At 31.8% G+C, this 144,179-nt stretch overlaps 5 protein-coding genes across 10 annotated transcripts; 3 read left to right on the forward strand and 2 right to left on the reverse strand.

Moving 5' to 3' along the window:
* Positions 1–10,915: 10,915 nt before the first annotated feature.
* l(3)L1231 (lethal (3) L1231) lies at positions 10,916–21,211 on the reverse strand. 2 transcript variants are annotated; one of them, XM_068762773.1, is made up of 12 exons: positions 21,075–21,211; positions 20,693–20,808; positions 19,820–20,598; positions 18,900–19,121; positions 17,599–17,765; positions 16,705–16,823; positions 15,938–16,187; positions 14,745–14,889; positions 14,112–14,219; positions 13,950–14,039; positions 12,877–13,118; positions 10,916–11,604 (listed from the first exon to the last, which is right to left on the reverse strand). In XM_068762773.1, the coding sequence occupies exons 2-12, from the start codon at positions 20,722–20,724 to the stop codon at positions 11,551–11,553; spliced, it is 2,208 nt and encodes a 735-aa protein (XP_068618874.1). In that variant the 5' UTR covers positions 20,725–20,808; positions 21,075–21,211; the 3' UTR covers positions 10,916–11,550. The 2 variants fall into 2 exon arrangements, with proteins under 2 accessions (XP_068618874.1, XP_068618873.1); XM_068762772.1 differs by having other exon boundaries at positions 19,820–20,607.
* Positions 21,212–22,102: 891 nt separating this feature from the next.
* Positions 22,103–33,772, forward strand: flfl (serine/threonine-protein phosphatase 4 regulatory subunit 3 flfl). Of its 5 annotated transcripts, none has more exons than XM_068762904.1 (10): positions 22,103–22,177; positions 22,518–22,928; positions 23,198–24,133; positions 24,253–24,445; positions 24,883–25,025; positions 26,030–26,205; positions 26,638–26,828; positions 27,236–27,424; positions 28,813–28,949; positions 30,374–33,772. In XM_068762904.1, the coding sequence occupies exons 2-10, from the start codon at positions 22,632–22,634 to the stop codon at positions 30,497–30,499; spliced, it is 2,388 nt and encodes a 795-aa protein (XP_068619005.1). In that variant the 5' UTR covers positions 22,103–22,177; positions 22,518–22,631; the 3' UTR covers positions 30,500–33,772. The 5 variants fall into 5 exon arrangements, with proteins under 5 accessions (XP_068619005.1, XP_068619004.1, XP_068619003.1 ...); XM_068762903.1 differs by having other exon boundaries at positions 22,103–22,141; XM_068762902.1 differs by having other exon boundaries at positions 22,130–22,218.
* A 687-nt stretch (positions 33,773–34,459) lies between these two features.
* On the reverse strand, positions 34,460–40,004 carry LOC137919955 (cilia- and flagella-associated protein 36). The gene is made up of 7 exons (XM_068763180.1): positions 39,896–40,004; positions 39,636–39,712; positions 38,785–38,988; positions 37,859–37,995; positions 37,000–37,210; positions 36,159–36,285; positions 34,460–34,721 (listed from the first exon to the last, which is right to left on the reverse strand). Exons 1-7 carry the CDS (start codon positions 40,002–40,004, stop codon positions 34,564–34,566), a joined length of 1,023 nt encoding a protein of 340 aa, XP_068619281.1. The 3' UTR covers positions 34,460–34,563.
* Positions 40,005–40,702: 698 nt separating this feature from the next.
* LOC137919931 (phosphatidylinositol N-acetylglucosaminyltransferase subunit H-like) lies at positions 40,703–46,213 on the forward strand. The gene is made up of 4 exons (XM_068763154.1): positions 40,703–41,070; positions 42,816–42,940; positions 43,328–43,423; positions 45,140–46,213. Exons 1-4 carry the CDS (start codon positions 40,788–40,790, stop codon positions 45,248–45,250), a joined length of 615 nt encoding a protein of 204 aa, XP_068619255.1. The 5' UTR covers positions 40,703–40,787; the 3' UTR covers positions 45,251–46,213.
* A 19,595-nt stretch (positions 46,214–65,808) lies between these two features.
* LOC137919809 (protein G12-like) lies at positions 65,809–67,679 on the forward strand. The gene is made up of 3 exons (XM_068763006.1): positions 65,809–66,082; positions 67,085–67,154; positions 67,324–67,679. The coding sequence occupies exons 1-3, from the start codon at positions 65,834–65,836 to the stop codon at positions 67,626–67,628; spliced, it is 624 nt and encodes a 207-aa protein (XP_068619107.1). The 5' UTR covers positions 65,809–65,833; the 3' UTR covers positions 67,629–67,679.
* Positions 67,680–144,179: the final 76,500 nt, after the last annotated feature.

Here is a 144,179-nt window from a genome sequence, read left to right on the forward strand (position 1 = left end):
AAGTGGAGGCACGGAGCTAAATAAGCAACAATTAGGGTAGACCGCGTTGGCAGTGTGGTTAGCTGGTTGTTTACTGTATGACAACAGCCACTAACGGCACTGCTCCTGCGTGCACCCTTATTCATCTCCAAGAAGAATAGCTCCTCCTGCTTTAATATACGAAGTCAACACACCTGTTCAAGTGAAGATTTTTATTTCGATAGTTTTAAAATAAACTTTACAAAATGATATATGTATGTAATTGTGTTTGTTATCTACACATCGTACATCTTAAGTTTATTTTAGGACATATTAACGAAATAGTTTATTGTTTAAATTGTGTAAATTAAATAATTTTATGTGCATATCTACTAATAATTCTTAACATTCACCAAGTAACTGTAATAACTGCAATAACTGAAAGAAAATGTGTCTAGATTGCTGGTTACAAAAGGTACGTAATTGTTAAACTTCTATAAATAAAACTGTTTATAATTTTGTACACTGTTAGGTTAAAATGAGACTTAACATGAAATATATAATTTTTATTGTGTATTGCTTCTAGTGATAGAGAGGTAAAAAACAACAAATTTGAGGACCTAGTAAGTAAATCTTTGATCCATAGGTTTTATAATTTACATAATTATAGATCTCGAAAAAAATAAACATTTTCCAAAAACGAACACCTCTGCAAAGAGCCAATGTTTTTATTCCTTGTTACTTTTATCCCCAGAATTTTGTAAGTTGTAAGAGATGTTTTCCAAAACATCAAAAAATTTTGATGAAATTATTGAGAAATAGTGTTTACATAAATGTGAAACGCGTTCATAGTGAACCCGCTCACTAGCTCCTTCAAGTTTAATTAATGCGAAGCTTAGTATGTGATAGGTTAACGTCAGTCACCTTCACGACCTGACGTTAACCCACAAGTTGGACAGGCGCTCTTAGTAAAGTCGTCGAGGAATGCTGGTTGCTGTCAGGTTACAGCCGGTCCTATTGAAAATGAAAGAAGCCTTAGTCTAGCTGCAGTACAGCAGTGGACGTCCCAAAGCTGAATGACGGTAACCTTTTTTCACAGCTTGCTGTTGTCTGGACATGCTAGTTCTCTGCTAGTCCGCGGCGACGGTGACTAATTCGAATTTTGCATGAGAAATTACAATTTCCGTTACAAGTGTGCCAATTCTGTTACTTTTTCAATGAAGGCCAACTCTGTAATATACAACAAACTTTTTTCCTGTCTAAAGTCCTTGGCATAAATAGTGATTTACTCAATACAGGAATTGCAAGCGTGACATGCAAAGCGCTCTCCTAGTCTTCGGAGCATTTGTCAAAGATAGTCTTCATCTTTGTATAGATCTCTGTACAGTGAAGACCGAGGTAGACAAGTGCTCCGTGTAGTCATCGTAGATCAATACCCCATCTCGGTCTTTTTGAGTCATGACACACAATTTTAAGCGAAGCTTTATCTGGCAACTCGGTGGTCAAGAAATTAGTTGGGGTCACGAGCCGGGCGTCACATTGTCAACATTTCTTCTTATAGATAATTTTTGAAGTTTACGAAGATTTGCAATTTGTTAACGCTTGGCTCACCGGACAACTCCCACGAACTAGATATTGTCTTGACGGAACCGGTCGCTTGATAGCACTACTAGTTTCTTTAAACTGTCAAACGATTTCCAATCAGATTATAAAAGAAATCTACCCTGGCAGTTACTTATTTATTATATTAATTCAGAAGAGCAGATACTGTTTCTTTAATGGAGCTGCTGAAAATACTTAAAATGTTCTAATAAACGTGTGTAATTGGCACTCTACTTACGATAATAAATATTTTCATCGACAGACATTGTATTAATAGCATATTACTGTGTTAAATAACATTATTTAATTTATAATTACGCAGAGATGTTTGTCATTGAGACTGAAATAAACGTAAAAAACATTTTCAGGTGCATTTATGGGAACCGCGCCAACGCATGGTCAGCGGTGCACGTGCAACAGGCATTAATAATAAACTTCCTTTTTAAATTGCACCGCTTATTGTATCTAGCAATCGAGTCATTTAAATTGTGTTAATAGAACCAATTAACTGATGGTATCCTTTGGCGGTTTAAGCTTAGCATATATTTATTATCAACTGTTGACAATCTTTTAGAAGGCCGAAGTTCACCTAGAGAGCAATAGAGAGTGCCGTTCTTGGAGCTACAACATCGAACCAGCAATAAATGAATAGATCCTCATAAGAACCAAAGTCATCGACGTAGCCGACGAATTGCTCGTCTGAAGCGGTAGTGATGGCAGCGTATCGCTCGTGCATCCAAAGGTCGTTGGGGCTGCCCAAAGATTCTTGTATGATGATCACGAACCGGCAGACGAGGCGTCAATAGCTCACGGGAAGTCACTAGAAAAGGGCAGCGCTAGACCGATATCAAGGCAATCTTCGGTTGACATGATTATAATGGTAAATATTTTTTTATTGGTGAATATAAAGTATATTAAATGTGAGATAACGCATCTTGTATTATTAGCGAATAACATATTAACATATCTAACGTTAGAAAAAGAAAATAAAGGAATATAAAAAAATAAAATGCACAAACTGGTTTACTTCTTTACTAATTATAAATACTTAATACACACTTTAAGAATGATGTCCCTATATCCTTAATATACATACTGTACAATGGCTATCAACTAAAAATACTTTCTTAATTATAAAAAATATATATTTGCAATCTAATTTTAAAGTAGAATAATGAAAAATATGAAGACGGCAAATGAAATAGTAAATAAATCTTGAAATTGTTACGTTACACACTACGCATTGTAATCCACCACTGAAAAAAAAAATTAAACCAAAAATTGTAAAAAAATAACTTTCTTCTTTTTTGTTATAAGAATATAAAATATTCTTGTTTTTAATTATTGGAATTTAAACCATATCTGCAAGTTTGCAAGTTCGTGGATATTCTGAACGTGTATGATTTCAATTTCACGTCAAACATAAATTATAAAAAAATAAATTTTCAATTATTTAAATTAATAAGTCAAAAAATTTTATTTACTAGCGATGTCAAAGCTTATTATTGATTAAGAAATATTATTTAAGGTTTACCAATTTGAAAGGTGCAATAATTTAAATTTTTTTGTTTGCAGGTTACTAAAGAATTCTAGTCTTACAATTTTCTACACTTCGGAGCCTGATTAAGAACTAACGTAATTTAATGAAAACAATAAGTTAAAGTTAAATGTTTATAGAATATTTACATTGTGTCGTTCAAAAACCCGCTGAAAACTTTAAATCAAAAACTATTGCTCTGTGTATTTTTTACGGCGCCGTTGAAGTGAGCGTTACACTCATTTTGAACGAAACCAATCCTGATCTACATCAACGACTGGAGATTCTTAGTAGAAGTAAAATCTCTCCTCAAATTATTTTATGTTTTTAATTTTTCAACTTCTACGGAAAAATAAATCATTATCTAAATAAGTCTTTTATTTCGTATTTGATTTCGAGGGTATATGGAAAAATATTTCCTGATTGATAAATGGAGCTGTGTGTTGCGAGATCGTTCAATCGATCTATGTTCTGTTACAAATCTAATCATTTGTAAATCTGGGTGTATTTTACGATGCTTGTCATATCTGCTTTATAAATCATTCTATTGTAATATTTTATTCGTGAAATAAAAATTACATCGACATTTATTTGCTGACAAAATGTTTACATAACCCGCCAAAAATAAATGAAAGAAAATGTTCAAAATTTTCTGCTACTCGGTGAGCTATTAGTGTTGAGATTGGACTTGCGTCCGTTAAAAGAATTAGTCAATGCAAGGAATTATTTAAATACTAACCCAATGCAAAGTTATTATCCAAATAAATATAGCATTATTTTTTTAATACAAAAGAAAGTAATATAAAGATGTAAGAACGAGGCAAGAATTTGCGGCAGTATTAATATAAAAAAAAATCCATGTTTCTGATACAGGGTAAATTCTCTTCGTTCTTCCTTATGTAATTTTGTAATAGTTCACGAATATAAGCCTGATTGTTTTATAACAATTGTCAATACATAAACGAACATTAAAAATTTTGTTTGCGACTGCTTACGTAAACAAAACTGACTTAAATATATGTGCCCAGAAAAAATCTTCCAAATTAATAAAATTCGTTTCACCATTGAAATTTTTATCCACTATTAAATGATTATTTAAAATACCCCCATGTTTAGATAAACATTAAATAGATTTAAATTTGCTGAGACAGTCGGAAATATAATAGCGAAGAGTCAAGTAAAAGCAAATGAATCAAAGGAATAAATTGAATCTACTTATATTTAAACATCAAAAAGCAACCCTGAGATAGTCCACATAACAAAGAGCGTAAGAAAACCCAGCGAGAGAAAATTATTTTGACCTGATCTTTGAAAGTTTCCAAATGTCTTCATCGTTTGAAGATGGATGGGCGATTTACAAAGAATTTTTTTTATAATAAAATAGCAACAAAATATAAAGTTGCTGACGACATATTGATCCCTGTGGCATTTGAACGTTAGAAGATTCGTTAGTAGCACTTATTTCTTTGTACAAAAAAAAATATGTTTTATCAATGAAGTCAAAGTAAAATTTTAATTATTTGTATAGCTGTATTGTATGTTTTAAATTTAGTACAAATTATTATTTGGACATATTACAGGGACAGATAGAAAATTTAGTGTGTTTAGAAATAAAATAAACATTTTGTGGCAGAAAGAGAAGATTATACTTTATTGAGGGCTTTAAAATGATTTTTGTTTGACTTCATTGTCACGAACAAAAAAATCTGCAGAGAATTGATAGAGGAGGAAACACGGAGTGCTCTTGCAACATTTGGGCCTACCGCGGTCAAAAAATAATTAAAAAGAATATTTCAAAAATAAAAATTTTGACGTGTAATACTATTTGTTTGAACACCTGTGTTGGAAATTTTAGGTAATTTAACGAATATGTAAAACTGTTAACGAATGAGTGTTATGTATTTGCAAAATAATGTACAATAAAGCATTTTTGCAAAGTAAACAAATATTTTTCAAATAAAGACTCAGTTCATACCTGCGTAAATAAATGGGTGACAATAAAATGGGAAGCAGAATACGAATCAAAATCTCTTCATTTTATTTTAACATCACCGTTTTACATTTTGGACATATTTAGGCATCTCAAGAGGTAGCAGTTTTCTAATTTAGTCACATTTCATCGCAAAGCGCATTACATTCATTTTTTATTCATACTAACCCATCGAATAAAGCTTTTCTTATTCTTTACAGTTCCAAAAAATACATTCCGACTAATTCCGACCAATTTTCAAATGAAAGCACAATTTTGCAATGAAAATATTCAACTATCTTGCGAAGGCAATATCCCAGACAAGAGGGCCGATTGATCAATTTGTCAAATTATATTAAATGGTTTAACACTTAGCAATAGGTCTTATACCGACAACAACAATTGCAACAACGTTCGACACTTCTAGCAAAATCCTAAAACATCGAATGTAACCTTCCTCAACGCCAACACTACAAGACCTAACATTGACCATTCTATTAATCAAGTCAAAAGCTTTTCCTTCTACCATAGACAATTGTTTTATGTGTTAAGACAAATTGGCGGGTAGTTGTAAACACGCAATTGATATAAATAACAGCATTATAACGTAACTTTTGCGCGTTAATTATAATAAACCAGACAGCTTCAATAATTTGACACTTATTACATTTTCACTTTTAATGCGACAAATTGTTTTTAGTAGCTTTATTTCGTTAATTTACGTCAGCGCCCTTTCATTGTTATAAAACTATTTTTTTTTTACAGAAAATATGCTTTCACTATTAATGGCTACATTTATTACTGTGGGTGTATACATACAAAAATATGACTATATAAAAAAGTTAAACCATTTCCTGACAAGTCAGCCACGAAGATTCTTGGTTCAATATTAATACGTGGTGTTAGAAACCTGTTATCATGGGTTATCTACGTTATAAACTTAAACATAAGGTGCAAACTGTTCGCTTAAACTAATTTATTCTTTAATCTCCCTAAACGCAGTCAGTTCGAATTGATCTACAAAAGTACAAACAATAAATAAGTAGCAATTAAAAATACATACTTACAATAACTACGTGTATCTAATGCTATTGTTATTTTGTATAATGTTACAAAACGAAAGCGCAGGTACTGCAATGGAGAATTAAGCGTATCCGATAATAATTTAACATACATCTTGTGTAAATGAGGCGGATGGATTGTCACGCGTAAGTGCACGCGTCATCACAACTGTCACACCTACCCTATTGGCATTGGTAATGTACGAATCGTCATAACTCGAATATCACTGTTAATGCTGTGTCGATTGGACGTACGTATGAAATATTAAAAGAACGTTTATTTAGTAGAACCGACACGGGGCCAGCGGGCATTAAATATCGTGTAGGTAAATCCATTACTTTACGACAGCGGATGTAACACTCATGGTACTTTGATATGCTTTATTAATCGCAATATCATTAACCCTATAACGAGAGTGCCGAAAAAGATATTTTAAATAACCCACCGTCTCATTTCTATTATTCGAAAACGGTGGAATAGTTTCAACAGCACGAACGCACAACTTGCTACTTATAATAACGAATTATTTAACGTTTTTTTTTTGTTTACGATGTCATTAATGATTGTATAAATGTCTGTAATTATCTCCTTACAAACATAAATCGAATATACACTAATAACCCACTAAGAACATGTAATCGAAAAAACAGCGGAAGAAAATGTAAGTCGAAGCCATCACTAATATAACACTTATTTAGGAACATAAACATTTTACAAAAATATTTTTTTGGTTCTATTTGTATTCTAACTATTAATAATATTATTTCGATAAGGTAAAGTTTAAAAAAGTGATAATATTATAAATGGAAGAATTTTAATTTCTAAACCGAAAACTCTCACAGAGAATTATTTATAAACGCTACATTTTACGATCAAAACATACCTAGCCAACTATATGGTTCATTCACAGAATACATAAGTATAATGCTTTACCTGCATCAGTGTAGTAAATGACGATTCCTGTAATATTTAGTATATTTTTACCTAAACAATCATTTATCTGATTGATCAATACGTACGTATGGAGAGAGATTATTTGCTGCCTAGAGTAAGCTCGTCTTTACTCCTATGTCAAAATTGTAATTTGTAGCACAACTTAGGTTATGAAAAAAACTATTGCTTTTTTTTAAGTCAAGAAATTAAATACTATCGTAAGATACGGCATTCCATATCTATTTAAAATAAATTTATTAACAATGTCAGACTTGACATATAATTACTGTATAAAAATACACAGATCAGCAAGGCTTTTAAAAATCGCAGTAAAATCATCAAGGCAAAAAAAACAACGATTTGTTTTAATTTTGACGACAAAGTTTCGAGGTGTTGATTATAAACAAAACAGAATCAATTATGACAACCGCGCTGTACAAGAATTTACCCCGAAAAGACACAAATACGAAAAATTGTGAGGTCTAGAAAGGTTTTATGAGTCTGCAATTCTATATAGATTTTAGTTTAACAAACGTAAAGGTTAAAGAGAATATAAGAGAACTTTGTACTGCAAAAAGTTATTTGCCTGTTACCATTCAAATAGAGTGGCAGAGATACAACTTACACAGAGTGATTCGAAATAGATGTAAAAACTTTATGATAAGCTATATATTTATCTTTTTGAAGCTTTTACATTTATAACTAACCACTATGTATAAAATACAAAATGTATACGTAAGCTACGTAACAATTCTTTAAAATCTACTGGTAACTGGCAAGATGTTGCTACAATGTTAAGGCAATGAATGATGTAATTTATGTTAAATTGAGGAAAACATATTCCAGAAAAGTAAATGAAAATACACTTTTGTACTTGTCACCTGCCTGATCCACTGAGTGAAATTTCAGAGTCCCACATAGTCCGCTTCTACATTGGGACCGTGCGGTGAGAAACTTTTAGCTTTTATAATTATCTACCAAGTTTGGCCCACTCACGGACATGACAGTCAAAAGAGAGAAAGTAAATGATACCCCGAAGACAGTAAAATAGCAAATATCATTAACACTTACCTGCTTTATCTATAAATATATCGACAAACACACAGACAAATGTAAACATGTCTACTAACAATACACAACTCTTGACACAGTACGAAAATATCCTAAGCTTTATAAATGCCTAACGATTATTGCTTACGAATGTCATAGACGCACTAAAACTACGTCCAGCAAAAGATATATGATCTTTTTGATCTTGACGAACTGTGAACGAAATTAGACGTTTTTCATAATTTTTTCAAATATTTTCAATTACTTGATACAATTTATTTATTGGTCCAATATATACAATTGTCGAATTTATTATTACATTACAGAATGTTAAATTTTTAATATTAAAAGTCAACTTTACGCTTCTTTAAATTAATCAAACCGATTACGTCAAAATGTTAAAACAGAATTCAGAAGATCGATATTTTCTTAGAATCATCTAAAAATATAAAGTTCTTGAGCGTTGAAGCCTGACCCTCCGTATAACGAATCTTTGAATAGTTTAACCAATTGCAACAAATTTGTAAATGTATGGAGAAGAAAGTTTTAATAAGCGAGTTGTTAACATTGTAGTTACAGAGGCAAAATCACTAAGCGTCACGCTAATAATATCTATAGACAGTAACGTTGCCGTAAAGACGTTTGATTTCGCCTATGGTCCTTTTAGCCGCTTTCGAAAGCCTCAGTACTGTACAGTAGTAACAAATTGGCTGGTTATTTTTACTCTCGACGGCACATCAAGTCAAAGCCTGTTTGATAGTATAGATCTGTTGCAGCCACACTAAAAACTACATCTATCGCGTAACCCCAATCGACGTTTCGAGCGAAAAAATCTCCCTTCGAACCACCGTTTTGTTTGTCATGCGACTCGCTTTGAAGACCGCCGTCGCAACAAGACACCGCATTGAGATACATCGCCGCAACAAAATACTTGCGATTCGATAAAGAATAACCCTCCACGATACATACACAAGTGTCTAAATAGCCATGTAATTTTATTAATATGTATATTCCGTATGAAACAGACATACCGTTTACTACAAACAACACTGTTTCATTTCATTTGAATCATTATATCAACTTCACATGTCTATGTTAGACCAACTTACGCCTCTGTCTATAAATTGTTTAATAACTGTAGTTGTGTGAGATATTGGATATTTGGACAGAAATTTACCTAAGCTATTTTCGAGTTTTGTATCTATAATATATCTGGCTTTGAATATGCGAGTCAAATACACCTTTTTATGACAATTTTTTAAAAATATAGAATGTAATGGCCCGTGTCGAAGCTCTCGCGAGAGCCCCTGGCTATTGCTACAAAGAATAAAGGTTTAATCCAACTGATAACTGCATAAGTCTCAAGAACAATAGATATTTCTTACATAAAAATCCACTTAGTGCGCAGGAAGATGCCCCAAAAATATCTCCTGTTAATTTATCTACTAGACAATTTTTAAGACATTAAAGGTATGGGATAGCCAATTACGATAAGACCACCAATTGTATTTTATCTTTATTATATTGTTTATATTTTATGTTATTGGTGTTATGTGGGTACTCACCCCACTAGATCGACCGACACGGCCAACGCTATTGCCTTGGCCTGGGCCTAGATATACAATACACAGTATTTTTATTAAGACGTCATAATCATGCCGTTGATGCTGTAATTCTTGCTATATCAGCAGCTTAAAAGCATCTTCCGTGGTGACAGTAAACAGTTTCAGAGAGATAACGACTCCCTGTCTCATGCCCCTTCGGAATATCCATCGTACCTTCATGTCCCTGGATTGACATCGCCAATAAATAACTTTGGGTAAAAATGCATCCAAATATCTCATATCTAGTTATATATTTTCATATAAGACAATAATGTTTTGAACTGTATTTAAAATGATATTTTCTTTACAGTATTTTGCAATATAACTTAAACCCGTTCCCAAACGTACGATATTGAATAAGGTAGTTCGAAAAGTAATTTAATATTTTTCCGATTAAATATAAATATAAATTATGTTTTGAGACCCAATATAGCAAGACTTATAAGTGAAAAAGTTCAATTGGGTTTGCGCAGTACTTTTTTGTTGGTTTTCTTAAATGTGAAGCCAAATTTAAAATTTTATGGAAGTAGAATCATACGTGAAGGTGGCAAAAGGTGTCAGCTCAGAATGGCCAATATATAACATGTTATATATCTACAAGAAGGCTTTTCACGAGGGACTTTAACAAATAAATTGTATACAAACAATTATCACGGATTTGCGTTGTATATTGTGAGACCCTAACGATATACACAAAACTGTGATGCAGTTAAACCTTCGTGTTATTCGGTTCGGATCCGAAATCCGCGAGCCCTGATTCCGATGAAGCTGTAAAAGCCAAAACGGCTAACAGCGCGCATCAACATTCGAATATAGCCATACTGCTAGGGCTGGCTTTACAAAAGAATCCCACGTCTGGTGCATTTAAAATACCACGCATCCAAATACTGCCCCTTTTGTCCAAAATTGGTGCCCTCATATTTGGACAAAGCTCATGCAGCAGCCTACTGCGTCTTCATATGGGAACGACAGGCGAAGGGACCTCAGAACCCACACTCCATAATATGGTATCGCGCAACGTTGGGCGTCCTACATTATCAATAAAATATTTATTACTTATAAGGAACTTGTCTTTCATTTCCACAAAAAAATCAAATTACTTTCCGAAAAACCCCGTAATTGTTTTCAATTTGTATATGAGACATCACAAATTAATCTATTTTAACAACTATTTCCTGAAAATTACGAATTTTCATAACTCTAATGCAATAAATTTCATGATCAATATGTAAAGCATTCAGAACATTTTTTTTTTAGATTAGGAACATTTTAATGCCATGACACTAATTTATTTCTTCACGTCTTAGTATATTTCAACACCAATTCGTTAAAAACGGTTATCTAAATTGGCGATGTCGCCGTCAAAACACACAATCACGTTATTTCTACTAATATTAACACAAGTTTTTATTTTTATTCACTAAATTATATCTACGCGTGTATTCTTGGCCAATTCGTTTCTGTTATTGAACAAATTTAAAAATATAAATTAATTTGGTATTCCGAATAACATAACAAATGTTAAAAACTGAATTATTCAATATTGTTTAAATCTATTATTTCTGTACGTTAAATAAATCCGTATAAAGATATACTCAGACAATTTTAAGTGTATTATCTATACTTCGTCTAACCAATATCTACCGCCATCTACTGTTTTAAACGCCTAACGAACTCACGGGTAAATATTTCACAACATTCACATTTACCTAAACACGTACGCTAAAATTAAAGCATGAAATAATCATCCTTTGAGACTACGGATAATAAATTTGTTCCTATTTAATTAGAACATACAGTTTATTATAGCCTAACATAAATGTTTTATTACAGTGTTATGAGGGCGTACTCGATGCCATGTCCGCACAAACCGGAGCCGACACTTGTATCTGAAAATAAAACAGTATAATTAAGGTAAACTTTATCGAAAAAATGATAAAATCATTTATCTTTTCTTTACAATGCTTATACTTTTTATGTTTGATCTAACTCTTTTAACAATATTCTTTAAAAGGGTGAATTTATAGTTCATTTGCTGTCAATTAATATATGGTACAGCATATGGTGTACCATATATTAATTGATTTGGGTATCCAAAAACCTATGTTTTCAGAATTAATAGGTCATACATGTAATGAATAAATTAGCTTTTTAGAAATTCAGACATGAATATTATAATTATTTATTGTTTACTATCTGTCTCTGCAGCCTTTCTACTGACAGAAGTCAATAGACTATAACATTCCAATAGAACAAAATATTGATGTAACATATATTAGTATAATCACACTGAAAATAGATATAAAACTTTTAAGTTTTTCATCTATTTTTAGTCAAGGCTTCTAAGCCTTTTTAGATAAGTTTTATGTTCATCCCTTTAGAATTTTCTTCTTTAGTAGTGGGATATAAAGCAACCAATTGGCCAGGCTAGTAGCCGGTTTAAAAACAATAACTTTCAAAAAAATCTTCAAAATATTCCAGCTTAACAAAAATTATGAAAATAATCAAACAGACAAACTTAAAAGCATGAGTTACATGAATGTACATTCAACAAATAACAATTGGCAAAATATAAAAACTGACGCCAAAATTCTCCGTTATATTATCTTGTTACTTTTTTGTTATATAACATACGCCGTAGATTTTCTAAAGGTTTATTATACTTAGCAATTTAGCTTGCTTATAATAGATCGAGTTTGATATTAGAACCTTATTTACATCAAGTACATAAACAACTTAATTAGTATTTTAACTAATTCCAATAAATAATCGATTTCAGTTATAAATAGATAAAGGAAACAAGATCTTTCCTATAATTTTTAACAAAAATTTTAAATGTTTAATTAAATTTTACATATTTATATTGTTCAATCAAAACTTTTTTAAAGTGTCCATGGTAATTTCATTTTTATGTTAATAAAACGCTACCAAATATAATAATGAAGATAATAAAATACAGTCAAGGTTCATCATCGTCATCATCATGTTAGCGTTGCTCATTGCAACACATAGGTCTCTTTCAAAGGTCGCCACGATGACCGGTCTTGCGCTGCCGACTTCCAGTGACTACTTGCAACCTTGGCTACTTCGTCTACCCATCTCTCTACCCATGTATACATGGCCGGTTATTGCTAAATTAAATATATAACATTATTTCATACCTTATTTTTAGTTTGAAGCGCATTGGTGGGACGGGTAAACACGCAGTCCGCTATCGTTTCCAAAGAACGTTCGCCGAGTTCGCGCTCGTTTAATGCGCGCTCGTCTAGTGCGCGCTCGTCCAGTGCGCGCTCGTCTAATGCGCGCTCGTCTAGTGCGCGCTCCTCGAGCGTGCGCTCGTCAAGAACCGCCTCCAACGCGGCAGCCAACTCCGAGCCCTCTACGAACGATGTACCACCTTCCGCTGAAATAAAATTCTTTTTCCAAAAAAGTCGAAAATAATACACCAATACCTAACCACGTCGTTTTGTTTTGAATTATTTCGAAGTTGCGTCGCTGCTTAATCACTATTAATTTTCACTGGGGGTCGGTAGGTTTTCGAGGTTGCATTGTTTTGGATTCGAGTTTTTATTTTTTTTTTCCCTAACAAATAGCAACATATTTGTTTCTAATTGCGCCATGCCAAGGATTTTCCTTTCTAACTATAAATCAACGCAATTTTTATACTTTTATTTTAACTTTGTTTTGCTAATTTGAGTGTAGTTTCAATTACGTAGTGTTGTGATATGGTGTATTCTTTTTTATAAAGAGAATAAAAAATTTATATAAATTTTGACGTGTTGTTTCTGGATACAAAAAAGGTAAATATTTTTCTCTTTTGTATTTTTAATGTTAACTTTGTTCATTTTTCTTTTTAAAGATTTTCGTCACCTGGAACCTATCTTCGCTCTTTACATGGTTTTATAGAGAAAATGTTAAATCACTTTGCGTCGTTTCAATTTGCGCCGCAGTTTTTTGGAACGTAACCACGCCGCAAAGTGAGGAAATGGTTTACTTCCATCGGAGAATATAATAAAGTTCTCTAATTCTTATGGTCGAATTTAAATCCCCAATATTACGCTAAAGTTGATTTTACTTATTTTGTTTAGTTACTTTTTTATTTATATTATATTAACCAACATTTACATCATACAAAATAATAAAAAAGGGTACATGTGATCATGTGGGTATCTGTGTATGAGAGTGTGTTTACATAGGATTTTTGTTTGTTAAACACGTCCAAAAATAAACATACCTTGATTGAAAAACTCAGTAAAAGCCTCATCAGGAATTTGACTCAACACTGATGGATCTAAAATATCGTCCGGCGGTACTTGCTCCACTTCTGTAAAGCAATAGTTATTTTTTATGTATAACACAAATACAAATATATTTTTTTTATTATACTAATACGTACGTAGTTCATGAGTGCTAGAATTTCCGATGTATTCGCTCTCACTGAGACCGCCCATGGGCGTGTCCTCTGAGCTGTCGTAAGTTGAAGAATTCGAGCAAATGTTGAGTTCTGTGAAAAATGTTCTGCATTTCAATCGTATACTAATGGCCTAATAGTTTAAACTTGTTTCCTTAAAATATACCTGAATACAATAAAAATATTAACACATTATTAAAGCCCTTCAGTGTACGGAAAATAATTATTTTTATATATTTTTTACTACTTTTGACGATTATCACTGCAACGTTTATTCTTTATGTTAGATAAATTATTTAATATACTTTTTACACTATCTCCATATTACTGCGGGTCTCATTTTGATTCGATCTCGCAACTCTGAATTCCAATAGAAAATATAAATTAATGTGGCCCCATTTGAAAGAAAAAAGATCACTTTATGTATAGTGATTGAAAAAAAAACTATGGCTAAGAATAGTTTTTTGCATGTATTCTATTGTTTCTGAAGATGTTAATGCTGTTAGCCCTAAGGCTTTTACAGCTTCATCGGTACTGAGTTCACGGAGCGGAAGGGGCTGTGAACTAGAAAGTTTTTAGTGCAACAATAAAGAAATAGATATGAGAATGGAGTAATACCGGAGAGAGATTGAGCGTGCTGCGGTCGTCGTGCGACTAATCGTCGGCGTCGCTTGGCGCGACGCGGAGGCCGAGCCGCTGTCGGCCACGGCCGCCTGCGAACTTTCTGCGGCCGCCATTCACGACTCAACTGCTCGTAGTTGTCCTATATTTACAACACAAACATAAACGCGTGAATATTTATTAATATTACATTGATGTGACGTACGGAATGCGGGCAGCGCAAGACTGGTCGTCTTTGCGATCTTTGGGGAGGCCTGTGCCTTGCAATGGACGTCTATAAGCTTACATGATGATAACACCACACGGCATTCAAGAACAAATGGTCGCCCCGGCCTAAAGATTATGGAAACCGTGGACCTTTAAGCACAGATCTTGGTTAGCAGCCGGTCCGCTCTTATTAGAAATTTATGGGAGAGGCCTTTGACCGGCAGTAAATGTCCTTCGGCTGAAATAATAATGATAAAGGTAAAAACAATGCCCCAAAAATTTCTAACAAACAAAAATTTTCACGATCATGTGCTCTATTTTCTGAATTAATTCAAAACAAAGAACTTTTTTCTATATTTAAGTCCTAACTTTGGTAATAAAAATTTCGAATTTCATTACCAAAGTTATCAATTAATTTCATCAGAATCATTAGGTTAAGTTCAGTCAACGCAAGGGTTGACGACACGGCATGTATCTGTGAAGTGACCTAACAATTATTGAGTAATTTGTACATTATAATACTGTAGACATAATACTAACATCCAGCAATGTCTTCATGTGGTAATTCTCACTGTCCTTAATGTTTCAAAATTTCTGGAATACAGGCTAAAGCTAGTGCATTTTTTGCAACGTTTACAACTATGGTAACATACTTATAATTATAATTTTTGCATATGTACAAATTTAAAACAAATATTAGCACATAATCATCACCACCTTCTCAGATGTAAGATGTCCACCGCTGGACATAGACCTCCCCCTTGGATTACCAATAGGACCGGTTGGAAGCAGCCTGCGTCCAGCATTTTCCACAGACCTTGAAGAAGTCTTCAACTAGCTAATCCGCTAGTCAATAACTTTCGTACGTTTGCGATCTTCTCATTTTTGATTCGATCTCATAAAGAAATCCATCCATAGCCCTCTACTACCAGTCAGGCCCAAAGGGATAGATCATTAATTGACCAAGCAGAATTAATACATACGCGCTTCCAAGCGTGTTCAGTGCAGAGTGGAGTTTGGTCCTGCAGTGGCAAAAGCGGCTGCTTGCAGCGCTCTCCCCCAGCAAACACAGCAGCACATGCTGCATACAGTCGCTGTTCAGGAGCCAGGGTCACATGGCTGAGGCAATGCTTTCCACATGGTAGTGGCTGTTGAGTGCATTTATCGTCTGCACACACACTGCTCATTGATTCAGATGATCTTCCACTCTCACCTCCTGACCACCCAAATTCACTGAAAATAAAAAAAATGTAAATATCGCCGAAATGCAATGAAATGAAAGAAAAATAATTATTTATACTTATAATTTATGTAAGATCATCTAAATAAATGTAGATGGATGAATATAAAATTCAACCATATAATCAAAAGTCCACATGTACAGGCCACAAAACTTTTTGATTCAAAATTATTTTTATTCACAGAAAAACCAATATCTAAATATTTATTCTTGTAATGAGAACTTTAAATCTAATGCACTCACAAGCCAAAACCTAAACTTGTGTAAGTATGCATTGCTCAAATGCATACTTGCAAATACTCTATCTCTGTTTATAAGTAACAATCTTTACATAATACTCAAAAGATAAAAAATCATAACCATTCTTATATTTCGTGTCAACAACTTAAACCAAATATATGCCATGCAAAAAATAATGCACACACTCATCTATTAGCTAAATAACAATAAACTTAGTTTTATAGCATTGTAATTACACACATATAATAGTACCATCTTTATTGTACATACCGAAGTCTTCTACGATCCTGAGCAGACAATAGATTAGGCATTCCACGCATTGCTAATAGGTGGTTCACAGTATGAGTTGGTAGTTGGGGAGGCGATTTGGCGTTGTTGTTCAATTGTTTCTAAAAATACATTATTGTCATGTTATTGGTATAGAATTTATATTTTATATACTTGATACTTGTATATATCACAATTACTGAAAATAGTTACTAAAATTACTAGTCAAAATAGTAGTAAAAAAATGTTTATTAGTAGAAAATTATTTATACAGTGACAGTTTAAATTAAAGACCAAATATTTAGTTCTGTTTGATCTTTAATTTAAACTGTTACTGTATAAATATTTTTACAGCTCAACTGTTGTTCATTATCATAAAAATTTCAGCTATAGGATGTTTACTGCTGGACATTGGCCTCTATCTCCGACAACATTAACAAGGTTATCTGTCTACCTTGCAAGTAGATATCTTGCACTGCATTTGCCCATACTGATGGAATTGTTGTCCTTTGGTTATTATTTCATTTTTTAATTAGTTATAACACTTTTTCACATACCTCAAGTCTGCAAAAACTTAAGACTAAAATGTAACACACTTGAACAAAAATGTTAAGATTGTTTTGCATTTTTCACAATTTTCTAATTACTATTTCAAGAAATAAAGTAATTGACATTTTCAAGGTAAGTGATATAACTTATTTCTATCATTTATTTTAGGTAAAGTATAATGGACTACATATTACAAGCCTAAAATTAAAAATAGTATTTATATAAACATCTTAATTATGTTTGATATTGACTTGTTATTAAAGATGCAAGTCGGAGTGATGATAATGCATACACATTAATGCTCTGGATGAAGACTTACATATACGGGGTAGTCATAACAAAATTAACCTTGATAAGTGAGGCAAGAAACCTTGCTTGACTGTGATCGCCGGTCAGTTGAATTGCCGTGCTAACACTAGCAACGTGTCGTCGTAAAGCCGCTCGACGCAATGCCAGTCTTGCACTGCGGGACTCTGCTGCGCTCTCTTCTACACAAACTGGTCCTGATCCTGATTCTGAATGGATTTTGAAAAACTTATTTATTTATTTTAATATTTTCCTTATTTATCCTTTTGTTATTAATGGCGACTTCCTGTGGTGGTCACTAGATGATGCCTACTGTGTAGGATGAAATATTCTGTTTTTGTCAAAAACATAAAAATATTTCATTTTAAAACTAAACTGTCATACAAACAAAATAAAAATATAAAACAATTTGAGAGACCATATTTCAATTAACTCAAACTGTGGCCTCGATTTTAGTCACTGTTCATTTTAAGTGTTATCTCTTATTAATATTGTTACCAAAACATTTGAAAAACCAAAAAAAAAAGGATAATTATAATACATAATTGAGAATAACTTGAAACTAGTAAGTCAGTTATCCATGTAATTGAGATGACTCAATTCAGGCACAGTATTACATGTAGTAGATAGTTATTTTTAGTTACCATAACTAATAATTACAACATTGAAATAGTTGTGTTGATTAGCCTGATATTGTGAGAAAAGGCTGACTTAAATATCACCCTATTCAGTGTTCAACTTTTTGCAATTGAATTGCAAAATATTGGATACTTTTACAAACATTAAGATAATTGTGGACTGTGGACATGAATTTACTTACTACTTCATACCTAAATATTCTTAAACTATATAATTTTTTACAATAGAAAAAAATAGTTTAAGAATATATAAAGAATCAATTAAAGCACATAGATTCAAAATATATATAACTAAACATTTAAACATAGGTGATATCTGAAATTTACTGTTAATTATTTGACTAAACACACTTGTGTTTTCTACTAAAGCTACTACTACACAATTATTTAAAATTTTTCGTGATTTAAGTGTCTGTAAGCACATTAAATAACAAAAACTTAAAATTGAAACACAAATATTGAAGAAAAATTAATTTCACTTCCCAGTATTTTACTACCATTTGATACCTCCATTAGTTAGAATATTTAATCAAGCTGTATATTTAATTTAAATAAAAAATATAAATGAACTCATAATTAAATCGATATATAAATACATAAAATATACATTACATATGAAACCTCTAGAGGAGATTAAATAGGCTTTAAAAACATTTGATTTCTATAATATGCTGGTATTTTTCTAATAAATGATCACTTAATTACCAAAGTCAGGCATATTATCGTCATCACTGCTGCTGCTTTCCACTTGTCTAAATGCATTTGCTTTTTTCTCATCTAGAGGACCACACTGGAACAAATCTTCACCCGGTGCATGCCATAATGTATTTGACAATGCAATAACCGTATTTTGTGGAGGTATCCGTTGTAAAGCTTCGTGAACGGTAGGGCCACGTCCACGTTTTACCTTTGATTGTGAATTTTTAACTGAAAATTGAAGAGGAACAGAGTATTTACCAAAACCATTTTTCATATGTATATAGACTAGGTAAATGCTAGAACTGCAACTATTTCTATCTCTGTTTAATGTTTTACTATGAAGGAAAGTACAGCAAGTAATATTTATAGGTTACTTAAAATGACAATATATACCTAAACTGGATATTTTGATGTGTACATAATAACACATTCTTTTTAGGAAAGAAGTAAACTTGTCATCCGCTACACATTCTGTTGCAAGGCATAGAAAACTTGTAAACATGGGGCTCTTATCAAGTATAGGGTTGTGCACTATGTTATGTCGGTGATACTCCCTCTAACTACCTGCCTGATAGTTTCTGACGCCGCAAATTGGCGGGAAAATGTCCAAATACACAGATGTGTCTTTTTATCATATAAAACTATAGAAAAATATAAATATTTATTTGTTAAGGCAGCCTCCAAAGTTTTTAGTCAAAAAACAAGTTTAGGTATGTAAATATCTGAATATCCAATCTGTATGTATGGTTCAAAATTATATATTTAAAAGTATGATATATGAAAAAGCTATTTAGGAGAGCAGAGTTGTCATTACTTTAAGATTGACCACAAGGTGGACATGGTGCTCAACTTGCACATGTATCCATTTTATACAAACATTTTTTCTTAAATAATTTTTAGGTTCTTATTTACATATTCTACCTTACCTGGAGCTTGTTTTTTGTTATAAGGTGCAGGGATTTTAATTGATGGTACAGCTGATGGTTCAGTTTTAATAACAGGTGTAGGTCCTTCTAAAACACCTTGTTCCCTTTTAAAAACATCAAGGAAAGTCTCCGGACCAGTAGATTTTGCATTTGATACAGCCTTAGCATTGCTTGAATTAAAACTGTTAATACTGACTTTGGTGCAATGAGAAGGGGCAGTGGTGTTATTGGTTACTTTTGAACTATTGATACTCGGCCGATGGATATCTACAACTTTTGCTCTAATGGGCTCTTTATTGATCTGATTTTGGTTCTTAGAATTCTGTACTTTGGCATTGGTGTTCTTATCTTTGTCTACAACAACATGATTTTGACTCTTTGGGTGATAATGACCATTTATAGTTTCTTTCTTGAAATCTGTTTCTTCCTTCACAATACCATTAGAAAGTACACCAATAAGATCTAAATCTTTATTTGGACTGTGAAGGAATTTACTCTTAGAGTCAATATTGTCTGAGAAAATAAAGTTATCTTCTGTGTTACTGACAGTGATTTCACTTGCAATGACATCGGAATCATGAAATGTATACAGATCATTTGGATCTATTTTAAATTTGCTGTGAAAAAAATTATCATTGAGATGTGGTATATAAGTCTGTTCATCTCCTGAACTATCGTGTATGAACATGTTCACTTCACTGCCACAGTTTCCTGATACACCCTCAACTGCCATCTTATATTGAGTTGCACAGCTCGCATCTGATATGTTTTGGGGAATGCTGCTGAAACTATAAATATTTGAATAAAAGCCAGTAAAAAAATTTTGTAATGCATATATCTGTCATTCCAAGAAAATTGAAGATTAAAACTCACCCCACATTTTCTGAAGTACTCAAATAAGACATGCTGTGTTCATTTTACAACCTTAACAAGTAATTAGTGGTTATAGGGAAAATGCAACTGGATTTAATTGGTCCCTCTGCTTCATACTGAAAATCATGAAATAATTAAAAATTCAGTTTATTTGTTTTTGTGTGACAAAAAACATTGAATGTATTTTTTTAATACAATGACAATTAATCTGACATCTGTCAAAAATACAATGTTTAATCATTTCGCTATTAAACTATAAAAATCGTAAAAGATTTAAGCTTCATCTCTATGTATTAGTAATGCGTGTTTAGTGCTTTCAAAACAAACCAAATGATACAAATAATAAAGTGTAACCAATTAACATGAAAGAATATTTTCTCACATTATAATTAGTATAATTCACTAAACATTTTGGGCTAAATCTTCAATAATCTTATCAAATATCACACGTTTTTGCTTATTTATACTTAATTATCTGAACTCGTTTAAAAACAAAGACTTTATTTTTAACAAACTTATTCAATAACATCAACGAATGACAGAATACACCAAATGGCAGCCCAAACGTGATGCGTTCATAAATATATAGCGTTTCAAGACATATTTTTTATTTTAAACAATTACAAATGAGTTATATTTCATAAACAGTAATAGGTTCTTTTATGTCCTATTTATTTTCTAATAAAATATTTTTATGTCTTTTATTCCCTGCAGATAACTTAACACAGTTAAAAAATTTTCACGCCATAATATAGCTTTGTAATTTAAAAAGTGTGACTTACAATTTTATTGCACACAAATTTATTGTATATGTTATGTTTTAATTTTATTTAAAAATAATCGAAATTGTTTAACATTTTCATAAAAACAATTTATTAGTTTTGAAACACGGGAGCAAATCCTTTTTTGCTCTATATACGTGAAAAAATATTTTGAAAGTACTTTATATCCTATGTAACAAGGTTGTAGAACATGAAAATTTATAAATAAATGAACTTATTTGTTTATTTATCAATGATTATTGATAAGTATATTACTTTACTGTACCTTTTTAGTTTTGGCAATATTTTGAAATTGTCACTTGTTAAGGTTTTTCTTATTGGCTCATGATGATTAACGATGTTTGCTATTGGCTCAGTCTTTTTTTAAGAGTTGTCATATTTTTTTAAATTACAATTTGTATGTAATTTCTCTTCTACAATTGTGATTACTTTTTTAATTATAATTATTTGTCATTAGCTAATTTTCAGTTTAGTGGAATATTTAGCTCCAGAATTTGTATGTTTAATTACATACTTGATGAAAAAAGTGATAATTAACAGAGTTCTCTCAACTTACAATAAGTGGAATTTAAATTTACCGCGCTTCCATTTTCAATTTGAGAACCCCGGCTTCGAAGCGTTGTTGTGAATCCAATATGGCGATATCTGATGTTGTACTATTTTGAAGGTACGTCAATAAGACGATTCTGTAATGTGTAATCCGGTAAATATACTGTTTTTGAAAACATAACGACGTACTTAAAAGTATGTTATAAGAATTTGTGTCATTTTTTATGTGTCATTAGTGTAGTGAAAGGTGTACGATTGTATTGTTTTGTTTGTGATTTCCGATAATTTTGCTATCCATTGTCATATGAGTTTTTAAAAAACCTTTCTAAATATTTTGTGTGTGTCCTTACGATCGTCATGATAATGAGCTTGACCATTAACCAAATTTAACTCCTAGTATTTCATTTTTAATACAGCAGGTTTTAATTATAGCAATTAAGTGCTATACGTAAATTAATTTGAAGATTGTTTTATAATATTGTTTTTTGTTACAGAAGTGCACATGATTTTGTACAAATGGGAGTTAAATAGATCTATACTGGGGTGCATTTGTTTAGCGCCATAAAATTGATTTATTATTCGAATACATAGGCCACAGTTGCGTTAACATGACGGACACCCGACGAAGAGTGAAGCTTTACGCTCTGAACGCTGACCGGCAGTGGGACGATAGAGGAACAGGTCACGTCTCATCATGTTACGTAGAAAGGTTGAAAGGTACATCACTGTTGGTAAGAGCAGAATCTGACGGCTCCCTTCTTTTGGAGAGTAAAATACAACCAGACACAGCATATCAAAAACAGCAAGACACACTGATAGTATGGTCAGAAGGAGACAATTTTGACTTGGCTTTAAGTTTTCAAGAAAAAGCTGGTTGTGATGAGATATGGGAAAAAATTTGTCAGGTATATTGTGTATTTGTATTTTATCTTTTTAGTAATATCAATAAAAACATAGATGTTAGATAACTGATGTATCATAATGTTTAGTTATAACCTTTGTAAATTTTGAGGTTGTATCATAACCTATAATAGAATTAGTTATGTTGTTTACAAATAGCTTGTTACAATTTTTAAAGATAACCTTATGATGTATTTAAGTTACTAAGAGTACATTAGTACTAGTTATCATTAGATACAAATATCTATGTTTTACAATCAAATAAATATTATAGGTGCAAGGTAAGGATCCATCAGTTGAGATCACACAGGACATAGTAGAAGAATCAGAAGATGAACGTTTCGATGAAATGTCAGATAGTGTGCAACCAGTGGAACTTCCAGCTTGTGAAATGGGCCGGCTAGAGGATATAAGCGAGCTAGTAAACAGTTGTTTAGTATCACCTGCAAGAAAAGACAAACTAGCAGCAGCATTAGAAAGCCAGCACTATATCAAAAAACTACTAAATCTTTTTCGTATGTGTGAAGATATTGAAAACATTGAAGGATTGCATCATCTGTATGAAATTTTCAAGAGCATATTCCTTCTCAATAAAAACACTCTTTTTGATACAATGTTTGCAGATGATACTATATTTGATGTTGTGGGCTGTCTGGAATACGATCCAAGTTTGCCTCAACCAAAAAAACACAGGGAATATCTAAGGGAGCTTGCTAAATTTCGTGAAGCTATACCTATTAAGAATCAGGATTTATTAGCAAAAATTCATCAAACATACAGAGTTCAGTACATTCAAGACATTGTCTTACCTACGCCAACAGTTTTTGAAGATAATTTGCTAAGCACATTATCTAGTTTTATATTTTTTAATAAAGTTGAAATAGTGAAACTTATAGAGGAAGATGAGAAGTTTTTAACAGATTTGTTTAAGTTACTAATGGATGATAAAACTCCCAATTCAAAGAGACGGGACTTAGTACTATTTTTAAAAGAATTTTGTAATTTTTCACAAAACCTGCAGCCACAAGATAAAGATGCGTTTTATAAGACTTTAGTCACTTTGGGGATCCAGCCAGCATTAGAAATAACACTAAGTATAGATGATCAGAAAACGAAGACTGCCTCTATAGATATCTTAACCTATATTGTTGAGTTTTCTCCATCTGTTGTCAGGGATTATACATTGCAACAAGCAAATAATACAGAAGAGGTAAGTTATGATTTAAAATCCACAAATTATATACTATTATTATTTGTAAAACATATATTTTTTAATAATATTTTTGTAAAGCTGTGTTTTGCATGTTTTTATGAATAGTCTTTTTTCAGGAACAAATGTTATTAAATATTGTGATAGAGCAAATGCTGAGAGATAGAGACCCTGAACTTGGAGGTGCTGTGCAGTTAATGGGAGTTCTCCGTATTCTTCTTGACCCTGAAAGTATGTTGGCTTCAGTGAACAAGAGTGAAAAGGCAGATTTTCTTAATTTCTTCTATAAACACAGTATACAGACTCTTATAGGTAAGTGACATTTTTAATGATCACCATCTTAGGTAAAGATTTCTATATTGAAATTGGGAAGGAAAAAATGGTCTTTGTTTATATAGACTGAACAAATGTTGATATACATTTGTAACTGTAAATATGTTCAATATGTTTATATGAAAACATGTTTTATTTGTTAAACACCTTTGAAATAGAGTAATTTTCTGATGAAGTTGAAGACTTTTTTTCACACAAAGATCAAAGATAATAATTAACCCTATTTATGTTTGATATCTACAAATCATAGAATCTTAATACTGTATTTAAAATTTATATTCATTTTCAATGTCAAATGATTTCAATGTCAATGTCAGGTTGATTTTTTTAGTTATTAAAGTTATCTTTTAAAACTCTAAAAAATTATAATTTGTTAGTATTGTACTTATGGCGATGTTACAATTTAAAATTTCCAGCCCCATTACTGGCGAACACAACTGGTGAGAAACCCCTCAGAGAAGATTATCATACAGTACAACTATTGGGACTGGTACTGGAACTCCTTGCATTCTGTGTTGAACATCACACATACCATATCAAAACATGCATATTAAATAAGGTAATCATACACTTTTATAATATAAATAGTATAATAATTATATATAAAAACCCTTCTATAAAACCAAAATTTTATACCTTAAGTATATATTTTCTTAAAATAATAAATTGATGCAAATTAAAAAAAAAATTAAAAATATTTAAATAAGTTAAAAAGGCTAAAATGTTTAAAGTATTGTATAAAATATGTTATTTATACTAGCTGTCCCAATAGACTATAGAATAGAGAAATTATTGGCTTATCTCATTCCAATAGGAAAGAAGGATTTTTGAGAGTGACCACTTTATTTATTGTGTAATAAATAAATTTATTTTGTGTTATATACAATAAGCTGAAGAATTGATTTACACCATGTGAATTGTCAGATATGCCAAGTTCAAAGGGAAATATCAAATATAAGAAGTTCATAAAATTGTATTGATTCAACCTCTATTGTATTGATTCAATAGTTTCTTTCAATATCTTCTGATATTTTATAATAAATTGATATTGTTTTGCAAAACCTTTTGAAAATCAAAAATTGGTAGAGGATTTGATTTCAAGTTATAGCAAATATGTCAAATAAGTACTTATATATACAGATTTTATTTATACATAGAAGTTTTATACTATATTTATGTTGTTGAAAAGAACCACTTTTTCCTCCTTATACATTTACCATTAATTCAAAAAAATGCCTTTTGTGTTAATACTTATTGTGTTAATACTTATCTAAAGCAACCAATAGTGATTTGTCAATAATTTAGATATTGTGTTATTATATTCTTGACAATGTTTTGTTAAAACATTAATTGTCTTAATTAATATTGGTAATTTAAAAGCGGTTAACCATGTCACTATTTGAACTATAATAGATTATCAACATGTATATCATTATTCCTAGGTATGGTTTATATGGCCATGTAAACATAGAAAATTTTTTTTAATTTATTTACCAACCTTTTGTATTTTGATAATAGTATTTCAAAATCAGCATATTTTCACATAAAACATTTTATTTTTAGGATTTACTTCGTCGCATTTTGGTGCTCATGAGATCAACACATACATTTTTGGTGCTGGGTGCATTAAGGTTTATGAGAAGAATAATAGCTTTGAAAGATGAGTACTATAACAGATACATCATCAAAGGAAATCTTTTTGCTCCAGTTATTGATGCTTTTCTTAGAAATAATGGCAGGTGAGGCAACCTTATGTCTATTGTAATATATGTAAATGTGGCACCAAAACATTTTAATGTTAGTATTTGAGATTGCAGTTTTTTTACTTTTGGATTTTTTTTTATTAATATTTTAAAGATGTTGTTTAATAGTAACCATTTGTGAATTGAAAGTTCTCGGTTAAGACTGTCATAAGCTCAGATAAATATGGACTGGTTTCTTGGTATTTATTACATGCATTTGAGATATTAATCCAATATTTACAAATTAGATAAAACCACAGCTCCATCAATTATTTCTATCCTATTGTCATGAAAATTTTTAACTACTGTCTCACTTTTTTACAATTCCTCCAAAAACCACAGTTTCAGTAAGCTTTCTAGAAAGTTGTATGATTTTTTTTTATTACATGAGTATTTTTTCTGTAATCTATACATATCTCAATATTCCAGGTATAACTTACTAGATTCAGCTATTTTAGAATTGTTTGAGTTCATTAAGCTGGAAGACATCAAGTCACTTTGTTCACATGTTGTTGAAAACTATGGGAAAATCTTAGAAGATGTTGAGTATGTTCAAACGTTCAAGGCGCTAAAGACACGTTATGATCAACATCAGGATAAATTAAAGGAGAGAGACCGAGGTAGGTTTGTTTTTATTACTGTATAATATATAATGTAAAGTAAAGATATACATACATGTACAAATTGGATGTTAATAAGAAGGCATAAAATTCTCTATTACTGTGGTACTGATCAGGTAATTGAAATAGAAAATGTATATTTTTTATATATCATCTTGTAAACTCGACTAAAAACCTAGAAAGAGCCAATCTTTAATTGATACAAATAAGAGCAAAAATAAATATAATTAGTTTAAGCCAATATCCAGAGTTAAAGGCTCATGTTGGTATAATCACAATTATTTTGAAGTTGTAAGTTGTGGATAAAAATTTTCTTTTCTTTTCAGATATTTTTCTCATTTCATGTAATTTTCAGAGCTATATGATTTTTGCATTCATAATGGTGGTATAAAATGTAATTATTCCAGTGAGTGGCAGTGTAGCTGTAGCAGAAGCGGTGGTACCGTCATTGCTACGAACTCGATACCGACGCGAAGCGCGGACGCCTGACGACGAGGAGGAGATGTGGTTTACCGACGACGATGAACTGGATGACGATGCACCGCTCGACTCCGCACAGCCGCACACGCATGCCCACCACGCTCTCGACGCCATTGGTACGTTCGCAAATATAATTTATTTGTATGTATGTTCATGAAATAACTTTTAACCTATAATTTATTCACTGAACAGTTGATTATAAAAATTTCTTTCAATTACACTTTTGTTAGTGAAAGGGACCTCCATTATTCATCTATACTATTTATCTCCCCTATGGGGTCTTCTACAGTGGTAAAGAAATTTAAAGATGTGTGTGTATATGGAGATTGCAAGCTACAATTTACTGCTTTATTCATCATTTTTATCAGTGAAGAACACGCACAATTAAATAAGAATTTGGATGCACCATGTAAATGACAGATATGTGCAAATGCATCCATAGCTAATAATCAAAAACTTAAGAGTTAAACTACATTTTCTCTTAAATCTATTTTTAAATGGCCTCCCTTTTTGAAAGCTTCTTGTTCCCCTGTTTTTTTTTTTATCTTTGTTCCCCTATGATGAGCTATTACAGGGACTTTAATCATTCTTGTTTTTAATTGCATTCTCTTCTGTCATCAATCATAATATCTATCACTATAATGCTCTTTTAAACTTTACATTTTCTTTCATTTACAGTCCTTACACACATTGCCACTTATTCTTCCCCAAATTCATTTATATCATGTTGTTGGTTTCACTTTGTTTCTATACATATTTCTACTTTTATTCTTAATTTATTATTTATGACATTACTTAGCATTTCATTTCATCCGACCTTATTATTAACTTTTATTACAATTAATCACCTTCTGTACAATTCTGTAAAATGAAAATTAAAGAAAATATCTTAATTCTGTTAAATGAATACAGTAGTTTAAAACTTTTTTCGTGATTGAATGTACTGTTTTACTGTGTCAGCTGTGTTCATCAGAAATGGGTAAAATTTCATGTGGTGACCAAGCATAACTTGAGTATAATTATTGGAAATAAATTAACATTACAGAAGATACATATTTTTATGAAGTATCTAATGTATTGACATATAACTACAATTTATTTACAAGATATTCTTGCCTAATAATTTGTTGAGTAATATTTTTATGCACATGTTTAAATTTGAAAATCAAAGTACTTACATCATTTAATTAATTAATTTAGCTTATTGGAATCTTAACAAATATTGCTTACGTTTATAGGTATGTTAAAAGGTCAATATGATTTAAAACAAAAAGTAAGCACTCTTTAATTTGAGCAGTTAAAACATCAGTTTTGGTTATTGTCGTAGGATATTGGTCTCTTTGTCAACAGCGTTTGGAAATTTAAAACTAATTGACTTCGACATGTTTCAGGTGAGCTGAATTTAAAAACTGCTGTTACATTTTATTAAGCAGTTGTTGTTAATAATAATGTATTCAATACTTTTGATACAGACAAGCATCTAAAATAATTATTTTTGTTACAGGTAAAATAGTAGAGAAGAAAGTGTGCTCAAATACGGACACAGTGAATGGACCGAGCAGAGTACTGCTAAGTACAACAGTGAGCAACAAGCCGACGCACACTGACGTTCAGGTATCCTCGCCCAGATTACTCAATAAGGTAAACTTTTAGTTCCCTCTCCTCTACTCTATTAGCTTCATTGGGGATCATCATACTATAGAAATGAGTGACTTAGTCGAGCCAAATCTCATTGAGATTTTGTTAACCTGCATTTACTTTACCCTACCTCTTATTACCATTGAGTTTTGGTTACATTTTTTTTTACTGTGAATATTTGAGGTAAAGATATGATTACATGTTTAAGAAGAACACTATATAAAGTTATATTTATTTATACAGTGAATCATATTTTTTACTCATAATTTTCTAATTAAATTCATCTCTATGAGATTTTGTGTAGAAATTAGTTGGTTTTAGAACTTTTTGTATTACTAATTTGTAGCTTTTCATAGCAACCTTGCTTTTTGTTGAATAATATGAAGATCTTTGACGATGATGTGATTGATTGAACGTGGGCAGTCTAGCATGTGGTAGATGGAAGCATGTTATATATTGACATTGAAAATAATTAGTATATGTTTAAAAATGTTTAGCTTAATGAAAACAATTCTGAATTTAATGTTCTATTAATAACTAATTAGAAATATGCATGCTATTTCATTGACAGCAAATATTGATTTAATAGTAAGAATGTAATAATCCCAGTTAAGAAAAGAATAATGCTATCATAAATTGATAGCATTTTTCTTAATTTAAAATAATTTTAGAATTGTTGAAACCGTATTTTTTTCATATAACAATCAATATGTTAGGACCATTGTATATCTGATTAGGAGGGTGTGTATTTAGGACTCTTGTATAATGATAGTAAATAAGAAATATTGAGGTTAAATCCATTTTTTCAAAGCTACGAACTTAGGAAAGATGTTACAGTTATAATTGTTATGGCAAAAAATGACATGCAGAGCAATTCATATAAAAAGTTACCACAGACATAAAATAAACAATATGTTTCAAAATCAATTTCTTTATAATGGGATATTACTTTCAGAGTTGAAAATAAAAGCTGTTTTCGCTAATATTAAGCTAACTAATTATTAAGCCTGTTTTTTTTTTTTACGAATATTATCAATTGAGTATAAACGCAAGTGAAGTATGTGCCATAGTATTTCTAAATTATAAATATATTTTAGATTATTTATAACCATATCTAAATATATATACATAAGAGAAACTGAAAATTCTTATAAATTAATTAGTTTCTGGGTGCGGTGTGGCAAAATGTGCCGTCATTTTACCTATACGCACGAAACAGTCGCAAAATACAAAATAATAAACTTTTTCGATAATAGTATTCTTATTTATCAAGTACTAGTCCGACGTAAAAGTTTTGTCGATTGCTGCATATGTGTGTCTTGATTGAATGTTGTGTGTATTAATCTAAATAGTATTGATGTTCCGTATTTCATTTTGTTGATAAGGTAAAAATTTGAAGTTGTATATGTGATGGTTTGTGTCGGCAGGGCCTGGTGGACTACGATGGTGACTCTGATGAGGAGGAAGACGGCGGCGGGGGCGGGGGCAGCAGTAGCGGCAGCGGGTCGAGTACAAGCGAAGAGCGAGACGCGAAACGACCTCGCCTAGCGTAGTGTTCGTGATGGCCCCGGTTCAAGTTTCAAGGAATATAAAGTCTCCGCCCGTCTCGCTGCACTGTGCACGCCGCCCAGTGAACGAACGAAATACAGAATACATTAGTACTTGTAGAGGTAATAAAATTTGCTACACTTCGTGAACTGTTCACGCTCATAATAACGAATGAATTGTTTTCTCATGAGAAGTACGATGGTCTTGGAGAACGGTTCCTCGCATCAATCACAAATAGGTGCAGTGTTTCCCTCTCTAGGACTTGTGGTTTAACAGAGCTACTGTACAGTAGTTTCATTTCAAGTTATCTTTTTGTGTGAATAGAAAATTACTCAACTTGGTCATCGTCTGGCCTTGTCGCTGATTAGAATTTGGATTTTTACATGGACGAATAGCATTATCACTATTACTGAAGGTGATTTTTTACGTAGAAAATTGAATGCTAAGAAAATATTTTGAAAGAATGTAACCACGAAAAGTACAAAGAATTTACGACTGCATTCTCTTCATGTTTTATGCCGTGAATGCGAAAAAACTGTAAAAAATGTGAACGTATTTATATCAATAACATGAAAAAGAAACTATTTACTTTTAGGTTGTTAGTAGGCATCTGACCAATTTTTTTAAAGTTTTGTCCTATGATTTGCTGTGGAATTGCTAACTCGGTAGTGTATTCATTTAAAATAGCTATTGAATTGCAAAGGATTTTATTAGTCCACATCTGTTTATAATTTTAAGCTTCATCTACATCATTTTCAAATTCGTTATTATTTTTATTAGTCTCTTTCAAATGTCATGATCCTTATAGCAATTTTAGTTCAGAATAATCATTTGTTATGTATTTGTGTAATATTTTGCATTCCTTGCATTTTGAGCTTCTAAGATGACAATGTTATTAAATTTTATACATAATAGATTTGTTACCGATTTTACAGATAACTCAGAAATTACCTAACATACTATTTAAAAATTTTGATTTATTTTTAGATTATCACTTTGAATTTGGATTGATAAATTTTTGCTAAACTAAATGTCTGCTGTGAAGTCTTAGACTCCATCCCATAAATTTCGTTACATCTTAAGAAAATATATTTTCGACTATTGCTGGAAATGTTTTTTTTTTATAACTGATGTACAGTCAATTTATTACTATACCTCAAATAGAAAGTAGTTTAAAAAGAATTGAAAGAGAAAAATAACTCTATTATTTACTGAAATTTTCTATGTTGATGAAGCTCAAAATTGCATTTCATTTGATGCTTTTTTAGTGTCATATTCTAATATTTTTTATTAAACGCATTTAGGTGCAGATCTTTTACTTTGTCTATTTCCACGTATTTAATATGAATTTGCTTCTCCTTACTGTAATTCTTCCTATTTATTTTATTAATTTTCATTAATTTCATAATCTTATTTTTCTGAGATCTGTACCTTGATGCTATTGTACCTAAATATCCGGCATGAAAGGGCATTTGATTTTATCAGTCTATACAAGTTAGAGGGCAAACAGAGTAATTATAAAATTATCAAACATCTTTATTTATAACCTGAGAAGGCAATTTCTTCTGCTTCCCTTGCTTGTTTACTACTTTGCTAAAGTAATGTGTATGTGATAATAGTATTTGATTAAGATCCGTTTATTTTATTACTTTAACGCATAGTTTTATGTTTTCGTACTTTGTAAATAAAGCAGGTTAAATGTGGGCCTGTTCAAAATGGTCACATTATACGGCTAATGTTCTTTTGTATAATTGCGCACACCATACTATTTCACTTGTTCGCAGTGTAACTGTCGTTCGCCATATCAAGGCGTATCTCGTGCACGTACCTTTCCATTGGTGTACCAATACTAAATTATCCTGTGTTAATAATATGAATAATTTCAAAACGTACAATAACTATTTTAACTTCAACAACTCTTCATAAGTAGGAAAGTATGCAAAAACATCTCACACGTACCTACCATACCATATTATTATTTCTTTGAAATTGATGAATTGTTTATGAATTAATGGCCATGGTTACAAGCAACACTTGAAGAATAACAACCTGATTGGTTTTTATTCATTTTAGCACGTCTCTCTTTTCATCTAGCGTGAAATTATTATTTTCTAAATGATATTTTATTTACATTTTTATATAAACCTTAAAATAGTAATAAAATTGTCATTAAGGATTTTTTAAATTTCTATGTGGTACCGACAACAACACTTACTCGTAAAAATTTTTTTGTTTCTTGGTGTGGCAAAATGTGCCTTCATCTTACCTATAAGCTCGGAACAGTCGCAAAATATAAAATGAATAAACTTTATAGTTAATAATTACCATAATGTTTACCAAAATGTCAGGTTTATATTGAATGTAATATATTTTTTTATTTTGCAATATTTTTCCTATTTACTGAAATTGATCCTTAAACTTCACGGAAGAAGTAATTTAACTTGCATGTGATTTGTACGACAGATTGTTAAAATAATTGTAATTGCTTATTGCTTAAAACAATTATAGACCATTGCATATATGAGTGCTAGGCCATGGTAAAGTTATGGTCATGTCCACCTGCCTAGCAATACATATCAATTTTAAATATTTTACAAAAGGAACTTTGATCTCTTATATAAATGTTATATACTGAAACTTTCTTCTACATGAATGGTCACAATAATTTTAAATATTTGCCCAGGAATCGTCTACATCAGAGTATTGATACTAAAGTAAAAACATAATGTACTACATGCATAAGTTTATTTTCTTTATGTTCTTACATTATGAAATTATCAGGCCTTTTAGCGATTCCTGTATAATTTGTTCGTATTTTAAAGCTAAGTTTTAATTTATTTTCCTGTGTTATTTGTTGTTAAAAATTGTGGAGTAGGCGTTCATGATCGTACGTATACTGCACAGTAAACGCGAGGCGAAATTATATATTACATACGTGGAAGGGATTTGTCAGAGAAATGTAAATATATAATGTTTTATGTAATAACTTTATTTTAAAATCTGCAAATATCCACGTGTATAATAGCCATTAGCTGTCAATTAGAATACGAATCTTATATTCCTTGAAATAACTTCCTCCGTAATTCGAAAGTTCTAGACGAAAGTAGACTGTAACGATGACTATTTTTTATCTGTCTAGGTGGATGACCATCATAAACTAATTTATACACAGAATAAATTTAAAAATAGATTTACCTATTGGCAAGTTGTGTAAAATAAATAAGCTTACTTATAATGCTATTATAATGTCACTAGTTAAGTAAGCAATATAAATATAAGGTAATATGAAATGCTCGTTTTTTATTTCCCCACTTGATAGTAACTATAATCTAAAATAGCAGAGTCAATAGACGCGGCGTGGGTAACACCACTCACCCTCTCAATAAATGAACCGACGACAACCAAACTCGTGAGGGTGCGAAAGTAGTGCAGTGTATCAAATAAGACTTGTGGGTCGGGTAAGGCCCTCACGTCACGCAAACCCAAAATATAAAGATAGTCACATAACCAATACTAATAACAGCTAACAGATGTAAAAAAATAAAGTTTACTGACTAATAAACGAAAGAGACTACTAGAAATTTAAGATGAAGGAAGTAAAACATTGCCTGAAAAATGTTAAGGAAGTCGGATATTGTGAAAGACGTGAAGATACACATGAGATTGAGAAGGAGAATGTAAAATATATATAATGAAATATTACTTATCTGATGTTTTATTGTGTCATGGAGAATGAGGCCTTAAAAAACAAGGATACGGGTCATCGTGGTGACATGTGGAAGGCCTATGCAGTGGTCTTCGGCTGACATGATGGAAAACCAGGTTGTGTAATGTAGAACATAGGTACAGTGAGAAATAATTAAGGAGAGTAAGTATAAACTAGTCTTATTACAATTATATTATAATTAATACATTTTACATTACAATAATTACACAATTAATAAACGTGTTTACACATTGCACAAAATTTGGATGGTACATAATTTCTCCAATTAATTGGTTTGTGTTGATTAGTAGTTAGCAAACAAAAAAACGTATTAGAGACCCTAATTATTATTAGAAGGTTGTTTTAGTTTTGAGTATCAACTACTTCTGCCTTCAACTTGGACGCGAGGGCCCTGCGTAGCTGCATGGCGTCCGGAGGCGGCTGGGGAGTTGCTCCTCTAAGAGCAGCTTGCGCCATTCGAGCTGAACGTGGTCTTTGCGGTGTTCTACTTATACCCTCACCTGCTGTATAATTTCAAAAGTCATTTAAACAATTGAGTATATTTTGTATGTGGTATTTATCCTTAATTGATTGCCAATAAAATTAAAATATATGTTATTATAAAAATACAGAAATATTTGCAATTTTTAATGACAGGCAGCCACAAATTTGCTAGGATAACGAAAAAAAAATTAAGGAAATAAAAATCAAGTCAACAATAAATCTGTTTACCTGCCATACCTTATAATTTATGAGCATACCTTGAAAAGTTAGTAGGTAAATAATATTCTTTAATAAACTATTTATTATTATTAACATGAGAACGATTTTGTTTGAAGGAACATAAGGAATCATGGTACATGTCTTAATAATTTATTTTCATAGATAATAGAAGATGTTATTGCTTTACAGATTTAGTTTTTTAACATTAAGTATATACTAATTTAATTTTTTGAAAATGGATCGTTGCGTCCATCAAATTCTTATCCTAAAGGTATTTTGTAATATATTATCCAGCTGAAATTAAAAAATATTCATTTAAACTGTACGGCGTCTACTCTTGGACAAAGGCCTCCTCCATATATTTCCAATAGGTTCGGTTGGAAGCGGTCTGCATCAGACGACCTTAAAAAGGTTGTTCGTCTACCATTTGGGTGGGCGCCTTACGCTGTGCGTGCCGGCTTCCTGGCCTCTCCAAAAAGCCCAGCGGTCATTTGTTCTGCGCGCTATATAGTTGGCTCATGTCCAGTAATATCACTTATTATTTGTGTTCTCAAATTGGACAAGGTATATGCCCAACTTTTGCATGTTCAATAAATCAACTGAAGCCAAAATCGATTTCACTTATATAGAAATAATAATAATCAAATATCGAATGCTCACATGCATATTCACTTCAAACTATTTCAGCTCAGAAATCATGGAGGCGACTTTAATGAGTTACTAGTAGATTAATAATTGACAAAAACAACTATTTTCATACTCTAGCTACCAATAATGAATTAGTGTACTTATTTATCTAAATCGCAGTTTTGTATCCCGGATATGATTTGATATAAATATTTTTTTATTGAATTACCTCAGATTACAGTTATTAAAATATACTAGAATATAACGGTAATTTATTTCATTGGGATACTAGAAATTAAAACGGAATTCAGTCGAGTAGACAATTTAGACCATTGAAATGAAAATGATGTACAAAATCATCATGTATACTACTGAACTAGATCTCTACTTTCGTGCGAATTCGTGGAGTTAGAGTGAGTCAAACGCTGATCTTCTACGAGGAGGACACGTGATTGGTGCACAAGGACACCTACCTACGGTGTACCACTCTAACCTTAATCTAAATGCTTTCTTTAGTAAGTTAACAGTAACTTTAGGTAAATATGCATCAGATCTTTACTTATTATATATCATACCGCATATTATACGAAAATTTCAATTAGTAATACCTCCCATCTCTGAAGTAGTCTCAGCTGCTCCTAGACGTTTCTCTCGAACTTGTTTCTTTAACGCCAAGAGCTTATCTCTTTGTTGTTTAAGGTATTCCTGGCGAGCTCGAATTTCTTCCTCGCTTACCTGTTAATTTAAATACTGCGTTATAAAGTCAAACAAATTAGTGTTTATTCTCAATCAATTATTAAATGCTGGTAAAATCTTTTTCATAGGGTTATTTAGGTAGTGATATGACCGGATCATATAACAGAAAAAAACTGCGACATATTACCGTTACAATACTTTAAGAACTCTGAAGACGCCGAAGACAATCAAGCTATGTCAATATTTGCTATGTGACTAAATATTTGATCTAGCTTCTTCATTATTTAAAGCTACAAGCTTTCTATTAATTCTGTCCTTTTATTCTCTATAGAAAAGTTAAAAATTTATCGAAATACTTCCTAAGAATCAGTTATTTTAGCGAACGAATAAATAATGGAAAGATGGTGGGACCTTATTTCAATTTTTATTCATTTAAATGATTATGCTATTAACCTGATACAAATTACAGCCATAAGAACTTTAACTAATGTATTTCTTAATACCTTTAAATGTATATATTACGATATGAGCAGTGCTCACAATTACGGAAGTAAAACATCGTAAGCAAACTGCTGTATATAGCAACACAAACACAAAAATCTGAAAAAATTGATGATCTTCATCACTTTATATCAGTCCTGGAGGATTTTGGCCCCATATGGAGATATTACAAGACTTAAATTAAAAATTTTAACTTTTGTATTATCTCCGATGATCAAAATATATGTAACATAGATTAAAATTGCCCCATACTTCTATCTTTTGAATAGGAATAATTGGTAGTTTCCCAATTGTCTTCGAAACAGTATCCGATTTATTATTTTTTTCTTCCATCTTGTTTTCGACTTTGTCTTTTTTCTCAAACGTCTGTAATTTAGATAGAAGAGTTTGTTTCTTAGCTATCACATCTTCCGGTGGCACGGCAACTGTGTCATCCGGAGTCTCGTAGTCTTTTAATTGAAGTCTGAAATATATGTTTAAATTAATACAAATATCATTTATATATAATTTTACAGTATTATGAAATAGTAAACAAAAGGATGTTATTTTAGGATCAGAGTAATAACCGTGGTAAATTTAATGAAAGATAACAGTGATATGTTATTTGCATATTTTGCATAAATTGTCGAAAGAACAAGGGCTGTGATAAGAGTATGCTCAAAGAAGACATTGCATATTAATAACATAAGGGTATTTATTTCGGGTAGATTACTGTAATAAAATGTTTAGATTTATCTATTATTCCATTCAATTGTTAAAGTAATTAAGACACATAGGTTATTAATAGTGCTTTTTATTTATAGTTATAGATAGTGAGTGGTAGCTCAGCAGTAGAAGTCTGTCTTGCGCTCTTAGGTCGCGTGTTCGAAGCCTGGGATACAATCATATATGATTCATACTTTGTGTATTAACTATATAGGATTGCCACTCCTCACTAGAAAGTTTTCAGAGGATGGGCAGCAGCGTCCTCTGCGTACCATAATACAATTGCTATTGCTAACTTGCCTGCCATGCTAGGCTTATGCCTTGCAGTGAGCAGAAACTACAACAACGATTAGTTATAAAATATATACAAACATAAATCCCAACTTTAAATATGGAATGTACTAACTTCTTTATTTCGGTCATTACGTCATCGTTATCTTGCCAACCATCGTCTTCATCACTATGTGACGTATCCAATTCTTCAGAGTCAGATGAAAATAAGCTAGGCATTGCGCCATATCTCCGCTCTATTAACTCTAATGCCTAAATACAAAAAAAACGTTACATACAATTGAAAAGTATGTAATTTATTTACGAAATAAGTGTTTAAAGTATTAAAGGTGAAGTAGTGTTTTTATAGAAACTTTATACTTCTGTAGCTGCCGCAGTATCAGCTACGCACATATAGCACAACTATCAACCCACGGACTCCGACGAAGTGGATTCCATTCGAACAACCGTCTTGATTGATATGCGACTCACCTTCTTTTGGGAACGGACTTACTTCTGCCGAAGTGGCAGTGGCGATTCCGCGAGTGCAGGGCGCATAGTCTAAGACCTCTTAAGGTAGCAATCTCTGGGTTTCCCGAGGGAACTACAGCTTGGGCCATCAAATATTTCACCGTTAATTACCGTTATTAAAAGTCTGTCGAGCTCTTAAAAGGCTTCGGCGGATGCTCCAGACAGTGACTAAGATCAAGGATTCCTGAAGAGAACCGCGGCATGGCTTGTCCGCAGCCGTAACGGCCGACGCATTTCGTGAAACGTTGCCGCAACTGATACTTTTAAAAACCTCTGTATTATTTTAGAGAGTGTATAAAATGCTATGTAGTTTTGTCAATACAAACATTCCATTTATGGAATTTTTAAAACACTTCATCACACAAGAGTGTTTTATTTCAGTTTGGATATAGAACATCTCTAATCCTCAAATTCTGTTGTTTTTTATTTTTGTCTAAGAGCATATGGCATACCGGAAGACTTGCAGTACAATAACTTACGCGACGCATTTGATTTCGATTGACAACTATTGGAAAATAATTTTTCTGTGACCTGTAATTGCAGTTCAACATTTTTATGAGTCATCATTTTGACGAACATGTCGTAGTCGTTGGCTGCCCAGATTTGTTCAAATAATCGCTTGTGGAAATACGCAGGAAGTTCGGCTAAATCATGAGCGGACAAGTGACAGGCTGCTTCAAACTGGTCCACGGAGATGCCAATGTCATCCATAAATGATCCCAGCATAACGTCCACCTGTGAATAACAGACATTAAATGTATAATCATATTTAATCAGACTAGTACAATGTATAATTGTAAACATTATTCGTAACTTCGTAATCATACATGATACAAACTGTAGCTGCACTAGAAGCTACGTAAAATCGCATAATTTAGTTAACTTAAATTTAATAAACCCATCGAGCCCTAACGAACAGCACGGCTTGAGCGAAGAGCGAACAACCGTCTCGTTTGACATGCAACTGGCCTTTAAGAATGCCGCCAAAGTAAACGACAAACTTAAAATAAGGACACCACAACGTGTCATTCATAGGCCGCGCGACTAAAGTAACCCTTCATGATATTGTTCTCACAGGTACATGAATAGCCGTGAAATTTTGTAAATAAAATATTCCGTATGGAACAGTCATACGGTATACTTCACAAAAAAGTGTTTCATTCCAGTTAGTTAGTTAGTTTCATAAGACTATAATTTTATTGTTGGTTTAATATTACGCTTTTTAAGAAATATTTCGATGTTTTCACTTAACCCTTTTTCCATATATTTAGCAAAGAACATAATTATCTTTCCCTTTACTGTTTAAGTAATAATTTAATTCATTTATAATAATGGTTTACGTGAAGGCAATAAATGAAAATATTATTAATGGGCTTCATTACCAAGTTACGATATTCATCATGGATTTTTTTATATTCGGGCTTATCAAGTACCTCGCCAGAATCTGCTGGTTCAAAAGCTAAAAAAAATAAAAATTATGTTAATTAAAATAGGTAAATAAATGATTGGAGTATTATGTGTTTTCGATCTTTATTTTAGAATTTTCGAGTGCAAACCTGATTTTCTATTTCAGTTAAAAAAAATATTTTATTGAAATCTAAAACTATTAACTAAAGATGTTGATAATTAAGATAATACTTACGTAAAGACTTTTCTTCTATAAAAGTTTGTAATGGAACATTCCACACAGGTCCATGTAGAAAACCTACCAGAGAATCAAAAACCCATGCATTATTATCTGGTTCATTCATTTTTATTAAAAAAGGAGTAACAGTACTATTAAATTGGAATATAGTACACAATAATACAATATAATGAAAATAAGAATCTTATTGCTCCTGCTTAGATTTTTTATGATATTTGTATTATTTGTTGCTATGGAAACGTTTTACCTTGACCATGACCTTACCAAATGCACACACATTGACTATTTGCAGTCTAATAAATGTTTTGATTCATGATATATCCTTCCCTCGAGGTATTCTTAATGACGCATAAAATCTATTGTCTGTTATTAATTTATGACATTACTCCCAATTCTCTTTAATTATTTACAACTTAATTACCGTGCCTTATTAAAAATAAATTCTGGCTGCTTGATGTGAAAATGATTATTTATTTATTATTCTTTGGGCACCCATTCTTTTAGTGTGGATATTTCTAGAGTCTAAGGTGAGAATTTTGGATTGTTGTTTTTTATTAATGTAATAAAGGAGTGAAAGCTGCACGAAAGATTAATAACAGGTAGAAGCAGTTAAGCATTATTAAAAAAGTTGTTATCACAGAGTAAGAATCATATATTGTTCTCTTAAAAAACAAAGAATTTTTAACTCAACACTGTTTTAAATTAGAAATAACGGCCTAATGAAAATTATTTATAATGAAGTGCTTGTATCACATTTTCATATTTTTGTTTTTGTTCTTAACTTATCTGTGTGCGTACTGTCAAGTGTCAAGTCAATAACTGGCCCTGAACTTTTAAGTATACAAAAATTATGGTTATATTGTTTACATATACTCGTAATTAATTAACAATGGGAAAATCAGAAAAAGTACTAGACTATGACAATGTTAATGGAGTCCATTTATCGCTTAAAATGGAACGGCTAAAGAATTCTACTAATTCAATGAGTTTTACTATTTCATTTAAAAATAAAGAGCAAAAATCGCAATGGCCCAAAATATCTCTAGCATTTGCTATTATTTTTAATATTTTAGCTTTAGTATATATTAGAATAAGTGTAACTGCTATATTAATTATTTTTATAGTTTTATCTTTTCTAGTTTTCTTTTGGATTACACATAGTGTTCAATCAGGTTTGTTTTTTAAATATTTAAAGAGCACAAATTATTATTTTTCAAGCTTCAATGCTTGCTTAAAACATATTTGCATTTATTATTGCTATTAAATATATTCAGCAGTTACTGTGTGTTGAAATTCTTAATGTAACTACTTGAAGAATGTTTATAGTTTTTCTGCCAATACATCTCTTTTTAGATGACTATATAATAATAGAACTAGTCCGTGTGAATGATTTTTTTTCTTTTTATTAAGTATTAAACTAACTTTATTATTAAACAGAGCTTAATTTTTTACATTATATTGTAGATTATAAATAAATATATTACTTTTTGGTAATCTTAATAAATTTGGTAATCTTAATGGATCTGATCCAGATACAACTCATTGTTGACTGATACTTATTGACCTTAACATGCTCAAATTTTGAAATCTTTTCAATTCATTAAACTGGCTTATACCATTGTAATCAGTCATTTCCACTGTATGACATAAGAGTATTTTTATTATTATTTAACTTTATACCACAGTGATTCAAAAAATGAAAGGATGGGATGTACTAATAGAAAAGCTAAAATTATATATGGATGCTGTTTTTAACTATGACTAATTATGAAATAAATCAAGGTGTATAAAATAAATAAAGTGTAGAATCGGTTACTCATCATGTCAATTGATAGATTCCCAATGCAAGGCATAAGCCTCCTCCGAAGATAACCACAGTGAAAATTAACACCATATAGTCTAATCTAATATATAAAATTCTCGTGTCACGGTGTTTGAACTTGAACTCCTCTGAAACGGCTTGACCGATGTTTACCAAATTTTATATGCATATTTAGTAGGTCTGAGAATCTGAGAAATAATTTTTCATACCCCTAAGTGATAAGGGTTGTTCACCCTTAAAAATTTTTTTTGTTTTGTTGACGAAATTTTTTGTTTTTATTTTTTTATGATACAACATACAAAAATACATACAACCCAAAATTTTCACCCCTCTACGATCAACCCTTATTTTTAAATTGAAAATTAAAAATATTTTTTTTGCAAAACAATGTTTGCGGGATCAGCTAGTAATTTATACAGAGCAATTGGTTATAGGTGTAAAAGCTTAAAAGGTTTTACACCTTTCCTGTTCTGATTCTGGATCTGATCTGTTTGTATAAGGTGACCACTCTGAAATAAGTTAGATTATTATTATTTATTAGAAAGTGAAAGGCATGAAACTTCTGGAAGTAGTCTTTAGGGGCAGATAGTGCACAATAATTGATTTTAATATGTAGTCATTACATTATTTATTATTAATAAAACTATTTTTGGTTAGTGTGTACCAAATATTAATTGATGACAAATGTGTTATGCCTCCACCTCTTTTGGAGCTTTACCATCAATAACTAATCACTGTAAAGATTGGCTACAAAACATAAATTAATGTTTTTCAACCATTTTCAGTTTAGTTTAAATATAAATAACATATTTATACATCACTTCAGTAGTTATTTCAGATTTTATTTAATAATTTATAGAATGTAGCTGTGTAGATTGTAGCATCTCCTCAAATCGCATGCATAATTTTAATACATTTAATATTTGCCTTTTTTAAATTTATTTTTATCAATAGTTCTAAAAACCTTAATTAAATATTACATTTGATTCTAAATATTTTACTATAAAATTATATATTTACAGTTTTACTTAAGTAAAATAATTTAGACTTTAAACTTATTATAGTTTTAATACTTATTGAAACATGTTCTTTTAGAATCAGTTGTGGTGATACCTACAGTTGGCATACAAAATTCAATTAAATATGTTTTTGGCCGAGAAGATATTTTTGTAGCATGGGCTAACATTGATGATGTTATAATTCATGAAGTTATTAAATTGGTGAGATATGTTCTTTTAACAAATTGAAATGCACGTTTTCTAGGTTGGCACAAGTAACAACAGGTTTCACCTAAATTTTTTATATATTTTCTTGTAAATGTAATGATGTATTCTTTAACAATTATATAAATTTTAAAATGGAAAGTAGAAGTGTCCAGTAAATGACATCTCTATGGCCTAATTTAAATTCGGTGTTGTATTACAAGATCCTTAATGAAGAAAATAATCAGCATATTGTTACCATATTACCAATTATATTAGATAAAGAATAGAATAAATAATTGCAGAAAAAAGCATTTGATCGAAGCATACCTGGAAATCGACTCCTGGATTAGATGGTTATATTTAATAGATCTTTTATGCAATTGAATAATATTTCTCTTTCAGAACCGCGTTTTGTACTTTCTAACACTTCTAGTCAAGAATAGTGCAAGCCAGTCTAGTCAAGAATCCGATGGTATTAAGTTAATACCATTGTTCAAGGTAATTTTTACTTTATTTAAAAAAAATTGTTTTATTTTTAATCTACAAGACTTGTTATTTATGGTAAGTAGTGAACATATTAAGCAAATATATACAAGAAAAACTTACTTTTCAATGTTTAATTTTAGACCGCGTTATAAAATCAATTAATTTATAGGAAAAGTATTGTAGGGATGACATATTTTGTATACACCCATCTCCAGCAGACGCCCAACTAAACACCCTAAACCGCGGTGCACGCTATTATGAGCTGTCCTGTGTTCGCAAGGGAAAGATGGAGTGCAAAGTGGAGCTGGAGGTAAGGATAGAAAGTGGCACCATCGCCTCCATAATAGAAAATAAAGAAGGCCGCCATAAAATTTTAAAATATTGTATTAAAATAACAAAGAAATTAATAGATTAAAATAAAACTGTATAAAAAATAAACAAAAGTTAAACATAAGCTTGAGAACAAAATAATTGTAAAATTAGAAATAATAATAATACACATAAAGACAAAAATGAAAAATTGTAAATAAAATTGTTATACTAAAAGAATGCGGCAAAAGAAAAGAGGCGATGTGTGGAAGGATTGTGATTAGAAGAAAAGAGTATACAAGAAAATGTAAAGAATGAAAGTAAATAAAGTAAAAGAAGTTGTGACGGTAGACAGAAGAGAACGCCGATAAAAATGTACAGAAAATAAAAAATAAATAAAAGTCCCCGTCATAGATTTAAGATAAAAAAAAAAAACGATAAAAAAGAACTAACCATCTGGTCTACAGCTGATTTTGGTAACACAACGCACTTTGAGGAAAGCTATGAAAGTTGGTTAAGTTAGAAAGGCAACATGATTACATTGAGTTATCTGAAATCTGTAGAGAGCGAGAATTTAGTAACCCTGAAGTGTGAGAACCAACTCTGCTACCGAGGTGGCCACCAATTGACCCACGGTGGGTGGATTTCTCGATCACAGTTAAAAACATTATTGCTATCGACAGGTTTTGAGCTGGATTGTATAGGTAGTACTTGAATATACCAACGATATTTACGACCTCGTTTAATTCACATGATGAAGAGGAGATTTATGGGAACGTAAGTCGGGCCATATATACTTCAAGACTAGCTTCGCTGTTGTTAAAGCTTTGATGTAAAAGTAAGAGTTGTGAAAGCGATAGTCAGTTGAAAGTTTGGATATAGACTACGGAACCTCAGAAGACAGAGGTTGATCGACTTCACGAAGACAGAGCTCTATATGATGAATACTTTTTTTCAATAGCAGATGCATGGTCGAAAAAAGATTACTACTGAGATTTGCCTAGGTTCTTATGCTGTGTTGTGCTGTTGACAGACGACTTACTTATAGTCGTCAGAAAATGCCTGTATCCAACAGGCAGCGTTTACCCGGTCTTATGGAGAATCTGTAGGATGAATCTCACAGATTCTATATAGAACAACTTTGTCTAGCAGCGGACGTTTTACGGTTGAAATGATGATAATGACTATGTTTATATATATATGGACAGCTAGTGTCAATTCCCTTGGAAAGTAAAATATTCGATAGCTTCTGATACTTTGTTTAGGTAAAACAATTTACTGATTTTATCAAATTACAGCAGCTGCCATAAGACATAATATAATTTATAGAACATTATCGCTTATAAACGCGATAGTGTTCTAATAATTAATAAATAAATGAAGTAGAAGTAATGTCTCAGCGCGATTTATATTTTCCAGTATACCAAGCCGCGGTTAGTGATGCTAGAAGCAATCTACACGGAGCTGCAAAGTCTGTTGATGACTGCTCGCAGAAGAGACGATGAACTTGCATCTGGAGACATAGAATGATAAAATCTTATAACACATCGGAAATTAATATAAAACATTGTGCCCGTAGAGCTTACGCCATTGATGTTGGTACAAGTGGTATAATGAAATAGTTTAATTATTATTTCTTAATAAAGATTATTTAATAACATTGCAATTAGAACAACATGAATTAGAAATTAAGTTAATTTTTAATGTGAATTAATTTTTTTTTAGATCATTAATGTAATACTTAGTGATTTACCTCAAAGTAATGTATTTTAGACATTTTACTTAAGTTAATATTTTATTATCAACAACTGAAAAAATAATGATTTTAAACTACGAACGTCAATAAGGAAATATATTAGTATGTAGTAGTATATTCATACATTGTTTCGGCATATATGTAGTTTACATATATGTAGTTGTAAGAATAATAATTTTCGACGAGTGACCAAAGATGTGGGGTGGCCATTTTGACGGCGGTGAGTCTAAGGTACTTTATACCTTAACAAAGCTAGATCCGGAAAAAGAGTCCTAACTTTAATTAAACCTACATTCATCTATTGTGGCAACGTAACATTTATACTGTGAGATTCTACCTTGGGCCGGTATGTCTCGGAGGTAGTAACAACACGAAGTCCGAAGTAGATATATGTATATTTATTTGAACTTCACCTGTATTTATTCCAACGTATTTGAACAATTTTTTTCTATGGATTTCCCATTTTCGATGCGCCGCTGATGATGTTGTAATATTGCTCTCACAATACCAGTAACTGTATAATAAAAATCTATATTCAATTGTCTACAAAACTACAATTCGCTATGCCTAGACTTACGATGTTCTCGAGTTACCTTTGTCTGAAGAAATTACTTCGTGAACGTGGTATCCTGGAATCATGTTCGATCAATATTAGAATAAATTCACTGACCTTTTAAACGAAACTGATTTAATTTGGCGCTGAAAATGGTTTGTTAGCATGTTAAAAGAAATTTAAAGATCTCAATAAAATGTCTGATGCATTTCTGAACGTAATTTTATTTCTGCACGAATTTTTAAAAATCATACATTGGAGAAGTATACATTACCGTAGTAATTATTTCATGACACATTGAATGAGAACTCTAAAAATTTGTTATATTAAAACAAATGACTTTAGAACTAATTAGTCGTTACTCATCGCTGTAGGAGTCACTTTAAATGTGCCTGAGTTTTTAATTAGGGTCAGCGTAGGAATCTGCCTGTGTCTAGCATCTTTCCCCGACTTTAACAAGGTCGTCTGGCAATTTTATGGGTTGATATGGTTGATATTTTATTCCATGCTGCGTTTGCCGGTCTGCGGTATTCACTCCAGAACCTTAAGGTCCCAGCTGCCATCGGTTACTTGCCATTTGGAATTCCCATTGCCAATTCGCTAGGCCACGTTGGTTACTTTCGTTTCAATACGGATCTCCTCAGATTGGATCTGGTAAGAAAATCCCGAGCATAGTCCTCTCCGTGGCTCCTAGCGACTATTAGTTTGCCAATGAGGCACAGAGAGACGTGTTCTGTGCCGAAATATAATAATATATAAAAATAATAATGATATTTTTTATAATCAAGAACGTAACCTTGAGGAATAAAAAATAAAATCGAAAATTAAAATAGAGAGTAAGAATAAAAACATAGATCAATAAAAGTAACAGAATAAGCTAATAAAATGAATATGTAAATAAAAATATTGAAACAAAAAACTATAAATATACATCTGTAATACAAATAAATAACTTAAGCTCCAACAAAATAAGAATAGACTGTGATACATTGTTATGGATAGATCTAGACAGTAATAATTGAGGGGAGGATGAAAGGCAAAGAAGGAAATTTAGAATGAATGAGAATGTTAGATTATATGATATATGTTACAAGAGTGAATGATCGATTATGTGAAGACTGGAAGAAAGAACGAAAGTAAAAGAAACGTGAAAAATTTATGAAAAATGTAAGAAGTCTCTTTTCCAAAATAAACTAGGGGTATACGAGAGACTCGCAAAACGGGGGCCATATACATTATAAATATTAAAAATGTCGACTTATTATTTCTCCATCATTCTAGGTTTATTCGTAGATAATGCTTATAAGGCATAAGTCGGTTATTTTACAATCCATAAAAAGAGTAAATAAATACGTAGATACTAAATATACTACAGATTCTTTCGTAAAATATAAGCTCTCTGATTGAGTCCTGTAACAAATTTTGTGAAAGTCCAATTCGGCACGCAATTATCATCGTGTCAAAATACGATAGTCACAACGCAAACCGGGCCAAAGGATTTCCGACACGTAGCAAAATATTCAGCATTTCCAATACCCAATTTGTTCGTCCGTAGCTTTAGCGGCGCGCCAGAAAGGGGAGCAACATGTTGAATCGCTCCATTGCTGCTGCAATATATTTCGAAAACTAAAATTAACACGTCGCTTATTCACACCGTCACGCCGACGTGTAATTACACACATCCATACACAGATTAAAGCGTTGTCCGGGATCCATCAATTACTATGTCGGGGTACTCGTTCAGCGTTACGAAACATCCAATTTTTGGGTATGCAGGGTTGTATCATTGTATTTTTTTTGTTTCTGCGGAATTTTATAGCTAATTTAAGTAGTTTTTAGACAAAATGACATCATTTCAGACCCTTTTTTGATGGTATGTTACAAAAATAGAATTAAAAAATCTAGATGATGTTGGTACCGCGCAAATTACTTTATCAAAATAAAAATCAGAAGGGACTAGTTTGTTAATAATATCTCTACAAGGATTGTTGAATAGTTTATGGGTTGGACATGTATGACAACTGGGTTGATATATAATGTTGATATATATGAAGAATAAAACGCCAAAATAAAAATAAAGATACGTAAAAAGATTAATTTCATCTGTAGATATCGTAATTTTATACTTCTTTATATATAAGCTTATTTCTTTACGTTAAAAGTTAAAAATTCATGTCTTAACGCACTTGTTAAACTGCTTCTTATTTGCCAGCAGTGGTAGCCCAGAGATAGAGGACTAAGACTTGCGATCGTAAGTCGCTGGTTTGATTCCCGGGATACAATCTTATACAATTCACTCTTTGTGCATTAATAATATAGAATTGGCACAGCCCACTCACAAGTTTTCAGAGGATGGACAGCAGTGTCCTCTGCGTATCATAATATCAAACTGCCATCGCCAACCCGCTAAGGGTGGCGATTATGGTACATCTCTTATGGTATGGTATATATCTGAAATGACCACTACATTTTGCATAAGACATAGACCTATATTTCCAATAGTTGAAAGAGGTCTGCATGCTGCGTTTCCCTACAACCTTTACTAGGTTTTCTGTCTAACTTGCGGGTTTTACGCTTTGTCATATCTTATTTGACTATTAATAATTCTACAATAATGCTTCGTGATCATTTATTAAGTATGATTTTAAGAGGGTAAGCCGCGGTTACTAAATTATAAGGTTAGGAAACAAATCTCTATAATGCTTTTTATTTTTTTTCTAAGGAATCGAATTGTTAATTTTGTAGAATATAATAATTTTTGTAGGTATGATGAAAACGTAAATGTATTTTTCAAGTGAACAGAGAGCAATGGTTAGAACATCGGCTTAAAGTCCGCTAGAAGTTCTGAGAGTTTCAAGTTAAATCTCATTACGGCGGTCACTCATACGAAGGCTCGCTGCCGCACGTTGGTTCTATATTGCTGTATAAGTACATTAGACTTGTTAAATCGCTTATGTCGGAGATATTTCACGAGATATTCTAGAGTACAATATTAAATGTGCACAAATTGTAAAACTTTGTATTATTTTTCTAAAATTAAAAATGTTTAATTTAATAAAATATATATACTAATAAACATTCATTAAGCTATACATATCGTTACACACAAAAGATCCTCGTAAAGAATGCCAGTAGAGCCTAATTTGATAGTTATTATAATCAGATTCAGTTACACAATATGTGGGGTTCCCGCAAGTCTACTTCTGGACATACTCTTCCATAGATTTCTAATAGAACAGGTAGAAACCGTCTGCATTCAGCGTCATCCGAAGACCATAGTAGGGTCGTCTGTCCACCTGAAATCTTACGCTGTGCTTGCAGGACCGTAGTCTCTAGTCTAGAACCTTAAGGCCCCAGCGTAGGTTCTGTACGCTATATGGGCTGCCCGCCGCCACTTCAACTTGTCCATCCGCTGGACTATGCCAGTTACTTTTCCCACGCTTGCGATGTTGTATTTTAGACAAAGTTTGGCCTAGTGTCATTATTGACGGATCGACTGGATGGAACATTCCATAAGTGGCCATATTTGAAGAGGACTACCAACTTGAAATAAAGCTGTCTTATAAAATAAATTTGCCCATGCATTTCAACTTTTACTACTTCTTCTTCAGGATTCACGACAGAAAAATGTACTGCCACGATTCAGAGATTAACAAATAAACTACAGCGTCTTTGAGTTGACTATAACCTAATAACAAAGCAATGCAAATAGTACATCTAATATAAATGTGAAATTGTTGTTAATAGGGTCTTTCAAGGTATTGCTTTATTTGAAGATTTTTATTACTACTTTAGATTATTTTTGTAACCCTGTTCACAATTATGATGTTTTTAAACAACTTAATAATTATCATAAAAAAGTACCGACAAGTACAAATGCAGTCTGCACTCGCAATCGATTCTAATTAAGTTAGAGTAGTTTTTCAGGTTCGAGGGGGCAGATGGCAATTGGTGCTTAGCCTAACCCTTTCTCTTGGGAACCTCGACTCGAGTCGCTGCATTCCACTGTATTACTGGTTTGGGAGGTAACTCGGACCTTTGATCGCTCAGGCGGGCGTTTATGGAGTAACCTGGTGCAAAAGCTCCCGTGACTTTGGCTTCGGCTGACATATCTGATAGCCGTTTAGCATTTCGGCCCAAAGGCACCTAAGAAGGTCGAACTTAGATTCGATCAGTTTGCTATTACTTGTCTGACACAAACATTCGCTTTTGTAAGCTATGTACCCCCGTGCTATTTTTACAGTTACCCAGTAAATAATAGCATCACTATTTACAACAGCATTTTATATTTTACAACAGCAAACGATATGGTACTTATTAAATTAACATAGGTTTGACTTAGCGACTAGGTCTCTATAAGAGATTAATACGTAGACGTTGTAGGGTAGATTGCTATTACTATAAACTTAAATCATTGCTTTAATTTTATTTTACAGTTTAAAATGTAAATTTTAGTTTTTGGGGTAAATTTTTCATACAATAAGTCGATCTAAATATGACACTAGTTATTTTAGGACAAATCATTATTGAATTATCCAAAAAACTTTAAATCTTGTAGCACAATGCAAACAATTTCGTACATAATGTCAAATGAATTTTCATCGACAGACACTTGACAGATTAATACATCACATACATACACGGAAATGACGTTTTTGCGATGGACAATAGGTCGAATAATTTTATTTAATCTAATTATTTATAATGCGCTATACCCAGCACCGGATAAAGCGAGGAGCGTGTAAGCCAGGCTACCTGGAGTACCAATATAGTTTTTTTTTTCATTTATATATTGCATCATTCTTTGTGGGATTCTTGCTAGGGCCGTTAGGTTTTGAGGTAAATAACAACAGGAAGCCTGAAATAGAATTGTGTGCATTCGTTCGAACTTCGCCTGTATCTATACCGACATAAAGAATTATAATGCTGTGGAATTTCTTTTTACGATGCGCCGCTGACGATAACGTAATGTTGCCTTTTAATTTTATCTTTTTTAATACTTATTTTTTATTTGAGAAAAAAAAATGTTTTATCCGTACCTTCAAACCTGGCCCTGGTTTTACCTGTAGTGATCTCACTACCACTAGTCACTTTATTTAAATTGTTATTTGTCAAAATTTTTATTTACATTTATTTTAATAAAAAAGATTTTATTTACATAAACCTAAACACCTAAATTAATTTCAATTGTATCTACTTATAATTGTATATATGTATTCAATAAATAAATATTCTAGGGTCAAACTGACATTGTACGCAACATTTATTTTAGCAGTCTAGCTGCGACATATGCTTGCCGGCCGGCTATGTAGGTCACGGCCCGCCGCGCCCGCGCAACCCCCGCTCACGCAGTGCAGCGGCTGCGCCGGCGCGGAATCCAGTCTCGGTATGATTTTGACGCGGAGCGCATGTCAGTTTGCCCCTCAACTTTCTCGCATAAATACGTTGGTTTTAGTACAAGTTTTCCCATTCTGCCCTCGCACCTTCTATTATTCAAAAAGCTTGCTAAGTACCCACGCACGCACGCTTTATACCTGTCTGTAATTAAAATTAAAGAGATTTAGAGTATTATTAATGTAATAAATAATATTCAATAAGATATTGTTATTATTATATTACAGTAATGTTAGAAAAAGTAGATCATAATTTGTAAGTTGTTGGCAAAATGTCATTTAGGTCTTATGTATGTGTGTCAAATCATGTACACTCATCTGTTCTCAGGATAATTGATTTATATACAAAGTTTTCGTCTTGACTTTAGTTCGAGTTTGTGTCTTAAAAATATAAATGAATTTAATTGCGTTTGTCACGAAGATCATTAAATTATTATTCAAATTGGCATTAATTGTATGTTTATAGTCGATCTTCTTGAATAGCGCCCTAAGATCGCGGGAACAAATATCCTGTGACTAGGTTTTCTCCCGATGTTATTAGGTAGATGTATTTATAGATAGATATTTGTTAAATACTGGGAATATTTAGATCGGTACCGCACCAGCTTGATGAGGAGCTATATTCCCGTCTATTCATACGCTTCAAAAGACATTTCTAGTTGCTCCCGCTCGGAAATGACGCATTCAACGCAAAATGGTGTCGCAGGAGAGCTAGCGAGCTAATTGCCGCGATGCGGTGTTGCCACGCTGCGCCGGCGAACACGAACGAATGATTTCAATTGCCTAATTAGATTTAGTCGGGACCGGTTCGGCGTTCGATGGTACCTGCGAGTTGATTGCTCTACGCAAATGGGTTATGTTTTCACGCTTTCCTGTTAAAATAATTACTGCGTCGTATGTATGAGCTATTTGTTTTCATAATATATTGCGGATTGGTATTTTGGGTACAAATATTAGGTTTTTTTACATATTTAAATTTTTTATGTTTATATACATATATATTGGGTATGGCACGAAAAGCACAGTGTAATTGATTTCTTAAATAAGTTAACTAGGCTAATGCGATACAGACAAGCGTGGACGTGTTACGCAGAATTTTGTAGCATGCCCGGCGGTTCTCGTTATTTTTGATATAATAATATATGAAGCATTTGGTGCATTTGTACAATATGTCAACTAGTCTGTGCAGCATTCGAGAAATTACGAAATATGACGTCCAAAAAATAAAAGTAAAAGGCGTTGAAACATGACCTCTCACTTTAAGCCTCATTGGCATGAAGATGGTTATGATCCAGGGTTTCTGTACGAGATTGTATAAGGAATGAGAAGATTCGTAGACGCATGAAAGTAACCGAATGTCGGGCTCAGTAAATTGGCAATTTGAAGTGGCAATGGACAAGACACGGCGCGCAGACAAAATGGTGCTTGGGTCTTAAAGTCCTGGAGTGGAAACCAGACTATCAAGGAGCTAGATGCAGGTCACTCCTAACAGTCTCATTTGAAATCTACGGAGGAGTCCAGCAGTTAACGTCTTACGGCTGAAATGATGACAATATGAGAATTAAAAAATGTTCTTTCACATATATCTTTTTATGCATTAAGCACGCAGCTATCTGCAACAAATTTACTGAGATTCAAATTATTGTATCAAATATTGCAATGCATAATAAACTAGGAACAGACGCTCAAAGACTAGATGGTCAATTATCTCACCCATTCACGATACTAATTTATTTTTACAGCACATGTGATCCTTCAATTTGGTGTAATTAAGGACAGATACTATAATTCAAAGAGGTTAAGCTGGGAGAACAATGTTGAATTTCTTTAAAGGTGATCCAAAACAAGTAAGTGAATACTCAACACATAAAAGTCCTGACAGACGTTTGAGTAAGAACGCGTACTTGTGGTTCGATGAACAAATCCGCCCGTCCGTTACCTAAAGTACGCGTATTTTAAAAAAGTTACGAGCCGCGAATGTAATTTATTTTGCACATTTTATTGGATTTTATCAGTTGTTTTAGACGATTCCTTTTAAAGAAAATCAATCTTTTGTTGTCATTTAACTTGTACTGGTTATTGAGTGATCTGTCCACATGATATAAATGAAATAAGACCAGAAATCCTTATGGTTTATAATCAATAATTCCCCAAAATCTTTAAGTCATACGGTTTATTTTTTTATGCGATTAAAGTACTTATTAGATAATTTAAAAATTTTGTGATAGTAATCGTTTCCATATCAGCACATAGACGCTTCTTGCCAGGCATAGTCCTCCGTACAAAGATCGCCATGATAATCTACTGCCTGCATTCAACGACTTCAGCAGTATTTAATTGTATTTCATCAATAACAAGACGTCCTAGGTATTTGATATCACGGAAGAGTCTGCCTCTTGCTGCTGTCGAGCTGAGTAAGTTTATGATTTTTATAACCTCGATCGTGTGTCACCGCAGTAAAATATTAAAAACCGTTAGAATTTAAAGAGGTTGACAATCATTTAAATGGTGTTAAAATGAGTAGCGAGTATTGTGTTACGTATACAAACCCTTGTTTTTTGTTCATCAAATCAAAGGATTATAATGAGCAAGGGTCTATGGGTGCTTGAAATTTAATATTTTGTGTGTTGGGGTTTAAGTTTTATGTTCACTTTGATGTTTAAGTATTGTTGTAGCAAGTATTGTTACTTCTTAATTTTAAAGGACAATAAAAAGAGTTAGTTTAAATTTAAATTATGAAATCGTTTTTTCATTATTGATCATTTGCAGAGTTAAAAATACATTTTATTTTAAGTTATAGTAACACTGTTTATGTGTTGATTTAAATATAGGCTATGATAAATATAGTTTTATTACATTTTGAATGTTTATCGTTTGACAAATGACGCTTCTTTCTATTTTTTGCTCTGAATTTTGCACCGTACCTGGTCACAACACATTACCCCGGCTGACGATATTGAAACTCAATGCATGCGAGTGGGCCCCGCTGAAGAGATCCTTTATTAAATTTCAAATAGCTGCCGCTGCACGCCCGCCTGCTATTACTAATGAAAATTCTCATATATCTGAGCATTATTCCCGTGACGTATGTATATTTGAAATCATTCGACAGGCCTGTGATGGTTGAATAATATAAGACTAGATTGAATCTTTTTTTGACTTAGTATAGTAAATTTGTTACAAATAATAAGTTTATTACTTTAATTTTTGAAATTTTACGTAGTAAAACTGTAAAATTAAAATAAAATTACGCTTGGATAGTTTGTATCTTCTTGAAAATTCGCTGTCCATAGCAATATGACTGTGTTCCGCGCTAGCGTCTGTCAAATGTCTTTGAGACGTTAAGACGATAACGACAATACTAAAATTTTATTTCGATCGACTATTCGAAAGTACAGTACCCGGCGATAAATATTGCACATCGACCTTTGGAAAGAGACAATTGGCTTATTTCGGCTTCGTAGAGCACTATCTCTGTCCCACATTACCTATGTGACGTTTTGTCAGTCGTTGTATTTCGTGTAGTGTCATACATGGCAGCTCATCCTGGAATGTTTATTTTAAAAATTATTTACCATATTTAGATTATCTTCAATACGAATTTAGCTACGGTTAAAAATTAAAACCAATTCTTTTTGAAGTGATTCAAGGTAACAACTTTGAAATGAAAATTGTTATGTCCATATTTATTGGATGATTTTTATTGCGTACTACTTTGCTGTGAAGTGATTAAATTGGCAATAACAGCAGTTTATAAATGCAAACGTTGTCTATCTTTACATCATCAAATTAAGTGAGACAAATTATTGATTCAGACTTAACTCGAAAATTAGGTGGAAAATATTTTCAAAAGTATTACTTTTTCTTAACGAAGTTACTTCGCTAAACTAGATATCTTGTTGTCTGCCGAGCAAAAGTTTATATTAGGTTTTCTTTTATTACTTCTCACTTATTTGCCGGTAAGGCTGGCAAGGAACTACTGCTTGAAGATATATATTGGAAAAATTATTGTGAACAATAACATGTAGACTTATTGACTTCAATTTATAAGCGTATATTATTTTTATTACGCGTTTTACATGGTAAGGAAAGCTTCATACAATCTCAAATGGTTGCTACTCTAAATCATATTAGTTCAAACCAATAGGCCGAGAAGGTTATTACATGAGGTAGTGTGTGTTTATGGAGCATATAGAGATATTTTAAAAACAGCCGTAGCTTCTCACGATGGCAATTTAGGATATAATGGATAGTAGTTTTACAAAAGACATAAACTAGACTGTGATATGTTCTTAACAGCATACAGGAGGTCGAAAGGCTCTGACGAGTGTATAACTAACATTTAATTAATCACATTATAACAAAAATTATACGTTATTTCTTCGCACAATTTTAACGAAAGTAGATAAAAAATTATATATATTAATATATTCATAATATAATATTTCCACATATATATATACACACACAAACACGCGCGTACACACACACTCTTATATATATACATATATATAAAATGTTATTGACTGAATTTATCATTAAGTAATTTAGCACCTAAAGTTTTATAACTACGTTATATTTTCTTTTAATTCGGTTCAATTATTTCGAAATATGTCTTAAGTAACTTTATATAGGTGTGATCACATCACAAAAGTTCCGTATTTGTGTGATATTTTTTTACTTCATTTATACCTTTATGTTACCAAAATTGTCTACCGTGTAACTTCACATTTCTTTGTTGCTTGCCAAGACAAAGTTTATATTAGGTTTATTTTTATTACGCGCAAACTTTTGCAGAAGAATTTGGGAAGTCTGTTACACCTTCTTGCTGCGGAAATTGTGTAATCTAGAGAAACTGCATACATTTCTGCTTTATTGTAAATAAGTTGTTTCATTTCGAATATCTTTGCTATGTCGATGTGGAGGTAGCAATAAACTTTATTGTATTAAGAATAACTTTCTTAGGTTGATTCAAATAATAAAAATAAAACATTGATAGTACAACAGTATATCTTTTTTTTCTAGTCTAAGACCTAACTCTTCAATTATTTTATAAGAAGTCGTAATAGAGGGCCTGAAAAATAATGGATACAACAAATTTCTTTAATAGACTAAACTAATATTGGTAAATGTTGATAAAATAATGTTAACTAATGACAAAACTAATTTTAAAAGTTTTTATTTTAATAAAGGAAATCATTTAATTTCTTCCGTGACCTTTAATGTGGTTAAATGTAAAGTTTCTTTAATAATATTGGGACTGAAAACTTGTTTCATAAGAAGCTTATATTACCTAATAGATTTAGGCGTGACCTCGCGGAAGTCCATTCAAACTAAGAACGAGATTAATATATAGCTACTTCCGCTATGCAGCAGTAGCCGTGCAACGAATGATTTAAACAATGTGAAACACAACTATCACCGTAAATCCACTCTACACGTGTTTCACTCCTCCTCGGAGCATCCTCAGGAGATGTTAGTTATAAAGCTGTAGTAGTAATATATACTCACCCAAGTTGAAGTGGCGTGCGCAGATCCCATAGTTCGCAGAACAGAAGGCCTTAAGGCCTTAATATTATATAGTAGAAATTGTGGGCCGACAAGCGCAGCTTAGGACGTTCACCCACAAGAGGGATTAATGATCTCGCTAACATTTTCAGAAGGCGAATGTAGACCGCTTCCTGAAATCTATGCGGGAGGCCTATGTCAAGCAGTAGACATTCTATAGTATAAATAATGATATAAGTGTTTAGTGGAAAAGTTGTTCTAATTGTTATGTGAATGCTCTGGTCTTGGTCGTCTTCATCGGTTAGGAAATGCAAAAACGAGAAGAGTCCTAAAGATCTCGTCACACGTTGGATTGCAAACATTAAAGTTGTTCAATTTACCGTCTAAATTCGCTTGATTGATTGTGTTGCCTTATAGCAAACAATCTATATGCTAATGGGAGCCGGAAGCCCGATCTTTTTTAAAGGCCGTATCCTTATTATGTAAATCTGGGAGTACGGGTGAGTTGCCTAATCCGTAATCGGACGATGTCGATATTGTTGAGATTGTTCCACCTTTATTGGGGATAGGAATATCGATTTTCCGACTTACCGCTTGTAAGGCGATTTATTTAAGCGGTAGGAAGAGAATAATTCGGCATCGCAAGGAGTGTTCTATTTTGGTGAGGCTGTAAAAATGTTTGTGCAGCTGAGCCAGGACGAGGGTAACGCTGTTCATATTTCTATTAGCTACTTTGATTTCGTACTACGTTTAAATAAATTTCTTTAGCAAAAGGGATACGGAATAGATAAATTATTATTTTGCTGACAAATTATACTATAAAATACGATAACGTTTCCAAAGAAATGATTCTGCTTATAAAACTTGAAATATTTTAATTAATTATTAAATTTACTGTACGTATTGTGATATTACAGATAAGTTTAGTAAAATTTATATTATTTATATAGTAATAAAAATGGATAGCTTGAAGAATTTGACTGATCTTTTTTTTATCAAATTATCGTAAGGCAGGGGAAAGGTTCTTATGGAAAGAAATATAGAAAAAAACATATTACAGAAGTCTTGCATCGTGCGAAATAAAAAAGAATATTATTGCAAATATCGTAATTAATTATACAATGGTTATTTACAGAAATAGATTCAGATTAAGAAAATGAAGTATAAATAAAATGATCATTCTAGGAAACGATTTTTTTTTGTTGGTCAACTCCATGCCAATTATTTTTAACAGTACAAATTCTAAAAAGGAGAATTCGAAGAAGAAGCATCTTTATAGATATGTAACTAGTAATTTTTGACAAACGAAGTAATTTCTGCTTACTAAATGAGTATTGGTTATTAAATTATGATATCAGACGTGTACTTTTTATTTGTTGTGATTTTTTAAATACAAATACTGAATGATTAATAAATACTGTTCAGTTTATAAGCAGCATCACTTGTTATAGTAATTCGATACACGGTGACGCCCTCGAGTGTTGAGAGACGTCGTAACTCGTTGCGTGTTTATGTTATACTTAAGTTGTTATGAAAACTTGCCGTACGTTTATTTATCATTTCCGTAAAACTATTTATGAGCAAACAGTTTTATGATAGAGTTTTTTTATTTATTTGTTCAGTCCTGATAGTAGTACTTAATTTATTTATATCACTATCTACATAAGATTATTTACAGTGATCGCTTGTACGAGTCACGAGAAGATTCAAATCAGACAGAACTCCATGTTATCCTGCATGTTAAAGCTGTAAATGTTTTTTTTATATGGCCCCCGCTACTGGGGACCGCTCGTACCTGTATCTTGATCGGGACAGGGTTTTAATTCTTTTTAAATCAATTTTTTATTTTTATGCTCTTTTGTCATTCCTCTAAAGCTTTATCTTTCCTCTTCTTTCATTCTGCAATTTTCTTTAATTTTTTCGAAACTAATTTCCGTTCATTTATCGCCTAACTTGACCTCGTTCCTCAAATACCACAATTATCACATTTGTATATTTGTTTATGCTATTTTACATTTTCATCTTGCTTATAATATGCTATTTATTACCATTTATCACAGATCACCATTTATTTTCTTAACGCTTAATTATAATTCTACCTCCTGTTTACTTGGTTCTTTACCCGACTTGTATTTGTTTTATTTATTTTTGTGACATCCTTTACTATCCTTCTGCTTCCCATTAGTGAGGCGATGTATTCCTCGCTTATCTTTTTGCTTAACTGGCATTCGGAGTCGTATCGAAGTCCACCAAGAGCGGACAGTCGGCCACCAGATGCGCCACGGTTTGGTCCACAGCCGCGACATCTATGTCAGCTAGTAAATATTAAAAAATAGTGAAACGATCGGTATCAAAATAAAATATTAGATGCAATTAAGATTTCTGATTTCATCAAAATTTTATATCGATTTATTATGTAACACTGTCTGGAAATTTTAAAGTATAATAAATTTAAAAAAAAATCTTAAAACTTACTTCTTAAGAAAAACGACCTTGGATTTATGAATATAAGAGAAAAACAACCATTATACTATTCAAGAGGCTACGTTAATTAGAGTAACCGTAATTAGTTTGCTTCACAAAAGGTTCAATATTACTAGACCCGAGACGGGGCGGAATAAGACGGCAGATCGATGACCATCTAACCGCAATATCAGGATTGCTTTACTAATTTGAATAGACTTATCAAGACGTACCGCAGACCTTTTATTTATTTATGTAAAAATACATCAACAACATAATAAATATACAGGGTGATTGGTTATATGTGTTAAAGCTATAAGAGGTAAAAATATGAGGAGCTATGTCATTTGTTTTTACCTTTTAAGCAAATCACTCTGAAATATGTGATATTAATTTTTTTTATTGGAGTGGGATAGGCTAATAACTTCTGATTACAAAGTACAAAGTTAACAGGAACGGATAACAAACAACAATTAATATATTGGTAATTCAAATTTTTAAAAAGTTTTTTGTAAAAATATTTTTCTTTCGTTATTTTATGCAGGTGCTTGAAGAATCCCCCGCGCCCCGTGAACTTTTTAGCTAGAACCGGGTCCAGCTCGTTTTCTAGTGCGCGCTGTAGGCCGACTGGTCCGACTAAAATATCCTCGATACCGAAGCTGTATGTCCACGGCATTAAACTTTAATGATGATGATGATGGTGATGATGTAATTATTTTATATATATCCAATAATTATTGGAGTTTACACGTGGAGCTGGGGTAAACAAGCTGTAGTATATATATTATCTACTATGTTTTTAAGTTCAGAAAAACACACTTTATAAAGGTTTTTAAAATTTACAACAAACATTTTTTAATAATTAAAAATTAAACTCGTTCTGGATTTAAAGCCAAAACATTCGGATAGCGAGCGACAACGTACACGTTGCAGACGCAGGTGCAAACACCGGCACGTGATCTTATCGATTGATTGAATCTTTCAGAGTTCGTATGAATAATTTTAATAGGCGTCCGTGGATTCTGAATAGTAAATTTTATAACCGTCTTGCTATTCTTGTATCCTGTACATGATAGACGTTATAATCGTACGTTCGATTCGAAAATTTTTGTTATAATAGAGTATTATTTTTTCATAGAATTCTTTTGACGTTTATCATCAAGCAATCTATTTTACTTATCGCTTTATACAGAAAAAATATTCCATTAAGAAATTATTCTTTCCGTAACGTAGAAGATTTCTTATTATATTGTTTTCGTATCGAAGTTTATTTCCGCAGTGGCATTACAAAGGAAAATCATTACGGGCTACGGCGTCTTGTTACAATCAGAAATAAAGACACGTTAGGAAAGTTTAGCGCCATCCCGAACTTCTGTCCCTCGGGTTACTTCTTTGACAGTTCGCTTGAAGTTAGAACCTTATAAATAGTGTTCCCGGCGGAAGAAATTTTCAACATTACAGACTGTTTTTCACGATCGTAAAAGGTCCTTAAGGAGAAAAGTGAAACAGGTCAAAAGTAGGCGCCTTATGATCGTTGTTCCTAGTTATGGTCCCCTATGGATATCAGTAATATAAGCGATATTTGGGTACATTTTTGGGTGCTCTTACAATGTTTATTATAAAAGCATGAGTTGCTTTTTATTTACGCTTAAAGTACGCAACTTTTTAGTACATAGAATATTATCAATTTTTAAGTACAATATTCTTTCTCATAAAGTGTATAGTCCGATTCATTTTTAATCGCATATTTTTGGATAAATAATCGATAAAAATAACAATATGTACATGTACATATATAAATATTCACATAGATTTTAAATTACTTTAGTAACGTAGTAGTAGTAACTTAATGTAGTTACAATTAGTTTTTTTCTTACAAGCTTTAAACTTAGTATTTTTAATAAATATTCGTTGTTATGATATAAATTTATTTCATATTTATACATTTTTGCGGCTAAGGCTTTAAGGTTCTGAAGTGGAGAGCACGGGTTCTGCAAGTGCAGTGTCTACTCATAATGCGGACAGACGACCTTGTTAAGGCCGTCGGAAGACGGATGCAAGAGCCTCCCCACCCGTCCCTTGGAAAGTCTCTGGGGTTAGGCCCATGTCCAGTTGTAGATGTCTTACGACTGAAATAATTATGATAATGCATTATTTTTGTAAGATTACAAAGCGCAAAATATTTCAGACGCATTTTTGGCAAAAATCATTATAAGATTTTTCTAAAAAAATACTATCCTAAGGGTTTTAAAATTAATTATTGCAGGTATAAAAAAATATTGAAAATGTACAGTATAAAGATTATTCGAGGCAAATGATCGTATAGACCGTTTTAAAATATAAGAAATGTACGAAGAGTTTGTAACAGATATTAATAAAATATTTTAAAAGAGCTCGCTAGGCCGGGCGCGGCGACGCGGGGCGTCCCGAGGGAAATCACTAGCTTCAGTAATTATGTGTTTTTGTCTCTTCGGCGTTTTTTTTGATGCGCTGTGACTACTCAACAATGAAATTCTCTTGAGCGGCATGATATTTCAAAATTGTGTAATTTCTGGTGAGCTAAATTCTTTAAAATATTCCGGTACACATTCTAATCTTTTTAGTTGTTTATGTAGGCCAAAGGCAAGTGTTTAGGTTATTTTATAAGTGTGTTTATACAGGGTGATTCGCTATAACTAAACTTATTCACTGATGTGTAATATATTTTAACAACATCTCGACCTGCGTCTAATTACAGTATAATTCTAGTGATTTTTTAAGTCAATTTCAGCATGTGGTCATAATAAAAATTATTTATGCTATCGAAATGTATCACAAAATATTAAATTGATTTGCGGACTATTGTAGACTATATTTTGCTAGTGCTTTATTTTGTATTATGTTATATTTGTTTTATTTACAACATCAGTCATTGTCAAGAAAAAATGTAAAACAAAACGAACTGCGGACTCCGTACGCAATGGTATGAAAAGATAAATTTGTGTTCTATACACAGAGTGATCGGTTATGGGTGTAAAAACTTTGAAGGGGCTTATAGCTTTTTTACTGTTTATTAACTATCCAAAGAAGTGTTTTCAAAATTCGTATTACTACATATTAAAAGTAATTATTGTCTACTACCTGTCCTTGCAGACTTTGTATTGCCAGAAGTTATTGGCAGGTCGCATTCTAACAGCAAAAAGATTTATTTTAAAGTGATCCCTTAATAAAGGGTAGTTAAAAATAAATATTTTTTTATTTTAGCTTTAAATATTTTTGTGAATAAATAGGCTTTACAGCACTTTAAAGTTTAACCACCTATCAAATCACCATCAAATCAATTCATTCATCCTGTATGCACTATTTATAATTTAATGGATGTATGTTAATACCATGATTACTCTTTATATCTAGAAGATGAAGTTATAAACTTAGAAATAACTCCAGTGAATATAATGAAATCAGATTTTATTTAATAGATAAATATATTCCTTACATAATCAATATCGCGTATTCTTATCTATATTAATTTAAATATATAATTATGTCTGATAATTTAAAATCATTGAAACAAATTAATAAGAAATTAAAATTACATATCTGAAAAATTACTTATATTTTACAGCAAAGACATAAACGACAATTTTAATAATAGTTTAAAAATACATGATAAAAGTGCATGAAAGTTAAAAACAATGAAATAATTAAATTAACTTTATCAATAAAATCAATTAAGGCAATCTTTAGGTATTAAAGTCGATCTGCGTTTTGGACTGAACTTTGATTTTCCTTTTTGGCATTCACATTTTATGTTTTCTTCAACTTTATTTTCATATTTAAAACGTGTACCGCCGGAACTCATTTGTTGTGATGCAGAAGCTATAATTGAAGCAACGGTAAAGGATGGATGCGGTAGCTCAGGAATTTGCGATATATAAAACTCACGTAGTCTTTGCCTTTCTTCCTCATGTAAATCTCTAATTTTTATTAAACTACTATCAGCTGTTGCCATGTCTGTAACACTCGTATCGGAAATGTTTTTCGAATCTTCCGTGAATTCCTCAATTTCAGATAAACTCTCCGACGATATCTGACGTTTTTGATAATATGATAGTCTCAGATGCGAAAAATCATCGATATAAGAGCCCTCAGCGCATTCGTGCTCTGATAAATCAGCTACCGAAGTTTTATCTAATATTCGACTGTCTTGGAAACTCATTTTACAATTATTACACTTCTCAACGAATAAACAATTTTGAAGTATAAATAGTGGTTGTCGTCTGTTAATGCTTGAAGTTAGCTTGTTAAATGTAACTACCGACAAAGTAAAATACATTTACAGATTAAAAATGATGCGAATATAAATTACAACCGACGACATTATGTTATATAATATCACGTAACAGTTATAATGTTAAATAATCAAATTATACGTAATTTGTAAATTTTCATTCTCATTATGAAGGAAATTATTTCTAAATTGATTATGTGGAAATTAATAAAATAGTTTTATGATTCATCATGTTTGTTATACAACGTATTCTTTAAAAAAATCATACCCTCTAACAAATAATAATTCAGAATATTTTTATATAATATTTTGTTCCACAGTCTCACAAAAAACAATTGATTACATATTAAAATTAGTCTTACCCTCCTAGGCTATGTTATAGTTCTATATTTAATGATTTTGTTTATACTAAGAACAGAAAATTTGCAAGTAGAAACTTAAAGTTTAGTTCTGTGGTAGAGGACTGAGACTTGTGATTGTAGCTTGCGGGTTTGATTTCCGGAATATAATTTTGTACAATTCACACTTTGTGCATTAATTATATAGGATTGCCACTGCTCACAAACAAGTTGCCAGAGAATGGGCAGCAGCGTCCTCTACGTACTGTAATACCATACTGCGATCGCAAACCCGCCTGCCAAGCATAGCGATTAATGTGTATTCCTGCATAGATATCTTAGGGGGAGGCCTATTCCTTGAACTGGGCGTCTATGAATTGACGCGACGAATGGTGCAATTTTTTTTGTAGTTTTTATTTCTAGGTTCATCATCATGAGGTTTAGTTTTTAGCTTTCCAATTTGTGGCTGAGGTTAAACAGCACGTTTGTGTTTCAATATATTTAATTTAGTTCAAATATGTATTCAAAAGGAATGAAATACTTTTAGAGGGATATTACTTCGGAATCTTGACACAGAGTGTAAGTCAAAACTTACAAAAGTTTTTCGTTGGCTATACTCACAAGGTTGACCACATAAAGGTCGGCGCAATTGGGATTGGATGCCGCTTCCTACCGATCCTATTTGAAATTTACGGGTTAAGCCTATATCCATCAGAGGAATTTGTGCGGTTGAAATGATAATGAAGATGATTTAATTATCAGTTTATGCACATCTAAAGTGTATTACACTAAAGAATGAAAAGATTCAGTTCGTTATTATCAAGTTCACGGACCTTTCCGCTCTGTGAACTCAGTACCGATGAAGCTGTAAAAGCCTTAGGGCTAACAGCATTTACATCTTCAGAAACAACACATAGTTCGTTATGACGCACGTTCTTACAACAGATTTCCATTCTCCGTTCTTCAGCTTAGTCGAACGGAATCCCTTTAAGGTCTTATATCGATGTTGGGATAAGGAACGTGGGACGCATCATTTAAATTATGAAAATTGTCAAAAAGGTTGTGTTTTTAAATGGTACTAGAAAATAAGGTAGGCATTTGTAAGCGAAACGGAGCACTCATTACAGTGCGGTGCTACACCGAACTTTTAATGTAAAATCACCTTATCACCTTGACACACGAGGTGGCTCATTAAATGGTTACCGTGCCCTTAAATCGGGATATTATAACATTATTTTATTTCTATTTAGCAGCAGAAACAAATTTTGCATTAGCACATCTTTGAACGCATTCCAAGAAATATCTCACTATTAAGAACTCTTGCAAGAGATCTCCTATTGCCACTTCTACTTGTTAAACCGCTAGACTATAGCTTTTGTTGACTGTGGGTTTTCTCATTCCTTATTCGATCTTTAATAAACATTCTTTACGACTGAACTCCTTACGACCTTCACCTCTGCGGTTAGTTGCTGGTTTATCATGAGGTCTATAATCTACACTACTAAATTCTATAACTTTTATTTATAATAAATCTTGCATTTGATATGTTTCTAGAATTTTCTCTGAAATTTGGGATTTTTACACAATTCAGGCGAAAAAAAAATAATTTTCACCTGAAATATTGATGAATGATTATTTGGTAAAAAATGAAAGTACATGATGTAAATTTTCAATATGTCAAGAAAATGATAAAAATGTAACACATGATTTTTTTTGGCGCACAGCGACTAGTTCACGAGTGCATCTGTATCTTATCAAGATTGTTAGATACTGGATCACTATAAAAAGCATACGTTATTTACATTTTATTCAGAGCAAGTAAAGGATAAATAATGAAGGTCGCTATAATCCTTTTATCCATTGTTTCTCTGAGCTTCTCGGCTCCGCAGCCGAGGAAGATTTTCCACGAACATGCGGAAGACTTTTTGGAGCTTATCATGCAGGAGTCCAACGATGAAATCATGCAAATATTCGAAAGCTACCTCGAATTTGAAGAATTCACTAAGTCTCTAGACTACATGACCACATCCGATTTTAAGCAACTCGTGTACGAAATGGAATCGCTTCCTGAATTTAAAGCAGTAAGTGTCTTTTATAAATTACGTTATAAATTGGATACTTTCTTATATTGATTCACTGTATTAAAACATTATATCGAAGGTATCTTCGTCTCGAACTTCTATCAGCGTATCTGGCAGCGTCCTAAGCAAGAAATGTACACTGTATCAATGAAAGATTTGTTGTAACCGGTAGTTAAAAATAGGAAATTTGTTCTTTCGAAATTGAAATTATTAGGAATTATATCATACTCTTGTGGAATAATCATACGTCTTTATCGATCAGGCAATAGATAAAACGTGAAAACTACAATTTTTTATTGAAGTTATTATACAATATATAGTACTAATTTGTTTATTTGTCTAGTACTTATGTAAACACGTAGATATTCCGGGTTAATCATATGTGTAGCAACATCTGTTTAAAAAATTAATAGCTTTTGGTTAAAACACTAATATTTCTAGTAATACTGAAAAGTTTTACTAATAATCTTCATAACATTTTCTTTTTTATTTAACTGGACTGTAACTAGAAGAAGGTATTGTAAAGAATTATTAGAATATTTTGTTTAATTTTTAATAACGAATCATCCCTGAAGTTGTAATAACAAAACGTTGCCCGTAGTGTTGTTCATGTGTAATATAGCAGGTATTCCTACGATATTTTTAATACTACGAAGTACCAAAACGTACGTGTCCACACTAATAACATGATCGTCGTTTGAGATAGAAAATGATAAATTTTCTCCGGTAAAATTACCTGTTCCTAGAAAGTATATACATCCTAATACACAAAACGATAAATAATGTTAAATTCTGGACACTGTTTCAAAATTAAACATGGTTTTAATTTTTTTTGCTATCATGGCAACATAATTTCATTCATTTCATAACAGCCGCAAGACATCCACTGCCAGATATAGACCTTCCCCGCAGATTTATTATATAATCGGTTGGAAGCGTATCCCGTATCAAACTCTCTTTACAAGTCTACGTATTATTTTTTTACGAATTTTTGTTTTGCAGGTAGTCGACTTTTTGGAAAACGACAACATCGACATTTTGTACTTTATCGATCGTTTGAATGAAATCATAGGTATGGTATTATTTAAATGTAATATTACTTTTAAAAATTAATAATTACAGTAAAACATACAATTATTCCTATTTTGTTATATATTTTTTTTATAGTAAACTATTAACATTGGTATTATTTTCGGTGTATGATAAGTAGCTTGATTAAGCTTATTTATTTCTATTTTCAGAGGAAATTCAAGAAGTAAAGAGGACTCGCCAAGAAATTAGTGGCAAGGACATGACCGCTTACATAAACGATTGTATCGCAGTTTTCCCCAAAGACAAATTGGTAGCTCTGTTTGAAGAAAAAGTAGCGGAAGACGAAGAGTTCCGAGTTGCTATTGAGAATTTACAGAGCGATGAATGGGACCAGATATGGAACGCTCTCTGGGAAAATGAGACTTTCCTAGAGGAAGCTAACATCCTTCTCGAGAATGGAATTGATCTACAAGTCCTTCTTGTTGAACTGAAAGCAGTCTTCGGACAGTTCTAACTTATACGTTCATATGTAAATTATTAAAAGCAATAAATTATATTTTCCTCATCTTTGTGTTAAGTTTTTTTGTGGCAGTTGAAGTTGCAGTAACGTAGCGAGTAGAACAGATTGCCACTTTGGCTTTAAGGTTTTGCAGTGGAGGCCACGGACTGGAAAACGTGATAAGGTCGTCTAGATGCAGACCCCCTTCTACCTGGTCTTATTGGAAATTGGAGACCTATGTCCAGTTGTGGGCGTCTTACGGCTGAAATGATAATGATGTTAGTGGATTTGTCCTGACGATAGTAGTATTTTTCGGGAATTAAAATACTGTATTTCGTAGTCGTTATATTTGGGACACCGCAAACCTGGTTAAATAATTTCAATAATTTCGCAGATGGTTATATAATGAAATACATACAGCAAAACTTTATAACTAACTAATTTTAACCTAATCTATGTAGCTATAACTTTTTTAACAAAATAATTGTACCGTATTTCAAGTCAATAATTTAGTCTTCATACAATACGCGACAAAGTTTTATTTGCAGTTTAATGAGAACGCTGTTACTTTAAATAACAATACTATAAAGTTAATATAAATACAATTCTAAAGGTTTTATAAGGAATTGCAACGGAAAACTCAATCAGCGTAGCGATTTATACAGTATAAAACCAGGTAAGTTCTAATCAAACTTTCCCAATCCGCTCAAGTTTATCATGAAAAAGTTTATACACCTAAGCAGATGTTTTTCTTCAGATTGTGTTGTAAGGTGAAACCCTTTTAAGATTGTTATTATCTTTTACATTGCCTCATGAGTTCATTAAATGCATTGTTCCCATTGTTCCAATTTGATGTTTATGATACGTAATGTTGTTTTCTGATCTAATTTCTCTGATGATTCTTCTAACAAACAATCGCTCGGTTGATACGACGCCTAAACGTCGACCTGAGAAGTTGCAGGCATATTTTTAGTTCGTATTTTTAAACAATTTTACGATACCAACTGGAAGATGAGAAATGTGCTTGTAGTTTCATTTTTGCTGTATATCGGACTTACTTCAGGAAATATAGTTCCCACGAGCATTACGAAGGTGAGTGTTCTTAGATTGTACGCGTTTTAGAAATACTAAACGTAATATATTTTATAAAAATATTTAACGCCGTATAGTCCGTAACACCTTTGTTACAGTATCCTTCTATGTTTAAAAAAGGTTAAAGATTTATTTAATACTATTTAAATAATTCGAGCAAACCTCGTCATCATTTTTCCTGACATTTTTTTTCCTATACACAATTTGTAGACAAGCCATAGACATATATATTTTGCGTCCAGCTATTCAAGAAAACCTCAAAGAAGTTCTAGAGTATAATTGTTAAGATTACAGTCTGTGGTTACATCTGTAAATTAATTATTTGGATCCAAATAATTAATTTACACATCATAAGATGAACAGATTACGAACAATACCGCCCAAACAATAAAAACTGTCAACACCACGCTTAATATAAATGAGGAACTTTTTTCATTAGTTTCTATGTTTCGATGAATGATTAATAAATAATTGTTAAGTTCACGTGTCTTTGTATATAATATTAGAAGCATTTCGATACTGATATAATATAATATGTGCTTCTTATGTTATCAGAAGCACAATAATATCAACTTATTTCTAAATTTTAATTTGTTTTAAGATTGCCAGCAATAATAATGTTGTTAATAAAAATAGTTTATTTTATATGTTTTGCAATTACGGCTACAAAAGACTTAATATATGTATAAATTAATAATAGATTCTGTAACATCGAGTAATAATAATTCAATAGTGATATAAATCTTTTTTCTTTTCATTATATTTGTAGTAAGGAATGAAGACATTTTTTCCGTCCAGAATTTATTTTAATTTAGAAATTTTATATGCATAGTTATTTAAATGACCATCTACGATTTTTATTACAGCTTGCAAACGAACCATCCTCGAAGAAAACTTCCGATAAAATAAATTTAGATATGACCGATTGTTCAATTTCATTGAATTGCGACGGAAAAATTAAAACCACTATTAAATTAGATCTTGAAGACTACAGGAATACTATAAAAGATTCTGAAATATTGAGTCAAGGAGGAGAAAGTCCAAATAACATAAATGGCAGATCTTTTATTTTTATCCGTCAAAAATTTAAAAGTCCAATGCTTAATTTATTTCGTTCGCAAATGCTAAATCCTAATGACATTCCGCATGATTCAGTAAAATCGGTTATGGCAAATATAGACAATGATAAATTTGAAGAATTAAGTCGAAGGTTTTCAACCTTAAACATTGCGAGTCCGGGAAAAGATAACTTAGCTGTAGACAAAATGTCAACATCTGTTGATAAAAGTCAAGGTACATTACTGAGTCAATTATGTTATAGTAGATTAAAGTTAGAAAATGATGGGATGATAAATAAAATCAAGGACAAAATAAAAATACAAGACGTAGATAGAGTTGCAAATGAGCATCGCGAATATCTAGAATTATTGAAGCCGCCACTGTTGCATCAAAATTATAAAGAAGATGATGGAACATCGTCGTTGCAAGAGAATGAGTATCACATAGTTGAAGCATCAAGAGCACCGCCTTATCAGTCACCTTATTTGCGTAATCAAGATTCGTTTGCAAAGATTTCGCTAGATTTAAGGCAGAGTTTAGCTAAAAAGTATAATAAAGATAATCGTCCTTATAACCCTAAGTCTTTTTATTCCAAAAATGAAATGCCTATTCAACAGCATGAAGTGAACGAGGGTTCATATGTGGAGGATAATGTTGGTCAAAACCTTTTGATATTTACGAAAAATGAAGAAAATCCCGACGACTATAAAAACGGCCCGGATAAATATTTTAAAAACAACGTGGAAGGACAAATACGAGATAAAAAGAAACCACCTCATGTTAATCGAATTCATTATTGTCATGATTGCGTTTTGAAAAACGTTAACAACGAAGCGTATCAACGAAAACGAATTGAAGCAGATTGTAAATGTGGTCGGCATGTTTATTTAAAAGGACGATCGGAGTGGGAAGAGCAAGAGAAACAAGTGGGACCTTTTACAATTGTACCTACCGAGAAACAATTAATAACAGCTCGGCTAGGCAGCAAAGAGAACAGGGGAGACAAGGTCGCGATAGACATTGCAAGAAATCCACACTTGTACTAAATGTCTGTTTTGTATACATACATATAACTTTGTAATTGCAATCTACAAAAGATTTTATATGATTTTTCTTGTGTTCGTAACAATTGCAAGACAAATAAAGGCATTCTCTGGTTAGTAAGTTTTTCATTTAATATTTACGATATTAATGGGCTGTGTTTGTAATAAAGCAATATGAAAAAGTAGGTAGAAGCGTATGCAAAAATAACCTTCCAATGCCAGAGCGTAAGGCGTGCGATCACGATAAGGAGTCCTCAAAGCTATCGCATTTGAGATCGTTGCGCGCGCATTCCCCTTCTGACTACAGCGTTTGTTGCTCTGTGAAATGAAATGTAAACAGAGTGGAATGGCTACAGATGTCCAGATAGCCAATAGAGCTTCCAAAGAAATAAAGCCAGCTAGATGTGATTTTTTGGTTAAAACATGTAAAATTACTAAATTTGGCTGACAACACTGCTAATCGGAACTACTATTTTATTAATAATAGCATTAAGTTTACTAAATTATTTTTTAATGATAAAGGCACATCTAGTTTCTATAGCTCTATCGTTTTCTTAGCCATATTTGTTGAAGGAGATGACTTAGCTTGGACTCGGACATCGTTAGAAAATATTTGCGACTTCGAGAAGTCTATTTTCAATGTAACGATGGCGTTTGTTTGTGTTTGAGTTCGCTTATCATAATATTGTTTAGTAAATATTAACAACAGCCCAGTTTACCTTTATAGCAGATAGTGGTGACTATAAGCAATCGAGGATATTTTGTATATTGCTAGGTTTTGTTCAGTAAGCTAATTAAGACTTGTTTTATGAAAATATTAGAATAATTTTACCATATATGTCAAGCTGAAATCGGGGGACAAAGCATGCCCATTTTATAAGGGAATTATAAATATTATGACGAGAATTGTCGAAATTTTAGCCATTTTGAAAATTTATGAAATTTAAATATCATGTGATGTTCAGGGTTGTACATTTATTCACTTTTATGTTACTGTGAATAGCTCTTCTGTAAACGTCAGAAAAACCTTACACACTTCATTGTTGTGGCCTTAGAAAGAAATGTGCCCTTTTGGTCAAACTAAAAATGACAAACTTTAATTCACACATTTTTTAACAGTACAGAATTTTTTTTGTTAATTTTCTGTGATTAACCACTTTCTGCCTTATCACTCGAAGACGGGGTAAGTATATATTTAACACATCTGTAGTCTCCGGTAGGTCTTTGACATAGGGAATCACAGTGACTTGTGTTACAATTTTTTTTTTCTTTTGGAATGCGATAGGCCAATAAATTCTATCAGTATGAGTTCTGCCGGAACAGATAATATACAATAATAAATTTTGACAGTTGTAGTATTACGAATTTTAAAAAGCTTTTTCTTCCTGTAATGATATTACGTCATAACATAATTTATAATATCTGAAACTATGTATCGTAAGAAAAGGTGTATCATATATTAATCCCTTTAAAGCTTTTACACCTATAACTAACCACCCTGTTTATTAAAAATTATCATAGTGTGATATATAAAGAATAATTTATAATGTTTGGGTCAACTGATATAATATTTATAAGACATTAAGTCCGCCATAACACAATAAAAAAAAACAGTAAATGAATAAATAAATAATGAACTCAAGTCTATGAAAAGTGTTCAAGGAGTAGAGAGAACAAATAAAAAAAATTGTAATTGAAATTATCCCGGGAAGCGTTAAATCGTTACCCCTCTGTGGGAACAACGTTTGAACACTAAATGTAATAATTCACTTTTATAGCCAACATTTAAAAACCCACAATATATTTAATCATGTGTCTGATTAATGCCGAGATTCGTTTGTTTGGAAAAGACAAATCGGGTCATTTTCATTTAATGCGTAACTAACGCTCCGCCCCGGCTTTACATTGTTATTTTATTAATGCAATATAATATAATAATACGCAGTATTCAATATATAGACAAATAGCGAGTAGTGAAAATTATTCATTACATTAACATCACCATCTTTTCAGCCGTAGAATGTCCACAGCTGAACGTTTCTCCCGTAGATTATTTCTAACAAAACAGAATCGCGATCTCGCGTTTTACAACGACCTTGAAAAGGTCGACTGTCCGTCTTGTTAGTGGATGTCCTATGCTGCATTTGCCAGTCACTGCTCCCCACACCAAAATTTTAAGGCTCTTCACGCCATCTTAATATTCCAAGTCCACTGGGCTACGTTGTATTGAATGTATTACTTAATAAAATAAAATAATGTAGAAATTAATGTACAATTGAATAAAAGTTTTAAACCATATTGTTTATTTGTATAAATTTTAGCTGTATATACCTAACACAAAAGTTGTAAATAGTTTTAAAATGCTGTCGTGAATCGCAGCTGGGTGAAGAATCCGTATGAAATAGCTGCAATCCCTCTCCCTCTGCGTTCAGTAAATACGAAAAAAAATATATATAGTAAAGAAAACATTCTAGCCATACATATTAGAATTAAAAAATCTTGAATTATACCAATTAATAGAACTTTGGGCTTTTCATTCAGTAAGTTTGGTGTCGTAAATTACCACGAATACCACTGGGCCTTGGCCTTGGTGTATTAGGTGAAGTATCCCAAAATTTTTTTTTAAATTCCATCGTTTATCTGTTGAACTATATTTAAAATGTACCATTGCGTTTTAAATTTTAGTTTGCACGAGACCATAAACTAAATGTGTACCAAGAATCGTCGATATCAATAGGTTATTTGATTATGTTATACGTTGCTATTGCTTCACCTTATGTAGGTAAATGTAGCAACTACGTAGAAACGCTTAAAATTAAATTAGGCCACTGAAACAGTAGCTCCGCATATTGTAATTACTTCGTGCACAGTCCGAATTACTTCGTGAGGTTCTCACCTGTGACGCCATTTAGGATTGAAGCAGATTAAATTGTTGGCTGACTTGAGATAGGAGTATAGTTCGGGGTTTGACAAGTTTCGTTGCTTGACGTACCGAGCCTAACAATCTAAATTGCGGTTGAATTATATTTTAATACGATCTTACAGCAAAATATACTTTATTATTATTATAAGAGTGTAGAATAAAGGAAATCCTTAATTAAATTAAAGGATTTGCAATTTATAAGACTGTTTTTACTAATACTTAAATTAAGGTAAAGTAAACCAGTAATTTATCTAGCTATCTAGCCGCTATGGAGTTAAGTTTCTGGAGCAGAAACCACGAATCGGCAAGCGCGACGAATGACGTCCATCCAAAATAGTCACATAAAGTGGTCAAACGACCTTTTTGAGGTCAACGGTAGTGACTGGATACAAACCGCTTCTAATCGGATCTATTGTAAATTTATGAAGGAGCTCTTTGTACAGCTATGGACGTCAGGAAGCAAAGTAATGATGATGATGAAGATGCCATATTTTAAAAGAGTTAAACATTAAAAAAAATTATTATGAATTACAAAGAAATTAATTTTAATTACTATCCTTAATCGCTACTTTTTATGTCTTTTTACATTTAACATTTTATTGCTGGATAATAAAAGAGAGACATTCAACAAGGATTCTCCTTAACATATTAATGTTTAAAGTACTATTCGCTCGCAGAACATAATGGACGAGCGCTTCGTCTCTTGTTGAATTCTAGAGACGTCATCAGTGAAACAGGCAGATCCATCTGTATGCAATTAACGCATTCTATCCTAAAAATTATCATAATGAAAGTCATATAAGTTGATTACCAGTAAAGTAACTTTGAAGATATCTCATTTCGTCGGTGTGTATGTAAAATATCTAATAAACAACCATAAAGTAGCACTTAAAATTGCAACAAATATTTATACTTTCATGTTTAAATATTTCTAAAGGATTTGTAATGAATGTTTGTTCTAAATTAGTTAGCCTTACTCACTTAAAATAATGCTAATTTTGTAAATAATCCAGTGAAAAGATGTCAAAATTCTAATATCACTTCGACAGACGATACTAAAAAGATTCATCATCATCATAATCACTTTAGGTAAGAATTTATTATAAAGATTTATCACCGCCGTCACTTTAGGCAAGACTTTATTAATAAAATTAATAATCATCATTATTTCAGCTACAGAACGTTCACCGTCGGACATTTTCATCACCTGTAAATTTTGACGTGGAGAAGCGGCGACCCTTTAGGCCTTTCGACGACTTTAAATGACTTGTCTTTCCGCCTTGTAGGACCACTACAGACCCTGAAAACCCCAGTAGTCATCAGTTCAGCGGGCTATTTAGTCGACTCACTGTCACTTCAATTTGCTAATCCGCAGGGCTATGTCGTTTACTTTCATTCCTCTACGTAACTACTCGTCGGATTACAAGATTATATAAACTTTAAAACAGATCTATTTCTTATTGTGAATTGCTGATATCTTCCATAAGTTTGCCCCTTGAAGATAAAACAAAACGGAAAATTAATGAAATCTTATTGGAAATTTATTGCACTTACCGTTTACCGAGGCATTGAAAGTTATATCATTTTTATTTAAAAACGCTTCAAGCTAAAACAAGAGCGGCGAGTAGTTCTAGATATTGTGAACGAATTACGTGTTTCGAATTATTTATAGCTAGTATTTATAGCATCGTGATACCTGTCGTAAAGCAGAATTTCAGAGGAATTGTTTTATTTATTAAATCTGTTTTGCGAGTATTTAAATTTGCGAGTTTCCTTATATCAGAGAGGAGTTATTATATGCTTAGATCAATTCTTATGGTGTAATTATACATACGTGGAATTTACCAACGTTGTTTCAGATTTTAGACGCCCACACCAAGGCCTCTCCCATATATACTTCCCCAAAAGACATCTTTGGGGGATATACCATTCGCCAACAAATAATAAATCGACATGCTTAGCAGGTTCGTTGATGATCACTGTGTGGTACGCAGCGGACGCTGCTGCCCTCCTCTGGAATCTGGCATGTGAGCAGTGGCAATTCTACATAATTATATAAGATTGTGTCCTGGGAATCGAACCCAGGATCTATCACAAGTCTTGTTCCGTTACCACCGGGCTACCACAGCTTATGAATTTACCATAGCACTTAAATATAATATATAATGTGACACGGTATCGGCAAAAATTTAAGTATTACTATTTTAGATAATATTACCAGATTGCCCTAAATAATTGAACTATAAATATGAATGAAATTATTGTGTTTAATTATTTACCTTAGGAAACTAATGCCAGTATAACTAAGAAGTATTAGTTGTACTGTCGTAACATAAAGAATATTTTCATCATTTTTTTTATGGAGGTCGATTGGTTATATGTGTAAAACATTTAAAGGGGTAAATGTATACCTTATACACATTTAAAAGCAATGATTAATGGAGGGAACATCGTATCCAAAAGTAAATATTTTCCAAAATTATAAATAACGTAATAATAATAAAGTTGGAAGAGGCGTTTTAGAATTTGAATTACTACATATTAAAACTAATTATTGATTATTATCTGTCCCTGCAGACTTTTTACTAGAAGTTATTGGCCCGTCGTATTCCAATAGAAAACATAAAAATGAATATATTTTGTGGTATTACAGGGTGATCATTTTTACAAGACGATTGTAAATAAGTGTAAAAGCGTTAAAGTTTTAAGCAAAGTAGGAAATTTATTCACCCCTTTAAAGAATTTACACCTATGACAAATCGTAGTACATTTAAATGTATCATTTTATTATATTTCTCTACATATGGATGGGTAAAGCAGCTGTAGACTGTAACATAGTTTGTAAGAAAGCCTACAACCGCCAATGACATAAAAATTAATAATTAGTTTTAATTTTAGATATTGTATTACATTTTGTTTACAAAAAACACGTCAAAACTATATTTAGAACTGGTATTTAGAAAGCGATTTTACATTTAATTATTAATATACCAACTGTGCCCACGACATCTTCCGCGTGAAATTTAACAAAAAAAAAGTTTATTTAAGTTATATTTTAAATAAGTTTTCTAACATTAAAGTAACCTAAGTTACTCCTTATTATATCAGTTATCTTCCAGTATAAGTTCCGTCAAAATCGGTTCCATCAAACAGACAGACAAAAATTAAAAAAAAAAAAAAACATAATTTTGATGTTCCTTCTACATTCATATGCATATGGTAAAAATCGATTATTTTATATTACAAACAGACAATTCAATTTTATTTATTTGTATAGATATCATTTAAAACAAATAATAAAGAAAAACACCTAACGTTTTCCATTATCCTGGAGCAGTTTCAAGCGTGATTCGTCTGCGTCGAAAAAACCAGTTAACCGGGCCATTACAATGTCAGCGTAACAAAGTGGAAATTTGTAAAACTGCGGATTGAGCTGTCCACCCGTCTTCCGCTACGGCTGTTTGAACGAGGAAATGTATTTCAAATTGATTTCCTATAATTTAATCAATCAAATGAGTATTTGTAAAATCGTACGTTGAACAATAGTCGATTGCAGTTTTATTGAACTTATATCAATAAAAGAAAATACTAGATAATTCTAATATTTTTAAAGATGTAGGTTACAAGTAAAAAAAAAATTTAAACATGAAACTGAGTATAATTGACACACTATGTAGATACGATTTTAAAAGAAATATATATTTTTATATCTCATTCGTAAAAAGATGCAGTACAATCTATTTCAAATACTTGTTAGATTTGATGTCATTGTATGCAGTAGAAAAAAAATTAAATAGCTAATAAGCAGCAATATAATCTATTCCTCTTTTTAACTATTTATACTAATTTGAATGAATTTATCTAATGTAGATAATTTAGAGTATTATTGTAAAGAAGAATAAGGTAGAAGATAAAGGCAAATGAAATTCCCTTTTGTTGATCGGCTATGAGTAAATTCGATTTATTAAAAAATGGCGTAATATCGGCTTATTAGTCACGATAGAATCTGGATGAAAAAGAAAAAGCTATGGGTGTCACACAAGCCCTTTAAAGTGTACTTAATTTATGTATTAATTTATCAAACATAATGTAACAAATTACCTTTGAATATGATATGATAAACCAAAATTAAAGCCAATAATTGGTCGACTTCACGTCATGGCGTCATTTGACTTGGTACATTCTGGTTAATAAGATCGTGGTCGTAAGATGAAACATTCATGTGATTAGGATAGTTTCAAGAATTTTTAAAATTATTATTTAAGAGAATCATTTTTATGTCTATTTAAATCTAAAGCAACTGTGAGATGAATAGTGTATATAAAAAAATTGACGAGGGGACGTTTACTTTCTTCAGAAATCGTGTCTTTCATTTTCATATCTGATTGAAAGGTCTTGGTTGAAAAATGTTATTGTCTCCATTATATACCACTAATTTTGCGTTTGGTTTGCGCTTTTCAGAAGTTTTTGGTTATCGTCTAGAGACGATGTCAAGATTACTATTCTCAGTTTGATCACACGTACCAAAATTTATACATCGATGGAATTATGACAGGTACATAACGAAACATTGCTGTGGTCAAGTAAGGTAAATTTGTTCAGAAAAGGTAAATTCTTTATTTATTGTTCCAAATCAGTTAAATTCTTTTCAAAGTAATCCCCGTCTGATAAAACGTACCTTTGCTAAGGCTTTTTCCTGTGGTTGAAACGGTCGGATTAGTCGTCTCCTTCAATTCTGGTTTTATCTACTCAATCGTATTAAAATGGCGTTTCCGCATTGGCCTTTTGGGTTTGCTAAATAGCAAGAAGTCGCACGGAATCAAATCATGGGAGTACAGTAATTGCGGAACAATATGAGTCGTCTTTGGACGCATTTTTTTTCCAAAAAATTGAACGCTTTTGGCACCAATCGAAACTTGACGTGTTTGACAATTTTTAAACATTTGAAAAAACACGTGCAAGGAGATAATTAAATTGACAAACAGGCGCTTAGCAAATGAAATACGCAGTTCTAACAAACTAGGAAAAAAATAGCTCTTTTTCCCTGCCCGGGAGTTTTAAATGATAATTTCACCTTACTTTTTGATCACAGTAGTATATATGTGAAATGACATGTAATGAAACTATGAAATAAATATCGCATATTTGTGTATATAGGCACATTTTTAAAAATTCCATGCTAAAATTTCGAATATAATATCACGAAAGTCTTCGGTAATAATATAGAATTAGTGGCAGAGTAGGATTAAAGAAATCGATTTAATTACAAAGTGATTAAAAAATGTATGCTGAGCGTGTCGATGAAAGAATTATTCGGGTCGCGTGTCGTCATTTTTATTGTTTAAAAATAAAAATTTAAAAATGTTCATAATAATTTATAATTAAAAGGTTTTGACTGGGTAATGTGAACGTATTGTTTAGTGAGGTACTCAGCGTGATCTACAGCGGCTGCGGGAGGACAAAGGAGCTTGGCGCATCTGATAGCCACTCGCTTGTCGTCACCGGAGGAAGCGTCTGCTTTGTCTCAGCTGTTTAACTTGACGTTTATTCAGGAAATTTCTTAAAGAAAATCACAAACGATACTCTGTGATGTGTCAAATATTTAAGAATTTGTGCTTGAAAAAATATACATCGGTCTAAAAATTCAGTTTATATAATTATGTTGCTAAGTTTACCAATGTACCAGACTTCATTGCGGACTCTTCTCAGATATAGGTGCGTTTGGAATCCAGATAGTTTCAAGTTAAACTGTCATTATAGAGGAGTTTTCTGATTCTAGTTTCTATCAAATTAAACTTGTGTATATAATAAAATAAACAAATAATTAAATGAACATTGCGTCCGTTGTCCGAGAAAAATACATAGGAGCAAGAGTTTTTTAAGAAAGCTTTTATTTGAAAAATTCCTTGGGAATAATAAAAAAATATTTTGATATGGATGTTGTTTCATGTAATCTAAGAATCATGGAGATGTCAAGAATTTTGAAAATGGTTTAACGGCTTAAGAACTACTTGCTCAAACTACTGTGTTAAAAACGCTTGTGAGCTTGTAGTGGGATATTTTTAAACTAGTACAAGCCATTACAGGAAAGCTCGATTGCTTATTAGTTTCTATGACGTTAGACTCTTCTTATATCCTTTTCTTAATGTACGCTAGTGATTAATTTATATGACTTAACAGTTAATATAATCCTAGTAACGCATTAATAACAATTTTATTACACACATTTATGACTGAATTTTCCATACCAAACTCACCCGCGCAAGGAACGCGAAAGTTTCGTAAAGAAACTGCATCATTTCAAGTTCCGTAACTGCGCTGAGACTATTAAAAAGTATTAAAATTTATGCGCAAAATGTAAATTTTACAGCCACGTGTATCGCAGCGAACTGAACTCAAGCACAGCTCGAGCGTTAACGCAAAGTGTGCAATTCAAAAAATTATGCGGCAATAAATTAAAATTTGCCCTGGAAGCGTTAAATCCGTACCCTGCAGTAACGGCAACGTTTGCACACTAAATGTAATTATTCACTTTTATTGCCAACATTTAAAAACCCACAATACATTTAATCACGTGTCTAATTAAAGTAGAGGTAAAGTTTATTTTACACATTATTTTAAATGAGACAAATTGAGTCTACGCTATTTATTGAGCGATATGGTTTAAAAACAAAAAAACGCGGCAAAATAAACGAAAATAAATTTGTAATTTAGTGTTCACAATGTGTGAAAATTTGCGCTAAAATATGAAATCCTCATCATCGTAATCATTTCACGCCTGTGTCCAACTGTGGGCACAGGATTTCTTGGTTTTTTGGTTCTCATTTACTTGGTCAATATTTCACAGTAAGTGTGGCACTTAATATTAATAATAAGACATGCTGTTAGTTCATAAAACTTTAAAATGATACTTGAATAAAAAAATATTAAGAAGCTAATTGTGTGAATATATGGTTTTAATAAAATAAGTTATGCGCAATGATAAAGTATATCTGTTATTCTCTATGACAATTTCTCGAATCAAAAGCGGCAATTGCACAAAGGTAGAACGGGGTTTCTCTCTAATGACATTCATTGGATTCCACCGGGGCGACCGTCGAGTCGTCAATTAAACGACCGCAATCGTCACCTACACGCGTCCAGACCGCCATTCCTCCGAGGCCGGATTGAATTGCCTTGTCTAATATAATCCGTGCTTCCTAATATTATAATTCTTCACAAGTTTTTTTCTCCTATTTTGACACGAGCTAAAGGTAAGACATAAATGAGAATGTTACTTATATTAATAATAATGTACAGTTAATTGTAAAATAAATCCTTTACGATAAACTGGAAATAATATAACAATAATAATTAGTGTAAGCGAATTCATTCATTTGTTATATTTGTTCATTCATTTGCGATAGTTTGATGACGACGGTTTTGAATATTTCTTAACAGAATTATCGGTACCTCTGGTCTGAAATTACGTTTTCAATGTATAAACGTCTTAAATTACAATGCAGTTAATTGAGACTGATTAAAATTATCTTAATGAGCCTAGAATACATAAACGTCGAGTTTAAAGGCCGTTTACGTCTGACACGGTCTATATTACTTCAGTGTATATCAATTTGAAGAGACTCGCTTCATTAGTCCCTTAATTTAAACCAACGGCAGCCTTATACATGAAGACGGTTATGTTCATATACTATTGCTTGGCGGAAGAAACTGTCGGCAGTTATGATGTGATGATATATATATATATATATATATATACGTACAAATAATTAGTGTTTTGCTGATTACTGTAAATAATTATACAAATACTCTCTTGTAAATTCTCTGAATTACCATTTAATAAATTTTAAAAGATTATTAAACAGAAACACGAAAAACAAATCGTTATCTTGAAGGATGTATTAGTAAGTAAGAGGTATTCAAACTGGGGAATTACTTGTGGGGTTTTCTCAGGTCATGGTGGGTTTGGAAACCTCGTAGATTTGATTAAATTGAACTCTTCTATAATGATAAACTTTCTTTGTTATTTTTGCTTCTATCAAATTGAGTTTTCTGGCATTTATCTCGTAGAGATCTTTACCAGTGATCATCATAAATAATAATATGAATAAAATTGCAATTTAATACTGTCAAAAGTTTATTCACATATCATAATAAGTATGTATTACTATTATTTATGTATAAATCGTTTATAAAATTCGAATGTTTCAAATGCTATACTATACGTAAAAACACACACGTCTATAAATTACGGCGAAAAAAATTTACTTGAAATTTTCGATAGTTATTAGTAAAACAGTTTGTTTTTTTTTTTAAATCTAAATTAATGATTATGAAATAGAATTAAAGAGATACTTGTAATTATAGCATAAATTACAATAAAAACTCAGTTTAATATCATCCATTTCTTAGCAGCAATTACGAGGTGATTTTTTGGAACAAGCAGCTTGAGGACGTACGCAACGTGTCACCTCAGTACTTCAAATTTCAAGAGGTCAACATCAAAAGGAAGGAAAATAACGAGTAAGGGTCGAGGTGAAGTTGTTGTTTCGAATATTTCGTGATTTTTTCGGTTTTAAACTTGTTTTGTAACAAATGATATTACCGGAAGATATTTAACCATGTTCTGAAATGGTATTTTTCCTAGAAAATCGTCTAAAATCAAATTTGGAAGTCGAGTAGTGAGCAAACATTGATGTATTTAGGTTTAAAAACCGCCATTATTTGGCTTAAGAGGACTAACAGCAATACTCAATCGGATGTGGTATATGCTGACCAACAAAAACGCCATGTTATTAAAGATTTTTAAAACAGTCTGGAGTAAGGCAACATTGTAAAAGGAGTTTTTAGTTGCTATACTTTTTATGCCGAAGTCGAAGTTGTTTTATTATATAAGATCATTACAATCATCTTTAATCGACAGCTTGAAATTAAATTTACGAACGCGCCACTTACCGAGAAGAAGTAAAAAGAAATTCAGAGGGGTGTTTTTTAACGACTGTATTAAAAACATAACAAAAACAAAAAAAAAACACTGTAAAAAGATTTAAAAAACTGGTTTCAACAGTCATACATATCTGCCGAAAACTTATTCACGCGAATTTATAACATATTTACTGAGTTTTGTAGTAATAATGTCAAATTTAATTTCACTATAACAAACGTAATATTTTTGAACACTTTTTGAAATTTAATTGTGAATAAAATTATGATTAATTTTAACAGCAAGAATCTATTTCTGTTTTATGGGTAATAGAAAACTTTGCTTAACTTACTTATAAGTTAGTTCTACGTTGCTACTAACACTACCACGCCATTGTTTTAAGCTATTAAAATACGTACCTCGCAAATAAAAATTTGATCTTGTTTACTACAATTAAATTCAGATTTGCATTTGGGAAGCTCCTAAGCATTTTCATATCAAAAATATCGCAATACTGGAAAACTTTCAGCAGTGTGTGTTGCCAATGATGACTTACGGATCCGAGAGATGGTCGATTACAATAGGTCTTATAAGAACGATCAAGGTCATCCAGAAAGTAATGGAGAGAGCCATGTTCGTAGTTTTACTGCGGGAGCGGGCAGCTTAAGATCGGTCATAATGGCAGTTTTTGGGAAGGTCTATGACTTGCAGTGCTGATCTATGGGTTGAAAACAAGAAAAAGATTTATTATGAACCGTGTAGCATATGGAAAGGGTTTAACAATTATTTTTAGGAATTTTTATGCTTAAATTGTATCAGCGAGCAACCCCATTCCATCTGCTCTTCTAAACTTTCCTTATTTTATGTCTATTTACTTATAATTCAAAATTTTGGCATATAATTCAATAATTTATCTAAGAATAAAGCGTTTTATAAAAATTACAAACATATTTAAAGAAAAATGCAAATTGTGAATAAATAAAAGAATTTGTTGCTAACAAATTTTTGGAATCTGCATGAAAGTTCATTTGCAAATCTGTAGCAAAACCATACGTTTCCTGTTTTTACAAATTTGTTCCTGATGAGGTTTCCGAAATGACTTTCAAGTTTTATTCTTATTTTAAAAATGGTGGTATGGACAGTGGAATCGAAAAATTAATTGCATATCGGCATGGAATAAATTAGAATTTTAATTTACTGCCAGTTTTAAATGGATAAAAATACCAATGATCATTCATTTTGTGCGTTCGTGTCGACTGTCATGAATTGCAAGCTTGACGGTTACAAATTTGTGAATTTCACAGTGATCGAACACATAATTGTAGTACTTGAACTGCCAAAGCGACTAATTACTGCATTATAAAGTGTCTGAAAATTAACCAGTCCTTGGTTGCCTGGTTGGATTCGAATTTCATAATTAAGTAGGTTGTGAAATTAGAGTATGTTGAATATATTAAACTTACTACGGTGATTAATTCACAGAATCGAATCACTTCTAAGAAACCTTCTAAGAACATTGGCCTTACGATCATTTAGTGACTAGAAAAACAATGATCTTGTATATTAGTAGATATTCAAGTAAGTTGTTCAAATGTCTCACTATCATTTCAGTCGTAGCACGTCTACGGATGTTCACTGGCCTCTCCCTTGGATTTCTAAAAGGACTGGATGGAAGCGGATGCATCCGGCGTCTTTCGACAACTTTAATAAGGTTTGTCTGTACGTATACGCTGCGTTTGCTGTTCTGTGGTCTCCACTCAAAATCATAAGGCCCTTGCGGCGACTTGTTTGCGTAATACTTCGTTTTTGTTTTTAAAAACAGATTCAGGTTACTTCTAAACTTAATTCTTTTGGTTTGGGGAAAATTCATAGCTTTCCGCAAAAGGTACTTATAGCCGCGAATAACAGATTTACTGCCTTGAAATTGGAAATAAACGAGATCAAAATATCGAGAATAAATGTTAAATTAAAAGTATACCCCAACTACATTCTCCAAATGGTGCTACAATTTTGGCGTTTTTCGGTCGTGATTTCGTCACTGAAGAACAAAACGAATTTATAAAAAAGGGCTCTAATCTTTGACTTTAAAACTTGGGCACGCATCACTTAGTTAACGAAATTTTCACGAAATGTCGCACAATGTTCCTTCTATCAAGGCCATGCTAGATAAGTAGTAAGCTTTTACCTATTTGTTAATGGTTTTTGACGTTTAAATAATACTACAAATACGTTTAGTTGAATTGCAGTAGGCAGCGCTATGTGTCGCAAAACAGATTGTTGCATGATTCTACGTAGCGTATGACGTCCAACCACAAGAAGGACTGGTGATCTAAATATGGTCATCGAAAGACGCGGGATACAGCCTGCTTAATAATGATCTTTCTGGAAATCAATGGAGGTGGCCTGTGTCCGATAGAAGTCGTCCCATGGCTGAATTATTGATAATGACAATGTAATCAATATGTTTTAAGTGAGCATCGAACTGTGATATTATTAATTACCGAGATATTGAGACTAATCAAAAAGGTCAATAGTTATAAAATATATAATAAGAATAACAATAAATATTTTGTTGAGGGACAATGAGTATGAAGTTTTTAAGTATTTCTCATTGGTATGAAAATACTTAAAAACTTCGTATTTAGATTCATCACCTCAGATGAAAGTAGAGTTCGTGTATAATAACTAAGAATGATTCAATTTAGTGTCGGTGTCAGAATAAATATTGAAATAAATTGTTTTATTTATTTATATTTTGATTTTACCTTTGAAGAGCTTATTAAAGAAGAAAAATGAAACGGAATTCAAAAGATGTCTCCTTGCTAGACCACGTGGTCATTTATACACACTCTGTGACTTTATGAGCTGCGAATTTCTAACTATACGTTAGACGCCCCGCCTTCAGCGTCGCTAGACTGAACTTCAAAGATCACATGGAGCATGCGATGACGTACGAGTTAGTCTCTTTGCTTGTAACTGAAATTTCAATAATAAATTTAATTTATATTTATTCGGTATTCGCATACACAAGTGTACATGCAAGTTAACACATCGGAAGCAAGTTTTATAAATCGAAAATATATTAGCAGCAGGTAATTAAACTTCATGGTTGCTTCTTCGTGCTAATATTATTAAATACTTTTACAAAATGAAATAACAGAATAATTATTTAAAATGTTTGCAGACAATCTGCGTAAATAATTTGTAACAAGGTTTCCTTCAAAAATCACCACAATGACCGGTTTTGCACTGCCTACGTACAGCTACTTGTCGCGATCTTGAGTACGTGATCAATCCTGGTGGGGGGCCTACCCACACCGCGTCTACTAGCTCGTGGTCATCAAGATCTCGAGAACCTTTTCTCTGTCGTCCGTTCTTTTGTGGTGGATCCTTTTACTTCTTATTCGATTTCGTAGCAAAGTTCCGAGCGTGTGTGTCCAATATAAGATTGTGCTAAAAATAAATAATGTTTAATGAAACAATGTTTTTTTTTGTTTTTAGGTAGAATAGTAACATAAAAGCTGTCATGAATTATAAGAATTTAGAATAAAAATGAAAAAAAAAAGAGCGCACAGTAATCTCTGCACATGAGCTGTTTGTACTTGTTTATAAAATGTTAATATGTTAATATGATTTTACGTTTAAATTATGTCGGAGCCTAAAATTTGTTATTAAAATATTATGGATCTTACACAGGATGATTGGTTATAAACATAAAAGCTTCAAAGAGATGAATTTATGGCTCGATACATCCTACCTAAATATCAATGGTTTTGAATCAAATTCCAATCAATGGAAATAATAAATAACGCAATACTAATATAGTAACGAAAATCAGATTAAAATACGGATTACTATATATTAAAATTAATCATAGTTTACTCCCTGTTGCTGCAGATTTTATACCCTCAAAAGTTATTGGCCTGACGCATTCCAAAAGAAAAGTTAAACTAAAGAAACATATCGCAGAATGATCTCTTTATGCAGGTGTTTGGAAATACGAGTAAAACTTTTAAAGCTTTATGCTAAAAATAATATATAGATTTTAGCTATATATTACAGTTTTTACATTTTTGCTAATAGCCCTGTACATATATTTTTTTTTGTTACATATTACGTATCGGAGTAATAGCCTACGTAGGGTTTTTAAAAATATGCGATGTTAGCTTCTGTATATATATATATATACACACATATATATATATTTATATATATACATATAACCTGTATAACCTGCGTCGTCATAACTTGTGTTTGAACCTCGAACTTTATTGGGACGCTATTATATTTATTACAAGTTTATTAGCAGTATGAACAGTATAGATAACGAAAAAGCTGTGTGCATGTGTTTTATGGCCCGTTTTCGGGGGTTTCCCGTCTAGTAATTTGATTTTTATTTTTCTTCTTCGGTCCTTTTCCCACATTCTCTCTTCTTCCTTCCTTCACAATATCTTCCACTCTGTTACTTTCATTTTCATTCTAGTCATACATCGCCTTCTATGTGTCTTCATATTTCTCACTATTTTATTTTGTCATATTTATGACTTTATGACATCCTCGCAATATTGTTAGAACCTGGGGGGGGGGGGGCATCCGGCACCCTCTATTAGGGAGGCAATGCTGCCACTCTACCTTACATTATATATACATACTAGACTTTAATAGATTTCCAATTTAACACACTTTTCGACAACCTTCGTATACTCGAAATAAAAAGCATGTAAGCATGATGTTGGCCGTCGTTATTTATGCCCACCATCACAAGACTTACAACTATCTACCAGTCTCAATAATTATTTGTTGTGAACCATAAATAGTGATATTGTATATAATAACTGACTGTCCTCTCCGCTTCCACGTTTGTTCGTTGTAATTTTGTATATGCCAAAAAATTAAGTAGACCAAGTTTTAAGCTTATATGACCTATAGTTTCAAAATATGCACCTTTTAAGAACGTGTCATCGACTCCAAAAAATCGATTTCAAAAAAATCTGTTCTTAGATAATCTATTATTGGCAAAAAAATATACTTACCGAGTTTTAATTCTCTAAACCTTATTGTTCCAGAGATGTCGCGATGAGTCAATGACTAAGTGGAAATCTCTTATATACATTGATTATAGGTTCCAAACGCTTTAAAGAAGTGAACATATAGTTCATATGTTAGCAAAAAGCTTTATAGCTTTTCACCTATTTTCAAATACTCTGTATATAATGATCACTTTGAAATATCATACATTATATTTTTAGTGGAACGCGACAAGCTAAAAGATTCTGGCAAAGTCTGTTGGGACGGATAGTAAACAATAATTAATTTTAATAATTGGTAATCTGAATATTAAAAATACTTTTTTACTATATTAACCTTACGTTGTTTATTATTTCTGAAACCATTGATTTTTGAATACATTAATTGACAGTAAACGTGCTATACATTTACCAATTGAAAGATTTTATACTTAAAACCTCCCAGTGCATGTATATATAGGTAGATTTGAATACTGGAAATTCAAATCAAATTTCTATGAACGAAGTATTAAATTTAATTATGGTACAATTATCTTAGGTGAACATCCGTCCTGAAACTAACGACGAATTAAACAGCTGAGACATTGCACGGTGCCGTGGGCGAAACGTGAGTAATTATTAGATGCAATGCACTAATTCAGTTCAAATATATCTTTGATAAGTTTAATTTATGTTATATTAAAATATTAAATGAATGTTTACAAACATATATAATCTAAGCTGCACCAGTTTTTTTCAATTATAAATATGTTCATATTGTACAAAATGACGTAAATTAATTTTATTTTTTTTATTTATTTGTTGCAGTCCGATAATTAAAACCATATTTCAGAGTGATCACTTTAGTTATTGATTTAATGTTTTAATGATAAACAACGGTAATTGACAGAAAAAAGTTTTCCATTTCGTATATTTACGTGTAAAGACGACTTTAAGATAGGAAAACGTAGATTTAGACCACTTCCTGCTAGTCTTTTTTGGAAATCTTCGAGGAAGGTTGCCGAGGTCTAGAAAAGAAAGTCGTACAGCTTAAATGATGATACATATATTCATTTTTAATTAATATCTAGTCAAATCTTTGACATTAATCACAGAACAATTGTTTTAATTTAATTTACGGTGTAACTCCACTAGGTGGACCACGATATATATAAGGTCGCGTGAAGGCAGAACTGCGCTGTCTGCATCGTTGTGCTCTGCTCTTTCGTCATCAGTCTTTGGGAGAGGCTTATGCCTTGCAGTGGGCGTCCATCGGCTGAGAAGAAGAATACTCTGTGTCTGGTTCGGTTTCTTCTTGTTACCTCCAATCGTAATGCTGAACGTGGACTGAATGACATCCCTAGCAAAGGTTCTCTTAGATGGTCCTTACACCAGGTCATGCTATGGAATATCCGCCCCAGCAATAGTTCGGCGGCTAACCCAGAAAATTAATGAAGTAAGTGCGCAATTCGAAGATTATAAGTTTCAACTCACGGGCTTATTTAGCACAATAAGTTTTGGACTGTGTTCCTTTGAATGTTGTGTGCTAATATATGCCTTTTAAAGACAAAACAACTTTGAGTTATACCTGCAACTATAGAGTTATTACTTTTACTTTACTATTGTTATTACTTTTCAAAGTAAATTTATTATCGCTTCTTAGAATCTACATTCGAACTCCGATTTTAAATTGGATATTATGAGCGAGATAGTTGTTTCCGTTGTTATTAGATCAATTATCACTGTAAATAATAGTCTTTGCTATTTCCACCAGATATTACACAAATTGCTTTTATGTTCCTCGTCAATAAATGCTTATACATTTAATACATTTAATGATATGCGCATTTGTAAATATTAACCTTGTATAAGTATATAGGTACCAGAAGACGAAACAAGAAACTTAAGTCAGCGTAGCACGTATTAATAATTTATCAACATTTTCAACAGCCAAATGACACCAGGAAGAGTTCGACATGTATTGAAAACTCTTGACGAAGCTGTTTAGTTATTAACAGAATAATTAAGAATTAAATATTTTTCGGCAACCGAATATTTGACTTTGTTTATTCGGGTTTAATAATATATACAAAGCTACAATGGATAATCTGCTTAATTTGATTATATTTATTTATTTATTTGTAAAAAAAAGAAACGGTTTGTTTTTATATGTTTTGTGAATTCTACAGTTTCTAAAAAAATTCTGCTTTTATCCGTCAATTATTCTTTCCATATTTCAGTATTGAATTAATTCATTGATTTGTGATTACACCTTTGTCATGAGCATGTATTGTTGCCATAGCTGTTAACTGTATTATTAGCATCTGTTATTCAAATTCTGGTTATAGGTATACTCAAAACCGACCGCAATTGCTCAATATAGGACGCTGGAATTTGGCCACTGCCATAGATTGCTGAAAGAATCGGCTTGAAGTAGCCTGCATCCAGTATCTTCCGACAACCTTAATAAAATTGTCTGCCTAACTCGGGGGAGGAGTTCCTATCAGTACTCTTTATTACAGAACCCATAGACTTCAGCGGCATTCGGTTCTGCCCGCCATGGGGTCTGCCCACCTCCTCTCATACTTACCAATCCGCTGGAATATCTCGATTATTTTCGTTTGTCTCCGCATTCCTGATGAGTAAACAGTTGTGATGCGTATTATTAAAATAATCAATAATAATCATGGCATTGATATATTCTCTAATACTTTGAATTTACAAATGTAATTATACAGAAATTATTTTATCTCTAGTTTATGTACAGTAGACATAAGTAGTATAATGTTATAATAATTCTAGAATAGTTATAGTTATATATAGTATGTAACTATATACATATATATAGTTATATATATGTATAGTTATTATAGCTAATAATGGTAGTATTGTATAAGGTATTTGTAAAGATACTATTCGTTTAAGGAATTAATAAATAAAAATGTTTTAAGATGTAAATACATAATATTATATAATTGTTGCATATTGCCTGTGTGTAAGAAAGGAGTGTGTGTTAATGAAACTATTTATTACTATTATTCACGTAATGTAATATTAAATAATTTATCATAGATTAATAAATTTACGTAAACTTTAAATACATTTTTAATTAAATAAAAGGACGATATTAACGTCGCAATTTCTTGTTTGAAGGCTTCATTGAACTATAAACTTTAAGCGAGTTAAATTGATGTTCTTATTAATAAAAAAACAAGTTATCTTACAATAAACAAGTACAAAAAAGGAAATCTAGTAAACAGTGTAACTTTTATTTTAGTAAGTATAAGCGAAAACTTAAAAGATATGTCCCGACGACAATGACAAAAGTTTTAAATTGCTCCAAAGTTTAACTTGTCGATCCAAACGCCGCGCCGGGGTGTCGGAAATACCTACTTACTGATCTCGGAGTTTTTTGAAGTTATATTTCTTCGGGCACGGTCAATGTATATTAAATTTCCCTACAAAATCAAATGAACAAATGATATTGTGTAATATTTTTAAAGGTACAAGTTCACTTCTTTAAAATATTTAGTACATAATAATACATAACATATTTCTCTTCTAGATACGAGATATTTATAGTTTTATATTTTTTTATTAACACTTAGTATGTTCACGCTTGAGACAAAATTTTCTACCACTGATCTGTTAAGATTAAAGTTAAAAAGTAGTCGTATAGTAAGACATTTCTTTTACAAATTCAAAAATGCTTCTATAAATTATATAATATTATAGTATACTCGTAGTGTGTACGTATTTAAATTTTAACATACCAAATGATTGGTTATAGATAATATAATAATAAAAAGCCTTTCACAATTTGGATTAGTACATATTAATATTAATTTCTGTTTGTTATCTATCTCCGCAGACTGTACTGCTAGAAGTTATTGATGTCCCATATTCCAATAGAAAATAAATTAATTTAGCGTATTTTTGAAAAATCCCTTAACACAGGGTGATTGAAAAAGCGTAAAAGTTTTTGGCCGATAAATGATCTATACATTCACCTTTTTTAAACCTTTACACCTATAACCATAGACTTAATGATCACCCCCGTATAACTCTAGGAATATAAATACTTTTGTCTTATACGTGTTACAAAAATTTGGAATAATTGTCTTATAAATATGATCATAACTCATGGCTAAATATCTGAAAGACTTCTCAAAAAGTTTTTCAACTAATTTTTGGATTCATTTCAAGAGAAAAATTCATGCCAAGAAAAAGGTGTCTGTCATATAATAATATAATAATTTTTTTTATATTTAATTACCTCGGGATCGTGATTTCATTGTTTTTTTAATTTTCGCGCAACAGCTCTTTGTATTTTGTGGCATTAGTGGATTTACACATCCACGTTCTACTCTTTCTGGGTAATACCTTAGTATTTAATCGTATGTACTTTATAAATAATAATGTGGGAGCGTGGCGCGGAAAGTGATAAATGATAACTTGGTTAAGACAAAAGAACGGTGCTCGTGAGTTCCTTTGTTCGTAAGGGAAGTACTGAGTTATACTATGTACGGAACATGCTATTTCATGCATTATACGTCTTAGGCATGGACTAATTAGTTAATTGTTTTTTTAAGGACAAATTTTCTTTGTTCTTCCTTTTTCTTTTCCTTATATGTACACAGTAAAAAATACTTTTTATGAGGTAATAATATATATCATTACGAATAAAATAAAATATCTAATAACATTATGTTTAAGATCTTTTAATCATTGTTAACTTACATATTTAAATTAAACTATATATTTTATAATGTTGGAAACAAGTAAAATTTTCTAAGTTTTTTAAATTTTATCTTCATGTGTTTGTTTATAAAATAATAATACGTCATGATTTAATAAGAGTATTTTAACTTTTGCATATATGTTGCAATATAAGTATTGTTGTAATTTTCCCCCGCTCAGTCAGTTGTAGCCCAGTGATAGAATACTAAGACTTGCTTTCGTAGGTCGTGGCTTCGACTCCCGCAAAACAATAATATAATTCACACTTTGTGCATTAATTATAAAACTTTTAACATAATTTAGTATAAAAAAAGTTCCTTTATCCGAGAGTAGCAACTAAGGAAAAAATATGTAATGTATAATAATGACTCAAATATAGAGCTTAGAACTCGCAACAGGTGTCTTTAGGCTGTACTAAGTAAGCCTTGAAAGCAAACTTTCACGTACTTGACTGACTGTTTGCATAATTTATTCGTAACACTTTCTAAGTTAGCATTAATTAGGATTCTTAGTTAATCTATTGCGTATTATGCTTATAGTGCTACCGAAACCGCTGTACCGTGATTAAGAAAAACACAGCGGGCTGAAAAAAAACACGAGCGCGTAGCCACCGTTGACTGCGGACTGGACGGAGCGGTCAATCCTACCTTCTGCCCCGCCGCGCGCATACCTAAGGCGCGGTACAGCGGTTTCGGTAGCACTATATAAGAAATATTAATTAAGAGTTTATGTGGTAATTTACATTTTTAATTGCTGTAAGAAAAAATGTTATTGAAGTCTCTTTTTTATTGGTATAAACAAAGCATTGCTTGATGTTAAGCCGATGTCTACGATGCTGCATGCTTACCTAGAAGATACCTCTTGAAGCAAAGACTTTCAAGTTATAGCTAGCTAGAAACAATGATGCCGGCAGGTTGTGTTATTCCTTGGCTGTTCACACTAAACTAAAAATAGTAGCAAAACATTTAGTGCAAGTTAAAGGATTTCAACCGTGTATGAATGTTGGGAATCTGTGCATGCAAATTAAATCATATGACGTGTGAGTGTGTGCGTCGGAACACTCTCCAAAATGCAGTTTATAGAACATGAATAAACTGGCAACTTTTAATTTCCTTATGGTAGGCAACAATCATTTCTAATAATTTATGTATTTACGTATGTCATTTTTCCCTTTGTATTAATTAAAGTGACTTTGTACACCACGAAATATGCGTTAAAAAGACCCAATTCATAAGAAACTAATACCAAATTGTGCAAGGGTATCGAAGTCGCCTTGATCACAAAAGAGTCCAGAAGGAACTCAATTAACTTTTTTTTGTGATCACTTTTATAAAGGTTCTTTTACTAAACGCTAAATTACTATCTTAAGAGTAATTCGTTTCTGAGCCAAACTTTTTTTGTATATAAAGATATTTATAGCAGATCGTTTGTAAATAACGTGATATCTAATCAAATCATTAGGCTAATAAGATGTAATATCTGAGTCAAAGAGAAAAAATTAATTACACTTGTTTTAGGTCAACGATACACACAGCCCAAGGTCCAAACATTACTATGATCCCATTGACAAGTCAAATTCAAATTCAAAATTAGTTTTATTATTTAGATTATAACAATCATTTATAATAGTCAGCTTAAAATTAAGTTTACGTTAGTTCGGAACGCGCCACTCACTGAGAAGAACTAACAAGAAACTTGGTTGGGTTTGTCATTTTTTAATGATTGTATTAACAATTTCAAACCCCAAACATAGAGAAATTCATTTCCAAACATCTTTGTCGAGAATATAGTCTGAAATAGTGTAATATGCCTTTTGGCAAAGCCTATGCTTAATAAATTTCTTAAATTTGCTAACTGATAAATTTACCGCGTCGTTTGGTAGTTTATTATAAAATCGTATACATTGATCTACGAATGAATGAAACATTTTATGAAGCCTAGTACCAGGCACAGCAAGTTTATTTTCTTTCCTAAGATTAAGCTGTTGAAGTTCATTACTTTTTTTTAATTTACTAGGATTTTTGTGTACATAAATTAGGTTGTCGTAATTATATTGTGAGCGCAGAGTGAGGATGTTAATTTCTTTGAATGTGTTTCTTAGTGACTCCCACGGACCCATCATATATATAGCTAGACAAGAGACGAGACTAAAATAGCTAATGAAAGTTTAATAACTGGTTTATTTAATTACTTCTTATAATTCAGAGATAAATAGGTTACATTTTAGTGCACAAATGTAACAATGTTTCGACGAAAGACTTGTCTGCCATAAAAGAAAACGTCAGTAAAGTCAACTATACAGACCTTTGCAACCGTTTTCCGGAACTAATACTTGTAAATTAGACTTAATTGTTATTGCCCGTGTTTATTGTCCTCTAGTTTAATTAAGACTAGTTAAGAGCTTCTTTTAAGTTTCTGTTGTCTACAGTATTCATTTAGAATCATTTAATAGAACTATGAACGGGGGTATTGAGGATGTATGAAATTTACAAATAATTTTACTAGCCTTGGGATAGTAAATGTAATAAAGATTAATTTTTTAACATTTTTATATTCATAAATGAAAAACAAAAACTTTATATTATACTCTATATACCTGGTGAACCTTTTGCGTTCGGAGTGTGTAATTTTTTAAAAATGGAAACACGATTTTTTTCAGTTGATTCCAATTTGATATTTATGTAAGTTAATTATTTGTTTAAGATTTAAAATACAAAAAACAATATGAGAAACGTTCAGAGACCTGTTTTATATATACTATGGACGTTTTTATAGAAAATTCTGCAATATTATTACACATGTACAAGTTATCATAAAGTTATTAATTATTATTAACTTAAGTAATATTATGACGATTATCATGTAGTGGTAGCTTAGCGGTGAAGGACTGAGACTTACGATCGTTGGTTGCGGATTCGTTTTGCGAGATGCAATCTTATATTATTCACATTTTTTACATTAATTATGAAAAATTTCCACTGCTCACAAACAAGTTTTCAGTACAGGGGAGCAGTGTTAGCAAAAATACATTGCGAACAAAAACTCGCCTGTCGAGTGTGGTGATTTTGACGTGTCACAACATAGATATCTTTGTACACTTCGTCTATAGGCTGAACGAAGACGAATAATATAAATATGAGGTACAAATACTTCAGTTATGTTTTGTTTTCTTACCTTAAAAATGCAAGTCAAAATGATCTCGCGTGTCAGCAATAAACTTGCGTGTAACAGGTGAGCCATCAATGTTCTATATGAACTTACTGAACTTTCAAATATCTTTAGTTTATTAGACCTTTACTTGTTTCAAATCGAGATTTTATGAATAGTGGTTTGTGTATAAGACAAAGATTTTCTACTTAATATATCATGATGTAGATGACATATATATATACTTATATAATTTATGAGACCAATAGTTTTAAATAAAATTCTTCTACTATTCGATTCTTAAATATAGTAATTCTTTATACTTTATATTCTTTGATAACTTATGCAATTTAATTGATAACGAAGTTCTCTCAATTGTTCTAATTTTGATGGCTATTTGTCAAGTAACAAATAAAAGATTGAGGAAGCAATGAAACGTTCATTTAACGATCTTTTTCCCCGAACCAATAGTAATAAATTAGAGACCTCATTGTTACAGCCCGGTTTACTCTCTCCTCGTTTAATAATAATGAAGAGGCTTTTAACGTCTCTAGTGAGCTCTCGTAAATGTCACTTAAATAGAAATGGAAATTTAAGTATTTTTTTTCTAATATTCATTAAAGAGCAACATAAATACAATTCTAACAAAAGTTAAAAATAGAACAGTAAAATGATCGACGGATAAACCATTTATTTTTAAAAAATTGTTCTCTCTTTAAAAAAAAAAAAAAAACTTTTAACTCAATATATATTACGCATCAATTCAGGTCAATGTTCTCGTAAATGTTATTAGAGAAATAACAAATATAAAAATTTGCACTAAATTTTATGTTTCTGTGCAAAGCTTCGTAATTACAATTAGTGTATGAGTATTGAGTTAATTACATTTCAATAGATTATAATGTAATTGCAAACATGAATTTACAAGGATGAAAACATAAATAAGCAAATTAAGTATTTAGACAACAATTTTTATTAGCTTAACATATTTAGCTACATAGCTCAGCTAAATGTGTTACATAATTATAAAAAAATATTTAAAACCGTTTAGAATCAAAATATATTTTTCAATTGCCTCTTATACACGAAAATAGCACGCTTGCTTAAAATAGGTATGCGCACAAGCGAATAAAATATAAATTTAGATTTTATTACTTAAATTACTGTGCTCTAAATGCTAAATAATATGCACGTTGAAATAACTGTTAAACAGCAAACAATCACCGTAAAACTAATAATATTTAATTATAGCTTACGCTATCGCTCTTCGCAGTGGTCGTTATAACAAATAAATTATTCTATCTTATTAAAGTATTCATATACCTGTTTTAAACTGAAACGCTCAACTTTGTCACAGCGTTAAATGAACCTCTCGTTATTTTCATTGCGTCAAGTGCGGCGTCAATTGCTCTTGTCAGTATGTGTTGGTGGTTATTAGGTTTTGATTTTTATCTTTAGGTATTGTTTTAAAAATCTCTTGCGTTTGCAATGGCTTTTGAGTGTTAATTTAGTACTTTTAGTTCATTGAGATTGACAGGGGTATGAGGACTAAAATTACGATATTAAAATAGGAATCCTTTAAACTGTGATGCAATTCATCGTCATCATTATTTCAGCCCAATATCGTACACTGCAGGAATCTAAAATAAATCTCTAGAATCTAAAATATCCAATGGAATCGGCAGAAAGTGGCTTCTATCCAGCGACTTTTGCCGACCTTATTGTTGTTCACATTGTGGGTGTCCTACGCTGCGCTTACCGGTCCGTGTCTTCAAAACTTTATCTCCCCAGGGACCATCTGTGCTACGCGCTATGTAGCCTGCCCACCGTATGGAGAGCTTGGCCTTGACCCTCAGCTTGACAAGAATAGACTTGTTTAACGTTACAGAAAGAGGCTATGGAGAGAAAGGGAGAAAGAGCATCAGAGTTTGTCATATACAGTCGTTGTCGCAGGCTTTACTACGCTCTCCGCCAACTCCTTTATCAACGCCTTGGCGGCGCATAGGTGATACACTTAGCTTAAGCTTTTTTATAGACATGGAAGCTCTAGGGCTCCCCCGAGAGTTTTCGCTCGGGCATATACTGTATTAGCAAGGTGTGGATCTCCAGCTCTACCCTAGAGGGTTGAGGTATTAGAGCAATGCTGTTGAAACTACGGTGGTATTTGAAAAGCTTTTTGTGATTTTGACAAAAAGCAACAAAGAATACCGAGATTTTCAATCCGGTATAATCCTTACGGTATCTCTGCAATTGAAGAAAATCTCACGAAATAGTCTTTTCTTTTAATGTTTTTTTGTTTTACGTAGTAGGCACAAACATACATTAAATATTAGTCAAATAATTTAAGACAAATGGAACCATATAACATTGTTGTATATCTTAATGCGATGTAGATGTTTACGACAAACGTATCAGGGGGTACACTCGTAAAGCGCGAACCATTAAAACGGAAGGAGAAACTTTATATCGTGTCTTTAATTTAAAGCATCTTTTATGTGTCGAGACACACGTTATACGAATGATACAATAATAAAAGACGTGTCGTTATTAGCGCTTTGTTTTAATACAGAAATTAAGTCCGCATGTTCGTATGTTAACGTGAAATAAGAATAATGTGAGGCTTAAGTTTCAGGATCGGAGGCAAGCTATTTTATTTAAACTGATACGCTAAGAGCACAGGGAGAGGGCTATGCTCGCTGCACGCTGACTCTTGGATGCTCATTCGAAGATTACCTCGTCGCTCACTCGTAGTTTACACGCTCTTTGCAGTAAACTAACCAACGGTTCTACTATTTAGCTATTTTTACTACGGCTTTTAGCTGTATCTTTTTAACTCTATGTCACTATTATTCCTTCTATCCGGATCGCTTGGTTGCAGTCTGCATCCAGCGTCTTCCGTCTTAGTGATATTCGTGAGTGAAAGTCTCCGTTTTCTTCCATTCCTTATGTTTGTCTGCCTTTGACCTCCAGTCGAGAAAAGACTTTACTGATTTTATAACTGTTGTAACTTGTCAAAAGGCAAAGGTCTAGTATGTACTGAAGTTTGTTTAAACAAAATTCTTTCATTTCCTTAAAGTAATTGTAGCCATTCACTATTAAAATGGTATTGCAAAAAAGCCACATATAAAAGTTTAGCAACCAAATATTATCATCATGCGGTAGATTATTCAGTTGATAAGCGTGCCCCATAGATTTAAAATAAGATCAATTGGATCTTCATATGACTTTAGTAAGGCAGCAATCATCAAAAACCCTATTAAAATTACACTTAGCCTGTTATAACATTTATTGTTCGATGATAATATTACTTTGCATGTACGGATAAAATATCCAAAACCGGCATAAAATCTTGTTTATTTTCCATTTTATGTAATAAAATAATCATTATATATTTAATATTGGGCGTCAAATATTCTTTTAGTACTTTGTGTTATTCACATATCTGACTTCGAAAATGCTTCTTTTCCTGTCCAAAGCGTTTTTCTTTGGAATAATCTGCCCCCTAGGAATGAGAGTCAGCGGACGCGCGTACGAAGTTATATGTTCAAAGAGAAGGCTCTTACAGCGAATTATGTAAAAGACTTGTGTTATTTCTGTACATAAGTTATATACTCTTATTTAAGTATGTGTTAATATTTAATTATATAGAAAGTATGATATTTATCATGTACACACACACATATATATATTCGTGCAATTAACTTTTATTTGATATTTTTGCATCTGCTTACTTATTATCAATTTTCTCTGTACCACCTAGGGTGTGATTGGTAAAGAATGCCTACAAGGCATTAAGTTTATCGTTAAGTCTACGTGTAGAGCAAATGGTCGCTGAGGCCCCGTGCTTAGGAAATCAACAGTTGGACGACCTATAAATGTTATCGTAAGTCGCTTGTTGTAGGCCATTTCCCGCCAGTCCTATTAAAAATCTTTGGGAGAGACCTATATCTTGCAGTGAACTAGAAGAACGTGTATTTTCTTCTAACTGACCTTCTACCATCCCATCCATACCATACCACTTATAAAATAAAAAGCAATGATTCTTAAACCGTTGGTGACTTTTTCTCCATTCTATTAGTGCTGCATTGTAAATAGTGGCTTAGCGCTGTAAGACGGGCATTACGTCTTAGATGATAGGTTAAAATAAAAACGAACTACTCGCAACACTTATTTCATAAAAGTACGTTTATTGCACGGCGTTGTCGTTGAAGCGGTGGAATGATGTAACATTTAAAGCTACATAAAATTCCATCATCGACGGTAATGGAGGAGTTGGCGGCGAGCACACACACCGAGCAGTTTTATGCTGCGTCGTTAATTTAAAAGGATCTTTGTTTTATATCTGTCTGAATCGTGCTATTCAACGCGCGCCGTACCACGTCTCAATTAATGTTCGCGTTAAATTGATAAATACCGATCTATTAGGTACATTTAATAATTTTTTTTATACTTTCATTGGTGCTTAAAATGATTTCTTTAAATATTTGTTCAGATTTCATTATTAATCATGAACATAATTTTTGCAGCAGTATGGGCACTGATAGACATAGTCTTCCCCGCACACATTACAAATTATATTTCTTCAAATTGATTCTGTGTTTATTTCTTCATTCATTTATACTGTTTCCCACTTTAAATTATTTATAGTAATCACCTGTGTACCTCAAAAGAAGAAAGCCAGAAGAGCCCAAGTTATAGAAATAAATATTAAACAAAGTTCCCCTATTATATCTTTTAAATAAAGCTATAAGCACTCCAAGTGCATCTCTTAGAAGGGTCTAAAAATTTAGTCGCGAATTTTCACAAATGTCCTTAATATAGATTATTATATTCTTTTTGAATATGAAAACAATTATTACCCTATATTAAAATTATAATTACACTCACACTCAAACACACACACACACTAATATATATTAAAATTTATATATATTTATAAATATGTATATAAATTACAGAAAAGTTCATAGATAACTACAAAACCTTGCTGAATTTTTGAAGGAAATTAAGCAGCTTATATTATTTTGCTTGAAATCGGGAGTTACCAAGACAATGCTTCATTAATTGTCTAAGTTTTAGTGGCGCATTATACAGAATATTACATGCTTTATGTCATAAATTTTGAATACAGAGTGCTTGATGGTAAATGTTTTATATTTAGGCCGTTATTTTTATTTTCTAAACTTGTACATTATGTAAGATTGAAGAAATATCACGTCAACGGTTATTGAAGTTATTTTGGTCCTGAAGTTATATGATCCGTTTTCGTTAGTTCCATTGCATATGATTGGGGTATTTGGTTAAATCAACAAACTAGTTCAACTCCTGAAATACTGCCACTATCAACTTCATCAAACATTCATATGGGGACGAGCTAAATTCAATTAAATAATGGTATGAAGCCCGCTATTCTATTTTTTTTATTTGTCAATATTAATAATAAAATATTGAACAGATAAAGTAAGCTTCGGCTGGGCAATGTTCGCGAAACCACGAAACATCGTCGCGTCCAATATTCCTTAGTGCCTTCAAGCGAACATCTAAGATCAATTTGTTGCTTCAACCATTTCTATTGAAAATCTAAGGTGAATGTTTATATCTAGTTGTGATGTCTTTCGGCTGTTTAAATGATGAGAAGCACAAAATATTAAGAGCTGATGTGGTGTCGTGAAGAATATTAAATATCAACATTGTTTCGAAAACCTGTTATGGGCGCGTTGTATTTCTTATTTTGTTACTATGTACGTGTCGGCCTACGTTGCGTTTTTCAGTCCGTGATCTCAATTCCTTCTAGAGTGTTAAAGCCCCAATAAGTGTTTTATTTTAGAATTCACAAATATTTTTACGTAATCTGGACACTTGTAAACATTTTCAATATCAAAGTAAAGTTAGTATAGAAGAACATTGTGAAGAAACAATACGTACGTTTGTAAGGCTAAACACGTTATAACGTTTCAACAACGAGCAGAATAAAAGTTCCAAAGCCGTAGCAAAGTAGAATGTTATATGTCCGTGAAATGAAAATGGCCATCAGCACATTTATTATTAAATTGTATTTCGCGACTGAATGGGAACTTAAGGGCGGAGTTTTCTGCACAGCGCGTCTCCTGCCCGGATAAAATATGCACGTTCCAACACTCTGCGCGCCACTTTCCGATGCTAGACGGAACTCGAAAACCTGTTGAACATTTCAAACTGCCAATAAATTGCCTTTGCCGTTTATATTTAAACATTTTATTTAAAATTACATCTAAGTACTCACACACATGTAAAATATTTAACTAAACGTTCAAAAAGTTATTTTACTAAAAAATAAAAAAAATTCTCTGTGTTTATAGTCGAGTAGTAAATTGCAATTATAAATGTTTTTAGATGAAATTACTTCTTGTAATTTATATTGAATATTGCGTACGATGTATCTATATATGAACAAAGGAAATTTCCGGGGTATAAATATACCTATAGGATATCAGAAAAACACAATGCCTAAACTTTGTTAACCTATAACCTCGTAATCTTACAAATGCCGTGAACTTATTGTAAATTATTTCAAAAGGATACTTTTACACTTGTTGAAAAAAATAATCGCAAGAAAACTAAAAATCAAGCAAAAATTCTTGCCCCATATTATAGGAATTACAACCCGATTTACTTAAAAGTATTAATATTAGTAGTAACATTACAGTTTTTTTAAAATTAAGATGGTCTAGACTACATCTTTGTAATGTACTTTTGGGGATTTGTTTTGTCATTCTTAAGGTTTAAAATTTACCTTGTACAATGTAATATTAGAAATTAAAGATTCGTTACCTTTTGCAAGAACATCATCTCATCATTTCGCTCACTGCGACACATAGGTCTATGTCCAGCCTACTTCACAGATTTTAAACAGGAACCGAATGCAAGCGGTCTGAATTCAGACTCTCGACGACCTAAACAATGTTGTCTGTCCACCTTATAAGACCTCTTCAGATCATTTGGAGACTGTGAACTTTCAAATGAGGCCAGAAGTGAGAGGATGCGATTCATTGCAACACACTGATCGTAGACTTCTGTCTTAAGGCACTAGAATTATTGGACGAGACGAAGTTTCGTAGTTAGAGCAAATGCGGAATATTTTAAAAACATATTTTTTTACATGTTCAAAAAATTTTGAAAATCTATATGGAGGTAAATATACTTATCTTTCACTTATATATACAATTTTAAATCAGAGTATTGAATCATATCAAAGTTATAGCTTCATAGTAAACTAATAACAAAATTTCTAAACCATTACTTATAAATTGTACGGGTTATTTGCGTGCTTAATACTCTAAAGTTACATAAATGTTAATTAAAGCGTAATGATCTAGTGGGGTACGTCCATCGCATGCCCGGGCGAATATCTAAATCCCTCTTATGATACGGATACACATATCATACAAGATACGATCCCAATATGACGTCAGAAAGGCAGAGGTAATAAGATAGTTTTGGAATTCACCTAAGTTTCCGGTGTACCTAAATATTTAACCATAATTACATTTCCATTTCTAAGAATAAAGTAATTAATGGTTAAGGAAAATAAATATTTTCTTAAATTTTCTTCACCACAAATAAATAATTTCATCCATAGGACCTCCTCTATATATTTCCGAGAGTATCGTTAGCAGTTAGCTTCCAGCGTCTTTCGATGACCATAACCTTGTGATCATCCGTCCCACTTGTGGATTGATGTCCTAAACTTCGCTGTTCGGTCTGTGGTCTCCTCTCCAGAATGACTGTCCCCGCTCTGTCTCTGTCTACTGTACTGACTATCCCCCCTCACTTAAGATCGTTAAACTACTGAACTATATTGACTACTTCCATTCGTCTATGGATCTCCTTATTCCCGATTTGATCTCATAGAGAAAATTCTAGTATAGTTATCTCTTCTTACGTAGAAAATATTTGATTACATAATACATTACCTAACATAGTGAGAGACAGGTTGTAATGGAATAAATCAAAGCAAAGGATCGGGTGTACATTATAACTAAAAAAATATTAATTTTTATAAGAATGTAATTAGACAGACAAATAAAAGGTATATAACCAAAGGCAAGTATTAAATTGTACTGTGATAGGTTAAAAAACTAAACTTGTGTTAAATTGTACTGTAATTGTAGTGTGATAGAAAATCTACCGTGATGTTATGGGAACTAAGGATAAGTAAGTTGACGTATAGAAGAATACTAGTAAGCCAGAGGAATGTGAGATACTGTGAAGAAAATTAGAGGAATGTTTGATTGAGATTGTGACGGGAAAAAGAAGAGTAAAAAAATATAAATTGAAGTTCTCCAAAATTTTACAAACTCAAAATACGGATGAATGAGTTAAAAAAAAAGGAAACTAAAACATACTGAAAGGGACCAACTAATTTACTTCGAGATTTAATTACTGGTAACGATACACAAAGTGATAAAATTCAGAGAAAGAAAATTATAGAAATTATTCTAAAAAGTCAAATTGACAAACATGGGTTTCATATAAAAGGTACTTATTGGTTTTCTGTAAGGTTTTTTTTTGGGAACGAAGAGATTTCCTTCGGTTATGCATTAATTATTAAAAGTACAACTCGTTGAGAATTTAACAAGTTGTAAAGAAACTTATCCTAAATTATGCATGTGTAGACCTTTTAAAAAACACTTTCGCGAGCTCAACAAACTGCAGGAAACTTAAAATGCTTACAACGTTAACATTAAGCTAGTGTAACTGTTATTTATTTATTTATTTAACAGTTTGTATTATTGTACACAATAAAAACACTAAAGTAACAATACAAATATAACTGACACAACAGGCACTACTTATTTCTAACCAGAAATTTCTTCCAGTAGGCCTACTAATGGGCCTGTTAATTATTTTTATCATCTTTACTACCACACCAACAGGTTTTGTAATTTAGTAGTGATGATTAATAGGTTTTTTTATATGACCCTTATTATTGGTGGTGTATCGTTTTCCCCTATCTCGGTTAGGGACAAAAAACTTACAATTTTTAATAAAATATTTCACATCCTTCTTTATTTCTTAACTCCTTTTTCAGTCTTCTTAACATCATTCATTCAGACTTCTAACAAACTGCACATGATCTTGCATATTCATAAATTTTTATTTTCCTACTTTTCATCACCTTTCATCCTTCACGTTTCTACTTTATTGGGTTTCTTATCCATTTTGTCACAATTTATTTAGTTCTTAAACCCTTTCTGCTAATTAAATTTGTAGATGTCATCACAGTAACACATTAATTTTATCGATTCTAATGTTTTGTTTACAATTTTACTATCTTTCTGTTTTACCGTCTTCTCATTTTCAATTTTTTTTGTTTGGCTTCATTTCAATTACCCGACCTGATATCTTAACTTTAAGTTTTATTAAGATTACTAATTAGTACTTTTATAACCGTCCTACAATACCTTAGGAAGGTCGGTCTATCAACTTCATCGCCCGTTATCAAGGCGATGCTATCTTCGCTAATCTTTTTACCTAACAGGAGTTTGGAATCGCATCGGAGTATGATTAACCGGTTGAGAATCGTTTCTTGGTGTGGGTTTGATTTTATGTATCACCATTGTTACAGTAACATCGAAATCGCTGTATCGTACCATAGGAAAGCACTGCGAGGTGGGGGTTAAGGAAAAGAGGGAATAAGCGCCACCGCGAGTATTAGTTTTACAAAGGAGATAAAGAAGTATCATCTATCGACCGTGAGTAGATTTAATTGGTAGATGACAAATACGTATAATTTTTTGGTCATAGATCATTTAGGTTGTATCTCGACGTTTTATTTCACCATTTATAAGATGATAATATAATTTAAGAGTGCGGCATGCAGGGATTCGAACCCGCAACCTACTATTAGATATTACTCTTAACCATTAGACCATAGCTACTTATATCCTTGTAAGTTACATGAAATAGAGATTCAAGCCCGACAACACATCTGACGTAAGTTCGTCAACTCGAGATAAATGATGGCAATTTTCATTAACCCGGGAATTTCATTAGTTACAATACTTCTTTGAACTAATAGCGTACAATGTTTAATATTCGTTATTATATATAGTGAACAAACAATGTATTCATTTATATTATTTATACTTTCTGATTTTAATTAGATTATAAATGAAAAAAATTGCCAATGTTATATGAAGACAAATTTAAAATTAAATCTGTAAGTGTAATATAATCTGTACCAATTGTGACAATGTGTTAGGCATTTTCATTTGGATTACCAGCTGCTACTCTCCCACTTTATGAACTTTATTAAAAATATGTCTGTGTGTGGCATAAAAATGTAATATACATAGGGGGATTATAAGAATAAAAGTATATATATACATTTTTCCTACTGTATGGAGGTCAACAACATCAGGCAGTATAAAGTCCGTAGGAATAGATAGTAAACAATAATTGATTCGAATTTCATAAACTCTTTTATTTACTATATTACCATTATGTTATTAAATATTCATGGATTCCTGTATAGAGTGTACCAAAAATTAATTAACAACCAATGAGCTTTAAGTTCACTTCTTTAAAGCGTTTAAATCTGTAACCAATCAACCTGTATATATAGATTAACAGTTAAAATAAATCCAAGGTGAAGAAATGAACAATTTAATTGTCTATGCTGAGGTTCCCGTAGGAACTATTTACAGTAGTTAAACTTACTGTAAAAGGTATTAATCTAATCGACATCATTGCTCTAGCGTCTTAAATACGTTAAATCCGTAGATGTTAATAGACAAATAGTATTACTGGATGGTTTAAATTATTTATTTGTGTTATTTTCTACTTCAATCTCTGGTTTCGCCTTTAAGAACGCTGCCTCAAAGGTTGACGCACTACGAGAAATATTGCCATAACAAGACACTGCGTTGATAAATGTAGCCACAGCAAACAGCATCCTATTCTATACGACACACGGCTGTCGGAATCCTTTATGATTTATTTCTGCGGTTGTATAAATACCATGTAATTTTGTGAATACAAGATTTCCGTATGGACGTTGGACCATTGAGATTAGGTAATTAGAATGAGATTCCTGCACACTACTAATTGGAAACAATTATATTATTGTGTTACTTCATGTGCCTTATTTTTACGTAACATATATTTTATTTTTAATAGGGTTCCAATTGTAATTGTATGCTATTGAAGTTGCTGCACTATATACTACACACTTTCGCTCACAGGGGAAGTCGACTCCCTATCAACAACCGTCATGTTTGATTTGCGACTCGCCTAAAAGAACCTGGCTACAGCAGGATACTGTGTGCCATTCGATATGCCGCGCAATTGTCAGAACACTTCATGATACTATTCCTCCATATAGATGAATAACCCTGTCATTTTGCAACACGCTTTTCGTGTGAAACAGCCATGCGGATAAGGAACATCTCAATTTATCTTTAACATCATCATCTCATCTACCGCTGCCGCAAAGACGTCCTGCAAGACAAAGGTCTCTCTCAAAGTTCGCCACGATGACCGATATTTTGCTGCCCGCGTCCCGTGACCCATGCCGCGTCTACCGCCTTATAGTTTTGACGCGAAGACCTTTCAGTCTCAACCGCCTGTCATTTCTCATTTCTGATTCGATCTCAGTAAAGCTCCAAAAATAGACATCTCCATTGCTCTCTGGTTGACATCTCAACATTTTTATTACTATAATTTTAAAATTAGTGCACTCCAAATGACTATTTTTTTGTTTTTTAAAGTCGTTACAGAAAACACTAGAACAAAGGTTCAATTATATAATTTGCTAAAGATAATACTTTATTCACAAACACTAAGGCAAGCTCCCGGCACTGATCAACCGCCGCTAAGCATATGTACTTTACTAATAATAATGCGAGAGCGTGGCGCTGAAAGTGATAAATGATTACTGGGTTAAGACAAAAGAGCAGTGCTCGTAATCGCAGTGCGCTTTTGTTTGTAAGAGAGTCGAGTTACCCTATCTGTGAAATAATTCTGTAGCATCATGTATTATGTGATTCAGCTAAAGAGAATGGTTTCTGGAATGAGTATTTTTTTTTCTTTTGTTCAATAATAATTATTTAATTAAAATCCAATAATAATCATATAATGTGTAATATAATGAATAATTATACTAATTCTACGTCTTTTAAAATTAGTTTAATTTTATCTTAGTTCACCAGAAAGTACTAATGTGCAGACGAGGCGTAGTCTATTCAGAAGTCTGTTGCTCCCGTAACTTAATGTAACGGTACGCGAAAAAAATTTTAATACACATTTATAATATATAGAGAATAAAAGTATGTTTTTTTTTTCATTTAAAAATCCGCGGTTTATCCAGATGACTTTTTAAACTATTTATATTTTTTTCAATTTGTCATCAACATCATTTCAGTCTTAGGACATCCACAACTGGTCATAGATCAAGCTTTAAGCTTTCCTACAATCTTAAAAATGTCGTCTGTTTACCTTGTGAGAGGATATTCTACGCTGCGCTTGCCGCTCCGCGGTCTCCACTAGAGAAGAGATTACAGAGCCTTAAGGTTCCAACGGCATGTTCTGCGCGCTATTTATGAGGTCCAATTGCTAATCGGCTACTTTTTCCTCTACTTTGATTCGATTGTGTGGAGAAGTCTCGAGCATAGCCCTTTCCATGGTTGGTTGAGCAACTGTGAACCAAAGCGGAAAGTGCGCATTTGACCTAAAGGACGCCTTCGCCTTTTCTTACATAAATTTATATTTAAATTAACGCTTCCAAGGGTTTTTTGTATCATGGAAGCTGTTCTACCAAACTGTTTCTAACAAACAGTTGTGTTCGAATTTTGTTATTCTTTCGATCGGTTATGTCAACTTTTTACTTACCATCTTATAGGTTATTATATAAATTAACAGCTAATGCCTGTTCTAAAGAATAAAATGTAACGTGTGTATAACTCTATTTACCGATTCTAAAGTGTATAAAAAAAATCATTTGTATATTGTTAAATTAAACAGTCTAATAAACACATTACGATAAGAACAATTAATGTACCTATGGGACCATTGAAACATTTTAATATGGAAGCAATTGTATTCTCGCGAGTTTTCTATAATATTAATTGTTAATACTTTACTATTAATACCTATATTAAGATCTTATATACTGAATGAATATTTATAATTTTTTCTATTAGTAACATTGTATACCTTTTAACAATTTAGGAAAAAAATGATAGCCCAGTTATATAGAGATGACATAAATATTTTTGGTGACATAATAATTTCTTTCTAAGCCTTATTGGTAAGCTTATAGTCGCTCAATAAGCCACGGAAAGGGCTACTTTCAGAAATTCCGAACGAGATCGAATTAGTAATAGACAGACCCACAGACGGCCGAAAGCTCCATAGCTTAGCGGATTGGCAGGTTAAAGTGGCTATGGGGCTAACATAACGCAAAGAACAGATAGTCGTTGGATCCTTAGGGATCTGGATTGAAGACCATGGACCAGCAAGATGTCCACTAGATGGAGAAACGACCTACTTAAGGTTTTTGGAAGATGCTGGATGGCGAGGTTTATATCCAGCTGTGGAGCTGAATGTTGAATAATTTATACAAATAATTTATTTTTATTATTTCAAGAATAATAATTTTTTTTGTGGTTCGTCAAGCATCAAATTGAAGATCCCGAAAACAATAAAATTCATTAAAGATTTTTTTTTCTCGAACCAATCGTAATAAATTAGGGATCTCATTGTTACAGCCCGGTTTATTCTCTCCTCGTTTAATAATAATGTAGAGCCGTTTAACGTCCATACTGGACTTTCGTAAACGACGCTTGTAAAAAGTAGCTCAGTTACTTTGGACCATTGAGATTAGGTAATTAGAATGAGATTCTTGCACACTGCTAATTGGAAACAATTATATTATTGTGTTACTTCATGTGCGATATTTTTACGTAATGTATGTTTTATTTTTAATAGAGTTCGGATTGTAATTGTAAGTAAGCTATTGAAGCTGCTGCTCTAGTAAATACAAACTTTTGGTCACAGGTCCGCTTAAGAGGAAGTCTTCTAGCTTTTAACAACCATTTTGTTTGATATGCGATTCGCCGACAAGAATCTGACCATAGGAGCATGCTGTGACCTATTCGATATACCGCGCAATTGTCAGAACACTTCATAATGCTATTCCTACATGTAGATGAAAAGCCCAGTAATTTTGCAACACGCTCTACGTGTGGAATAGCCATACCGCTTACTTCATACAATTATATTTCAAGTTAGTTAAGTTAAAGAACCTATTTACTCTTAAATTGTGTAACTTATTTGTTATGGATATATTTGCGAATAGGCTAAATTTGTAAACTAGAACACCATGCTCACAAAAGGCAAATACATATTCGTCGAATAATCTACGTATTGCAAATCAAGAAAGTAATTCAGTGATCAGGAACTGGTTTGGTAAGAACAATCGCTAATTTCTTTAACAGTGGAATTAGGATTAAACGTTCGGAAATTTAAAGCTGATATATACTTAAACCAAAGATATTGACTAGACCGTTTTCAAAATCCTGTTATTATTATAAATTAGTTTAAATAATTAATAATTCGGCGCTACTAGGGAGTTTTAGCAGGATTCGTACTGCTAAAATCCTATGGTCAAAACGAACGGTTTTGAATATAGTTACATTACGTATTGCCTTATACCTCGACAACTCAGGCTGAAGCTGTGGCCAGCCGTCATAAAAAGTTGGGCGGGGAATAACTTACGCGTCATCGTGCGATCTTAAAATATAATACATGAGTCGCCTTCGAATCTCACGTCATGTTAATGTCGATCTCCCTACTTCTTATAAGATGTTAACAGTCATGATGAGGATGAATGAGGAGACCCTGAAATGAACAAAAGTAACCCAAATAGCCCAGCGGACTGGGAGGTGAAAGTGGAAGTAGGCAGGTCTTATAGTACGTATCATATCGCTACAGAACATATCGCCAGAGCCTTATGTTGCGAGAGTAGATATTAGGGACTGGTAAGCGCAGCATGAGTTGTCCTCCTAGAAGGTGGACTTCGTTAAGGTTATCGGATGACGCTGGATGTAGACCTCTTCCAACCGGTCCTAAATCTATGGGCAAAGACAATGTTACACATGAATACACTTAATAAATACACAGGTAAAAGTTTCGTACAGAATATTATATAAGGTATATAGGCATTAGATTAGTCGAGGTATAATTGTTTTGATTATAATGAGTTAGATTGTTAGCTGGAAACATAACGATCCAATCCATTAGCTTTACGAGTATAAAGTAATTATACGTATTTAATGTTAAGAATAACAACAGATTTAAGCGATTTGATTAACGCAATTAAGTAACAAGCATAATTGTATTATCTGTATTTGAATTCACGAAACCGGATTTTAAAAATCAAGTCAATTTTCATTTAAATTATATATATGTTGAATAGTATGTTGACTGATGAACAGTCACATAAAACTATGCTCATGCCAGTACACTTGTAAACACAATACCTCCGAGACGCCATGTAACAGGAGACACTTTGTTACGTACTTAATTAACACTAAGTTAATTAAGTGCTCGGTTAATAGTCTTACTTTGTACAAGCGGTCCTGACGGTCAGCGGAATTCTAACGACACACACGAGAAAAAGTAGCGAATTTGTAACTCGGATGTTTACGACTGTACGACTTAAAATAAAACCTAGTCTGTATAAAAGACGTCGATTTAAAATTAATTTAGCAAAAATAATCTAAGTCTATTTTTAAAGAATTAAATAACTTTTACACCTCGTCTAACACGTTAAAAATAATAAAACGTCCTTTGGAATATTTATCATCGTCATCAAATAGCTATTTTGTATTAAATAGATAAAGACGTCGGAAGAAGATTTTGTTTAAATTCTCCGGGGAAGGATTATATGCAGCATTGGACATACTACGGCAATGACTACCGCGTCGTTTCAAAAATACTGTTTTCAAAATTTGTATATATATTATGAATAATTAAGTTGACAATGATAATCTTTTAATAAGATGTTACAAAGCTGATAAATATAGTTAAAATGGCGATGTATATATGGTTAGCACTAGAAACTAGCTCACAAAAGAGTTAGCTTATGGAAGCTAACTCTTTTGTGAGTAACTGAGTAAAAATTAAACTTTTTTTTTATTCAAACACATTTATACATATAATGTAAAACTATAAATTTAACGCCGGAAGCATTTTCAACTAGACAATCGTTTGAACGGTGCAGAGAAAATTAATTAAGGCGAGTGAAATAAGTAAATAACATTAAAGAGAAGGAAAAAAACATAGAAGGAAAAACGTGTAACATAAAAACACCTGGCATAAATATTAACGACTATTACTTACTATAATGTTATATAAATATAACATAATACGTATTTAAATATACAGATATTTCTTTCTACTTAAACTATTTATATCGTTTCAGCCCAGACGCCCTTTACAAAGCATAGGCCTTTCCCAAAGATATTTAAGGGTGGATATACAACAATCTCAACGCTTGACAGGTGGGTTGACGATCGCAATCTGGTATTATGGTATGCAAAGGACGCTCTTGCTCAATCTCTGAACTGTTTGTTAGCAGTGACAATACTATATAATTATTGCACAAAGTCTGAACGTGTCATACTTAAAACAAAACAAAAACATTTAGCAAAAATCAAATCAGCAGTATTGTAGAAAATATAAAGTTTACCAGAATTGATTGAAGTTTGAAAATTTTATAAAGAAGGGTTTCCCGGGAAACTTTTGCAAAATTTACGTTTTAATCATAATTTTATACCTTATTTCTGTTGACAAATATCGAAAGAATTTCATTACGTTAAGAAATCAGATTAAAGTTCATTTGTTAAATTATGTTATTATTAAAACAGATTTTATATAATCAAAAAGGATGTTGTTTAGAAGAGGAAACTTAAAATGAATCGTTTGCGTGAAGCAATCAACTTGCAGGTAGCGAAAAACATTGGAATAGTTTCGTGAAAATCTGATTAAGCAATTGAAGTCGTTGTTAACGTTGGCGAGAGCAGATGCCAGAGTAGAAATTAACATGTTTGCACCACCTTTTTATATGAATAAAAATTTTGTTCAAATTTTATATTAAATTCAAAAATTAAAAATTGTACACATAATTATATGGGTTACTTAAATCTCTTATTGCCGTCAAGATATAGTGAGCACATGTACCACCTATTGGGATAATTTCTAGCATCAAACCTGAGATGAAAATGCGAAAGAAAACTCGTCATAACCCTCTCTTTCACGTATAATTATAGTATGCTATTCGTATATATCTTTCTGTTTAGGTATGTATATATATTAAGTACAGTACTCACCATGTACATGTTGAATTATCTTATTAATTTCTATACAAAATTTAAACACCGAATATATGATGAGATTTTTGCAGAGGGCGTAAATTGGCTCAAATGATGACGATGGTTAGCTATTGGCATACAAACATCCTTTCACATAATGTTCTAATTGTAGCACCACAAGAATTCTGGACATCTAAGATCCTATTGCATAAGCTAAATAGCTAATAGGAAGATTAACTAACTGCATGAAGTCAAGTCTTAGATATATAAAATTTGTATTTGCATCTGATATTCGCATTGAGTATACCACACTCGTATGTGGGCTCTCTTGATGTAGGTCTATGCCTTGCACTGGGACTTGCATCGGTTGAAAATAAGAACATATCATACTCCCGGGGAATAACGGCAATATTTTTGTAGACATACTGTACAATATAATCATAGCATCTCCCATCGTCGCTAAATTCTTACTTAAGAAATATACGTAATGTAATCAAAAACAGGTTTCCACTAAATCGGCTATTTATTTATTTCGTTCGGGACAACCAACAATTCCAAAGGGAAATATATATACCTATATACGTTATTATAAATATAAATTTATATACTTATATACGTTTATATGTATATATTCATAAATATGATAGGAATTAAGCTAGTATTTGCTCACAAACAGTTCAGAGCAGAGGCAGCAGCTTCCTCTGCGTACCATAATACCACACTGCGATCACCAAACCGCCTGCGTGGCGATTATGTTATATATCTTTCCCCCTATAGATATGTTTTGACCGACTACTTAAAGAGGAGTCAATGCATTGAAACTCATTAAATTAACTACTTTATTTGAGTTTAATATTTTAATTAATTTGTATTAATGATAATTTTCGTAAAATTCGCAAATCATTAAAAATTTTCGTTTTAATACAAAGTCTTGCTCAAGTTATACTGACGGATGTTAAGCGAGTTTATATTGTTTTGTTTAAACCGGCAGTCTCCGAGACAATGTTGAAGTAATTGTCAAAGTTTTAGATATACATTTTACAGAATCACATTTATTTTTGTGATAAATTGCAACTTTACAGAGTCTTCTACATTATAAATCTTCGAGTTTTATGTTTACCCCGTCCCTTGTAAAAATGTTTCTCTATGAACTTTGTTGTTAAGTCTGCGGAGTTTTGAAGTTAGGAATTGATTATCAGTGGACAGAAGATAACATGCTTACATTTGTTCTTATGTGCATTCATATATTTATATAAAGGTTATTAATAAACTAGCGATTACTCGCTAGTTTATTTATCCTTACGAATGCAAATTCTTATGTTCATAGTCTGTTATGAATCAACTACATTAACATATAGTGTTAATGATTATAATAAAAACCTCGTTAATTAGGTAACAGATTATTACTGTTAAAAAAAACTTATACACTTACAGATCGCGTACAGCTCTTTGGAACTTTCACGAAATAGAACAGCCTGGAAAAAACTCGTAGCAAAGACTGACGTATTTGACCACTAAAAAACGTTTGTTATATACTAAAGAAGAATTAAATAATGTACTTTAGAGGTTTTATTACAACGCTGGTTTAGTAGCGGGAATACAACGCAAGCACACGCATATTACATGATAAGAGAGGTAGGCGTCCTGCCGTCTGTTCTTAAATATCTGGTGTGCGTCTGGTTTATCGCGTCCGACCCGTATCCTGCTCACATACCAAAGAAAGTGACCAGCACTTCCTTTACTGTTAAATCTTTCGCGTATATTAAGTAACATTACTATTTCCTCTTTCCTTAAGACATTTTAAAATTTTCATTTTTTATTTAATTACTTTAGTTATTAATTTAAAAAGACATGAGTTTATTAAAAGATTTTGTTTTTATAGATAGTTAGAGTTCAAAACTTGTGAAGCACCTTCCAAGTTGCAGTGCAAAGTGCATCGCTCACTAATTTATGCACGTGTCGACGTTTTCCAAACGCTTTTAGGAGCTCAAAGCAGCTAACTTTCGGCAGCTTCAAAACTACGCGAGATGTTACTTTTAAATTACATAAGTAACTGCTAATTTCTGCACACGAAATTGTTTTATTTATTTTATTAATAAATAATGTTCGGTATTTTACTTAATTTATTTATTATTAGATTCAGACGTATAAAATGGCGTTCTACAGATGAATAAAAAACTCATATTAATTAAAATGAAATATGCATTATTATTTCTCTGTGACGAACTTTTTTACTCTATCATTGATCATATTTTTTTTTATTAATTCTAATTTGTATCGCTGGTGTTTTTTTTTTACAGTATTTATCTTTCGCTTTAACTAAACGCAGACAGTTGGGAGAGGGTTGCCGCTATTTGATACGGATCTTTCTTCTCCCAGCTGCGAGGCACGACAGCGTTTTATATTATTATTATTATTATTTTTTTTACAATTTTTTTTTACACAATTTTCACTTACGGGTAAATACAGCTAAAATTTATACATATTAACAATACAATTTGGAATACACAATTATATATTAGTTGCTACATTATTTTATTTAAGTCGCTGCCCAAGCGCTACAGACCGTTAAATGCCTTGAGATTTAGGACAATGTGCCGGGCCAACTCATCAAAAGATTCTGCTGTAGATTTTTTCTTGAGAAGGTCCGGTAAGCTGAACGGAGATATATTAAGGTTTTCATATAAGGTCACGTGGTTATGTCTTTTGGATGCGAATCGGGAGCAGTGTCTGAGTAAGTGATCAAAAGTCTGTACTGTGGAGTCGATTATCATATTCTGTCATTGATTCCCTTTTCAAAAAAACCCTGAAACGGCATTCAACAAATTTCTTGAAGGCGATTTTTAACGGCTCTCTAGTATCTATTTTTGTTATATTGCAAAAAAATTTATAATAAATATTCTAACAAAATTGTCCTATTTTTAATAGAAAATAATATTATATTATCTTTTATCTTTTCTTTTGCAGTAAAAGAAAACAAGCAGTGCCATAAAACCAAGAAATAATATTTTTTGATTATTAATTTTCATTACATTATATTAAAAAAAAATTTCCTAATCTAATCAAAAAAATTGAGGCAGATTTTTGTGATGAAACTAAAAATAATGAATGAAATTATATATTAAGCTCAACGTTCATTACATAAGTATGAAAATTGATAACCTATTTTTCACAGATAAAGGCAGTTTTTGAATTTTAAATCACTTGTACATTGATTTTATCAATATAAAATATCTGTTCTCAATGTGTACATTAATTTACACAGAATTTGAAATGGTTTTATTTAATTTGTGGTTTAAAAGATCATTTAGCCCGATTATGTTTTTAAAAGTAAGATATGCATTATAATTAATTGTTTTTATAAAACTATTATCATGCTTTTTATTTTTGGTTGAAAGTTTGCTTAGCAATTATCGTATACAATTATAGCGAGTACTTCCCGCACTTTCAGACACACGGAAAAATATTTTATTAGAAATTTCTAATGTTAAATACAAAACAACATAAACACATTGTTTTCACGAGAAAATCCTCTATATTTGAAAATTATGAAGCAAATAATGAAGCAACACATATCGATGTAACAACTTCGCGCCATCAATTAATTCGACATGACGCGGAAAATTGATAGGTCCGTGTTATATAGGCATGGAAAAAGATCAAAATAAAAAAAATAATGGCGTAAATAATTTAATGATATTTAAGGCGTGTGTTTGTCAGTTGTTGATTAATTATTATAAACGCTGCTGCGTAACACAATATATTTTTTTAAATATTGTGATAATTTAGTATTACATCAAACATTGAAAATTAATATTATGTTATAGGTTTTAAAGTTATTAACAGACAACAGTTGGGGTCCGTTGGAGTCGTTGGGTACCCAGAGGTCTCCACTTCTGAATCTGCTTAGAAGTAGCAAGCGTAGCGGAGGACGTCCTGCCACCTTGTAGACAGGCGATCTTTTATTAGAAGATGCTGGAGGCTGCTTTTTCCTCATCGTATTGTAAATATATGGGAGGCCTACGTCGAGCTACGGTCAACCGGAGTCTGAAATGATGAGTGTCATCAGTATTAAAATACTTTTTAACGTTGTTACTTTTATATGTTTTTTTTTTATAAAAAATTCAACGGTGAAATACTGAGCTCATTTTTCGCTGAGATGTGTAAAAATAGGCAGAACAACATTAAATGTAAGGACATCACATAAAGCCTTAGTTGAATTTTACCTCTGCTTCGTTGGCTAATTATCGCTTATTGCTGTCATTAAATATAATTACTTCTCGCCTACAAAGCTTAATGATTACATCATTTTATATTTGGCTACTGGCACATTTTCTCGTTCGCTTTTATGTATGTTTTATTTCTTTTTAATTTGAAATAAGAATTATAATTAATATTTGATGACGCGTTCTGCTATTCGGAAAATAAAAAAATAAAGGCTAATTTTAAAAGAATATTAATTTAATAATAAGAAAATTAAAACATTGCGCCATATAAAGTAAACGTTTCTGTTGGATTTCACATTCAGTTAAATTTTTTACCATATGGAATATAACTACGATTTGTATAATAGTTAAAGTAAGTATTTATTTTTGTTTAATGCTGATTTGAGATTTAATAATGTAGCAGTTAGCTGCGCAACTGATTAATACTTTTACTGCGTGTCGGTTGTTGGGTGTATTATTTAATGTATATCCTATATTGTTAGTTACATTAGATTTACCAACAAATTGAGATTTTCGTTAATTGAAAAAACTCAGCCGTTAAGACATTCTTTATTATATTCCTTATTATTTATTCTTGTAAATTTTAATACAGCTTAACATATTTCAGTTATTTTTTTCAATACATTTCTTGATATTATGAAGTTTGCAGTTAAATGTTGTCTATTATTTTTAATATAATTTTAGGAAAACCCTTTTAGGTATATTATATGTTTTTCAAATATGCAACACAAATTGCTAACATTTTGTATATTTTCCTTTTTTCGTTAATTATTTAAATTATTCAATAAAATCACGTCTAGAATACATGTAATATAATAGCACATCAAAATTTTATTTTCCTCGTGAATATTTTGTAGAATTGTTTTAGTTCATCAAAATACAAATTGTAACAATGAAAATAGCCGTATAAAGTGACGGGGAATTGAAGTAAAAATAATGAACTGTATTGTTCGGTGTAATCTACAATTGAGAATTAGATAATGCAACGTATGTTGTTAAATAATAATTATAACCTAAAACTTTACAGACAGGAAGTTTCCGAACATTTAAATCTTTCCCGGACGAACATAGAAACTTGCTGGGTCAGAGTTTTCTGAGAAGTGCGAATAAAATAAAATATGCACGCTTCGGCAATTCGAGCGTCTTTTTCAGACACTTAGTAAAAGTTGCAAATTAACTTGAAAGCCTTTGAAATTTTCCGAACATAAATTTACTCTTTGTTTATAGTGTCTCTCGTTTTATAATAGATACAAAAGAAGAAATTGTAGATGTTCATAAAAATATTTCTGCTCAAAGAAACCAAAAAAGAAAGAATGTTTGCTCAACACTTTCTTTATTTGTGTTATTCCCTTTTTCAAAAGAACTTTTTTGTACAAACGCTGTTTTTTTGTATTTTCGTTTCTGCATTTCTATCTTATCTATTTCTTTTTTTTTAACATATATCTAATTAACTTTTTGTTTCAAAATTTTGGATTCCGTTACTCTAAGCTAATTTTAAAAGTAAGATTTGTATGTTCTTTCATATTCTTTGCGAGATGAAACAATGTCCAAAATTTCTGTGTATTTACAAACATTAATATATTTTTTAAAAGATGTTGACATATTTTACTTATTACCTTACAAGAAGGCCCAGGGTCATCCACAGAGTAAGAAAGAGAGCTATACCCAACATCCGAAAGGTTTTCGAGTGGCGACCACAAGCCAGTAGACGGCAAGCGGTGTGTGTAGATCCCTCTAAGTGAACTGATAACATATTCAAGGTCGCAGAAATTCGCTGTGACATCATGTCAATTTTTATGGAGGCCTAGGCCCTAGATCAATTAATTTCATGGATTGCCATTTTTCACAAGTAAGTTTCCAGAAGATGGGCATCAGCGTCCTTTGCGTACCACAATTCCACACTGCGATTGCCAATCTGCTACCCAAGCGTGGCGTTTGTAATATAACCCCCAAAAATATCTTTGAGCGAGGCCTATGCCATGTAGCAGGGGCTGAAACGCAACGACGACTTCTAAGCCTCTCATGGTTTTGCGAGATATTAATAGTTCTTTGTAAGTTCTGAAAGGTAATATATTACGATTATGGCTGGTAAATAAATGATTATAATATATTTCAAAAATAATGCAGGTCGCTTTTAATCAGCCCCATGTCCAGTAGTGGATGTTTTATGGCTGATATTGTTTTGACGATAATTTGAGCAACCAGACTCACAAGAAAATTTTAATATTGCATTTGATTAATTAAAAATAAAATAGAATTCATTAAATTAAACTATGGCTACGAGTAACGTATTATTTAAATAAATATTTTAATGTTTTAATCATAAAAATTAAAAATTCTTCACGAACCTAACTTTAGTCAAATTATAAAGAATCTTATATGTCTAGACTTATTGATGAAGCCTCCTGCTAATTATTTTGAGTTAAATTTTTTTCAGGTAAATTTTATGAAAGTTCGGTTGTCATTTATAAAAGAAAGTAACATATCCTTAATTAATTTCAAATCTGATTAGTACTGTAATAGAAAATAAACTGCACACGATTATTGCGGAAGAAATAAAAGTAAAAACCAAATGAAAGCAGCTCTTAATGAATTAAAATTTCAATACGTGAACTATATTTTAGCGTTTAAAAATGCGAAAAGTAGAAGCAACAACGAGCACGCGTTGGATACTGTGTTTTATGTCATGTCGTTAATTTAAAAGCATCTCTGTTTTATGTGTCAGTATCGCGTTACTTAATGGAGGGCACCACAACACACTACTTAAAAATATGTCGAATTTGTCCGCACATACATGTACGAAACTATTTAACAATATGTACCAACAATTTAAAATCTCAGAGCGCAAGATTTAGGGAATCTACACTCTCTAATAAGGGACATATTTAATATAATTTGTAAACTAATGATCTCATCACAATATATTTACAATAATGTCCTCCAAATTCCTAATAACATACCTAATTTCTTAAAAAATAGCGACAAAATTTAAATTAATGCAAGAAGGAAAAATAAGCTTGTATCACCAGGTTTTAGTTTACGATTAGTCAAATCATTATTTTTGATACAAGTTATACGCTTCCATAATAAAATCCCTGAAGCAATTTTAAATTTACCCGATACAAAACTCAAAGTTTATGTTAAGGCAACATTGATCAATAAAGCTTATTGTTGTATTAAATATTATATAGGCGATAGACACGCCCAGGATTAATACCATATTTATTTTTATGTGACAAGTAGACAATTCATGATCGGAATAGATTGTGAAAATTGGCAATAAAAGAGTAACTACAGAGTTTCTCGTCAGGTAGTTCTCGATAGAATCGATATTACTAATCTGGAATTAGTCTGTGTATAATTACATATTTTTAAAAGTACTTAGCACGAAAGAATACATATTTGTTTTATTGTGTCTTAGTTACTACTTCAAATTAAATATAAAACGTTGTAAACGTATTTAATATTTAACGTATTTATATTAAAACAACTAATGCCCACTTTTATAAGCGATGTCTTCACTACTATTTCTTTAAGATAACCACCATTTCTTACAATCACTGCCAATAATAGTCTCACTTAACCATGTAAATTTAATTTATTTAAAATTTACTCTCCACACGAAAGGATGCTAAAGTTGTAATCCTTAAAATTATTCTAAACTATTTGAAACGGTTGCAGCGAAGCTTTACTGATAAACAAATCTCTAAAGTTCGTCGATCGATCTGTTGCCTATTTCGATTCGTAACCGCTACAGACGTACACGACTGACTGCTTCTATTTGAGCAGAGAGCTCGTTAATTTGATTTTTGTCTCAGAATAACATCGAATGAAATAAGATACTGAATTTTTAAAACGATAGACAGTATTGTTGTTTTATGCAATTACTATATTTAATTTACATGTTATTATTGGATTTTTTTGTCACTTTGTGATTAATTTGTACATACTTGATGAATAGTTGTAGATGTAAAAACTTTAAGTATTTGAATTTGTAACTAATTTGTCAGCAAAACTATAAAGCTTTTACGTCTATTTTCAATAACTTGTATAAAGTGATCACAATGAACTATGTTACAAAGATTTATTTTTTTTTACTGGGATATAGTAACCAATAATTAAAAGTAATCCATAGTAGTCTGAATTTTGAAAACGCTCCTAGGTAAACGTAATTTATTATTTTTGATTCCATTGATTTTGGATAAGGTTTAATGATAGCGAATGGGATATGTATCCACCCTTTCATAGATTTTACACTGATAACCAATCATCAGTGTTTTTATTTATTATGTTATGTTGCTAAATATATTCTTTGCTGTTTCGTAGACGACGATGAAATTAAAAAAATAAGTCTTAATTAAATAATTAAAAGCAATAAAGAATTTAAGATGTTTAATTTTCTTCATTTTTCTTCGCTTCACCTGTAACACAAAAGAAAATTAATTATTTTGATACCTTAACTATTCCAGAGTGGACCGTCGTGCTTCATTCTAATAAATATAAAGCACGGAAGGAAATACAGTACAAATATAACAGTAAGCGCTCACGTCTTTTATTGCGATCGGGATGCCCTGAGCTTATTAAGTTCAAGACGTGACATGGGATAAGTCCATCGTCGTATATTGGCTACAAATGTTAGATATTTTGGGTACGTAAAAATATAAAAAGCAACAGCCCGGCGAATACATACCTCGGAGATCTTATATTCAAGGTTCATCGAAATATATATAAACCATTGCTTAGTATTGGTTGCTTAGCAATTACTACGATTCTAAATAGAAGAAAACGGAAAAAGTAAACGTCTCACTATCAAAATCCGTCTATCCTATATCTCAAAGAAATTGTTTATATATAAACCGATGTTGTTTTATGTATTTAACTTTTTTAAACGTCCACAAATATAATAAATTGCGTAAAAAATAAAATAGATTTAAAAAATTAGTTGACGATCAATAAGAATCCTGTTAAAGGTTCATATGTTGAATGATAGAATTTTATCTTTATCTTTATTATCTATAAGAAAGAAAAGAAGTTGAAAGTTATGAAATGATCATTATGTCTGATAAATTTATTTAGCTTTGTTTGGTATTTAACGTTATTTGAATATTTTTAATAAACTTTTCTACAATTTATTTTTCGCTGTTGTCGTCGCTTTCCTCAAAGATATCATCTATAGGGGAGATATCATAATCGCCTCGCTTGGCGGATGGGTTAGTGAACGAAGTATGGTGTTATGGTACGCGGAGAATGCCCATTCCTGGAAGCTTTGTGAACAATTGCAATCCTAAATATTGCACATGGGAATTGAACTCTCGACATACGATCGTAAGTCTCAGTTCTCTACCGCGCGGCTACCACTGCTCATTGTTAATTTATTTTTGGTTCAATAAAATAACCGCTACATATATTATTAGTATAGTCTGTAGGTCCAGTTCTACTAGATGTTTTTGTTGGGGTATTGTTATGTAGAAATTGGAAGATATCATATATATTGGAGACAGAGTGACCTTTAAAATCGCAGATTGATAGCTCAATCCTTAACAAACTATAAACGGCAACATCAGGAAACGTTAGAATGGAAAATGTTATGTGTTAAGATTGAAATATGCCCGATATGTGACATTCTTACCACATTTTTTACTGGCGATCGGTGACAAGTAAATACGATCGTATTTACTTTACTCCGACCATTTTATTCGAAAAAAAAATATATGACGTCACTATATGAAAAATATTAACGTTTTTACATTAATATTTAATATACATAAATAATACCAGAATACGAATATAACAGATATAATAACAACGGAAAGAATTAAAGATATACATATAAATTGCAATTGAAATCAATAAAAATAACTAACAATTATTTACAAAATAATTCAGAATAATTAATAAAAACGTCATAAACTTAAATAAATCATTAAAAAATGGTTATCGATTCTGATGGATTGACTTACAAAATGATTTATTATATGTATGCGAAAATTATTTTGATAACTGCCTATTTATGAAAGGTAGTTCATTAAATAAAATATAACAGTGATATTAAAGATTAATATTTTATTTAATAATTTATCTCTTTATTTTCGAAATTCAAGTACACGTACCCGTACAATTTCCCTGCGAGATTCGTAGACGAGTGAAAATGATTGATACAGGGCGCAAAATAGATGGCTGCTTTGTCCTTTTGAGATAACTTCTTTGAAAGATGCTTTCAACCGATCCTAAAATAGTACTTCTATTATACTCGTACTATTGGGAAGTACTAAGTAATATTATACTATTGGGAGGCTTATCTCCAGCACTAGACATCTGTATAAAATATTAATATAAATATTTGGGTTAAATATCTGTGTAAACTACATAAATATTTACACCGTGGGAAAATTAAATTCGCTACTCAAAGCGCGTTGTTTCCTCGTCGGTTACTTAGCTATTGCATCGAGTGTACAGTGGAGTTTGAGGTTTTGTTAAAGTTCGAAAACGCCGTCGTGACGTAAGCTAGAAAACTAACTGATAAAATTCTGAAGGAAATGAAATTGTACGTCCGGAAGTTACGTTCAAACTTTTATGACAACGTGGATTTTCATTGGCCACCAGCAGATGCTTAAATTTTTAGAATTTTTAAGTTGTAATCAATAAAAGGTTTATAAGGAGTATGTGATTCTAAGCTCACACACTGTAAAGAACAAGAAATGACTCCGTGTCATATGGTTTTTGATCATGTGGTCAAGTGAATGAGAAAAGAGATCTGCAGAATAAATGAATTGGCAATGGGCGCGGCAAGTTGCTAGAGTAAATGACTGTCGTTCGGACCGAAAGGTTCTCAAACGGCTACCAAGAGCTGGTAGCCGTGGCGGAGGCCTCATCACCTCGGGATTCATCACATAGTTAAGGTTGCGGAAAGTTAGATGCGGACAATCTACGATCAGTGATCATGGCTATCTCGGGACGACGTATGCCTTACAGTAGGCGTAAATTGGTTGATATGAAATCACAGCATCCCAGATATCGTTGTCGTTTGTTTAAAAGTTAAATAAACAACAATCGAACATCACATAAGTATAAATAATTATATGAACAACACGGTAAGCAAGTGACGAAGTATATATTTGTTTAAGTTTGTGAATATTAATGACACAAGCTTTTAATTGTACAATTATATGTATTCGTTTGAAAGCAAATCGTTGACATAGTTAAAAAATTCGAATTGTAACGTCCATTAGTAGTAAGAGTATCTAACATAGTTTATTTATTTTTAATGTCATTGATATAATTATTCATCCGACAATTTATAGACGTCATCCGTATAAGTCAAAAATGCCAGAAGCCCAATTTCATAGAAACTAGAATTGAAATCAAGTCTTCTGTAGTTTCACCTTTTAAGTACTTTACTTGCATGCTACTGAAGTTCCAAATCCACTTTGATTTTAGAATAGCCCACAAAAATCAGTAGTTTTTTGTGATAGCTGTAATTATTATAATTAAAACATTAGTTAGTGCAATTCATTTCCAAGCTATTATCACTTAAAAATGAAACTCCGATAATTTTTTTTATATTTCTAGCGTGATTGTACTGTGTATTTTGTTTTCTCGTTTTAGAGTACTCTTAACTGGAGAAATTATACAATGATAATAATGTGAATAAAATCTCTCGTGAAGTTGCGATCCGCTTCTGTGTAGCGTTAAATATTTTCACAGAAAATATTCCATTATCGGAATTAAAGCCGTGGCTGTACGTTGATCATGGCGGTACCGTAATATTAACTTCAAACCGTCGATTGTTTAACGAAAGTTGGGAAAATTTTAATTCGTCTTACCTTTTCAACTGATCAGTGTGTAATAGTGTTTAAAATAAAGAAAGATAGAATTTCACATTTTTTTTATTAAAGATACTACAGAAATCACTTGTCAAAAAATAAATAAATACTTGAAAACACCATCACCATCATTTATTAATTTAGTAGCAGAATGTTCACTGCTGCACATAAGCCTCACCAATACTATTGCAATCATTAATTTTAAAACAAATGCATAATGTGTAAGAAAATAAAATGACAATAATAAAGTAATACAGAAAATCTAATACCTGTAAAATTCGATGAGGGAAGGCAACGAAACTGAGGTAAGGTATGAACGGAATATACAATAAAAAGAAACAAAAGAATATGTGAGTATATAAAAGAAGAAAGGATAATTGACATTATGATGGAAGGAAGATGACGACGTAAATAATATAATTATGTGAAGAAATTATTATTGTTTTAATATCCCTGTGTACGTAGGACAGAGGAAGTCGGAGAGGCTTCCAAATATGGGTGCCATTAAAAAAAATACAATTCAAATAGGACTGTTCGAAAATGGCCTGCATCCAGCGCCTTCAGATGATCTTAAAAATATCAATGTCAACTTGCCAATCCGCTACATCGGTTACTTTCAGTCGTCTAAGGATATCCCCATTTCTGTTTTGATCTTTCGAGATAAATTTTAAGTATAGCCGATGGTTTTTGAGCGACTGCGAGCTTGCCAATGAATCCGTTTTTCACTTTTCAGTACTCATCAATATACAATCATCATCATCATCACCATTACAGCGATAGGAAGTCTGTTGGACATAGGCTTTCCCTAAGAAACAGTACCATTTTAGAACGAAAACGTTTTAAGTTTGAAAAATAAAATAAAAGAGACATTGCCAATAATAGGGAAATGTACATATTTATTTCTGATTCTTATCGAGTTAAATAATTTCTCACCAAGCTTTTCTTCCACAAACAGTTTTGAGATCGTTGTTATCGATAAGTTGGCTCCAACACTCGCGTGTACTTGATATGTGAGAAAGCGATAACTCGCGTTTCCTTAAATTATATAAAACATTTATTCGAGTCTCTTTTCGTGGTTTAATTAAACCGTTTATCTTTTCGTGATTTAAAATAAACGCTTGCAACTCAAGATTAATTTAATATGTATACGGATTGATAAAATGGTTATAATACAACCAGTCCGCGAAGAGGGATTTCAGTCAAGCTCTAGTTTTCACAGATATATAAAAACCTTTTTTTACAACATACTAATAAACATAATTGAATATCCTAGGACTAAATTGTTAATGCTTAGCTTCTGAGCTTGTTCGCTTGTTAAAATTGCACTCAAAACTTCAATAAAGTTATACAGAGGGATCGGTTTAAAAGGATGAATTATACTCATTTCCAATGATCCTGTATAAAGCGATCACGTCAATATATGTTACTATTAATGTATTTTATCTACAGAATACGGCAGGCCAATAACTCTTGGCAATACTAAATTTGTAGAAATAGGTAGTAAATAATAATTAATTTAAATATTTAATACGTCTTATTTTGAAAACGATTTTTCGTTATTTATTATTTCTAAAACCGTTAATTATTTGGATAGGATGTGCCATGGCAGCAAATGAGCTATTATATATCTCTAGCGCTCCGATTCTGAGCTGTTTGAATGTAAATGGAAGGTGCCGGCCCACAATAATGAATTTTGTTAAAAAAATCCCACAAAAAATAGTTTATCTAATTAGCAGGCCTCATCAATTTCACTAAATAGGTAGTCTTTCAATTGCTAATATCATCATCTTTATGCACTCCTGGAAAAGCCTCATGGATATAAAATGTACGTTAATTGATTTTTTAATGAAAAAAAGTTATTTTTAAATTTTCAGATTTACTAGATAACTTTGAATAAAATGTCCCATAAAGCTAAAGTTCCGGTAACTTTTCACGTGAGCACACTAAATGAATATTTGATGTATACGAGTATAACAAGCGTAGCACTTTAGACATTGCATAACGGAAAGCTGAATGTATTAGTTTTTTACACACGAATGTAAAAAAAAATTTTTGAACACATTTAACATCTGACAATATGTAACAATAAAGATGTTACGTCTAACTACAGTGCTTTTGAGTGCCCTCTCGCTTGTTACGAGTACTCTTACCAAGTGGTCGACCTGAGGTCAAGTATCTTTCTCGGCTTAATGTCGTCACTTAGTGTCTCTGTTTATGCCAAGCATAATCCGTGGTGTACTAATTTAGATCTAACTAATTACACGATTTGCTAAGAAAATTAAGACCATAATCCTGATTTCAATGTATTTTTCTCCAGTTCATGTGTATCTCTTTTAATTCAATTACATTGTTGAAATCTTTATACATATTAAAGTATATTGAGGACAAAGGTAAAAAATGAGGAGTCATTTGTAAATTACGCAGCATGCAATTAATAATTATAAAACTATTTTCTTTATCATTATCGACATCGTTTTATTCGTAGAACGACCACTGTTACACATCTTCTTCATAGTAGTGCACTGGCTGGTGGTCATGGTCATGCGCCGCTACGTTGCTTGGGGTTTAATGGAGAGAACATTCATTTTCAGGGATTTTTGTGATGGGTTTGATGAGATCTGTCTGTCTGTTGAAGATATACCTACCCTAAAGAGCTCCAATAGGCACGGTGGAAAGCGGTATGTATCTCACTTTTTCCGACGAGTTCAACAATGTCGTCTGATCTTTCCAGAACCTTAAAGGTCCAGCGGCCACCTGTTCCGCGCACTATGTGTCTTGTTCACTGCTATTTCAACACGTCAAATCTACTGATCTATATGTATCTAAATTGATCGCGTAGAGAAATGCAGAGTATAGCTCCATCGCACTATAATTTTATAATAAACTTTGTGTCATCTCATTGTCATCGTGATAATAAAAACGTGACTTACCGCAACTATGGGACTATTAGTTTCGAATGGTTTCTTCACAAATCCCTCATGATTACAACCCAACAAAAGAAAGCATGAACAAGCATTTTGAATTATTTTAGCCAACGTTAGCGAGAGTTATCGGTTCCACACATACGAGAACGCACCGGGCCTTAGCTTATCGCTGACAACGATCTTTAAGCTGTTTTTGTAAGAAAGGCTTTAATCCGTTTATCATTAAACATGCCTACGTTTCTTTGATCCGTAATCGGCTTTAAATCTCTTTATTTGTTAAAACAAAGAGAATTTTGAGATTATCCACAAATTACAACCTTATTATTGTTAAACAATTTTTAATTTAAATATGTTTTTGTAATACTTCATTAACAAAATATTAATTAATTCAAAATATAAATTAAGTCGTATCTATTGTAAATATTTCAATTTAATTATTGTGCACGTTGTGTCTGCCTTACTTTTTATGAATCTCCTTCCGTAGGCCTACTGGAAGAAATTTCTGGTTAGAAATAAGTAGTGCCTGTTGTGTCAGTTATATTTGTATTGTTACTTTAGTGTTTTTATTGTGTACAATAAACTGTTAAATAAATAAATAAAATATAACATTGTTGATTAAAAATGGTTTTTAGAAAATTGTCAATTCCTATTTAAAATATATCACAAAAGAAGAAGGACAATGTTAAATATATTGTTACAATGTATTCGATCAGTTGAAATTAATGAGCAACTTTGTACCGTATTCGCAACTCACACCTTGGCAATGTTTCTGTTATAATGTAAAAACAAAGATATCTGTTATAATTTAAAGGATTTTAAGTGATAATAAAGATATTGTGACTAACCTTAAATAACCGTCTGTGTTTATTGTGGGCTGTTCAGAGCCCATTTGAGACCCTACGTAGCTTAAAGTTGAAGAATGATATTATATGAGACCTCAATCGGATGCTATTGTAGTGTAATTTCTTCATACTGAAGTGTTCAATTTATATGTGCTTTAGTAGACAAAATTAATAAATAAACTTACATAAGTACTCTATCTAAATCATATTTATAAACTAGTTTTAATACATGTACATTATAAACCCTGTAGTTTATATGTTTCTTTTAATTTAATTTATTAAACTTATGCAAACAATGTATAAAACATCTTAGTACGATATTCTAGATCAGTATTATATGATATTGCATCTGCACGTGCGTATAAATATAGATATATTCTTATTCTAAAAATCTCTTCTAAAAAAATCTTCTTCTATCGTCTTTAATCAGACAATTTTAACATACGTATAGCATGAAAAACTTTAGCTCATTTGTGTTAAAATAATTTTATGATTTTTCAAATAAAAAATTCAGTATTTTATTTATTTATTTTCCTTTATATATTGCATGCACGTTTTGCCGTGGATTGTTATTAACATTTTTATAACTATAGACATTATGACAATTTAAATTTATAGCATCTTAAACAGATCCGGTGTTAGTTTATCATTATGCCCACCCATGCCGAAAACGCTGTACCGTGCTATAGGAAAGCATGAGGATGCGAGAGCCATGGGTAAATGTAGCTTGACCATCAACATCGCAATCGTTGACGGTGTAGCGGTCTCGACAGCACTATAATATATTTGTATTTTTTTTTGTGATTGGGTATAGGCTTCCTTATTTGAAGAGTATGGAAATGAAGATGTAATCATTTACCACGCTAGCATTATTTTATTGAAGAAGGACCACCAATTTTGACTAAACTTATTAACATATACAGCTAAAGAAACAACATTGGCCGCGAGTGAGACTTATGAATATTTTTTGAAAGAATATTTAAGTTTAAAATGAGGACGTACACTAAAGCATCAGGGAATATACAGAAGATAGCGAATAATTAAATAAAAATTAAATTTTTAGACATTTGACAAGAAACTGCACAACAATACGTACAAATTACAGTACAGAACATGTTTTGATGAAAGGTTAGTACATTAATCTTCGATCCGATATAGCTTTTTCTCAAAGTTTTACATAGTTGGTAAGGTTTCATAATAGTGGAACCTAGAAACTGCGGCCTTCTGTCACAAAATCCTTTTCCATTAAAATACCACTGCAAACAATAATTTTATTTATTAATATTTCATTATAGATATATATTTTGAAATTAATATTTAGGAAATTTAAAACCTTTTATTATTACGTAAAAGTAATTTTCATTCAAATGTCCACGCACTCATAAATAGCTTTCTTCAGAAAGAGCTTACGAATCGGATCAATAACGGGCGTTTTGTGTGGATTGATAGATAATTACTCACCGTTCAAAGTTCTATGATAATTTATAGGCCGCAGATTATTAATAAATGATATATCGTATACACAGTTACTATTATCTAAAATTCATCAATTAATTACTTCCATTGTATACGTGATTTCAATTATTCACAAATATATCCTTCTAAGTTTCATATTTTTCGTGCATAATAAAAGGGGATGCACGATTGTTTCAAATATTAATTTTGAATATTTTGTGTCGTGAAATGATATGGTGTTTGTAAATTCGGTTAAACATCCTTTCCATAGAACAATCTAAAAATTACCTGCGGTATTTAATAATGGTTTTTTTATATGACCCTCGCTATTGGGGGCCTCTCGTACCCCTATTTATGGTGGAATAAGGACTTTATTAGCATTTAATTTATTCACTTAATTATTTTATTTTCATTCTCTTCTCTTTCATTCTTCACATAATCTTTCATTCTGTTCTTTTATACCACAATTCTGCTTTCTTTCCCTTTTGCTCTGTTTTACCATTCTTTCATCCTCTTTTCATTTTACATTTTTTTAATTTCTAGTTTTGTTGTATCTCATTTTTATCTTTATCTTTATCACAGTTTAATATTATTTATTTTTATATATCTTTTTTATTTTTGTTTTTGTTTGTTGATGCCTAACTTTTATTTTTTTCTATTGCATATTGTATAATTCTTTTGCAATAACTGAGGAATTCTTTCATGGTTTCTTTTCCGCCTAATAATGGGTTTAGAGGAAGGCCGAGATTTTCTCGTCTAACTTGTCAGCGATACGGAGGGGCAACGAAGCGATAGTTGGCTCGTTACTGAGTATCGAAATGAAGTAAAGTTCGTGGCGAAGGAACACCTAGGGTGTTCGCGGTATTATAGATGAGTGTTCGTGTAGATACAAAATTTTGCGTAAATAGTTAGAATATGTCGATGGCTATTACTTTGGCGCCATGAAGAAACACATATTTTGAGTCATTTCAACTCATAGACGACCACTGGAAGTATAGGCATTCCCCAAATATATCTATGTGGAATATACCATAATCACAACGCTTGATAGGCGGGTTAGCTACCTTATTGTTTTTACAAACTGATCAAATGTCAAATGTCAGTTCGTACAGTTTATGAGAAATCTAGCGCATCTTCATCTGAAAATAAAATATATTTGTTTAAAATTCCTGTTTTAAATAAGTTTTTCTGGCTTTAACAAAGGAATTAAGTATGTATAAACTAATTCATACTAGAAAAACCGCGTTGTAACAAAAACCGTTTATAATTGTAACATATATAAGAGATTCTTTCAAACTTTAAGATATATTGTTAGTACATAATGCTGAGTAGTGATTGCCTCTGATACAATAAGTCTTTCTTCGGTATCATGTAGTACTCGAGTAAGAGCGGTCGGTAAACAGAGGCGGCAATAAATCAAGATAACGGTTTTCCGATAAAATGAACTCTCCCGGTCTCTAACTGCAGCGATAGCACCGGTCGTATTGTATGAAAAAAGTATCATTGTTTCTTTGTGAAGAATTAAATGAACTGTCCATTCATAAATATATTTCTTATAGGATGATATTAAATCAATTTTATTTTGATCAATGCGTTTAAAATGGATAAGGTACAATGAGGTACACATATACAGGGTAATTGAAAATAGATTTAACAGCTTTAAAACGATGAATATATAGCTTATTTGCTGTTAATTAATGTACGGTACATCCTATTCAAAACTCAATAGTTTCAAAAAGAATAAGTAACGTAATGGTTATAAATCACAAAAAAAGTTTTTAAATTTTGAATTACGAATTAATAATTGTTTACTTCCTATCTCTGCACACTTTATACTGTTAAAAATTAAATTTTTAAAAGTTTCCATGTTTTTTTATTGACAATTATTCTATATATTCACCCCTTTTAAGCTATGCCTATAATCATTCACACTTATATTGAATATCGAGATTTTTTCGGATGTTAAAAGCCAATTTATATTGTTTGAATTATTAACTGTTAAAAACAGGTAAATGTTAAATCCATACAAGTAAGTCATAGATAATAATGCTGAATGTAATAAAATTTGTCTTCCGTACATCTTTTCTTGCTTATGTATAATAACTATACAATGGTGTTTTAAGGAGGCTGAAATCTTCCTACTCGCTTTTCGTTCTGCAACCTTCAGTGATTATAGATCTAATTTTTAAATGCAGTAGGGCACTATCAGAATCCAATGAGTCTAAAAATGTTAATAATGCAGCTAGAATGTAGGGACAATTAAATAATTGTAATGCCACGCTGAGCGCCGCTAAGTTAGAATGAAGAATCTACCAATGGAACTCAATTTAAATTCTTTAAAAAATTGCCGTCGAATGGAACAAACTTGAATACGTTTTAAATTAAATTATTCAATGAATAGTTGTTAATAACGACAGTTGTAGGGATACTTTAATATAATTTTAAATTTGTGTTAAACTTGTTGCAAGTTTATTTATTCTAGTGCTTATATTTAAATATCAAAAACTGTGGCTACGATGTTTTTTATGTAAAATAATGTGATTAATATTTATAGCTAATATTTCGTAGGATGTTTGTTATTAGGGCTACTAAGTTTATATATTGTTAATAGGTAAGTTAGAAATAGTACAACATGATAGATAAGAAAATAGTAAATAAACGAGAAAACTAAGTTAATTTTTAACATAGAATACGAGTATGTCTTGTAAGAAATGCCCAGTTTATCAGAAAACAATTGTATTTTCGTTCTCTGAAGGCTATAACTTAGAATAATTAAAAAAAATGAGAATGGATTTTATGAAATTACAATTACAAAAGGCAGTGCAGGACATGCGAGGGGGCTGGCTACAGCTACTATAATAATACTATAGCAATAACTATTGGTGTAACTCCTGAAAGCAGAGTTCAGATTACCATGTGTTTTAAGTATAGGAAGTCTTGGGCGTTTTTGCGAATTTGCTTTTTTGGAATGCTATATTTTACTTTTTAATTAGACGAGCACCGCAGCTGGGATTCGTTTGGTGTTGTGGTTTTAAGCTGTTCGACTTTTTGCCGTGCTGTTAAGTAAAATTTTTGGAAATGTTATATTCAATTATTATAAAATTAAAATGAATGAAAAAGGATTTTTAATTATCATTTACGTCATATTGTAGAACAATTTATCCATTAAGTTTTTTTCCATTAATTTATTAAGAACGAGATTACAATGTTTCAAACTTGGAATGTAATTGCAATTGTCGTTTTCCGGAAAATTATAAAAGCACTTTTTGTTCTTTTATGTAGAAAAAAATCAAAATAATTTTCATGAGCGGTGAATTTTTCCATTCCGTTATGCAATGTGCAAAGTGCCGAATCCTATCATCCGCTTGCTCATCAAGTATTTATTTGATGGCGGGAACGTGAAAAATTAGAGGTAACTCCGACGATTTGGGATTTTCCAGAGTAATTGAAGCGATAAAAAAGAAAACCAACTGCTTCAAATTTATATGAGCATTTTATTAAATTAACGTAATGGATTAATATGTTAATAATTCACAAACAACTAGTTAAATTAAACCTATTAGGGGGTCCGGAAAGTAATGTCGCCTTTTAAATTTATATTATAATTTCTTAAATTCACACGACTACTTTTTTAAGAAGTTTTATTTATAATAACCATATATTCAACTTCGTTATCAACGACCTTTTACCATCTCATAAATTTTTAATGCCGGAGCGGTAAAAATCAATCGGAATTTCTGTAAAATATGTCAACAGAAACGACATTACATTCTGGTTCTCCTAATATAAGGGTTGTTATACAATTATCAAAAAACCAGTACTATATTACTGGTAAGAAGAAAGAATCATTTGTACGAAGTTAAATAACAATGTAATCATAAATTCATCATCATAATCAACATATAAGTCGCAGCAAGATGTACATAGGCCGCCCCCTAATATTTACAATAATACCGGCTTTCTTATGGCCCTCCTTTTTAGGGGATTCCGTATACCGCTAGCTTATTATGGGAAAGGGATTTTTACCTCTTTAATAAAAATTTCACATGCCTTTTATTTTAGCTATTTTCTTCCAGTGTTCATATAATCGTTCATCACTCTTCTAGCACATATGAATATAACCGGCTGAGAGTAGCCGACGTCTTTCGGCGATCTTAAAAAAGTTGTCTGTTCACATCTTACGCTGCAATTGCGTGTCCCCACTCCAAAAACTAGGTTCCAGCGGTCAATTGTACAGAATTGTGTTGGCAATGTCTTGATTTGACTTTACTAACAAATTCTGAGTATATAATGGCATGGCTCGTTGAATGACTTTAAGCTTGACAAAGAGGCCTAAAGTGAAAGCCTACTACTATCAAACTTGAAAAATCACTTGAAATGTATGTTCTTTTTCTCTTACTAAAAAATTATGGTGTTCACAAAATGTGGGATTCAATATAGTAGCTAAAAGATTCTCTTAAGTTATTTTGTAAAATAAAACGTTCACTAGCAGTAATTTTTATTTTTTATAAAATACTGCACAACTTTGCGTTTCAAATCGGCATTATAGGACATTCGGTATTTGTTTCGAATCGAAAAGTAAACACTCACGGCAAAAATCGGCTTAGAGAACGTTGTCTTTATCGCACAGTGCTTTGTTTGGTATATATGAACACAGAGTAGTTAAAACCATTTACGTATACATAAACGTAAAAAAACGTAAAAATATTAGGATATGACGAAGCATATTTCCGATGCGCCAAATCTATTGCCGGGTACTATAATGAGTCTCGTTAATCTACTAGATAAAAATCCTTTCAGTAAATAAAAATCTTTACTACAAAATGTCCCTGCAGAAGAATTTTCTTAGAACGCCTCCTGCAACCGACAGTCTATTGTACGTGATTAACACATAATAATAGCGGTTAGTAGACGTTACGTAAGAGCGGTTAATATCGCATATAAAATAGGACTTATCCAACATTAATGAAAGGAGACGAGGCTCAATAAAACGTAATTATTTCCATAAGCAGCTCCGTGGGAGCTCGTCGCATTTCCGTGTGGCTTTATTGTATCAGCAAACGACATCGTGGCAGACACAAGAGGTGATTATTAATTTCTTGTTTTCCATATGACGTCGTTATATAATTGAGCATTGCTTCATATATGAAAAATTTGAGCATTCAAAATTGTTTTGAATTAGCCTAAAAATTTATTAATTTCGGTCTTTAACCAAACCTTTTTAAAATGCGTAGAGCAAGAAAAACTTTTGCTCATTTGTGTCAAAATAATTTATTGAAGCTTATCAATGATTTTTCAAATAAAAAGTTCAGTGTTTTATTTTATTATTTCCATTTACGTCTAGCATCTTGCATGCACATTTAACCGTGGATTGTTATTAACACTTTTAAAATTATAGACATAACGATTATTTAAATTTGTAACATCTTAATCAGATCCGTTATTGGTTTATCAATATTTGTGTATAACACCCATACCGAAAACGCTATACCGTGCTATAGGGAAGCACGAGGATGCGAGAACCATAGGTAAATGCAGCTTGAACATCAACATCGCAATCGTTGACGGTATAGCGGTCTCGGTAACACTATAATATATTTGTATTTTATTGTGATTGGGTACAGGCTTCCTTATTTGAAGAGTATGGGAATGAACATGTCATCATTTACCACGCTAGCATAATTTTATTGAAGAAGGACCACTAATTGTGCCTAAATTTATTAACATATACAGTTAAAGAAACAACATTGACCGTGAGTGAGATTTATTAACATTTTTTTAAAAGAATGTTTAGGTTTAAGAACAGGAACCAAACTGAGGCATCTGGGAATAAATAGAAGATAACGAATAGTTAAATAAAAATTAAACATTTGAATATTAGAAAAAAAACTGCACAACAATAAAATTTGTAAATAACTAAAGCTTAGTATAATAATCTTCAGCCCGATATGCTGCTTTCTTCCACAAAGTTTTACACAGAGTGGGGACTGGAAACAGCGACCTTCTTTCACAAGATCCTAACGACAACAAATTATAAATTTTTTATATTAATATGTAGGAAATCTTAAATCTATTTATTATTACGCAATAGTAATTTTCATTATAATGTCCACGCACTCATAAATAGCTTTCTTCAGAAAGAGCTTACGAATCGGATCAATAACGGGCGTTTTGTGTGGATTGATAGATAATTACTCACCATTCAAACTTCTATAATAATGTATAGGCCGCAGATTATTAATAAATGACATATCGTATACACAGTTACTATTATCTAAATTTCGTCAATTAATTACTTCCATTGTATACGCGATTTCAATTATTGACAAATATATCCTTCTAAGTTTCATAATAGATTGTAATTGTTTGTATAACATTCAAGACGTCTAAACATTTGTACTTTCGGTATTACGACGCTGAACAGAGGTGGAGATTAAATTACCGAATCGAATTCCAAAATTGAGTTCCGTTAAATATTTATGGATTGATAAATTTAGCTAAACTGTCTCTATATAATTTTATTTGGGTACATGTATACTTCATAATCTTTTCTGTCATAATACGTCCGCTGCCAGACATTGGTTTGTTTCGTAGATTTCTAAGAACTAACGGAAAGCGGCTTCTATTCAACGTCTTCCGACGACCCTTACAAGGTCGTCTGTTAACCGTCCGACTACGCATGCTGCGCTTACGGTCTGAGGCCTCCGCTCTATGACCTTAAAACCCCAGTAGCCTTCTGTTATACGCCTTACTAGCTATTGCTACTTCAACTTGCTTATCCACTGAGATTTGTCACACATATAAAAATGTTTTTTTTTATTGTATATTTAAAATTAATGCGGCGTTTGTATTTTTATTGTATACCAGTACTATATGACCCAACCAACATTTTCCTGGCTTGGCTATGAATAATAAATTGTAATTTTCATAAATAAATTATCTAAAAACGTTGCGTTTGTCATAACGCTTTTTGATACATAACAATTCGGTTGTACTTTCTGACGCGTAAATAACGTAAATATTTTTCAAACAAGAAACAAAGCGTATACAGTTCGCAATGTGAAAAATAATATAACATAAATAGTAATAATAAAATTGTTTGTCAAAAATAACAATGATACATAAATTCGTTTTATATGTTACGTTTTACTTTACTATTAATGTCATAAACTCTCAACGACTGCCCTTTAATTTTTTTTATCGATTTTGGTAATGCAAGCCGTACTGAAAATGTTTTTTTTTGTCATAAGAAACAAAATATTAAAAATCGTGAAGGGAAATAAGGATTATTTTTATATGATATGTGCATACATAAAAATTTTAGCTATATAGCTAAAACTAAACATAAGACAATCCAATAAACCTAATTTTTTTCTTGATTAGGCCTCTGTGTTTCAAATACGTAACATTGAAAGCGGCTACTTAATAAGAAATTAATTTTGTTCATCATCATTTCAGTCATAGAACGTACGCTGCTAGACGTTGGCCTTCTTCGTAGACCCCAAATAGGACCGTATGTAAGTGGCCTGCATCCAGCGTTTTCAGACTATCTTAACATGGTCGTCTGTCCACTTCGTAGGCAGACGCGTAGGGTACGTAGAGCTTACCGGCCTTTGGTCTGTACTCCATAAACTTAAGTCCCAGTAGCCATCTGTTCTGCGCGTTGTGTGCCTTGTCCACTGCCCCTACAACTTGCGAATTCCTTGAGCTATGTTTATTACTTTGGTTCATCTTTGCATTTCATTTCTGCTTCGACATCGTAAAGAAATCCTTAACATAGTCCTCTTCCTGTCACTTCCTTGAGTGACTGTGAAACTGGTATTGAGTCCCAGAGTGTAATTTTGTTAACTAAGTGCTTTTGTAATTAATATTATTATTTAATATAAGTAACTAATAAGATATCGATTAGATGTCTAATATATAGAAAAAAAATTATAAAAAATTTCCAAATCTATTTATTTTTTCCATAACATTATGACTTGTTATTTCTTGGGTTTCGATTAGTTGTTCTAGTTTATTGTTGCTATTTCAATCTGAAGAAGTTCACATACAAAGCATCTGTAGATGAAAGGTTAACGATTTTTTTTTTAAGTTGAAGCTTTCTGGATCTGTATATTGTACAAATAGTGCGAGCTTAAGATCGTGTCCGGGCTCGACTTTCTTCGTATTCTGAAACTAGGTATGCGGATACTTGAAAAACCTTCGAGGCACTTTCATGAATCTTTTATGAGAATAAAAGAAATGAGCTAAAAGTTAAATACTTTTATTCAAATACTTAAATGAAAAAACGTTCCGAGTCACATTTTTATGCAATGATTATCTATAATTAATTAATTTGAATCGTCTTTTTCTATTTTTTTATTATTATATTGGCATAACTATTTTATAGTATATTTGTGAAGTCGAATAATCAGATGTTGCAATAAAAGCTAGATGACATCTTGAATAAAGAATTATGTATGTTTGTAAGTATAACACACCATCTATATAGTTACCGAGAACAGAATATTTTTCACATATGGCCTTTTACTATGTCGGATTGTCATATAGGTTACATATTTGTGTAATACACGTTTATAGAATCAACATTATGATAATTTTAGATTAAAAAAGAAAAATGTTTTGTTAGTAATAGCCGAATCGTAAAAAAACATGATTTACAGTTATCATTTAATTTTAATTAGTATTTTTTTTAATATTGTAATGATGAAAGTGTGATACCTAATCTATAAATGATTTGTTGTCGATTGTTCGTTTCTTGTTCCATTATTATATAATTTCTCTTGTTTACTTTTCTGTTACATATATTTGTTAATGTTTAGATATATGAATAACTATGGCCAGGGCTGTGTAGATATACTATAAGCAAAGGTATGTAAATTTGTACAATAATATAAGTAGTTTATGTAAACATAAATTATGATTTGCTGTTGGCCTATTCACTTTAAATAAATAAATGAATAAAGTTATGCATAATTAAATAAAAATGGATGTCGCGTAATGGTATGATATGGTGCAAGTCACAGCATAAAGACATCGCTAAGGTGATACTTTCATAAATCACCTTTAAGGAGGTACTCTAAAGATTCTCCGTGGGCTTTCCAACCCCCTACATAATAAGAGGAATACCATTAAGTGATATAAGATAAATATTATAATAATTTAAATCGTAATTTAACAGTGATTATGTATGTCACGAGTTTTAAAGAAAAAGGCTCATATACAAAGAAGAAAAGCAACGTGAAAAAACTGTTGTAACTGTCTGTAGATTATGACCAGGATTGTCTCTAGAAAATGAAAATTCTATCCTGACCGTACGTACAATTTGCCAATAAACATAGCAACCTTAAACAAATAATACAGTTAACATTCTAAGAATTGCATCCAATTCAAATGTTTATTATAACATTTTGTGAATTTCACTTTGACTAATTTGCAAGATTTATTGAAATAGTTGTACAATAATAGAATTCTGGCGGAAATTTAATCAATTGTATTCGTGTATTGAAATACCATACCAAGTTCCGTGTCCTAAGAATAGATCACATGATATTTGGTTTAATTATCAAATTTCCAAATTCCAATTCTATTGTCCAGAGGGTTTAATATGAATAACCGTTGAAACCTTTCTGGTGTAAAGACCAACCGCAGAAGCGTTTATTAATATTGGCCTTTGCTTGTTGCACGTGGGATTGTCGGGGCTTAATAACTACGATATTTAAAAAATAACAAGTAACTTTCATCCTCGCGTTGTTAATAAATTGAGTAAGTTATATTTTTCTATGTAGTTGTACAAAGTATAACTGTAAAAGCTTTTAGATGCTTATTTAATGTATAAAACACAGTATCCAAAAATCAATGATGTCAGAAATAATAAACAACTTAACGAAAGTATAGTAAGAAAAATCGTCTTTAAAATTTGGATTGCTGCATATTAAAATAATTATGGTTTACTAGCTGTCAATACAGACTTTGATCTGCTCGAAGTTATTGTCCTATCGTATTCTAATAGAAAATATATATTAATATTTCAGATGAAGTGAGCATTATGATTGGAAAACGGTATAGAAGCCTTAAAGCTGTTTATTGACTAATGAACTATACATTTATATTTCAAAACTTTTACGCTTATAACCAATCACCTGTATACTTCAATAATCAGATTTATTGCGATCAGTTCTGCAACAAATACAATAAAAAAATCGATTATCTGACAGATGTTAACATAACACGCTTAGTCTATTTTATATTGACAAAATTTTAAGGTACGGGTTAGTTTTACAGGGCAACGCTGCTAATTTATGTGCTATAGAAAAGCACCACTCATACAAACTAAATTATGAGATCTGGACAAGTGTCCAGATTAAGCAAAAGTTTTTCTCAACTTTCCTCGAGAAAATTTTCACTATGAAATTATTGAAGACCATAAAATTCATAACTTTTTTACGGACCCTCGAATTATTATGTAATACATATTCCAAATAAAAAAAAATTGAACAAGAGCCAATTAAAACATTCTATTATAGTTTAAAGATATGTATATTTAAAGAATGAAATTAAATTATTCTAAATACCCTTTTAGGGATATTTGTAAAAGTGATCACAAAATAATACCGTCTGATTTCGTTGTGGACTATTCATAGATTATTCAGTGATTATGAGGGAGCTCAATTTGTTTCTAGTTTCTATCAAATTAGGCACTTTTTATTTTTTTTACGAAGTATGCAACTCTCGTCATAGTATATAATGCAATGAGTTATTAACACAATCGCTAAAACTTAGTTTGCGTTCATTGTAATTTAAAATCATATAAAACTTGTATACAATTCACAAAAAAAGTTAGATTCTTATTTATGAAATCGAATATAGATTTGATGTAACTATTATTAACCTTTTTATGATTCTAGATTTCACAGCACACACACACGCATGCAGTTATTGATTTTCTATCTAAACATTCAATCACATTTAGGTAAAGTGCCATTAATCATTGATTTTGGTTTCCATAGCTGCGATTGATTCTATTGAGAATCAGGAAATCCGTAGATGAAAAAAAGTAACTGTCATAACTCAACGGAATGTCAAGTTGATGTGGAAATAGTCAACCTTCACTGCCGAGATGGCCGCTGAGGTTTTAAGTTTCTGATGGAGACCACGAATCGATACAAAGTATACTAACAACATTGTTAAAATTGTCGCAAAACGCAAGGTGCAGGCCGCCTCCAACTTGTTCTTTTAAATGTTGAGAAGGGTCAAGAACGTGATGCGGCCTATAGACACCTGCGACTAAAATGACGTTGAAATTCATGCGATCGGAAAATTTTGGTTGCGAAGAATTCATTTATTCGACATATTGCATAGTTACCATAAAGTCACACGTCAGTAACAGTCACTCGTATTTAAATGTAAACGTAGTTCTTGTTTAAAAAAATGTTAATGCGGTTTGCTTTTTTAACAAAGACATTTGTTTAGCAAATTGTTTTTGGGATGGCTATATTTATTTTCGCAATAAAGTGGGATCTTGCTGCAGGAGGTATAAGAATGCTTTTTAAATCAACTTATCCCTCGGAGACATTCACTCCGTGTTCGCTCTAAAGCCGCTCAAAATGCATGTAAGGATTCCCCTACACAAGATTGTGCAGTGATCTCATAAGTATACGTGTTCTAGAATTTATCTGCTGCTTTACTTTGAACCACACATTGCACCGAATTGAATTTTGTAAATCGATATTACGTAACGATTTTCTTAACAAATAATTTATGTGACAAAGCTTAGTAGAGAAGACGCTAATTTCGCAATTATTTATAATAATAAATTTGTCTTACTTTAAAAAAAGAAAACTTAATCTACATGCTTACTTACTTAGTACTACTTACACTGCTATATAATGTCTCTAAAAATCATACATATCTTTTTAGGCTTTATAAAATAATATCTGTTTTTTCAGTTAAACATCCGTGTAGATATCTGAAATAGCATGAAATAAATTTAAAGCTTATTAAACAAAACCTTTTAAAGAAATCTTAATACAGTGTGAAGAAATTTAAATGACATTATAGGTTATAAATGAATTGCTCTACTATGAATATTTGTAAAAGTGACCACAAAAAGATCTGGTCTGAATTTTTGATGGGCACTTCTCAGGTCCTGAACGCTAGAATCACTTTAAGTTGAAGGATAAAGTGGGCTATTTCGACATTGTTATAACGACGTACACATGTTGCGGTAAATGATCCTATGTGATAATAATATGAATAAATAAAAAAATGTAGCTTCCACAGTTAAAATGTAAAAGTCTAATTAACGTATTTAAAACTAGAAAGGTAACTTTGACACTGAACTACTCAGAATACGAAGATTTTATTATTTTATTTATGTATAGGATACACACAACAGGGTGGAGTTACGGTACAATATCAAACAGTTTTTTTTTACAATAAATGATTAATAATAATTAATTATTATACCATAATAAAATCTGAAGACGAAGATTTTTCACCAATGTGTTTTGCCAGTGGTGACATAATAATACGAGAAGTGGCTTCTTACGACGGGCCCCAAAGAAGGGCTCAAGGTCTCCCAGATAGCAAAGAGGAGCTATGCTCAGAATTTCGACAAAACCTACACATTCTTGTTAACTCTTAGGATTAAAAAAAGATTAATTATTTTTCAGAAATACTTTACTAGTTCGTGAAAACATAAAACACATTGTTTTCATGAACAGAGCACGCCGTGTGGCCCTGCAAATTGCATACAAAGCTTTAAGTCGAAATTGTTGAACTGAAATGAATTGTGCGCTAAGCTGACGGTTGGACGGCTTTTTGAATATAACATTTTATAACTTTGATAAAGGTATTTGTGCATGATAGTGATTACTAATAAAATAGATAATAAAAACCTATGTGTGTTGTGGTACTGATATATAAAAATATTTATTGTAGTGCGCGCAGGCGTTTATATGGGGTATCTGGATATAGACGTAAAAGCTTCAACCGGGTGAATTTATAGCTCATTTGTCAGGAAAAAGCTTTAAAGTTTTTACACCTATTTCCAATCATCTTGTATGAAGTAGTCACTCCAATCCAACATTATTTATCTTACTACATTACTATATTATCATTACGTTATTTAACATGTATGAGACCATTTATTTTTTAAAATATATTAATGCAGCATATGACCTACACATTCACTCCGTTAAACTATAATTAAACCCAATATTGAAATCGCCGCAAAAGATTTCGTAATCACCATGGTATATGTAAATTATGACATACAGAATTATGATTAGGTCTTTAAGCGTTTTTTGCAAGGAGCCCTTTATGTTGTGCATGTATTTGAGCGCCTAAGGAGTATTATGCATATATTAGCATCATGATTTCAAGTTTTTTTTTTTATTTTAAAAACTAGTACAATATTTCTTGTTATAGACCGACTGTGCTGTAAACTGTGCAAGAACGACAAGATACTGTTAATTATTTATTTAATTAAAGTTATTTAGAGAAGAGTATTAGATAGACCAATTAAGTATATCATTCCGTTTATTATATAGTGTATATTTTCTTTTTATCCATGTTATTGAAATTCTTATCGCCGATTTAGGAAGGCTGATACAAATAGAAAGTTAAATTAAAATTATGTAGCCAATTTCAGAATAAAAAAAAGTAATCGTCCACAATATAAAGATTGTTATTTTAAAAAGAAACGTATATATAACTCGATAAATCATTTAAAAAAACATATTGTACAATTTAAATGAATCAAAAAACAAAGAAGTACTAGACTCTTCTCTACGAAGCGTCCGATGTCTATTTCTCGCTTTGTTCGCTGACCGTAACCGCTTTAGAGACTGCTTTTACTGCGGCACAGGAATTAAAAGCTTGAGTGTACAGTGTAACGCCGAAACCCGCTCATTGCCCAATTTAGCTGAAATACGGATATTCTCGGCAGCGTGGTACGTTAGTGCAGTCACTTTTTCTAAGAAATTAAATTGTACGTTGTTGCAATT

This window comes from Battus philenor, unplaced genomic scaffold (genome assembly GCF_028537555.1).
Source record: "Battus philenor isolate CCGP_79_NKW_IND1 unplaced genomic scaffold, ilBatPhil1.0.hap1 SCAF_17, whole genome shotgun sequence".
Lineage (NCBI taxonomy): Eukaryota > Metazoa > Arthropoda > Insecta > Lepidoptera > Papilionidae > Battus > Battus philenor.

Bases quoted from the DNA above. Each gene is read 5' to 3' on its own strand.
- LOC137919931 (XM_068763154.1), top strand. From the start codon at position 40,788: ATGGGAAAATCAGAAAAAGTACTAGACTATGACAATGTTAATGGAGTC. The intron at 41,071-42,815 runs GTTTGTTTTTTA...ATGTTCTTTTAG, and splicing joins TACACATAGTGTTCAATCAG to AATCAGTTGTGGTGATACCT. The intron at 43,424-45,139 runs GTAATTTTTACT...TATATTTTCCAG, and splicing joins AGTTAATACCATTGTTCAAG to TATACCAAGCCGCGGTTAGT.
- flfl (XM_068762904.1), top strand. From the start codon at position 22,632: ATGACGGACACCCGACGAAGAGTGAAGCTTTACGCTCTGAACGCTGAC. The intron at 24,134-24,252 runs GTAAGTTATGAT...GTCTTTTTTCAG, and splicing joins AAGCAAATAATACAGAAGAG to GAACAAATGTTATTAAATAT. The intron at 27,425-28,812 runs GTACGTTCGCAA...TTTTTGTTACAG, and splicing joins CCACGCTCTCGACGCCATTG to GTAAAATAGTAGAGAAGAAA.
- LOC137919809 (XM_068763006.1), top strand. From the start codon at position 65,834: ATGAAGGTCGCTATAATCCTTTTATCCATTGTTTCTCTGAGCTTCTCG. The intron at 66,083-67,084 runs GTAAGTGTCTTT...TTTGTTTTGCAG, and splicing joins CGCTTCCTGAATTTAAAGCA to GTAGTCGACTTTTTGGAAAA. The intron at 67,155-67,323 runs GTATGGTATTAT...TTCTATTTTCAG, and splicing joins TCGTTTGAATGAAATCATAG to AGGAAATTCAAGAAGTAAAG.
- LOC137919955 (XM_068763180.1), bottom strand. From the start codon at position 40,004: ATGAATGAACCAGATAATAATGCATGGGTTTTTGATTCTCTGGTAGGT. The intron at 38,989-39,635 runs GTAATGAAGCCC...TGTTATTCACAG, and splicing joins ATGATGAATATCGTAACTTG to GTGGACGTTATGCTGGGATC. The intron at 34,722-36,158 runs GTATTACTAATT...ATTATACAGCAG, and splicing joins GACTACTTCAGAGATGGGAG to GTGAGGGTATAAGTAGAACA.